Raw genomic sequence first — 137,636 nt, forward strand, 5'->3', positions numbered from 1 at the left:
TTGATTTAGGGGTGGGGGTACCCACATCTGAAGCACATTTTTTAGTTCCTTGTTCCCCTATTTCACTTGACACTGGTTATCATAGCCTGACTCAGTGTCTTCCTTTATCTGTTCCTTGCCCCTCTTCTGCCCAGAATGTGAATCCCTGCCTGCTCTGTCACTACCCCTCAAACTGCCTTTTCTTTCTGCAGCAGGAAACCTGGAACCCAGGGTTGAGGTCCTGATTAACCGGATTAACGAGGTTCAGCAAGGTGAGTCCTGGGACCTTGGCTGTAATCCCAGCTAACTACGTGATTTGCAGACCTAGTACAAAATAAAAATGCAGTTCCTCTTATTTAGAAATTGCAAAGTATTTTATGACAACTACAGCAGAGCATTACACCAAGTATACCCTCATCTATAGGAGCTAGTTACTGTCTGTTACCCTAGCCCGCTACCAGCTGTTCAAGCACAGAGGGCTTGGGCTCTGGAAGTCTTGCTTCCTGCTCTGGGCCCTGCTAGTTTTGCTTGAAGAGCATTAAGAAATGGCACCTTGTGCAAGTACTAGTGGGACTTGAGGCTGCACTTCCACATCTGTCCTGTGTTCTTTGCATAGCTAAAAAGAAAGCCAGCGAGGAGCTGGGAGAGGCCCGAACTGTCTGGGAGGCCCTGCAGAAGGAGCTTGACTCTCGTGAGTATGCCAGGGGTCACCCAGAGGTCACCAACGTCATGGCTCCCTGGATCCAGTGTTCTTGACACCCAGCATCCTCTGTAGCCAAGGGCCCCATCCCCTCTGGCCTCAGGTCCTACCAGTCTCCCTCTCTGCCACTCAGTGGGTATGGGAATGTTCCAGATATGATCTCCAAACACTCTTCTACTTCAGGGCTGTTGTCAACCTGTGATCCCATAGATAATACAGGTTCCTGTTGTCTCACGTCATCATTAGCTCAAATGTCTCCTCCCAGCCAGTGCTTCTCTGATCGTTCCCTTTATAGATGGTGCCCTGACTCAGTCTGGTGACACGCTCTTTCCTGTCTCTGACCCAGTCTGGTCACGTGTTTCTTCCTGTTTGATATGTTTTTAGTGACACATTTTTCTTTCCCACCCATGTAAATCTTTCATGAGTCCTCATAGCTACTCTATGTCAACATCAGGGCCCTGGTGCTCACCAGAAGCATGAGTGCAAGAGGGACCCACCTGAGGGTCCATATTTGAGGTTGGGCTTCCAGGACTGCAGACCAGCCAGACCCCAAGGTGCAGGGGGTGGTGCCTGATGCTTGATTCTCTGACTGTTTTCCAGTGAATGGAGAGAAAATGCGCCTGAAGGAGATCCTGAACAAAAAGCAAGGTACCTGCATTGCTCCATCCTGTTTCTGGCCTTGGCTGACATACAGAAGCCCACTTTCCAGGGCAGTGGAAACCTTTTGGAACATGAATCAGCTTGGTTTATTCTGTGATTCCCCCTGACCTGCAGCACATGGCGAAATCCCATCAGATGTTGTGGACCTCATGGGCTTTGGTCCCATTATCTGCCCAAAACTGACACCTGACATGCTCTCATGGGCTCTGGGTTTCTTTCTCTGCAGAGACCCTGAGGATTCTCCGGCTGCACTGCCAGGAGAAGGAAGGTGAGGCACAGAGGTAAGCGCTTCTGCTGAGCCTTGCTCTGTCTTGCCCTTCATTCTGGGCATGCACAGGAGGTGAAGTAGGACAAATGAGGGCTGCAGCAGTGAGAGGGGTAGGCCCGAGGACACATCTCACTCGCCACCCACCCAGCTGTGTCTGACTTCACCACCCAAATCCTTAACTCATTTTGTGAACAGAGGCCCTAAGTCCCAGCATACCAAGGTTGGAAACTGGGAAATTCAGATGTGAGAGTGTGTGCACCTCTGCACTGTCTCTGCCTATGTGGCTGCCCCCAGCCCCTCCAGCAGTCCTTCCGGGGGCCCCTGCCCCTGTGTAGTCACAGAGGAGGCCCTCAATCTAGAAGGCTAAAGTGAATCTCAAGAGGTGGAAGTCTCACCCCACACTCTTCTGGGGTGACATTCAGAGAACATATTTGTGGACTGCCTTGCCCTCCCCAGGAAGCATAGCGTGCTGCAGGGGTGCAAGGCACGGATTTCTGCCCTCAACTCCCAGATTGAGGAAGAGAAGAGCAAACAGAGGCAGCTGAGGTAAAGCCTGGTGCCTAAGGCCTGGGGCAGATGGGCTACAGGTGGGCCGATGTTGGGGTGGAGGTGAGAGAGCTGCCTCAAGTGAGGGTCAGGGTGGCAGAGCTGCTCCTTCCCAGCAGAGCAAAAAACATGGCAAGACCCTTGACTGGGTCAGATTGGCAGGGGTGGCTCAGCCCATGGGCCCTCATGCCCTATGCTTGGCCCCCAGATTGGACTTCGAAGAACAGCTGGAGGATCTGATGGGTCAGCACAAGGACCTCTGGGAATTCCACGTGAGTCACTCAGCTCCTCTTGCCTTAGCAGCACGAGACCCACAATGAGGGATACCCTCCAGGCTTCCTCTCCTGCCATACCCTCCCTGTCCCTGAGGAAAGAGCCTTGAAATTCTCTGTCTACTCTTACCACCCTCGCTGCTCCCCACTGACATCTTTGCTGGCCCTGCCCACCCCCACCCCCCACATCTCTGCCGCTGTTCCGGGGCCTTACAGTGGACATGAGGCACCTTCATGAAGCAAGGAGGGGCTGTCCATCGAGAGACCCATGGCTGTTTTTGGGGCCATCCCGGCGCAGGGCGGATAGCTGGGGACCAAATACCTCAGTTTTTGCCACTCAGGCCAAACAGGAGTGACTGCAGGGGGCAGAGGGGGGAGCCATCGTGCGGCTGGTGACTGACTCTCCAGAGAACAGTCTGACTTGTAGTTCTTCCAAGATTCCCTATGGCAAATACTCCCCCTTGGGCTGACCAACATGCAGGTGCCTGAGCACCCCATGTGAGCTTAACTCGAGCCTCTGGTCTGTCGAACCTCTGTACCTGGATCCTGCCTTCTGCTCAGAGGGCTGGATTAGGAGGCATTGAGTCATGAAGAGCAGAGACCCGGTCCAGGCAGGCCTCTCTGGCACCTGGGGAGAGCTGAGAGAGATACTGGCCTCCTTTCTACCCTCAGAGGCCAGAGCGACTGGTCGGGGAGATTGGGGCCCTGGACAGCAACAAGGAGCAGCTGCTCAAGGAAGGTAGGCTTGAGGTGGGGAGGGGCGCTCCTCTCTCCTATCCTCACCTCTTCTCACCTGTCCTTCTGCCCCTTCCTGCTGCAGAGAAACTGGTGGAGGCAAAGCTGGAGGATGTGAAACGCCGCCTGTGTTCCCAGTTTGGGGCCAAGGGCCGCTCCACCATCACCGAGGGGCTCTTCCTCCGCAGCCAAGAAGCAGCAGCTGTGGTGTAAGAACAGGACTGGGAAGGGACAAATGAGTGAGAGAGGGAGCAGCCAGTGCTGATAGCCCCACCCCCCCCCAGGAACCTGTTTGAGGAAGAGAATGGGAAGTCCCAGGAGCTCCTGGAGGCCGCGGCCCAGCGCCATGAGCAGCTGTGGCAGAAATGCCAGCAGCTGCAGCAGAAGAGGCAGAGGTGGGTATAGAGCCCTGCCCCAGCCCCCAAGGGAAAGCTGGCTAAAGAGTCTGCTCCCCTCCTGGCTCCCTCCTGGTCTGACACCCTCTCATTCCTCTCCCTCCCTCCCCACCCCCCTTTTGTGTCCAGGCTGAAGGAGGAACTGGAAATGTTAGGGGTGCAGGTCCCGGTTCAAGCCCAGAACAAACAAGAGGAAGGGACTGGCCTCGGAGAAGCTGTGAGCCCTGGGCAGAGATCTCTACCGAGAGGGGCTGGGGGCGGGAGGTCAAGGAGGAGGGCCCCGGAGTCCTCACAGAATGTGCTTCAAGGAAAACCATTTCCTCAGGGCCACAGCCCAGGCAAAGAGGTGGAGGCTGGCATTGGTGGGGTGGGAACAGGGCAGGCCTGGGGAGTGTTGCCTGGACACTCACACCCTCAGACCTACCCTCCCGCAGGCCAATCCCAAGTCTCTTGGACTCAGAGAGGAGGAAGACCCAGAGCTGCCCATGAAGCAAGGCCCAGTGTCATCCTAGCAAGGAGATCCCCCCACCCCCTACCTTGGTACTTAGTCCTGGCACTGCGGTGAATAAAGGTGCTATTTTGGTACAACTGCCTCCTGTAGCCGGTGCTGTGAGGGTGGAGTGGTGAGGCCTGAGACCCCAGCCCTGAGACTGAGGGAGCTGTAGCCACACCCCAGCCCTTGGCATCAGCCAGAGTCCCACTGAGGACACTCAGTGTTATCTTGCATGTCTGGCCTGTTGGTTTCCAGGACCTGACAAGCTCTCCTAGGCCACCAGGCAGAGCAATACTGGCCTGCGCCCCTGCTCTGACAGGCCTGGGAGGCTGCAAACCCTCCCTGCAGTGGTTTCCTCAACTCCTTACTCAAGACTAGGCCACACAGAGCCCCAGAAGCCCCAGCAGTGAAGAACTAGTTGCCGGGGCCCTTGTCAGTCCCCTGCCCACTGCCCCCCAGTTAAGCAAGGAAGTGTGGCTGGAGGCTTACAGATCACCATGCAGAATAGGTGTCTGAAGCCCGGGCCTGCTGGGGCTGTCACCTGCAGCTGCCGTGGCTGTGGCTGTCCAGCTGAGGGCAAGGCGGTGGTCAGAACCCATGACTGTATAGAGAGATTCCTTCTCTTGGGAGGGCAGATCCCATGCAGGCCTCACATGGGACAGCACTGTCCGCATACAGACGTGACACCTGAGTGACAAACTGTCAGAACAGCAGTACCTCCCAGGAGAAGCTGGCTTCTCACCTGGTGACAATGGAAGTGTCCCATTTAAAAGCTGCAATCCGGGCACGCCCATGCTTCAGACTACTAACTTTAGTTGGTTCACGATAAAATAATGAGAGAACATAGTTCAACTGAGGAGGAGAGACCTTTACAAAATTCAACACCTGTTTATATGGGGAAAAAAAGAATTAGAAGGTAACTTTATGTACAAAAAAACAGGAAAAGCCTGAGTTTTATGAGCTTGTACTTTAAAAATGGAAGGGGGTCTACAGATATGTCACAGAATGGCTAAAAACATAAAATGGCTGAACACAGGCTGTAGGTGGTACAGAGCTTTGTGCACTTTCCGTCACTGGTCACCTTGCGTGTGCTTGGTCATTGCAAGACTGGAGAAGAGTGACCATTGTAACTTCACTGGCCACGTGTTTATTTTTTTAACTCATTTGCCTGTTTTTAGAAGGGGATATTTACTTTCCTGATTTTCAAGAGCTTTTTTTAAAGATTGATAAAGTTACACAAGAACCGAGGTACAGGCCAGATGTAAGGGGGGGGGTGAGAGGATTCACGAGAGACAGAGTGAGGAACAGAACAGGCAGGTTGACTGAAGTACACTGCTGAGGGGAGCAGCTGGCGAGACCAGAGAGGTCTGCTTACCATGTGGGTATCTCCACGACGAGCTAGGGATCTAACCCGTGCTGCAGAGACCGCGGACAGCTTCACAGCACTGCGCTCAACAGCCTGCCCCGCCAGGGAGGCCCTCAAGAGCTCTTTTGACCATATCTTTGTGATGGCCAATTTTCAAGGCCATTTCAAAACCAAGCAAAAACCATTAATTCACAGGACATATTTCCAAAATTATTTGTGTTTCCACATTTTGTATCAGGATATTCAAAACAATTCTTGTTTCTGGCGTTTTAAAAAAATTTCATGTAGGGCCTCATGAAGGCTGCTTAATGTTTATATAGTGATTTATGTATTATTCTATGGAAATGACTCCCTTAAGGGCCACATACCATTTTCCCAGAGGTGGTTTTGCCAATTATTTTCAAAAAGGCTGCAACAGTCTTGCTTCCCGTCACCAGGGAAATGCTCCCTGTAGTCCCCCTTGAATGGAGTGTGTTTGTTGGTTTGGAGCTCCCTGGTGTGGGTCTGCTAGACTTAAACTGCCTGCGCAGCCACCATTGTCACCTGCAGTTCTGCGCTCCTATACAAGGGTCAGAATCACCCGGTCAATCAGTCATAGCAAAATCTTACAAGGTGCCTTTCAAATCAACCAAGAGCAGAAAGCTTAGTCACCCTGGGAAGGGCGTGCATCACAAGGTAAAACCCGGAACCCCCGGGGGCCGAGGACCCGTGTATGCCAAGGCATGCCAGAAGCTGATCAGTGGACACCTTGTTGATAAGCACTGAACCATGGCCAGGGTCTGGGGTCTGGTTTCGATGGCAATACTTGGTCATCAAGCAGATAAGAATCATCTGGTCAGCATGGCCCACCAAAGCTCTGGATGACAAAAGCTCATTCTTTAGTTCCACCATCTTTTTCTCCTTGTCCTCCTGCCCCATGTAACTGATGCTGTGTGATTATTCGATCAGTAAAAAGGCCAGGATCTTGCTTGTTCCACAGTGTCCTGCATTGTGCAGCTGGCTCCACGCCTCCCCTTATCAGTGTGGTGCTGCTGACGCAACAAGTGGTGCCCAAACAGGGACCCCGCACCCTGCTTCTCAAGCACTGAGAAGAGACTTGGACGTCCTCTCAGGTCTGGCCAAAGGCTTCCCAGACCCAGTCTGTGACAAAGCAGTGAGAAGATCCTTTCAGTCCTGCCTTTCCTGTCTTCTTTTTCTTCTAAATCTCCCTGGTCAAAGGCCACAGACTCGGGGTCTGTGATGCTTTCAGTTTGGTCTTTCCTTTCTCTTAGAAGCATGGGTAATAATCCCCCCCACCACTCAGAGCAGTTATAAAGATCAACTTAAAGCTCTCTGTAGGGTAAGGTAAAAAGTATCAGGCTTTTCTGCCCTCCCGCCATTAGGATGGATGATGGAACCCTGTGGTCCTGAATGCATGCCTGATGGCGGCACCCGGAGGAGGGTGTGGGCATGCCTAAGTGGGTACACCTGGGCTGAGACCGGGCTTATAAGGGCAGTGTCACAGGGACGCCAACGGAAGCAGAGAAGCAGAACGAGAGCGAAAGGGAGTGAAAGAGAAGCATAGACCACCAGAGAATGCTGGAGAGCTCAGAAAAAGTAAAGACTTGCTGGGGGCTGGGCGGCTGGCCCCCCGGTACCCCCGCTTGCTGTGTACCCAGTAAAATCCCAATAAAAGCCTGAGAAGCCACTGAGGGCTCTAGGACTTCTCCTTACCCCATCTGCTCCGATCATAGATAACCTGCTGTAGAGTCAGGAAGACCACGGTGCAGGTTTTCTGACCCAGCAGACTGGGTAAAGGAGTCTGAGGCCCCGGTGTCTTTTGCAGGCTTTTATTTAGATTTACCCGGTACACGGCAGGCAGGGGTGCTGGGGGGGTTGGGGGGCCAGGAGGCTGGCAGGCCCCAGCCCCCATCAAGTCTTCACTCTATCTGGGTGCTCTGATGTTCTCTGCCTCTTTCTCGGCTTCTGCTGCTGTCCCCGTGACGGCGCCCTTAAAAGCCCAGTCTCAGCCCAGGTGAAGCCCATCTACCTAGGCCCACCCCCTGCTCCAGGTGCCGCCATCAGGCATGCGTTCGGGACCGCAGGGATCCATCATCTATCCTGATGGCGGGAGGGCAGAAAAGCCTGACATTTTTTCCTTACGCTACAGTCCACCTCTAAGGGTTATTCTGCCATATAGTCTTTATCAGTCTTTATTTTTATTTTTTTAAGATTTATTTTTATTTTTTTATTTATTTATACAAGCACTGGGTACAGTCAGAAGCGCGGGAGGGTGAGAGAATTCACCGAGCCAGAGCAGGGAGCAGAGCGGGCAGAAGGACCGAAGTACACTGCTGAGGGGAGCAGCGGGCGGCAGGAGAGGTCTGCGCGCCATGGGGGACCCTCCTCCATGTGGGACCCTCCTGCGGTGGCCGGGGAGCAGCCAGGGATCGAACCAGTGCTGCAGAGGCTGCGGGCAGCTTCGCAACCCAGCGCTCAACCGCTGCGTCACCAGGGAGGCCCTTTATCAGTCTTTATATACAAGTCATAACACATGTCTCTTGGCAATATGAACACCGCAGCCATGGCCCACGGAAGTAATTGAAATATATCACAATACAACAAAATACACCAGAACACAAATAAGTCCAGGCAGGGCACCAACCTAGTGGCCAAAGACAATTATTGGTACCAGCAGATGATCCACCACATCTGCTGCCAAAGGCACTGCTCATACGAGGGAGGGGAAACCTCTCGACCTCTCTGTCACATGCCAGGAGCCATCAGGCTTCCTGACGCCTGGCTGTAGTCTCGGCTACAAGCCACACACCGCATCCACCCCCAGGATGCACTCACTCCTGGATTGGGGATTCCCTATTCTTTGGGGGTAATCGCCAACCCTCAGGGTTTCTGTCTGCAGTCGCTCCAACACTCGGCTTTCATAGCCACCCATGCAACTCGCAGACCCCTGCACTCAGGCCAGCCCACTGCACACGCACATGGGTCGGGGATCCAAACTCTACATACGGCCTCTCTCGGGTCCCCTCTTCGGCTTGGGCTCCACTCCAAGCTGCATTCCCCACCCGTCCCCCGAGGACGGGTTCCTCAGCTCCTCACCCTCACTCAGGAATGAGCAGGGCATCGCCCACAGGTGATTTTACGAGACTCACTGGTCTTCCTCAGCTTACTTAGTGCTTAGCAGCCGCTCAGGCTTCCCAAACTTAGCATCAGCACCAGCTTTTGCCTTCTCAGTTGGCTTTTCTCCTCTGCTTAGCTGCTGGGCATACACAGGCTGCTTTTGGCCATCAAGGCCCACTGGCAACCCCCAGATTCCCATCTCCTGGGGTGTACAAACAATAGTACCCTCCCTCAGGGTCCCAAAAACTTAACTTGCCAAAGATCTTCCACCTTCTGGAGGGATTGTCAGTCCACGTCCATTAGTCCAAGTCCGTTGACCTCTCCCTGCCATCAGCACTGGTGAGCTCCGAATCGTGGTCCTCTCTTCCCCAACGATTCCTGCTGCCTCGGGGTCATTAGCTGGTCCTCTCGGGCGTCTCCTTCACGCAAGGTCTCGTCCTGTAGCTCCCGGACCTTGTCCCTCTCCTGTGCCGCCATGACGCCTCCAGCGTCCTCACAGGCAAATGATCTGTTACTCCTCAGTCCCTGCAGGTCTTCGGAGGGCTCCATACCCGTCTGCATGGATCATCTTGCCGACTTACGCCAATTGTAGGGTCGGGAAGACCACAGTGCAGGTTTTCTGATCCAGCAGACCGGGTAAAGGAGGAGTCAGAGGCCTCAGTGGCTATTGCAGGCTTTTACTTAGATTTACCTGGTACACAGCAGGCAGGGGTGCTGGGGGGCCGGGAGGCTGGTAGACCCAGCCCCCAGCAAGTCCTCACTCTATCTGGGCTCTCCAGCGCGTCTGCCTCTTTCTCCGCTTCTACTGCTGCTTTCTCGGCTTCTGCTGGTGTCCCCGTGACGCCGCCCTTAAAAGCCCAGTCTCAGCCCAGGTGAATCCCATCTACATACGCCCACACCCTGCTCCAGGTGCCTCCATCAGGCATGCGTTCAGGACCGCAGGGATCCATCATCTATCCTGATGGCGGGAGGGCAGAAAAGCCTGACATTTTTTCCTTACCCGACACCTGCCCTGTGTCCTCCTGCCGCTACACTCTCCTACTAACCCAGGAGTGTGATGCGTCTGATAAAGAGAGCTCTCGATTTTTAAAGGCAGTTAAAACTTACTGTCACAAAATTCTTAAGAAGGAATCTTAAATTTAAAAATTTGGGAAAATCTACGAAGACACAGATTTAGACACATTTTAAAATATGGAATTATTTTAAAATATGGAATTTTAAAATGTGTTTCTCATTTTAAAATATGGAATTTATGTAAATTTGCTATTCAGTCAATAAATGAGGCAGTTTTCATAAGTCCAACAGAGCCATGCTCAGCGAGCTAATGCTCCTCCCCCACAAATAAATACTACAGAAGCAACTTGACTGGACTCTCTGAGACTGACCCTGGTCATGACACCTCTCCAGAGGCTCGTGCTGGGGAATTTTTTAGTCAAGGAGAGGGAGCGGCTGTACCACCTACTAGATCTTTTGATAAGTTCCAGGAAATTCTAAAGACATTTCAATCTCTTGCCACCACTCCCAGGCCCCAATCTCTCAGGAGCTTGTAAAAGTGGCCACTACAAGGTAACAAGGTGGCAGTTAGAATATCTCTTGATAACCACCAGAAAGAGATTTTTTCACCTGGTATCCTGGTGAAAAAAAACTTGTATTTAAATAATTGGAAATATGTAGGGCAATGGGTAAGCCAGCCAGGTAAGAGAATCTCACCTTTCCACTTGGAATCTCTGTCAATTAGCACTAAGACGGCTTCAAGGGGATAAAAACACATTATTACGTCCAAATGGCCTGGGGCTCCTGCGCTGACTCCTCCTCCTCCCCTCCTGAGCCCCCACCGCAGTGTGGGTGCAGCCAAGATCAGAAGAGGGACAGCCGCCTGCAACAGATTTTGAATCACTCATAGAAAAATGTTCTCATGAAAGACAATCAGAGGGAAAAATGCTTCAAGCTGTTCCAGTTATTCGAGGAGGCAGCCAGTGTCCAGGACACTAGAGTTTGCCATTTGCTGTTTTTAAGAAAATGTTAAATGGTATTTCTAAAAATGGTATTCAAAGTTCATTGACAAAAAAAAATGTTAAGGTTCTAGGAAATGGGTATAATATGACTACATGGGACTAGAAGGTTCTTATCCAAGCAGCCCCAACTCACTGTGGCAGGCTGGTGGGGGATGGCCCGGTCTCAGAGAGCAGCTGCCTGGAACTTTGCTCCAGGGTTGAGGTCACTGACAGGTCACTGCTGCCTTCCAGCTGTGGGGACTGGACTCTCCTTTTGTCCACCCTAAGATATTGTTCTGATCCGTTCTATAGGTAAAAAATTCTGGGCCTCCCTGGTGGCGCAAGGGGTTAAGATGCAGCCTATGAAGCTATCCGTAGCCTCTGCAACATGAGTTCAATCCCCAGCCAGGGAGTTACCAACATGGCACAGCAGACCTCTCCTGTCTCGCCTGCTGCTCCCCTCAGCAGTGTATTTCAGTCAATGCGCCTGTTCTATTCCCCGCTCTGTCTCTGGTGAATCCTCTCACCCACCCCCCTACGGCTCTGGCCTGTACCCCAGTTCTTCTATGCATAAATAAATAAATCTTAAAAAAAATTCTATTTCCCTGTGTTTCCTACAAAATGCTTATTGGTTGAGTTAAAACTTTTAAATTGTTTATTGGGCCTGTAAAAAGTTGAGTTTCTTGTTGAAACTAATTAACCTGGTAAAAAATATAAAGTGGAAATACAACTTTTTTTTGAGATTTTTATTTATTTATACAAGAACTGGGGTACAGCTCAGAGGCGTGGGAGTGTGAGAGAATTCACCAGAGACAGAGTTGGGAGCAGAACAGGCAGACGGACTGAAGACACTGCTAAGGGGAGCAGCAGGCGAGAGCGGAGAGGTCTGCCATGCCATGTAGGTATCTCCCTGGCCAGCCAGGAATCGAACCCGCACTGCAGAGGCTGCGAACAGCTTCACAGCACTGCGCTCAACCAGCTGTGCCGCCGGGGAGGCCCAAGAAATACAAATTTTGAGGTAAATTTCAAACCTCAGATTTTGATAAAAGTCTAAGAACAGGCAAACTTGTAAAAAAAAAATCTTAATTACCTCTTCTCCTGTCCCCAGGGGAAAGTTTTTTGTCTTAAGAATGTTCTTGGCCTCAGTGAGAAGATCCCTTCCCATTGACTGTGCAATCTTCCGGAACATCAGATCAAGACTTGATGCCCTTGAGGCTGCTGTATGCTGACTTGGTGAACATCAACAAGCCCTCAGGACACCACAGACTCTGTTGTGGCTTGTTATGAGACCATTCTGTGTAACTCCTATTTCTTTTAGTGCAACCTCTCCTGGGAAGAGGTTCAAAGACAACCTCATGGTGTGTTCCATAATAACCTTGGATGTGATGTCATGGACCTTAGAGACAAACTATCACAACAATTGGCACAATTACAACACAAAGCACAAAATGCCACACTGGCACATTTAAACAACATTACCCATTGGCTAAATCCAACAAAATTGGTTCTCAGGTCTCAATGTTAGAGGTCTCAATTTGGATTTTGTTTGGTATAGTTTTATTACTTTTGCTGATTTTCTTGTCATTTTAAAAGCCCTGTGCTGCCTACACCAGAGAACTCTGTGTTGAAGCTCTGCTGACCTCCCTGTAACTTTCCCAGTACCAGCAGTTATCTGTTGTTCACTAATAGCAAGCTGGTAGTTTTATGTTCCTTGATTTTATTACCAACGACGCAAGCCCATGTTAAGTGGACCCATGTTATGAATGCCCCAGTTTTTCAAGTCATAAGCTGGATTGGCCCAGAACCACCCATAGGCACTAATGTTTCCTCTGCTCTAGGTACCAGAGACACCCAGTGATGTGACTGTGTTCCCCGTCCACAGCCTGCCTGCTCCCTGGACTATTCACTTACTAAATGATCCACTTTGTTTGATGTCTAGTACAGACCAGACTATGTATCGATCTCCATGTGGCACTCCCATTTCTTCTAATGGAAATATCCTATTAATGATATTCCCCCTATGCTTGTTTTTCTTTAAATAAAATTTAAAAAAGGGGGACATGTGGTTCCCCCGCTAGACTTAAGCAGCCCACTAGGCCACCATTATTGTCACCTGCAGTTCTACGCTCCTATACAAAGGTCAGAACCACCCAGTCAATCAATCATCACAAAATCTTACAAGGTGCCTTTCAAATCAACCAAGAGCAGATAGCTTGGTCACCCTGGGAAGGGCGTGCATCACAAGGTAAAACCCGGAACCCCCAGGGGCTGAGGACCCGTGTATGCCAAGGGACGCCAGAAGCTGATCAGTGGATGCCTTGTTGATAAGCACTGAACCATGGCCAGGGCCTGGGGTCTGGTTTCGATGACAATACTTGGTCTTTGAGCAGATAAGAATCATCTGGTCAGAAAACTCATGTCCCCCCCAAAGCCCTAGATGACAACAGCACATTCTTTAGTTTCACCGTCTTTTTCTCCTTGTCCTCCTGCCCCATGTAACTGATGCTGTGTGATTATTCGATCAGTAAAAAGGCCAGGATCTTGCTTGTTCCACAGTGTCCTGCATTGTGCAGCTGGCTCCATGCCTCCCTTTATCAGTGAGGTGCTGTTGATGCAAAACTTATGGGTGAGTGTGAGTGCCCCTCGTCTGCCCTGCATTTGCTGTGGCTCCCGCATGATCCAGGCACAAATTGTCTTTATTTCCACAGGACCTGCTACCGCAGAGAGTGCTGGGTCCCAGGGCTCACATAACTTTAAAGTACTGGGTTGTTGGAGAAGTCTCCACACGTACGTTTGCAGCAGACGGAACTAGACAACAGGTCATGAGTTCCGACAGCCCAATATGGTTAATGATTTGAATTTATCTGTTAATTGCCTGTTCATTTTCTTTGTTCATCTTTCTCTTTAAAATAAACCACAGGGCAGCATTCTGTCTGCCCACCTGTGCTTCCTTTCACCAAGTCTCTCCTGCAGGGCAGCAGCTTGACTTCTCTTCACTGACCTCCCTCAGGGGAGGCAGGTCTCCTCAAGGGTGCCCGCCTGCAACCATGCAGGCCTCTCTCAGCAAACCTGTTCCTTCGTGATCAGCTCTTCCTGCCCGCTTGCGTCTATGCAAGTGTCTTTTAATGTCCTATCCCTTTTCTAATAAACCTGCTCTTTAAATATAAAAATAAAATAAAATAAAATAAAATAAAATAGACCACAGATGGAGGCCAGCCATGAGAATTCCCTAAGCAGACCAGGCAACTTTAGTCAGACAGCAAAGCTGACAAGAGCTTATTTCGCAAGGCTAGCTTGACCTGGGTCACTTCTTGCTGGCGCCTCTGGAATCATAAGCAAAGGTTAGGCTGTTTCCCAAGGTTGGTATGAGGAAACCTGGACCAATTCCCTACCATTTGGGCAAACTGTAGTTTTATAACCAATTGCTGAAGAATAAAGAGTGTGGCCGCCTACTCTAAGGTGCCTTGTAGCTCTGCCCAGAGCTCCTGGGCCTGGTTCCAGGCTTTGAGCTGAGCACTCTGGGTTGTGAAATACCTTTGTTTGGTACACAATACACTTTTACTAAATGTTGCTTCAGTGACTCATTGGCTTTACTTCTGCTGTTTAGAGCTCTAAGTGCACATAGTTGCCTCTGGGTGTGACCTTTCTGAAGCCACAGTGGGGCCATGGGCCTGCCTTTCTTCAGTGGCTTCAAGAGTCTCTGCTGCTTAGGGCAGACTTCTGGAAGTGCTCCTAGATTTTCCTCATGGACAGCATCCCTGCCCCTCTTTCAAGATACTGGGCTTGAGGTGGAACTTCTCCAGCACCAGGCACTGCTGCCTGCCGGCCACCCCGTGGGTGACCTCCAGGTCTGGCTGCCCTTTGCTTTGGTGTGAGTTGGGCCCTGAGCAAGCGCCCCTAGTACCACAGAAGCTCAGACAGAGTCAGTACATTGTGCAGGCCCGGCTCCTGTCAGGGATGCCTTGCTGGGCAACCTCGGAGTGTCCTTAAGCCCCACCCCTTTTTAGATGGTTTACTCCTGAACACAGGTGGTGTCACATCTAAGTGTAACATCGTGAAAGCAGACAAAGGAATAGATAAAGCCAAACTGAAAAACTATTCTGAAAAATGGATTGTAGAACTGGGGCCCAGAGGAGGTGGGACAGGCACCAATAGGCCAGGGGCCAGGAGCTCTGTGGCAGGCATACTTGTGGGGGTCCTGCACCCCCAAAGCACAAACAATGATTAAACCAAGATTGCCTCAATGTAAACGAATAGCTTGCTCTCACCTGACAAACTGGCCATCCCTGGAGTCCCAGGATGGCAGAACATGAAATGCTTTCAAATCGCCAATGTCTCGGAAATGGGGCACTCCCGTGGACAGACATGGCCCCACCCACCCAGCAGTGCACTGGGGACCCCCCAGGGGCAGGTGTCCAGTATGGGGGCCTGCAGTGTGAGTGGCCTGCAGCCTGCCGGCTCCCCCAGGATCCCCACACAGCCCTGTTCCAAAGGCTCCAGGCTGACCCTCTGTGGGGAGTGTGAGCTCGGCCAATGCTGCCCTGTGAGCGGGGACGAGGATGCCTGGCTGGTGCCGCTGCGCTGGGTGTGCCCAGTGCCCAGCCTGGCCCAAGACACGGAGTCTGGTCTCCAGAGAACGTCTGTGCTGGGCTTGGCTGGCTTTGGGGACTGTGTCACTTTGCTTGATTCTCTCATCTGAGGAGGAAATAATTCTGTGAAACAGATACTGTTGCCCTCCATGGACGTGAGGTAGGAGCACACAGATGAAGGGCTTGTCCGGGATTAGCCATGAGCGGGTCTGTGTCCAGGCAGCTGCAGAGGCAGCAAGGAACACGCCCTCAGCTGGGTCATGTCCGAGCTTCCAGTCTGGACTGTGGCCAGTGAGTCCTCAGCCCAACCTGCCCCTCCCCTGGGTGGGTCACGGGGATGCAGAGGACACCTCGCTGCTGACCCAAAGCACGGTCACCCTCAGGCCCTGCAAAGGGAGGAGTCTGTTCATTGAATTTCCAAAGCAACTGAACAGTTTCCCCTCCTGTTTTCTGCAGGAACCAGCATTTCCTCCTGTGACCAGGCCGCAGGCCCGTTAGCCTGGAGCAGCTGCAGTTTCTCCATCTGCCAATTGGCCAGTCTTGGCAGTGAGCCACAGGGGGCAGCGGAACTACATGCGGATGGACAGCAGCGTCTAGCCTGAGCCTGGTGTGGTTGCCCATGTGGAAAATGGGGCTTAGAACATATAATCCAGTCAAGCTCCTCAAGTGGGCGATTATCTGAGTTCTCTGAGATAGTCAGATATTCGCCTCCCTCTGAGAAGGAAGGCAAGGGCATGGTGGGAGGCACCACTGGCTTTGAAAGCCGCCCCCCAGGGCGAAACACTGAGCAGGCCTGGCCTTCAGCCCTCTCCGGCACTGGCCAGCACCAGGGTATCCTTCTCAGGGCAAGCTGGGGCGTGCAGCTGAGTGGCCAGGCTTCCCATGCGGCTGTTCCAGACCCTCTGCTGTTTTACAACATTAAGGGGCCTCACTGCACTGATCAAAGATCCCCTCATTTCTGTCTCAGTCCAGGCAATGTCCCCGTAGGATTTTTCCTTCCAGATGCAAAGGGCACATTACAATGTTGAGAAGGAATAAATGTTTCTGCCGACTTTTCAGATGCATTTTAATCTTAAGATGCAGTGCAGAAGGACAGTTAGCCCCGGGAGCGGCTTCTGCCCCAAGGAAAGGGGGCGAGGGTGGCCCTGAATGTGGCTGCCAAGCCCGCAGGCGCGTCTATCCCTCTCCCAAGCTGCAGTATGATTCCTGTTCCTTCTGCTGACACCTTATAGCAGCTGCTGGCTCTGTGACTAGATGGGTCTACTGTTTCCTGGAGAGGAGAGTTTTACTGGCAGTGAAACAGTCTTACATTGTTCTGGGAGCTTCGGCATAAACTCAGAGCATGTCAGTTTGCTTTTATTTGTTTAATTGGTTTCACACAATCTCTTCTGAACTTTGTGTTCACATTCTGTCTGCAGTATGTGACCCCCACTACCCCATGGCCCTGCCGCCCTCCTGGAGGCTCTGAGGCCTCTCCAGAGGCAGGTGCCTCTCGCTCACGAGCGGGGAATGACACAGAGCTTGTAGGGGCGTGGGATCTTGCCAAACCCGATGGCGTCAGGGCTGAGGTCGATGTCCTGCGGGTCTGTGAGCGACTTTAGGTTAAAGTGCTGCAGGATGGCGGACAGGAACAGGAACAGCTCCATGCGGGCCAGGCCTTCGCCCACACACACCCGCTTTCCTGGAAGGACGGCAAGGGGGTGAGCTGGGCCTGCAGGCCAAGGTGGCCGGGCCCGGTGGGGGAGCTGTGGGAAATGGCCGTCCTAGAGCCCAGCTGGCCTGTCTGCCCGCTGGCAGGAGGCAGACAGTGGATCCCCGTTTCAGGCGTGTTTGTGCCCGGGTACCAGGAGTCAGCAGCATGGACCTGGCGAGGCAGGACCAGGGCCTCTGTCCAGTGCCCACCCTGATGTCCTGCCGGGAAGAAGGAGGGTGTGGCCAGAAGCCAGGGTGTCCAGTCATGGGCTTGCTCAGCACCCAGGGGCCTGGGCAGCAGCCCAAGGTAGAGAGACACTGAGGAAGGTCTGAAGGCCTGTGATGACCCCAGGTAGCCGAAGATGAGATTCGGTTTAGTGACCTTTGTTTACAATTATGGAGAATTAGATAATGTAGCTCTGAAAGATTTTCAGTGTCCTATTAAATACTTCAAGACTTTTGTGACTGGATGAAACAGCCACTATATGAAAAATAATGTACCGGCAACACCTCATTCCCAGGTCTCCTGGGGACCGACCTCTCTAACCTCTGAAGAACACCGGGGTGGCCGCAGGCAGAGTGAGGAACACTGCGGCCCACAACAGGGGGGGCGGGGGGGGGGGAACGGTGCCAGCCGCACTCACCTGCAGAGAAGGCCTTGAAATAGTCACTGTACTTGAATTTCCCGTTTTCGTTCAGAAAGTGCTCGGGCTTAAAGCTTTCTGGGTCTGGGAACTCTTTGCTGTCGTACAGGAGAGAGTCCAGCGTCGGGATCACCATTGTGCCCTGGGGGGATGGAGGCGGATGGGCTCCAAGCAGGGCCTCAGGTCTTCAGCCCAGATGCCCCGGAGGAGGCGGGCTGGACTTCCTTATATAGGACAGGTCTCAGCCGAAGCAGTGGGAGGGCCCGCCGCCAACTCAGCAGCCCTTTCCCCAGACTCCCTCCCTCTCTGTGGTGTCCGCCTAAGGCCGCAGCCCACCCTCCAGGGCATCCAGCACAGGGCTCCAGTCTGACCTTGGGAATGACGTAGCCCCTGAACATGGTGTCCCGGATGGCTTCGTGGGGCAGGTTGGAGGGTACGAGGTCTATGAACCGCTGAATCTCATGCACCACCGCGTCCATGTAGGGCATCTCCAGCCTGTCCTTGACGGCTGGGACACGGCTTGGCCCAATCACCCTGTCAATTTCTTCATGAAGCTTCTCTGCCAAAAAGTAAATGTAACAGACATAGCAGACAGAGGGTCGGCTCTCGGCTATCCAGTGCCTGCCGGCCCGCAGAGTCCAGGGCCCTCTGGGCAGCCTGTGGCTGGTTCCTGCACGAGGCCAGCGGGGGCCACCTCTGTGAGGGGCTTTCTAAGGCACTTCTGGCCTCTACTATCTTGGTGGTCACAGCCCATCCAGGCGCTGTTTTCATGCCAAGAAGAGTGGCAGCAAAGGGGCACGGAGGCTTTCCAGCTGGAGGAATGGCTGTGGCCCCCCTCCCAGGCTGGTGCCACCCCAGGGGGATAGCAGGATGGACCCTTGGGGGCAGAGCTCTGAGGCCCTCTTCCCGCTGAGGGACCAGCCCTGGGCAGGCGCCAGCCACTTTGGCTGGACAGCTCCTGTGGGCCTTTTGGGGCACAGCAGAGGGCAGCGCCTAGGCAAAAATCGGAGGCACGTGTAACAGCAATAAGGGTCGTGTGGTGACATTTAACACCTAGTGAGTACCACACACATGCGTCAGGGACGGCAGGGCTGGCAGAAAAGGCCCGTTAGCCATGAGAGTGGGCATGGGTGCCAGCACTCAACTGTGGCCTGTCAGCCAGGAGGAGGCAGCCCGGCTGGCCCCAGCACCACCCAGTCCCACAAAGGGCCCCACTCAGGGGCTGCCACTTGGCCTTTGTCCTCCTATCAACCAGAAACACAGCGGTTTTGGATTCGGGGCAACGAGGTCTGACCCTCGAGGGGTACATGCCCCGTCCCAGGAAACTGCGCCTGCTCCCTCCCCCCTCCCCCCCCCCCCCCCCCCCCCGCCGGGGGCCAGGCTGTTGCAGGCAGCAGCGGGTCTGGCGGGGACTCCAGGTGGCCTGGCCAGGGCGCCCAGAGAGAGGGGAGGCCCTGGTCTGGGTGCTGGTTGCGGCCCGGGCCCTGCCTCCCTATCCTCCCTTTTACCTGGACTTGGCACTGACAGACCTGGGAGCACTTGGGGCCACCTCATGGCCTCTACGTGGCCCATGTGCTGTTGCCAGCTCATGCCCCTCTGCAGGTGCACCCCAGAAGCGAAGCCTTCCTCCCCATCTGGCCCATATGCTGGGGAAGAGCTCCCAGAAAGGTACCAAGAGGATCTGGGACAACCTTGGAGTGCTTCCCCCAGGATTTCCTTCTCCCGATCCCCGTTCTTCCAGTCAGGTCAGGTGGGCTGGGGGGCTCCACCCACACCTCACCAGCCCCCTCCCTGCCCGGAGGCCAGGCTTACTCAGGCCACTCACTCACGGAGGAGCCTGCTCTCCCTTGGGGCCACAGCTCCTTCCCTGCAATCAGGGGTGTGTCCGAGGGATGCAGAGGGCTCAGGACCACCCTCCACAACACACTTCCTCCCAAAGGGTCCATCTGAGACCCCCGGCTTGCTCCCCCATGGAGACGACCAGCGCCCGCCCGCCCTGCAGACGGAGTCGGGCCCTGAGTGCTCGGCTGGCTCTCCAGGCACAAGGGCCACGTGCTGCATCCTGGCAGCCCAATGTACCTTCAATCTCCGGGTACTTCATGAGGATCAGGAGCCCATAGCGCAGGGTGGTGCTGGTGGTCTCTGTCCCCGCGAAGAAGAGGTCGGCCACGGTCACGGCGATGCTGTCCAGGGTGTAGGCCAGCTCCCCACCTGGCTCTCCCTGCAAGGGTCAGGGCAGACGCCCACAGGGCATCCTCGGAGTGAGGAACACGTCTCCCTCCACTCCCCAGCTACCCTGCCAGCTCTCGGGGGGCAGGGCGCGGCTTCCTAAGTGGCCACACACACGCAGGACCTCCGGATAAGTGGGGCCTCTGCTAACAAGTCAAAACCCACAGGGCTGATCTCCCACCCGACCTGCTGGGCATCCAGGAGCCTTGTGCCTGCCAGGGCAGGGACCCCAGCCAGAGGCTCTGAGACCGCCGGACAGTCGTCCCAGAGAGTCAGGCGTGGCATTCACATGAACATGGCAGTTCAGAGTCACAGCGACCACAAGGTGAGGTGTCACAGATGTGGCACCCTGAGGAACGGGGATCCCAAGGACCTGTCAGCTGGATGGTGCCATAGGGGCTGGGGCCCCTTGCAATCATGCACAATTGGGGTTACACGTGCTAACGTGCTGGGCACCCCCAGGTTAGACACAGTCATCACAGTTGGATAAGCACTGTTTGGAGGTGCCCGTGGGCGGTGCCCACTCACCCCACCCGACAGCCCCAGCCAGCTGGGGTCCTGGCTTCCCTGGGAAAGGCCATCTTGTTGCCAGCGTGGCCGGGACTCAGCCTGCATGTGGCCGCTGGCTGCATCTGGACAGGCGCGGGGGCTGGGCGCAGGCCGTGTGGACGCCACATGCAGGCAGGTATGGATCTGGGACGCACACCCCCACCCTCCCACGGTGGCCAGGCGAGCCTGGGGCATGTGCTGCGGGGCACCTTGCCCATCTCCGTGAGCAGGCAGTCGGTGAAGTCCCGGGGGCAGTTGGGGTCCAGCGACTCCTGGTGCTCCTTCACCCTTTCCAGGACGTAGTCTTTTACTTCTGCCACATTTCTCATCACTTTCCTATGGCTTCCCGGCAGGTATTGCATAACACTTGAAAAATGATTATAAACCTAGAGAAGGGGGGGAATTAGCTCAATAAATACACACACACATAATTTCTCTGGATGCAACACGATTTCGGGCACTGGGCTAATAACGTTCTTCAGACTTGAATTGCAGTGGCCACAGTGCCTGGGTGGCCATCTGGGCCAGGCACCCCCGGCATCAGCTGCGCAGGGCCAGGGAAGGGCCTCAGCCCACAGCTCCAGGAGGGCGCCAGGCCCGAACCACACGCTCGCTCCCCAGGAGGCCCCCAGGCCCGGCACCCCCTCGCCTGCCCGGGCGCTGAGCGCTGGGGGGCCGGCGGGGCGCAGGCCTCACCTGCAGCCAGGGCGTGCTGAGCAGGTAGAAGTTCTCGTTGAACAGTTGCATGAGCCGCAGGCTGGTCTTGTCTCCATAGTCGAAGTGCTTGCGGAAGAGGATGTCGGCGATAACGTTGCAGGGCCCACAGCCGATCACGAAGGTGGGGTCGAAGGGCTGGCCTGGGGACAGAAGGGGTTCACTGGCACCAGGGGCAGGGAGGCCGCCCCTCCTGGCGCCCGAGAGGACCCCGCGGCTGGCCGCTCCCACTGCCAGTGACAGCCCCGGTTGGGGCTCCCTGACTTTCCAGTTACTTCAGGCGCAGGGAAGCCCGACTGTGGGGTGCTGGGGCGGGGCCTGCACTCACCTCGGGTCTCCCGCAGGGCCTGCAGCAGGAAGTGGGCCTCCTTCTGGATGCGCGCCTCATTGCCCTCCTTCCCCATGCCGTAGTCGCGCAGGGTGCTCAGGGCGAACCGCCGGGTGTCCTTCCAGGTCGGTCCGTTGTTGAAGATAACGCCTGAGGGGAAGGAACCAGCCGAGACGCTGCCACCCGCGCCCGGTGGGGAGAAGGCACCAGGCAGTGGGGGGCTCTGGTGGGGAGGGGGTGAGCAGGCAGGCACGGGGGCCGGGCAGGAGGGGGGTGCTGGGCACCGGGGGCTGGGGGGGGGGGGCAGGGCGGGGCCCAGGCAGGGGGGCACTGGGGGCAGGGTGGGACCCAGCAGGCGGGGGGAGGGGGGGTGCGGGGGGCAGGCGGGGCGGGGTACCCGGTGCTGACTGCCTCCCTCCCCCCATGGTGGGGGGCTGGGAGGGAAGGAAGAGCACCCGACTGCCCCAGAGGAACCTCGCTTCTCTTTCCTGTCTACCGACAAAATTGTTGACAAGCCATCCGCTGTCGTGGGTCTTCAGTGCTCAACTCCAAAGGCTTGAACTACTGAGGCCTTAGCGCACAGCAGTGGCTTCGCAGAGAGGCCCCCACTTACATACGGAGGCCAGGGCTCCCCTGAGCAGCTCTTCCAAACGGGGAGCCCTCCAGCAACCCTTCCCAGGGCCGGGCTGGGCAGGTGGCTGCAGGCAGGATACTGGCTGGGCACCCCAGCGCCAGATGCTGGGAGGTCACCTACGCACAGTTCCCGTGGCCAGCACAAAACACAAGGGCGCTGAGCTTGGGGACCAAGGTTCAGGCCTATCTGTGCTGAGTCTCAGATTCCCTTGGGGTCACCTGCGGGGCTGGGGTGGCAGCCCAAGGGGATCCTACAGGGGGGAGGTTCCAGACTCAGAGCTTCTGTGGGATCACCTGACAACCCCTGGGGGAGACCTAAGCCAGCCCCGATGTCTTGAACCTGAGGCCAGAGAGGTGGGGGAAGCAGGAAGGAGCGAGCATGGGGACCCCACCTGAAGGGTTAGTGACCCCAGAGGGCTTGGTGGTTGAGGTGGGAGGAGTGGAGAAGCAGATAATTTTTAAATGTCACTGGAAGAATTCTGCAGCAAGGGAAAGGTGGATGATAAGGAGAGAGCCAGGGATGGAGACAGAGAGGGAGGCAGAGGGCGGAGACTCCAGAGGGCGAGGGTGGCCTGGATGGCAAAGGCTTCTCTGTGGGCGAAGGGCCCGGGACGTGGGTGCTGGTGAGCGGCCCTGGGCTCAGCGGTGTGCTGACGAGGGGCAGTCAGGTCTTCATTTCTGGGGTCCAGAGGCACCCCAAGTTCAGGGCTGGCTAATTTTGGGGGGCAGCTCTGGGACGAATGAGACATGAAAAATAGGACTCTGGTGGCCCTGGGCAGGAGGCAGCAGCCCCGGCGTCCCTGTGGACTCGGGGTGCCCAGCCCGGCCCGGCTGCGTTCCCAGGTCAGGACGCGGTCCACGGTAGCACCAAGGGCCCCTGGCCCGGGATGGCCCTCCTTGACCACAGGACGCTGCTCTCACAGCTGCCCCGCAGTGACTCTCCTCTGGGTTAAAGACAAAGCCGTAGCTGCTCCATTTTGCTTTCGCCAACACAAAGAAGCAAGCCCACACCCAAGTCTTTGGATTTCTCCAAAACAGAAGCCAACGCCACCGGGCATGGCCTAAAATCATGGGCTGGAGCAAGGCCGGCAGCAAGGCCAGGACCCGGCACGCGGGCGCAGACACTCCGCACCGGGCCACCGGCCTCGGCGGCTCATCACCAGGACTGATGCAGGAGGGGCTGGGCCCCGAGTTTCACGGGGTGCAAGGGACACTGTGCTGTTTGTTTCTGACCTACTTTGGAGGAAGCAGGAAGGATGAGCAGGGCGGGAGGGGGCCGCCCACGTCAGGCCAGGCAGCTCGGCCCTGCAGCCACAAGTGCCGTCCTGAGGAGCTGAGCGGGACTGCAGGGCTTCCCCGACCCCGCAACCTGCTGACTTCCCGCCACCACTGCCGCCTGGCAGGGCCGGCTGCGAGCTCACCTCTGTCCTTGTGCTCGTGGAACACGACGACCTCGCCTCTGCCGGAGAACTCGTTCTTGTGGGTGAGCAGCACTTCCTTGACGGCCTGGTAGCCATGCAGCACCACCACACGGCGCGGGCCCAGGTACACGGTGAACACCGGCCCGTAGCGCTCGGCCAGCTGGGGGGGACACACGGGTGAGGCCCGGGCCCGGGGGCCAGGGCTGAATTTCCTCTCCACTGGAAGCGCTCCGGGGGGCCGGGGGCGTCCCCAGGAGCTGGCCTCTGCGTGGGCATGGTCCCGGGGCTCGCCTGCCATCGCTCCCGTGGACGACGCCTCCCACCCCTGCTCCGAGGCCCCCCGCCCATCTGCCCCGTCACCCCACTGTCTGCTGTCCCGCCCAGTCTGCGACCCCAGGTGCCCAGCAGGGTCCTGGCAGCCCACCCTGGGGGTGCAGATGCCTGCCAGCATCTACGCCCAGCCCTCCTTCTCGGGCCTGTCGCACCCTCAGATCCCAGCCCATTCACGGCTGACAGCGGTGGCTTGAGGCAGCGTCAGGGGCTGCCAGGGCCTCTCGTCCACCCTGCCCTGTGGCATCGTCGTAAGCTCAGGGGCGCCGCCCGTCCTTGCCCGGCCCCTGCTCCAGCCCTTCCTGAGACGCAGCTCCCGGCCGGGGCAGGGGCCGCTGGCCCGGGCGCTACCGCTGGGCGGGGGCTGCCCGGCCTGGGCGCTGCTGCCCTTGGCCCGCCGGCCCCAGAGGGGCCTGAGCGCGGTGAGCGCAGAGCCCGGCCTCGTCCGTGGCCGCAGGCGGCAGAGTCCCCTTACTTTGCCCAGAGACTTGGGGATGTTCTTGAGGTCGATGTGGAAGAGGTTCCCGAGGACGGGCAGCGGGAAGGGCCCGGGGGGCAGCCTCCAGCCGCTGCAGACCTGCCTCCAGACGGACACGAGCAGCAGGCTGGCCGCCCAGGCCAGCAGCGCGACCGTCACGCCCAGCGCGGCCATGGCTCGGCTGCGGCGGCCGCCGCCCGGGCTTTAAGGCCGCGCCGGGGGCGGGTGCGGGGCCGGCCAATGCGCGGGCCGCGCGGGGACCCGCCGCTGGCGGCGCCTCAGAGGCCCCGCCGCCCCTCAGAAGCCCGGCCAGGCCCCCGCCCCGGCCCGCGCCCCCGGCCCCCCCCCCGCCCCCCCGCCCCCCCCGGACCCCCCCCGGCCCTCCCGCCCCCCCGCCCCCCCCGGCCCCCCCGGCCCTCCCGCCTCCCCGCCCCCCCCGGCCCCCCCCCCGGCCCTCCCGCCCCCCCGCCCCCCCCGGCCCCCCCCCGGCCCTCCCGCCCCCCCGCCCCCCCCGGCCCTCCCGCCCCCCCGCCCCCCCCGGCCCTCCCGCCCCCCCGACCCCCCCGGCCCCCCCGCCCGCCCCCCCAGCCCCGCCCGCTCGTCCCCCGCTCCCCCCGCCCCTCCAGCGCCCCCAGCCCCGCGGCCCCCCCGCCCGCCCCCCCGGCCCCCCCGGACCCCCCCGAGTGCCCCCCAGCCCCGCCCGCTCGTCCCCCGCCCGCCCCGGGAGCCCCGCCCGCCAGCCCCCGGCCCCGGCCCCCAACCCCAGCCCCGCCCGCTGGCGCTTCCCGGCCCCGCCCGGCCCGGCCCGGCGCCCCCTGCCGGCCGCGCGGAGGGCGCCGCGGAGTCGCCGAGCCGGAGGCCCCGCCCGGGCAGAGCCGCCCGCGTCCCCTTGTTTCCCATCGCCCGTTTTCACTTACCGGCACTTCACATCACGCCGGCTGCAGACGGCAGCGGCCCCCACCCAGGAGCGGGCCCCTCGGGGTGCCCGGCCCGCCGCGCCCCGCCCGGCCCCCCGCCCGGCCCCCCCGCCTGCTCCCTGCGGGGTCCGGGCCGCGCCCCGCCCCCCGCCCCGCTGCTGCTCTCGGGCACCGCGTCCCCCCGTCCCCGGCTCCCGCCGCGACGTCCCGCGTTTCCGCCCCCTCGGGGCTCGCGGCCCGAGGCGGGGGCGTCCGGGTCGCCGCGTCTCCCCGCCGGGCGCCGGCCCCTGCGCGTTCGGGGGGTTCCAGCTTCGGCCGCTCGCGCCTGGGGCGGCGGCAACCGGGGCGCGGAGCTCGGGGATCGGCGCGTCCGCGCCCTTCGGTGGGTCCGGGGGGCCGCGCCTCGCACGCCGGCCCCGTGGTCGGCAGCTGAGGCCCCCGACGGCGCCCCGCGCCCGGCCGCGCTCCCCGCAGCACAGCGGGGTCCCGCCCGGTCCTCGCGCCGGCCTCGCGGGCAGCAGAACAGTGAAGCTGGACCGGGCCGCCGCGCGCAAAGTCGGCTCCAAACGGGTCAGAGAACGGGACGGGACGCCCGAAACCGTAAGATGCGGGAAGAAAACAGGCGGGACGCCCCAGACGCTTCCCAGGAACAGCTTTGCAGGCGCATCCCCGGAGCAGAGACGTCCAGGAGGAGATTAACGCCCGGACGGCGGCTGCAGCCACGTCAGACATTAACCAACGCAGACGCCGCTGACCCGGAGAAAGTCTCCGCGCCGCGCCAGCCGACAAGGCCCGATCACAAGGACGGCAGAGCCGCCCGGCTCCACGAGACAGAGTGGACAGTCCAGCCGGGAAACGGGCGAAGAACTGAAGAGACGTTTCTCCAAACACGACATCAAATTCTCTTTCAAAAGCGCACGCGGCCTCGCCGGCCTGCGCGGGGAGCGGCCCCAGGCGCTGAGCCTGAGGAGCCCCCCGCCCCCCCCACACAGGCGACTCCCCGGCGTGTGTCATCCTCTCACAGGTGATGCATCTTTGGACGCCGCGGAGAACGTGGGAAGAGTGAGCACCACCTTCTGCGCTTTCCGTGTCACACAGACAAGTCGTGCTCCAGCACCCCCGCCCCGGCCCTGTTCTCCCTGCCCCGGGCGCCCCCCGGGTGCTGTCCTGGCAGGCTCTGCCGCCCCGAGGGGCACTGACCTCTCTTGGGCCCGGGCTCCCGCCTCTGGTCCAGGTCCTGTGGATCGGGTAACCCACAAACTGGTTGGACCGCAGGTCCGGCTCAGCTGCGCCCCTTGCCCTTCCCTCCCCGGGGCGCACAGCCAACGCCCCAGGACAGAGGCCGAGCCACCTGGACCCCCATCTCTTCTCCGGCAGCATCAGGCCGCGTGGGGCCGGGGCGGCAGGCAGGCCCTGGCTTGAATTCCAGCCGCGAGTGCGGACAGCTGTGTGAGGCGTGCGGACAGCTGTGTGCGCCGGGCGGCCTCCCACGGGAGTGCTGGTCACGCCTGCCCTTTCACCCCCAGCCCGCGCTCCACCGCAGAAACCCAGCACTCACTGGTTACTTGAGAGCCACACAAGATCAAGTTCGCTGACTGCTCTGCAAACCCGTGGGGTCTGGAGACGTCATGGGTGCGGCGGACAGCACCCGGGCAGCTGCGATGCCCGAGATGTTGCCGTGTGGCCTCTCTGTGGCCTTTCCCGGCCCCACCCTGCAGGTCCCCTTGGTACCCCGTGCGTCTTGTTTCTTGTCAGGCTTGCAATCCTGCGGCGTGCAGTCTCCTGGCTTCTCTCACCTAGGAGACGCCTTCCAGGCTCGCCGGGCCGTCCTGTGTGCAGGCGATCGTCCCCTCATTGCTGAGGCCGCTCCCCGCAAGGAGATGGCATGCGCCCCCGGCGCCCTGTCTCACGGGCTGGGCTCCCATTGGTGCTCGTGAACGAAGCCACCTGGACGCCTGCTCGTGGCTCCTGCTCGGACCCAAGCTGACTCACTGCTTGCTGACCCGGGCGGTGGCTGAGGGCTGACGGGTGAGCTGTGCCGTGTGAAATGCCAGGCTGTCTCCCAAAGCAACTGAGGCATTTTGCGTTCCCATCAGGAATAATGAGAGTTCTTGCTCCAAATTTACATCCTGCTTTTTCTTTAAAACTGTTATTTACAGACAACCCTCTCTGTCGGGTGCCGGGCGCTGACCCGTGGCAGAAACAGCCCTGCAAGGTCCAGTGTCTGGTGGAGGCAGGAGAGAAGCTTCAGATGAGCTGAATGACAAACCCGCAGAGTCGGAGCCGCAGCCGAGTCCGCCGCGGCGGGGACCCCCGGGCCGGGGCTGTGGGGTGCTCCTGGCGGGGGTGGGGCGCCCCGGGACCTGTCTCAAGGTTCTCATTTTTCAATTTCTAACAAATGAAGATTGAAGAACTTTTCACTTCCTCCAGCTTTATTCACTGTCATCCCAGCGCAGGCTGTAAGCGCGCAGCGCACGTTCACTTTGTTTCCAAGGACATACCTGATTTTTGTAACTGGCACCGAATAGACAAAAACGTTTATTTTGTGTTTAAAAATAGGCTTCGTGATTACAGCATTCAGCTCTTTGCCCTTCTTGCTTGTTTTCTGTACTAAATCCACCCCGTTCTGAAGGACTGTTCTGAGGCCCGCTGCAGTCCTGCTGCCCCCTCCGGCCAGGGCCGCCCGGGCGCGGTGGCCTCAGTCGCTCGTCTGTGAGGGCAGCAGCGCCCTCCTCGGACACCGCCTCGGACCCGGGCTGCAGAGGCCTCTCGCGGGGCACGCCGGGGAGGACGGGTCGCGCCTCAGGAGCCAGCGCGCTGGGCCCGGGGGTGGAGGGGAGGGGAACGGGGGGGGGGGGGATAACCCTTCCCCTCCCTCCCTCTCAGTTTTGCTCTTTCTGCTGCAAGCACAGACCGCGAGGACAGCGCCTGCACGGCGGCGGGGTCTGGCCTCCACCCGCCAGCATCGTCCCTGCCGCGCCCACCTGTCTCCACTGGACTCTGCTGTCCGCTCCCCTCCCCAGGGGCAGCCGCAGCGCGAGGGGCGGCCGTTGCCAGCAGGTACGGTTCCGCGGGACACGCCCGGGCATGTCCCTGACTGGACAGCACCTGCAGACGTCACTGGCCATGCGCAGGTGGGAGGTGGGCACAGCCGGGGCAGCTGAGCCAGCCCCGGGGCAGCCTTCAGTCCCCTGCGTTGTCCTTGGCCTCACAGAGCTCTGGCCTTTCTGCTGCTGGTACAGGCCGCAGGATTGAATTGTTAACTTAAAGTGGACGCTGAGTCTTCAGTATCTACTTGTTTCTTTGTGACAGCTGGCGGTGGGGTCTCCTCACTGTCACCCCAGCGGGAGACGGCAAGAAGAGAAGTAGCAGTGGGCATGAGAGCGCAACGTCCATCCGCTGGCCCTTGTCTGTCCAGCCAGGCCGGTCCCCGGCAAGACAGAAAGTCTATGAAGCCATTGCCTGGGTGGCCCGGAGTGGGCAGGTGACAGCAGGGCCCGGAGCGCGTGGGGGCCTGAGGCACCTCCCTCCGGCGCTAGTGTCATGGGTGTTAAGACTTTCCCCGAGTGAAGGCCGGGCTGTGCCTTCCTGCCCTTTGGCAGGCGGAGATAAAGCAGCACCCACGACGACCAGCACAGGCCGGGAGTCCCTGGACACACAAGACTGCAGCAGGGAAGGGCAGGGCCCAGCAGGGTCGTCCCTCACCCCCCACCCTAGAAGCTCCGTCTCCCTTGGGCGCCCCCACCACGCTCAGCTCCGGGAGCAGGGCCGCTGCCCCCTCACAGTGCCCGCAGCCCTCGGACACTGCATGCCCACCTTTGACGCTCCTGGCAGTGGAGGAGACGATGCGGTGATGAGCCCCCTGTTGTCAGAAGGGACATGTGGGGTTGCTCGTGTGTGCAGAGGGTGACTTAGGTGAGAACGACGCCGCTGGCCCCTGACAGCACCAGACAGTGCCTGGCCCCTCCAGCCAGGGGGCATGACCTGCAAAGCTTTGCCTCTAACCCTGCCCCCCTACAGGGCGCCCCTGTAGGACTCTGGGCACCAGGTGATGGCAGCGGCTCCTGTTCAATGCATTTAGAGCTTGCCCCTGCCCCCACCTCCGCGCCACGCCTGACGAGACAAGAAAACTGGGGCTCCGCTTAGGTGCGGACACTTGGGCCCCACCCCGTGGGTGAGCCTCACAGCCCAGCTTGGCACAGCCCCAGGCAGGCTGCTGCCCTGGCCCAAGCCCGCCAGAGCACGGGGGGCGGGGCAGCGAGCCCAGGGCGGGCCAATAGCCACAGCCCTCCTGACACCTACTGGGCCAGGCCTATGGCCTCTCCCCGTCCTATGTTGAACCCAAGACCCAGTTCTTGTGTGGGGAGATGGGGCCTTTGGGAGGTGTGTCCTGAGGATGGAGCCCCAGAGCCCCCCATGAACGGGTTTAGTGTTCTTGGAAAAAGGACCCAGCAGAGCCCCCTTGTCCTCCACGTGTGGTGAGAGAGAGATCAGACGGCAGCTGAGCAGCGCCTCGGCCTGAGCCAGCCGGCACAGTGAGACTGCATCGGGCTGGCGTGGGGGGCCTGTTGCCGGGGGCAAGACGGCCCTACGTGCGGAGTCCAGACACGCAGCAGCAGCCCAGGCCCAGGCCCGACAGGCCGAGGGACGTGAGACCCCAAGCCCCAGCCCCAGGCTGTGCAGGACCTGGGGGCAGAGGTCAGTGTGGGTGGACATCCGACCATCCCCAGCTCACAGGACAGCGGCTGCCAACAGGCTCTGTGGTGACGCCCACAGGGGTCCACCCCTCTCTGGCCCTGCCAAGATCCGCCAGCCCACAGGGGTGGCAGTGAGCCTGTGAGCAGGAGGCGTCCTCGGGGGCCACCAGGCTTCCAGGCCCCGGCAGGAGCCCTCACTCCAGCCTGCAGTCTGCGAGGACCCTGGCCAGGGACAGGAGTAGGAGGTGTGGGCACCAGGCTCCTGTCGACTGTGGAGGCCCCGCCAGCATGCACTACCCAACCCCAGTCTGCTTTTGTGAAAGAAAAAGAGACTCCAGAGACACTGAGCTTGCAGGCCGCCAGGAGGCACAGCTTAGCCCAGGTCTAGGGGTGACCAGGTGGCCGGCCCCAGGGAAGAGGAAGGACAGTAGCAGCAAAGACATTGGTGTGGTAACAAGTGGAGCCAAGGAACCCTCTCCAGCACGGGTGTGGAGCCTCCCACCCAAACTACACAGCTGGGCACCCACCGGCGGGGTCTGGGAACAAAGGGCAGACATGGAGGGCACAGCTCTCACTTTGAAACAGGGCCACTGAGACCAGGGCTATCACTGCACCCACACAACAGGGGCAACTGCAGGTCAAAGGGCAGGGCCTGGTGGCAGACAGGTCACTGCCTTTGGGTTCTCACCTTCCACACAATTGCAAGACACCTGAGGTTCAGGGAACAACAACCACAGGGTTTATTTTACAACCAGGGCCAACAGAGAGCTCACTGTGGCCACAAGTGGCGACTGCATCACCCAGAGAGTATCCACCAGAAGTACAAGCAGAGTGCCGGTCACCTGTCAACAGAGCTGGGCAGCACTGGCCAGTAGTGATGGGTCACCACTGGTCACCAGGAGGTGTCAGAGACACCCAGTGTTAATGGCTCTTTGTAAGAGGGTGGAAGACATAAAATTAAATGGCTCTTTGAGACACTAGGCCCGACGCCTCTGGGGCCCCTTTCAGGCCACATCAGAGAAGGCCCAGAGGCAGGCACAGTGGCAAGGTCTCTGCAGGGGCCTTGGGCTTCTCTTCTTCTGAGATGAGCTGCTAGTCCTTCTTTCTCCAGAGGCCAGGAGCAGCGTCCCCCAGCTCCCTCCACCTCTGCCTTGTATCTTCTTTCAAGGTGCTCCACTACCATTCTGACTGGACCATTTTCAATCCTATGGCCGATTAGACCATTTAGCACCAAAGAGCTCATACCTCACACCTGATAGGTCCATTCTACAATCCCAGCACCCTGCATAAAAGGGAACTTGCTACAGCCCCAGCCTGCCTGATCTCAAGGTGCATAAATTGTTGGGACCAAGGAGCCCCAGCTGGAGCTGGCCTGCGGCGGAGCAGCGGGTGAGACAAACCACTGCCGCTGCCCACCCACCAGCCACTGAGGCAGAGCCCCAGTGTGAATGTCACATACAGACTGGAGACAAAAATGCACAATATCTCTGCATAAATCACAGTAGATGTGGACAGGAGATGATTTGCATTAGCTTTTGTATCAAAAGAAGAATCTCCAAGTGATCAAATATGGACACAAACCCTCACTCCAGGAGCTAAACTGAAATCAGGTCAGACCTGAAGGCCTCCTTGCATGAAGACCACGGGTCACATTGAGGCTTCCTGGGTTTCCAGGTATTCAGGCTCACCTAGCATGGCCAGCACCCATGCTGGGCTGATGAGAGGGAGCTGGCCAGTCTCACATCTACAAGCCTGGTCTCAGGGAGACTCGGGGGAGGGGGATGTGGGAAATCCACTGACAGAAGGGCTTGCACATGGCATTAGCGTCTGCAGAGATTAAGGAGTCTCCTCAGGGCCTGCTTGACCTCAGCATTCCGCAGAGAGTAGATGATGGGGTTCAGGGTGGGGCTGAGTACCGTGTACAGTGCTCCAGAGACTTTGTTTCTCTCAGGACTGTAGTTGGAGGCCGGGCTGATGTAGGCACAGAACACGGCTGAGTAGTAGAAGGAGACCACCAGCAGGTGGGAGGAGCAGGTGGAGAAAGCTCGCCGCTTGCCCTCGGCCGAGCGGATGCGCAGGATGCTGGCGATGATGAAGCCGTAGGACCCCAGCGTGAGCAGGAAGTTGATGACCCCATAGAAGGCGTCGGCCAGGACTGTCATGATGCTGTTGATGAGGGTGGGGCTGCAGGAGAGCAGGAGCAGCGGGGGGATCTCGCAGAAGAAGTGTGTGATGAGGTTGGGGCCACAGAAGGTGAGACGCGCCATCAACCCTGTGTGCACCGAAGCGTTGATGGCACAGATGGTCCAAACGGCCGCGGCCAGAGCCCCACACAGCTGTGGGCTCATGATGGAGCTGTAGTGCAGCGGGTGGCAGATGGCCACGTAGCGGTCATAGGCCATGACCGTGAGCAGCAGCAGCTCTCCAGACAGGGACCAGAGGAGGAAGAAGAGCTGGGCCATGCACCCCTGGAAGGAGATGGTGTTCTCCGTCTCCGACACCAGGCCCACCAGCGTCTTGGGCAGCACGGACGAGGTGCAGATGACGTCCATGGAGGCCAGGTTGAACAGGAAGAAGTACATGGGGCTGCGCAGGCTGGCGCTGCAGCTGATCAGCACAAGGATGACGGCGTTGCCCGCCAGCGCCAGGGCGTACAGGGCCAGGAAGCAGCCCAGCAGGGGCAGCCGCAGCTCGGGGTGCTCGGAGAAGCCCTGCAAGATGAACACCTCCACCTGCGTCCAGTTGTGCCCCGCAGCCCTGCCGGGAGCGGCCCCCAGGCCCGGCTCCATGGTGCCCCCTGAGAGAGACAGACAGTCAGCCTGGGCTCAGCATAGGAGCCACGGGCCCCTCACCTACACACACCCTGACCCATGACCCGGGCAGCTGTTCCAGGATCTACCTAGGCCGCCCTGTTCCCTGTGCCCTGGGACATCTGCTCAGACATCCTTGCCCACAACGGGCTCTGGCCATGTTCCTACTCCATGCCCTTCTCCCTGTCCCAACCCCAGATGAGCAGCAGTCTGCCCACTGGGCCCTCCAGTCAATGCTGTGGGGCCATTCATGCCCTCTGCGGGCTGAGCATGTCCCTGCTCCCAAAGGTCATGTCACCCTGAGCTCAGCCCCGCTTCTCCAGGTGCACACGCCTGTCTCTAGTTCCAGAGCTGTCCCTAGACGCCCGCCCCCAACCCCTCACTGAGCCCCAAGCACTCGTGTGACTTTTCTGCCTCCATGAACTGCAGCCCCTTTGCGCTCAACACCCAGGGGAATGGTGGCCGCACCCCAGGGCAGGCGTGGTACATCCTGCAGGCCCTGCCCTGCCTGATGCCCGAGCGGCCCAAGGGAGCAGGAGCTGGCTGACCCCTCATCCCTCAGCTCCCGCCATCCAGGCTCTGCGGATCAGCTGCTCAGGGCTGAGACCGTCTCTGCTGTCAACTCTGTCGGCTCCACGGGTCCCCACGGCCGGCTGAGCTTCCAACCCCTCTGGCAGCTCCCCAGCCACCTCGGCCTCCTCTGCACGCCAAGGCCCTGTCCCCCGAGGACGCCACAGCTGCCTCCACTCCCACAGATCTCCACGGAGACCCCAGGGACTCCTCCAGCAGAATCTGGCTCTGGGCACCTCCCGCTGGACTGACGGACACTCCCGGGACATGTGTGAGCGCCTGACTGTGTCCATGTGTGTGGGGCATGGGGACCCCCCAAGGATGCCAACGGGGCAGAGCTGCACTCAGAAAGGACGGGAAGGATTCTGCTCGGCAGTGCGGCCCCATAGAGCCTCGCCCTGGACAGGAGGAGTCAGAATCCACAGGGGGTGGGGGGCGGCCACCTCTGGCTTTCCAGGGAGCTCACACACACACACACACACACACACACACACAGAGGGAGGGGTCCAGGACCCACGGGGCAGAAAGGACAGAGCGGCGGGGCCTGGGATCGGGCAGGGGGAGGCCCCGGGCTGGGCGGCCACCGCCTTGTGAGGGGAGCCGGCAGGGGCAGCTCGTCCCTGAGGAAGAGACAAGAACGTCAGTGACAACGATGTGTCCACGGCACAGAGCGTTGGAGGCTGCAGGGACAGCGGGAGCCGCCCCGGTCTACACCGCGTGACCGGGCTCGGGAGCCCGAGGGGCACCAGCCCCGGGAGCGCGCGTGTCTGAGCGAGCGAAGGGCCCGCGGTCTCCACCGGGACGGAGCTGGGTTTCTCACACGGGACACAGAAGCCGAAGAACAGCAGCTCGAGCTCAGGGACAACGGGGCGGCGTGGGGTGAAGACAGCCTCCGGGACGCCGTCAGACGCGGAGGCCCCGGGGCCCCTGGCAAGGCCGGCAGGGACTGCCCAGTCCCTCAGTCACAAGAGGAGACCGTGGACAGCCGGACACCACTGGGGGGGACGGAGACCGACCCTCCAGCAAGGCCCAGGGGCTGCGGGCGAGGCCGGCAGGGTGGGGAGAGCGAGACTCCGCGGGGGTGGAGGTGCTGCAGGGGGAGGGGAGCCTGGGGTCCTGCAGGGAGGGGGAGCCTGGGGTCCTGCAGGGAGGGGGAACTCATTTGGCCAGGCTCGATGGAGAGTGGGGTCATGGGGGAGGCGGGCAGCTCAAAGGTGGCCTGGACGGACACTGCAGCCCTCCATCCCCTCCTGACCCGAGGCCACATCGTCCTGGGTGACCCACCGGCAGATCCTGCCTGTTCCCGTGTGAGGTTTCACGCCGGAACCTGCGACTCAGGACGGCCCTTCTGAAAACGGAAACACAAAGTTCAGTCCTGGCCAGTGTCCCGGGCCTGCCCCCTGCTGGCAGGAGACGTGACCCCAGGACCCCCGAACAAACATGGAGCCGACCCCAAGGGACGAACAGGCCTCTTCCCCATGCAGGCGCTCAGTGTGGTGAGCGAGGGAGCTGGCCCAGGGCAGGGTCTGGACACTTGGCCGCCCTGTTGAGTGTGTGGAGGACACTGGGGTCTGCACGGGGGCACCTGACTCAGCCTCCGGAGTGGCGGGAGGCTGACCAGACGGCCGTCCCCATGAGGCAGCTTCCACACTCCAGCCTGTCTGGGGCTGTGTCCTGTCTGCACGGAGGTGCCCCAAAGGCATGCAGCCTGGGTGGACACTTGGTCTGTACTGGACACACTCCGGCCCCTCCTCAGCCTCCCTCATGCCCTCCTCCTCCTGCTTCTCTCTGCTCCTGTCTCCTGGCTGACTTAAGGCCCCGTGTCTACCAGGCCGGGTTCCCCATGGGCAGCGGGGCTGCTGCGGGGTGGCAGCACCTCTGCTACTCCCTCACTCTGTGCCTCACCTAGTCTGAGATTGCTGCTGAGACTCCGATTCCCTCTGAAGCAGGTCTCTGCTCCGGCGCACCGAGGCCAGGGCAGCGGCGGTCACTCACCTCTGCTGGCCCCGCGAGCCGGGCTGTGGCTCGTCTTGCAGCCCCTCCGTGTCCACCGTGCTCCGGTATGGACGCCGCTGCTCAAGAAAGCTCGGAGTCTCCGAGGCCGGGGCCAGGGTTCGGGGCGGGCCCTGGGGAGGCCACCGCTGAGGAGGCTCGCAGGGACCATTAGCGCGGCTCGAGGCGCGTGACCGCAGCTTCCCGCCCATCAGCGTCAGGAGACCAGATGCCAGGGCTGCGGGCCAGCCGGACCCGCGCTCCGCCGTCCCCGGGGCGCTCCTCTCCCTGCCAGCCAGGGATTCTGCACACGGCTGTGCGGGCCCTGGCCCTGCGTGGACGTGCCCCTCATTCATTCAGGGAAATACCGGGGAACCCCGCGGCTGCGCCCCGACATCATGAGCTGCTAAACTGTCTCCTCAAGCTGATGGTCTCCCATCGGAATCCTCTGATGTCCATGCTAAGGACAATGAGCACTTTTCTTGCCTTGGTTTTCTGACCTTTCTCCATGAAGTGTCTGTTCAAGGACGTTCCCACGGGGGCATCTGTTCCTTGTTGAGAGGGACGAGGCCTCGAGGCTCAGGGCGGACAACCTGTGTCCACGCAGCCTGGGAGGACATGAAACTTAAAGGTGTGCAATTTTTGCTCCAAGTCTGTTTTTTAACTTTTTAAGGTTATTTTGAAGAATGAGCTTTCTCTATTTTGATGAAGTTAACTGGTGTTTTTTTTTGTTTTTTGTTTTTTTTGTGGGACCCTCGCCGATGGCCGGGGATCAAACCGGCACTGCAGAGGCTGCGGGCAGCCCCGCACCCAGCGCTCAACCGCTGCGCCACCAGGGGAGGCCCTAATTTATGTTTTTCCTGGTATGGTTAGTGCTTTTTGAAACTTAGGAAATCTGTGCCAAACTCCAGGTGGCAAAGGTTTTCTCCTCTCTTGATTTCCTGTTGTTCTTTTTTTAAATTAAGATCTCAGTCCTAGGCTGATGTCCAAGGTCTCTTCTTATAAGCACTGGATTGAGGCGTACTTGACATTATTTGCATCTTTCTACACACTCTCTTCAGATTCTCTTCATTGTCAAAATTTTTATCTCAATGACTTTTTTTAAGTTTTTTTTTAGTTATGCACACAAAAACTGGATGAGGGCCAGAGGTGCAGGGGTGAGAGGACCCACCAGAGAGAGTGGGGAGCAGAACACGCAGCTCCAGTGAAATCTACTGCTGAGGGGCCAGCGGGGGGACAGGAGAGGTCTGCTGCACCCTGTGGGTCACTCCCTGGCCAGGGAAGGACTCAGGCCACAGTGCTGGAGAGAGCTTGATGGTGCTAAGACTCAACCCCTGCGCCCCAGGGAGGCCCATGATGAGTCCTGTTGGGATGTTTGTCTGAGTTTTGCTGCTGTGGTTGTGGAGATTCTTTCAACTAGGACATTTAAATCATTACTTTTCACCCCATTTTTTACTCCCTCCATTTCTGGAGACACAGTTACATATACGTTAGATACTTAGATATTCCCACAAGGGTCACAGAACATGTTCATTGTTTCCGGCTATTCTTATACATGAGCATAATCCGAAGTAGATCCTGGTGCCACGTCTTCAATTCACTAAACTCTTCTTCAATCTTTTGTTGTTCCTTCAGTGAAGTTTTCATTTCAGGTATTACATTTTTCATGTCAAGAAGATCTTTTTGGTACTTTATTAAATCTTTCATTCTTCTGGTATGCACACGTCTTCCTTTAGCACAAGGGACTTACTTGCAGCAGGTGTCCTGTGTCATCGCTCACCGACTTCTCTCCTGGGAGCTCTCTGTCACCTGCTGCAGCGTTTCCTGCGTCCTGCCCTGGGCTGGTGATGCTGCACGGGCTCCGGACAGATGGTTTAGGCGGCTTGGCACCCACTGCTGTGGCCTCCTCAATGTGCGCGACTCTTCCATCGGGAATCATGGACTTGCCAACTTGAGTGTCTGGTTCGCGGTTATTTCAGCTGCCATTCAGGGTGTCTGGAGAAGTCTTTTTTGTTGCTAACTTCACCTCACATCTATGTGCAGCCCTTCTGGATTCTCTACTTAATGTGTGGAAGTCCCCATAAACCATAAGATGGACACACACCGCACAGACACAGAGACAGAGGAAGCTCTGAGACAGGCCAGCAGCTCTGGCCTCCAGGGCAGCAAATCACGCCAACACTGGAGTAAGGAGCTCACTTTCGCTTTGGAACCTTAGGAGATGGTTGCAAAAATGACTAATTTCAACATTGTTTACGTTCCTTTTCAAGGCAGGATTTGGAAATTTTCCCAAACAGCCTTTCAATTATCAACCCCACTGGCCAGGCTGATTATCTGCATCAGCAGCCCAGAGGGCTCACGTATTTACATAACATTCAGTTTAGCATTGCTATATCAGAAAAGTGAAATAATCTAAATCCCCATCAATAAATACAAGTTGAGGGCGTCCCCTGGTTGTGCAGGTGGTTGAGCACAGCGCTGTGAAGCTGTCTGTAGCTTCTGTAGCACTGGTTCGATCCCTGCCGGTGAGGGTCCCACATGGCGGGGCAGACCTCTCCTGATTCACCCTCTGCTCCCCTCAGCAGTGTATTTCGTCAGTCTGCCTGTTCTGTTCCCAGCTCTGTCTGGTGAATCCTCTCACCTGCCCGTGCATCTGGCCTGTACCCAGGTTCTTGTATAAATAAATAAATATAAATAACTAACTAAATACTAATTTAAATTAAGTTGCATTACAAAATCTGGAACTATACAGGTCTATAATGTTGATACAAGCAACTCCCCAACATTTATTTAAGGAAGCCCAATAGAGATCCTCAAAACACGAGAACAGAGTGGGCTGGGTGGTCTCTCCCCCATCCTGCACTGAGAGGAAAAGGAAACCAGCAGAACTAACGAAGGATGAGTGAAGGGTTTGGGGCAGAAACAGACGCTCCCTGGGGCCGGTTCTGGGGCTGCAGACTGAGGGTGGGCAGTGAGGACGTACAGGGGGGTCGTAGGCAGAGTCCAGGCACTGGCTTGGGTTCAGCTGACCACACTGAATGGTCAGAGGGCCCTTTGGAGAGGGAGGGACGGAGAGGTACATGGTTGTGCCCAGGCTGTGGGGGCAGGTGGGTCTCTGCATTGTGGGCTTGTCTCAGGGGTGGTGATTGTGGTAGGGGCCTCCCCTCACCCTGGAGCCGCAACAGAGGGACACCCAGTGCTGGTGCTGTGGAGCTACACCAGCCCCACCAGGACTAGGGGTAAGAGAGCGGGAGGGAAAAAACTCTTGCCACTGCCTGCAAACTGACCTGCGTGAGCATCAATGACCTGGCAGCCCCACACCTCCCACCCCCAGTGGACATTGCTGAGAGTCAGGAAACAGCCCACCCCAGGCGCCACTCCCAGCAAGAAAAGCCCGTCTGCGTCTGGTTACCCCTGCTGCTAGGGTTACCCCGGGACCAACCAAGTTTTCTGGGGACACAGAGTTTTCTTTAGAGAAAGAGGAGAGGAGCCAGAGATGACCTTTGCCCTAAGCTGCCCACCCTCCTCACCAAGACTGAAAATGAGAATTTGAGCCCTGTTTTCCCTCTTCACACCCCCACTTGCTCCACAGTAAGCAATCAGGAGGAACAAAGAAACTAAAGGGCAAAAAGGGCAATAAGGCAGCATCCTCCTTAGGAAGCAAAAACACCTGAATGCAAGATAGAAAGGCAGAAGGAGAACACAAGTCCAGACACAGCGACCAGGGGCCAAGAAATAGAGAACCTGAGAAGCAATTAGCAATGTTTTCGTACTACATGAGGTACAGGGAAGACAGTCCGGAACTGAATAGGAAGGCACAGGGTCACAGAGGGAACAGAGGTGGGCCAGGCAGTCCAGGAATCAGGAGCTCACAGTACAAGGACAAGGGGCCCCACACAAACAGGGAGCATACACCTTTTCTTCAAGGGCACAGGGAACATTTTTCATGGCAGACCCCAATTTGGGGATACAAATCAACTGTCAATAAAACCACTGAGACTTAAGGGCCTCCCCTGGTGGTGCAACAGTTGAGCGCTGGGTTGCGAAGCTGCCCGCAGCCTCTGCAGCACCAGTTCGATCCCCGGCTGCTCCCTGGCCACCGGAAGAGGGTCCCACATGGCGCGCAGACCTCTCCTGCCACCCGCTGCTCCCCTCAGCAGTGTGCTCCAGTCCTTCTGCCTGCTCTGCTCCCCGCTCTGGCTCTGGTGAATTCTCTCATCCTCCTGTGCTTCTGACTGTACTCAGTGCTTGTATAAATAAATAAATAAATATTAAAAAAAAAACCACTGAGACTTAAAATATACCTGGTGCCTTCTCTGACCATAATGTCATAAAACTGAAAATAATATACGGCTTAAAAAAATATACGGCTGTGCTTCCCAGTGTTGCAATTGGTTAAGATGCAGCCTATGAAGCTATCTCCTGGCTTGACCGCTGGACACCTCAGTGTGTATTTCAGTCAATCCACCTGTTCTGCTCCTCACTCTGTCTCTGGTGAATCCCTCTTACTCCACGCCTCAACACCTCTGGCCTGCACCACAGTTCTTCTGTGCATAAATAGATAGAGATTTTTAAAAAATTTACACAGAATGGCATGAATTTTTGGACATTTAAATAATAGCCTTTTAATAGCAATTGAATAAGAGAAACTCAATGTAGAAAGTTAAAAATACCAGAAATGAATAAAATTATTGATACAATCACCAGAATTTATGGGGTACAGCAAAAGTGCAGAAGATAATTGCAATACAGACCCATATTACCATAAAAAGTAAAAAGTATCCCAGATAAACAACCTGATATCACACCACAGTGACTTGGAAAAGTGGAACAAGTAAGACTAAAGTTAGTCATAGTAAGGAAATTACAAAAACAAGAGAGGAAACAAATGAAATAGAGATGACAAAGACTACATCAAAAAAAAAATCAATGCAACTAAATTTGTTCTTTGAGCTGGTTCTTTGAGGAGACAAACAAAAAGATAACCCTCTATCTAGGCTAACAATAAAGAAAAAAAAGATAAAAAATTAATGAACTAAATCACAATCGATAGAGGAGAAATTGAGACAATTAACAGAGAAATACAAAAGGTAATAAGAAAGTACTACGAAAACTATATGCTAATAAATTAAATAAACTCAAAGTAACAGGAAAATTTCAAGATCAACCTAACCTACCAAGACTACCCCCAGGAAGACACAGGTACCTGGAGAAAACCTACCACAAGTGTGGAAACTGAAACAGCAGTGAAAGTTTTTCTGAGAAACAGAAGTCTAGGACCAGATGGCTTTAAAAATAAATTTTATCAAACTTTCAAACAAAAACTAATGATCAACTTGCTTGAATTGTTTTCAAAAATACAAGGACTCCTCCTTATTACATTTTAAGATGCCGACATGACCTTAATACCAAAATCAGAAAAAAAAAAAAAAAGGAAACTATAAGCCTATATCCTTGATAAACATAAATACAAAAAATTTCAAGAAAATACTAGCACACTGATTTCAACAGTGCATCAAAAGAATTATACACCCGGATCAAGTGGGACTCATCCCAGGTATGCAAGATGGTTTAAAACACATAAACTAATTAATGTAATACACCATATCAACTAAAGTAAAGATAAAAGTCATAAGATTAACAGGAACAGATGCAGAGAGGGCATTTGATTAAATACCCATTTCTGATAAAAACTCTAAACAAGATGGAAAAAGAAGGAACCAGCCTCAGCATGATAAAGGTCATAGATCACAAATCCATGTCACTATGATAGCCAATGGTGAAAGACTGAAAGCCTTCCCCAAGAACCAGCACAAGACAAGGGCTGTTATCCAATGTCACCACTTCTATTAGACTTAGTATTAAATTTTTGGCTGGAGCTATCAGACAAACACAAAAACAGAGGGACCTACATAGGAAAAGAAGAAGTGAACACATCACTATTTGTAGATGAAATGATGATACATATTAAAAACCCTAAAGACTCCATCAAAAGGTCATTAAAAAAAATATGAATGCAGCCAAGTTGCAGTCTGAAAAATCAACACACCAAAATTCGTAACATCTTAATATACATTGCCCAAGCAGCAACAGAAATTAAGAAAACAGCTCCATTTATGATCGCTTCACAAAGAGTTAAATACCTGTAACCAACCTCTACAAGGCCATCTACAATGTGTCATGAAAGGACTAGATTTATACTTCACATGTACGAGGTAACAGGCATCGGGACCTACAGAAATGAAACACATTTGCCAATAAGAAAACAAAGGAAAGGGGAGGGAGCAATGTTTCTGGGCTAATGAATTTATTCCAGATGTTAACTCAAATTCACAAAAACAAATACAATATTCACAGGAAAAATAAGGTGGCCAAAATAGCAAGACTTTAAGATATTTCCCCCCATCATTTCTAACCTTCATTGAAAGATATAAAATTATATCCTATATATCTTTTATATATTACTTATTTTTTAAGTTATAATTCTATATTCTAGGGTATATAACAGTTAGAGATATGTTATATATATTACAGTCATATGTATATAACATAGACATATAACATAAAAAAGGTGAAAGGACTAACAGAGAATATCTCCATAAAGTACTAAAGTTAACTTAGCACAAATATGAAGCTTATTCTCATTATTATGAAGTATATAGAAAGTCCTAAAGCAACTACTAAGGAAATAATTCAATATAGTTGAAAAACTTTAAAGAAATTAAAATTCTACATTAAAAAATATTCAGTTAATAAAACAGGAAGAATAAAACAATAATAAAAACATGGGAAATACACAACACAGAAATTAATGTTGAAGACATAAATCCCACTATATCAATGATGGCATTAAATGTCAATGAAGGCCTCCCTGGTGGCGCAGAGGTTGAGCACTGGGCTGCAAAGCTGCTTGCAGCCTCTGCAGTGCTGGTTTGATACCCGACCGCCAGCAAGTGTCCCACATGGCATGCAGACCTCTCCTGCTGCATCCGATGCTCTCCTTAGCAGTGTACTTCAGCCGTTATCCTGTTCTGTTCCCTGCTCTGGCTCTGGTGAATTCTCTCACCTTCCTGCGTTTCCGATTGTACCCAATGCTTGTATAAATACATAAATAAATAAATAATTTTTTTAAAAATGTTAATGAAGCAATAAAATTCAAAGGCAAAGAAATTGCTAACTGGATTTAAAAATGAAGGTGCAACAATATGCTGTCTTCAAGACACATGTCCATCAAAGATACAGATTAAAATAACATAGATGGAAAATATAAACTATGTAAAGAGCAACCAAAGAAAGCTGGAAAAACTGTACTAACAGCAGACAAAGTTGACTATAAAACAAGTATTATCAATAAAGATAGAACAGAACAGGGGCCTCCCTGGTGGTGCAGGTGTTAAGTGTCAGCACTATCAAACTATCACCAGCCACTGCAGCATGAATTCGATCCCTAGCCAGGGAGCTGACACACTTATGACACAGCAGACCTCTCCTGTCTCACCCACAGCTACCCTCAGCAGAGTGTTTCAATAAATAGGCCTATTTTGCTCCCCACTCTGTATCTGGTGGATTCTCTCACCCCACCCCTACCCTGCACCCCTGACCTAGACCCCAGTTCTTATATGCATAAATAAATAATATTAATCTTTAAATAAAAAGATATAAAGGAAAATGTCATAACAATAAGTGTCAATCCACCAGGAAAACATATCAATTACAAATATATATGCAACCAATAACACACACCAAAAATACAGAAAGCAAAAATTGACAAAATAAAGGAAAATGGAAAATTCAATAAAACATTGGAAATCAATGTCTCACATTAAATAACAGATATAACAACTAAACAGTAGACATACAATATTTTTATTGTATTGATGGAATAATTGATGGAAAATTTGCTTGAATGGGTTTGTCTTGGAAAGACTGCAGAAGGGAAAGGCTAGGACTCAGCAGGAGTGTGTCTGTCCCTTGTTCCCTGAGAAGCTCTGTCTTCCTATGGCATCCCCACCATACCCAGAGCTCCAGAAGCAGCCATCCTATGAGCTCCAGGAGCAGCCATCCTCATAGGTTTTCCCGGAAACTTTGCATACTGCATGACCACCTTTGACACTGCTGACAGTGGAGTGGACACTTAGTGACAAGCACCCATTTCTTCAGAAGTGATTGGGTGTGGTCATCCCACACGTGCAGATGATGCTTTTGTTGAGAAGGAAGCTGCTGGGCCCCAGAAAGCACAGGACAGCTCCTGGCCTTTCCCAGCCAGTGGAAGTGACCCACATCCATCAGCCAGTCATCTGAGGGCTCCACCCACCAGCCCACCCACTGCTGGTTCAACCTCAAAACATAGTACCAGACCCACCCCACTCTCCCTGCAGATATGCTCAAAGAAACAGGGGTAAGGGCAGGACCGCTCCCCCCCCCCCAGGGAAACCAACATAAGACCAGAAGATGAAAACGACACTCAACACTATCCAAGAGAAAAGCTGTCCCAGATGGACATTGCATTGTGCAGCGGTGTACAGGCAGAGAGCTGGCCAGCCCACTGGCTGCAGAGGGACAGAGCCAAGGTGGGGCATGTTTGGGAGATGATCAAACCCTGGGACCGGGTAACCTGCAAGCAACTGAGGAACAGTGGGCAAACATCTAGGGCCAGTGTGGTGAGGGCAGTGAGATGCACCACGGGGGTCCAGATGGAGCTGTGGTGCAGGAGAGGTCCTGGTACTCAGGAGGAGTGGGGAGGAGAGAGACGTTATAGGATGAAGTTCATGGGCAGTAAGGTGATAGCTCCTGTCCCAGGTACAAGAGCACCTACCCACCTGGGGCCATGGGTCCCACTGAGGCTTCTTGGGTGTCCAGGAGTCCTGACTCAGCTAGCGTGCCCAGCACCAATGCTGGGCTATGAGAGGGAGCTGGCCGGTCTAACGTCTAAAAGCCTGGTCTCAGGTAGATCCAGGGGTGGGGATCCGACTGGAAGAAGGACTTGCACATGGCGTTAGCGTCTGCAGAGATTAAGGAGTCTCCTCAGGGCCTGCTTGACCTCAGCATTCCGCAGAGAGTAGATGAGGGGGTTCAGGGCAGGGCCCACCATCGTGTACATTACTGAGAACACTTTACTTCTCTCGGAATCATAGCTGGAGGCCGGGCTGATGTAGGCACAGAACACGGCTGAGTAGTAGAAGGAGACCACCAACAGGTGGGAGGAGCAGGTGGAGAAGGCTCGCCGCTTGCCCTCGGCCGAGCGGATGCGCAGGATGCTGGCGATGATGAAGCCGTAGGACCCCAGCGTGAGCAGGAAGTTGATGACCCCATAGAAGGCGTCAGCCAGGACCGTCATGATGCTGTTGATGAAGGTGGGGCTGCAGGAGAGCAGGAGCAGCGGGGGGATCTCGCAGAAGAAGTGTGTGATGAGGTTGGGGCCACAGAAGATCAGACGCGCCATCAACCCTGTGTGCACCGAAGCGTTGATGGCACAGATGGTCCAGACGGCCGCAGCCATTACCCCACACAGCTGTGGACTCATGATGGAGCTGTAGTGCAGCGGGTGGCAAATGGCCACGTAGCGGTCATAGGCCATGACAGTGAGCAGCAGTAGATCTGCAGACGCTGACCAGGCGAGGAAGAAGAGCTGGGCCATGCACCCCTGGAAGGAGATGGTGTTCTCCGTCTCTGACACCAGGCCCACCAGCGTCTTGGGCAGCACGGACGAGGTGCACATGACGTCCATGGAGGCCAGGTTGAACAGGAAGAAGTACATGGGGCTGTGCAGGCTGGCGCTGCAGCTGATCAGCACAAGGATGACGGCGTTGCCTGCCAGCGCCAGGGTGTACAGGGCGAGGAAGCAGCCCAGCAGGGGCAGCCGCAGCTCGGGGTGCTCGGAGAAGCCCTGCAGGACGAACACCTCCACATGCGTCCAGTTGTGCCCCAGGGCCCTGCCGGGAGAGGCCCCCATGCCCAGCTCCATGGCGCCCCCTGAGAGAGACACACAGTCAGCCTGGGCTCTGGGTAGGAGCTGCAGGCCCCTGACCCACACACACCCTGACCTATGACCCCTGCAGCTGCTCCAGGACCACCTGGACTGCGGTGTGCCCTGTGCCCTAGGACATCTGTTCCACCCTACTTGCCCATCCCAGTGGGCTCCCACTGTCCTCCTGCTCCGTGTCCTGCTCCCTGGCCCAACCCACGTGAGGAGCAGTCTGCCCACTGGGCCCTGTGGCCATCGCTGTGGGACCCGCCACACTCCACCGATGAGTTCGTCCCTGCTCCTGAGGGTCATGTCGCCCTGGGCTCGGCCCAGCCACTCCAGATGCACACACCTGTCTCTAGCTCCAGAGCTCTCCCCAGGCATCTGCCCAAAACCCTTACTGAGCCCCAAGCACTCGTGTGACTTTTCTGCCTCCATGAACTGCAGCCCCATTGTGCTCAACACCGAGGGGAATGGTGGCCGCACCCCAGGGCAGGTGTGGTACATCCTGCAGGCCCTGCCCTGCCTGATGCCGGAGCAGCCCAAGGCAGCAGGAGCTGGCTGACCCCTCACCCCTCAGCTCCCGACACCAGGCCCTACGGATCAGCTGCTCAGGGCTGAGACCGTCTCTGCCGTCATCTCTGTCGGCTCCACGGGTCCCCACGGCCGGCTGAGCTTCCTACCCTCTGGCAGCTCCCCAGCCACCTCGGCCTCCTCTGCACGCCAAGGCCCTGTCCCCCGAGGACGCCACAGCTGCCTCCACTCCCACAGATCTCCACGGAGACCCCAGGGACTCCTCCAGCAGAATCTGGCTCTGGGCACCTCCCGCTGGACTGACGGACACTCCCGGGACATGTGTGAGCGCCTGACTGTGTCCATGTGTGTGGGGCATGGGGACCCCCCAAGGATGCCAACGGGGCAGAGCTGCACTCAGAAAGGACGGGAAGGATTCTGCTCGGCAGTGCGGCCCCATAGAGCCTCGCCCTGGACAGGAGGAGTCAGAATCCACAGGGGGTGGGGGGCGGCCACCTCTGGCTTTCCAGGGAGCTCACACACACACACACACACACACACACACAGAGGGAGGGGTCCAGGACCCACGGGGCAGAAAGGACAGAGCGGCGGGGCCTGGGATCGGGCAGGGGGAGGCCCCGGGCTGGGCGGCCACCGCCTTGTGAGGGGAGCCGGCAGGGGCAGCTCGTCCCTGAGGAAGAGACAAGAACGTCAGTGACAACGATGTGTCCACGGCACAGAGCGTTGGAGGCTGCAGGGACAGCGGGAGCCGCCCCGGTCTACACCGCGTGACCGGGCTCGGGAGCCCGAGGGGCACCAGCCCCGGGAGCGCGCGTGTCTGAGCGAGCGAAGGGCCCGCGGTCTCCACCGGGACGGAGCTGGGTTTCTCACACGGGACACAGAAGCCGAAGAACAGCAGCTCGAGCTCAGGGACAACGGGGCGGCGTGGGGTGAAGACAGCCTCCGGGACGCCGTCAGACGCGGAGGCCCTGGGGCCCCTGGCAAGGCCGGCAGGGACTGCCCAGTCCCTCAGTCACAAGAGGAGACCGTGGACAGCCGGACACCACTGGGGGGGACGGAGACTGACCCTCCAGCAAGGCCCAGGGGCTGCGGGCGAGGCCGGCAGGGTGGGGAGAGCGAGACTCCGCGGGGGTGGAGGTGCTGCAGGGGGAGGGGAGCCTGGGGTCCTGCAGGGAGGGGGAGCCTGGGGTCCTGCAGGGAGGGGGAACTCATTTGGCCAGGCTCGATGGAGAGTGGGGTCATGGGGGAAGCGGGCAGCTCAAAGGTGGCCTGGACGGACACTGCAGCCCTCCATCCCCTCCTGACCCGAGGCCACATCGTCCTGGGTGACCCACCGGCAGATCCTGCCTGTTCCCGTGTGAGGTTTCACGCCGGAACCTGCGACTCAGGACGGCCCTTCTGAAAACGGAAACACAAAGTTCAGTCCTGGCCAGTGTCCCGGGCCTGCCCCCTGCTGGCAGGAGACGTGACCCCAGGACCCCCGAACAAACATGGAGCCGACCCCAAGGGACGAACAGGCCTCTTCCCCATGCAGGCGCTCAGTGTGGTGAGCGAGGGAGCTGGCCCAGGGCAGGGTCTGGACACTTGGCCGCCCTGTTGAGTGTGTGGAGGACACTGGGGTCTGCACGGGGGCACCTGACTCAGCCTCCGGAGTGGCGGGAGGCTGACCAGACGGCCGTCCCCATGAGGCAGCTTCCACACTCCAGCCTGTCTGGGGCTGTGTCCTGTCTGCACGGAGGTGCCCCAAAGGCATGCAGCCTGGGTGGACACTTGGTCTGTACTGGACACACTCCGGCCCCTCCTCAGCCTCCCTCATGCCCTCCTCCTCCTGCTTCTCTCTGCTCCTGTCTCCTGGCTGACTTAAGGCCCCGTGTCTACCAGGCCGGGTTCCCCATGGGCAGCGGGGCTGCTGCGGGGTGGCAGCACCTCTGCTACTCCCTCACTCTGTGCCTCACCTAGTCTGAGATTGCTGCTGAGACTCCGATTCCCTCTGAAGCAGGACTCTGCTCCGGCGCACCGAGGCCAGGGCAGCGGCGGTCACTCACCTCTGCTGGCCCCGCGAGCCGGGCTGTGGCTCGTCTTGCAGCCCCTCCGTGTCCACCGTGCTCCGGTATGGACGCCGCTGCTCAAGAAAGCTCGGAGTCTCCGAGGCCGGGGCCAGGGTTCGGGGCGGGCCCTGGGGAGGCCACCGCTGAGGAGGCTCGCAGGGACCATTAGCGCGGCTCGAGGCGCGTGACCACAGCTTCCCGCCCATCAGCGTCAGGAGACCAGATGCCAGGGCTGCGGGCCAGCCGGGCGCCTCCGCCATCCCTGGGGCGCTCCTCTCCCTGCCAGCCAGGGATTCTGCGCGTGGCTGTGCACTCCCTGGCCAGGGAAGGACTCAGGCCACAGTGCTGGAAAGAGCTTGATGGTGCTGAGACTCAACCCCTGCGCCCCAGGGAGGCCCATGAGTCCTGATGGGATGTTTGTCTGAGTTTTGCTGCTGTGGTTGTGGAGATTCTTTCAACTAGGACATTTAAATCATTACTTTTCACCCCATTTTTTACTCCCTCCATTTCTGGAGACACAGTTACATATACGTTAGATACTTGGGTATTTCCACAAGGGTCACAGAAGATGTTCATTTTTTCCGGCTATTCTTATACTTGAGCATAATCCGAAGTAGATCCTGGTGCCACGTCTTCAATTCACTAAACTCTTCTTCAATCTTTTGTTGTTCCTTCAGTGAAGTTTTCATTTCAGGTATTACATTTTTCACCCCTAGGAGATCTTTTTGGTACTTTATTAAATCTTTCATTCTTCTGGTATGCACACGTCTTCCTTCAGCACAAGGGACTTACTTGCAACAGGTGTCCTGTGTCATCGCTCACCAACTTCTCCCCTGGGAGCTCCCTCTGTCGCCTGCTGCAGCGTTTCCTGCATCCTGCCCTGGGCTGGTGATGCTGCACGGGCTCGGGACAGATGGTTTAGGCTGCTCCGCGCCCACTGCTGTGGCCTCCTCAATGTGCGCGACTCTTCCATCGGGAATCATGGACTTGCCGACTTGAGTGTCTGGTTCACAGTTATTTCAGCTGCCATCCATGGTGTCTAGAGAAGTCTTTCTTGTGTTGCTAACTTCACCTCACATCTATGTGCAGCCCTTCTGGGTTCTGTACTTAATGTGTGGAAGTCCCCATAAAGTGCCCCATAAGATGGGCACACACCGCACAGACACAGAGACAGAGGAAGCCCTGAGACAGGCCAGCAGCTCTGGCCTCCAGGGCAGCAAACCACACCAACACTGGAGTAAGGAGCTCACTTTTGCTTTGGAAGCTTAGTGGATGGCTTGTGAAAATGACTAATTTCTGCATTGTTTACGTTCCTTTTCAAGGCAGGATTTGGAAATTTTCCCAAATAGCCTTTCAATTATCAACCCCTCTGGCCAGGCTGATTATCTGCATCAGCAGCCCAGAGGGCTCACATATTTACATAACATTCAGTTTAGCATTGCTATATCAGAAAAGTGAAATAATCTAAATCCCCATCAATAAATACAAGTTGAGGGCGTCCCCTGGTTGTGCAGGTGGTTGAGCACAGCGGTGTGAAGCTGTCTGTAGCTTCTACAGCACCGGTTCGATCCCTGCCGGTGAGGGTCCCACATGGTGGGGCAGACTTTTCCTGATTCACCCTCTGCTCCCCTCAGCAGTGTATTTCATCAGTCTGCCTGTTCTGTTCCCAGCTCTGTCTGGTGAATCCTCTCACCCGCCTGTGCATCTGGCCTGTACCCTGGTTCTTGTATAAATAAATAAATGTAAATAAATAAATACAATTTAAACTAAGTTGCATTACAAAATTCGGAACTATACAGGTCTATGAATGTTGATACAAGCAACTCCCCAACATTTATTTAAGGAAGTCCAATAGACACCCTCAAAACACGAGAACAGAGTGGGCTGGGTGGTCTCTCCCACATCTGCACTGAGAAGGAAATGAAACCAGCAGAACTAACGAAGGATGAGTGAAGGGTTTGGGGCAGAAACAGACGCTCCGGGGCTGGTTCTGGGGCTGCAGACTGAGAGTGGGCATTGAGGACATACAGGGGGTCATAGGCAGAGTCCAGGCACTGGCTCGGGTTCAGCTGACCACACTGAATGGTCAGAGGGCCCTTTGGAGAGGGAGGGACGGAGAGGTACATGGTTGTGCCCAGTCTGTGGGGGCAGGTGGGTCTCTGCATTGTGGGCTTGTCTCAGGGGTGGTGATTGTGGTAGGGGCCTCCCCTCACCCTGGAGCCGCAACAGAGGGACACCCAGTGCTGGTGCTGTGGAGCTACACCAGCCCCACCAGGACTAGGGGTAAGAGAGCGGGAGGGAAAAAACTCTTGCCACTGCCTGCAAACTGACCTGCGTGAGCATCAATGACCTGGCAGCCCCACACCTCCCACCCCCAGTGGACATTGCTGAGAGTCAGGAAACAGCCCACCCCAGGCGCCACTCCCAGCAAGAAAAGCCCGTCTGCGTCTGGTTGCCCCTGCTGCTAGGGTTACCCCGGGACCAACCAAGTTTTCTGGGGACACAGAGTTTTCTTTAGAGAAAGAGGAGAGGAGCCAGAGATGACCTTTGCCCTAAGCTGCCCACCCTCCTCACCAAGACTGAAAATGAGAATTTGAGCCCTGTTTTCCCTCTTCCCACCCCCACTTGCTCCACAGTAAGCAATCAGGAGGAACAAAGAAACTAAAGGGCAAAAAGGGCAATAAGGCAGCATCCTCCTTAGGAAGCAAAAACACCTGAATGCAAGATAGAAAGGCAGAAGGAGAACACAAGTCCAGACACAGCGACCAGGGGCAAGGAAATAGAGAACCTGAGAAGCAATTAGCAATGTTTTCATACTACATGAGGTACAGGGAAGACAGTCCGGAACAGATTGGGAAGGCACAGGGTCACAGAGGGAACAGAGGTGGGCCAGGCAGTCCAGGAATCAGGAGCTCACAGTACAAGGACAAGGGGCCCCACACAAACAGGGAGCATACACCTTTTCTTCAAGGGCACAGGGAACATTTTTCACAGCAGACCCCAATTTGGGGATACAAGTCAACTGTCAATAAAACCACTGAGACTTAAAATATACCTGGTGCCTTCTCTGACCATAATGCATAAAACTGAAAATACCTTAAAAAAAATATACGGATGTGCCTCCCAGTGTCACAAGGGGTTAAGATGCAGCCTATGAAGCTGTCTCCTGGCTTGACCACTGGTCACCTCAGTGTGTATTTCAGTCAATCCATCTGTTCTGCTCCTCACTGTCTCTGGTGAATCCCTCTCACTCCACGCCCCAACACCTCTGCCTGCACCACAGTTCTTGTGTGCATAAATAGATAAAGATTTTTTAAAAAATTACACATAAAGGCATAAATACTTGCACATTTAAATAAGGCCTCTTAATAGCAATTGAATAAGAGAAACTCAATATAGAAAGTTGAAAATACCAGAAATGAATAAAATTATTGATACAATCACCAGAAATTATGGGGTACAGCAAAAGTGCAGAAGATAATTGCAATACAGACCCATATTACCATAAAAAGTAAGAAGTATCCCAGATAAACAACCTGATATCACACCACAGTGACTTGGAAAAGTGGAACAAGTAAGACCTAAAGTTAGTCATAGTAAGGAAATTACAAAAACAAGAGAGGAAACAAATGAAATAGAGATGACAAAGACTACACCAAAAAAAAAAAATCAATGCAACTAAATTTGTTCTTTGAGCTGGTTCTTTGAGGAGACAAACAAAAAGATAACCCTCTATCTAGGCTGACAATAAAGAAAAAAGGAGAGAAAAAAATTAATGAACTAAATCACAAACGATAGAGGAGAAACTGCTACAATTAACAGAGAAATACAAAAGGTAATAAGAAAGTACTACGAAAACTATATGCAAATAAATTAAATAACCTCAAAGTAACAGGAAAATTTCAAGATCAACCTAACCTACCAAGACTACCCCCAGGAAGACACAGGTGCCTGGAGAAAACCAACCACAAGTGTGGAAACTGAAACAGCAGTGAAAGTTTTTCTGAGAAACAGAAGTCTAGGACCAGATGGCTTTACAAATAAATTTTATCAAGCTTTCAAACAAAAACTAATGATCAACTTGCTTGAATTGTTTTCAAAAATACAAGGACTCCTCCTTATTATATTTTAAGATGCCGACATGACCTTAATACCAAAATCAGAAAAAAAAAAAACAAGGAAATTATAGGTCTATATCCTTGATAAACATCAATACAAAAATTTTCAAGAAAATACTAGCACATTGAATTAAACAGCGTATCACAAGAATTATATACCAGGATCAAGTGGGACTCATCCCAGGTATGCAAGATGGTTTAAAATACATATACTAATTAATATAATACACCATATCAACTAAAGTAAAGATAAAAGTCATAAGATTAACAGGAACAGATGCAGAGAAGGCATTTGTTTAAATACCCATTTCTGATAAAAAGTCTAAACAAGATGGAAAAAGAAGGAACCCGCCTCAACATGATAAAGGCCATAGACCACTAATGCATGTCACTTTGATAGCCAATGGTGAAAGACTGAAAGCCTTCCCCAAGATCCAGCACAAGACAAGGGCTGTTACCCACTGTCACCACTTCTATTTGACTTGGTATTAGATTTTTGGCTGGAGCTATCAGACAAACACAAAAACAGAGGGACCTACATAGGAAAAGAAGAAGTGAACACATCACTATTTGTAGATGAAATGATGATACATATTAAAAACCCTAAAGACTCCATCAAAAGGTCATTAAAAAAATATGAATGCAGCCAAGTTGCAGTCTGAAAAATCAACACACTAAAATTCGTAACATCTTAATATACATTGCCCAAGCAGCAACAGAAATTAAGAAAACAGCTCCATTTATGATCGCTTCACAAAGTGTTAAATACCTGTAACCAACCTCTACAAGGCCATCTACAATGTGTCATGAAAGGACTAGATTTATACTTCACATGTACGAGGTAACAGGCATCGGGACCTACAGAAATGAAACACATTTGCCAATAAGAAAACAAAGGAAAGGGGAGGGAGCAATGTTTCTGGGCTAATGAATTTATTCCAGATGTTAACTCAAATTCACAAAAATAAATACAATATTCACAGGAAAAATAAGGTGGCCAAAATAGCAAGAGTTTAAGATATTTCCCCCCATCATTTCTAACCTTCATTGAAAGATATAAAATTATATCCTATATATCTTTTATATATTACTTATTTTTTAAGTTATAATTCTATATTTTAGGGTATATAACAGTTAGAGATATGTTATATATATTACAGTCATATGTATATAACATAGACATATAACATAAAAAAGGTGAAAGGACTAACAGAGAATATCTCCATAAAGTACTAAAGTTAACTTAGCACAAATATGAAGCTTATTCTCATTATTATGAAGTATATAGAAAGTCCTAAAGCAACTACTAAGGAAATAATTCAATATAGTTGAAAAACTTTAAAGAAATTAAAACTCTACATTAAAAAATATTCAGTTAATAAAACAGGAAGAATAAAACAATAATAAAAACATGGGAAATATACAACACAGAAATTAATGTTGAAGACATAAATCCGACTACATCAATGATGGCATTAAATGTCAATGAAGGCCTCCCTGGTGGCGCTGAGGTTGAGCACTGGGCTGCAAAGCTGCCTGCAGCCTCTGCAGCACCAGTTTGATCCCTGACCGCCAGCAAGTGTCCCACATGGCATGCAGACCTCTCCTGCTGCGTCCGATGCTCTCCTTAGCAGTGTACTTCAGCCGTCATCCTGTTCTGTTCCCTGCTCTGGCTCTGGTGAATTCTCTCACCCTCCTGTGCTTCTGACTGTACCCAGTGCTTGTATAAATAAATAAATAAATAAATAAATAAATAAATAAATAAATAAATAAATCTATCTTTTTTTTTTTTAAATGTCAATGAAGCAATCAAATTCAAAGGCAAAGAAATTGCTAACTGGATTTAAAAATCAAGGTGCAACAATATACTGTTTTCAAGACACATGTCCATCAAAGATACAGATTAAAATAACATAGATGGAAAATATAAACTATGTAAAGAGCAACCAAAGAAAGCTGGAAAAACTATACTAACAGCAGACAAAGTTGACTATAAAACAAGTATTATCAATAAAGATAGAACAGAACAGGGGCCTCCCTGGTGGTGCAGGTGTTAAGTGTCAGCACTATCAAACTATCACCAGCCACTGCAGCAAGAATTCAATCCCTAGCCAGGGAGCTGACACACTTATGACACAGCAGACCTCTCCTGTCTCACCCACAGCTACCCTCAGCAGAGTGTTTCAATAAATAGGCCTATTTTGCTCCCCACTCTGTCTCTGGTGAATTCTCTCACCCCACCCCTACCCTGCACCCCTGACCTAGACCCCAGTTCTTATATGCATAAATAAATAATATTAATCTTTAAATAAAAAGATATAAAGGAAAATGTCATAACAATAAGTGTCAATCCACCAGGAAAACATATCAATTACAAATATATATGCAACCAATAACACACACCAAAAATACAGAAAGCAAAAATTGACAAAATAAAGGAAAATGGAAAATTCAATAAAACATTGGAAATCAATGTCTCACATTAAATAACAGATATAACAACTAAACAGTAGACATACAATATTTTTATTGTATTGATGGAATGATTGATGGAAAAATTGCTTGAATGGGTTTGTCTTGGAAAGACTGCACAAGGGAAGGGCTAGGACTCAGCAGAAGTGTGTCTGTCCCTTGTTCCCTGAGAAGCTCTGTCTTCCTATGGCATCCCCACCATACCCAGAGCTCCAGGAGCAGCCATCCTATGAGCTCCAGGAGCAGCCATCCTCATAGGTTTTCCCGGAAACCTTGCATACTGCATGACCACCTTTGACACTGCTGACAGTGGAGTGGACACTTAGTGACAAGCACCCATTTCTTCAGAAGTGATTGGGTGTGGTCATCCCACACGTGCAGATGATGCTTTTGTTGAGAAGGAAGCTGCTGGGCCCCAGAAAGCACAGGACAGCTCCTGGCCTTTCCCAGCCAGTGGAAGTGACCCACATCCATCAGCCAGTCATCTGAGGGCTCCACCCACCAGCCCACCCACTGCTGGTTCAACTTCAAAACATAGTACCAGACCCACCCCACTCTACCTGCAGATATGCTCAAAGAAACAGGGGCAAGGGCGGCACCAATCCCCCCCCCCAGGGAAACCAACATAAGACTAGAAGATGAAAACGACACTCAACACCGTCCAAGAGAAAAGCTGTCCCAGATGGACATTGCATTGTGCAGCGGTGTACAGGCAGAGAGCTGGCCAGCCCACTGGCTGCAGGGGGACAGAGCCCAGGTGGGGCATGTTTGGGAGATGATCAAACCCTGGGACCGGGTAACCTGCAAGCAACTGAGGAACAGTGGGCAAACATCTAGGGCCAGTGTGGTGAGGGCAGTGAGATGCACCACAGGGGTCCAGATGGAGCTGTGGTGCAGGAGAGGTCCTGGTACTCAGGAGGAGTGGGGAGGAGAGAGACGTTATAGGATGAAGTTCATGGGCAGTAAGGTGATAGCTCCTGTCCCAGGTACAAGAGCACCTACCCACCTGGGGCCACGGGTCCCACTGAGGCTTCTTGGGTGTCCAGGAGTCCTGACTCAGCTAGCGTGCCCAGCACCAATGCTGGGCTATGAGAGGGAGCTGGCCGGTCTAACATCTAAAAGCCTGGTCTCAGGTAGATCCAGGGGTGGGGATCCGACTGGAAGAAGGACTTGCACATGGCGTTAGCGTCTGCAGAGATTAAGGAGTCTCCTCAGGGCCTGCTTGACCTCAGCATTCCGCAGAGAGTAGATGAGGGGGTTCAGGGCAGGGCCCACCATCGTGTACATTACTGAGAACACTTTACTTCTCTCGGAATCATAGCTGGAGGCCGGGCTGATGTAGGCACAGAACACGGCTGAGTAGTAGAAGGAGACCACCAGCAGGTGGGAGGAGCAGGTGGAGAAGGCTCGCCGCTTGCCCTCGGCCGAGCGGATGCGCAGGATGCTGGCGATGATGAAGCCGTAGGACCCCAGCGTGAGCAGGAAGTTGATGACCCCATAGAAGGCGTCAGCCAGGACCGTCATGATGCTGTTGATGAAGGTGGGGCTGCAGGAGAGCAGGAGCAGCGGGGGGATCTCGCAGAAGAAGTGTGTGATGAGGTTGGGGCCACAGAAGATCAGACGCGCCATCAACCCTGTGTGCACCGAAGCGTTGATGGCACAGATGGTCCAGACGGCCGCAGCCATTACCCCACACAGCTGTGGACTCATGATGGAGCTGTAGTGCAGCGGGTGGCAAATGGCCACGTAGCGGTCATAGGCCATGACTGTGAGCAGCAGTAGCTCTGCAGACGCTGACCAGACGAGGAAGAAGAGCTGGGCCATGCACCCCTGGAAGGAGATGTTGTTCTCCGTCTCTGACACCAGGCCCACCAGCGTCTTGGGCAGCACGGAAGAGGTGCAGATGACGTCCATGGAGGCCAGGTTGAACAGGAAGAAGTACATGGGGCTGCGCAGGCTGGTGCTGCAGCTGATCAGCACGATGATGACGGCGTTGCCCGCCAGCGCCAGGGTGTACAGAATCAGGAAGCAGCCCAGCAGGGGCAGCCGCAGCTCGGGGTGCTCGGAGAAGCCCTGCAGGACGAACACCTCTACCTGTGTCCAGTTGTGCCCCAGGGCCCTGCCGGGAGCAGGCCCCAGGCCGGGCTCCATGGCGCCCCCTGAGAGAGACACAGAGTCAGCCTGGGCTCAGGGTAGGAACTGCAGGCCCCTGACCCACACACACCCTGACCCATGACCCCTGCAGCTGCTCCAGGACCACCGGACTGCTGTGTGCCCTGTGCCCTGTGCCCTGGGACATCTGCTCCACCCTACTTGCCCATCCCAGTGGGCTCCCACTGTCCTCCTGCTCCGTGTCCTGCTCCCTGGCCCAGCCTATGTGAGGAGCAGTCTGCCCACTGGGCCCTGCGGCCATCACTGTGGGGCCTGCCACACTCCACCAAATGAGTTCATCCCTGCTCCCGAGGGTCATGTCGCCCTGGGCTCGGCACCGCCACTCCAGATGCACACACCTGTCTCTAGCTCCAGAGCTCTCCCCAGACGTCTGCCCAAAACCCTCACTGAGCCCCAAGCACTCGTGTGACTTCTCTGCCTCCATGAACTGCAGCCCCTTTGCACTCAACACCCAAAGGAATGGTGGCCGCACCCCAGGGCAGCTGTGGTACCTCCTGCAGACCCTGCCCTGCCCAATGCCTGAGTGGCCCAAGGGAGCAGGAGCTGGCCTGGCCCAATACCCCTCGGCTCCCGCCATCCAGACTCTGCAGATCAGCTGCTCAGGGCTTAGACAGTCTCTGCCGTCATCTCTGTCGGCTCCACGGGACCCCAAACCAGTGAGTTTCCAACCTCACTGGCAGCTCCCTCACCCCCTTGGCCTCCTCTGCACGCCAAGTCCCTGTCCCCCAAGGTCGCCGCAGCTCCATCCAGTCCCACAGATCTCCATGGAGGCCTCAGGGACTCCTCCAGCAGAATCTGGCTCTGGCCACCTCCCGCTGGACACTGATGGACACTCCCAGGACATGGGTGAGCGCCTGACTGTGTTCATGTGTGTGGGGCATGGGGACCCACAAGGACGCCAATGGGGGCAGAGCCAGACTCAGAAAGGACAGAGCAGGGCTCCGCTCTGGTGGTGCAGCCGCATGGTCGCCTCATCTTGGGCAAGTGGCGTCAGAATCCGCAGGGGGCGGGTGGCGGCCACCCCTGGTGCTCCCGGGAGTGCACACACACACACACACACACACACACAGGGAGGGGAGCCCAGGACCCACGGGGCGGACAGAACTGGGCAGCGGGGCCTGGCTCGGGCAGGGGGCGGCCCAGGGCTGGGCAGCGGTGGTGCCCCCAGATGCAGAGCTTGCCAGACCTAGCCCGGCCTGAGCCGCCTCCCTGGACAGTGCGGGTTGAGTGAAACGGCTGTGGACGTGCCGGGGCACCAGAGCCGGGCGTGGGACAGCCTGACTGGGGGCCCAGGCGCAGCCTCGCCCATCTGCTCAGCGGGCTCCAGGGACGACGGACCAGAGGCAGCGTCGCCTGGCCTGACGCCGTGACGCGTGTGAGGGGAGCCGGCAGGGGCAGCTCGTCCCTGAGGAAGAGACAAGAACGTCAGCGACAACGATGTGTCCACGGCACAGAGCGTTGGAGGCTGCAGGGACAGCGGGAGCCGCCCCGGTCTACACCGCGTGACCGGGCTCGGGAGCCCGAGGGGCACCAGCCCCGGGAGCGCGCGTGTCTGAGCGAGCGAAGGGCCCGCGGTCTCCACCGGGACGGAGCTGGGTTTCTCACACGGGACACAGAAGCCGAAGAACAGCAGCTCGAGCTCAGGGACAACGGGGCGGCGTGGGGTGAAGACAGCCTCCGGGACGCCGTCAGACGCGGAGGCCCCGGGGCCCCTGGCAAGGCCGGCAGGGACTGCCCAGTCCCTCAGTCACAAGAGGAGACCGTGGACCGCCGGACACCACTGGGGGGGACGGAGACCAACCCTCCAGCAAGGCCCAGAGGCTGCGGGCGAGGCCGGCAGGGTGGGGAGAGCGAGACGCCGTGGGTCCTGCAGGGGGAGGGGGAGCCAGGGGGTCCTGCAGGGAGGGGGAGCCTGGGGTCCTACAGAGGGAGGGGGAACGTGGGGGTCCTGCGGGGAGGGGGAGCTCTTTTGGCCAGGCTGGATGGGCAGCAGGGTCATGGAGGAAGGGGCCAGCAGGCAGGTGGCCTGGACAGGCGCTGCCGCCCTCTGTGCCCACCTGGTCTGGTCCTGGGTGACCCACCTGCAGATCCTGCCTGTTCCCGTGTGAGGTTTCACGCAGGCACCTGGGAGTCAGGACGGCCCTTCTGAAAACAGAAACACACTAAGTTTGGGGTCCTAGCCAGTGTCCAGGGCCTGCTCCCCGCTGGTCAGAGAGGTACCCGGGACCCTCTAGCAAACGTGGAGCTGACGCGAGGGACTGACAGGCCTCCTCACTGCGCAGGAGACTCGGTGTGGCAGAGCCGCCCCAACCGCCCAGCCCTGGGGGAGCTGGTCCTGGGAGTGTCTGGACACTCGGCAGCCCGTGGAGTGCGGGTGGACTCAGCATCTAGATAGGCGCCTGACTTAGGTCCAGAGCAGCCTGGCGCTGACCAGCCATCTGCCCCTTGAGGTGGCTCCCACACTCTGCCCTTCCTGGGGCTGTGTCCTGTCTACATGGCGGTGCCCGGTAGTCCCCCAGTCCGGGTGGACAACTGGTGGGCTGGACACACTCTGGCCCCAGCCCTGGCTTCCCTCACGCGCCCTCACCCTCCTGCTTCTCTCTGCTCTTGTCGCCTGGCTGACACCAAGGCCCAAAGTCCACCAGGTTGTGTCCCTTACAGCTGGCAGTGCTGTTTGGGTGTGGACAGAACCCCACTGTTCGATCTCTCTGTACCACCCCCAGGCTAAGGCTCATTCTGGAGACTGATTCCCTCTGAAACAGGACACTGCACCGAGGGCAGCACAGCCACGGTCACTCACCTGCACTGAGCCCAGCAGAAGGGCCTGAGGGCTCCTCCTGCGGCCTGTCCGTTTCCACGGGGCTCTCAAGTGAGCTTTGCAGCTCAAGAAAGCTCTGAGTCTCCAAGGCCAGGCCCAGGAGCCGGGGCAAGCCCTGGGGAGCCTGCCGCCGGAGGAGGCTCTCAGGGACCATTAGTGCGGCTCAAGGCACGTGACCACCGCTTCCTGCCCATCAGGATCAGGAGACCAGATGCCAGGGCTGTGAGCCAGCCAGCACCTCCTCTGCTGTCCCTGGGGGCGCTCCTCTCCCTGCCAGGCCCCGGGACACTGTGCGCGGCTGTGCGGGCCCTGGCCCTGGGCGGACGTGCACCTCAATCATTCAGGGAAATACCGGGGAACCCCACGGCTGCGCCCCAATGTCATGAGCTGCTAAACTGTCTCCTCAAGCTGATGGTCTTGTGTCGGAATCCTCTGATGTCCATGCTAAGGACAATGAGCACTTTTCTTGCCTTGGTTTTCTGACCTTTCTCCATGAAGTGTCTGTTCAAGGACGTTCCCACGGGGGCGTCTGTTCCTTGTTGAGAGGGACGAGGCCTCGAGGCTCAGGGTGGACAACCTGTGTCCACGCAGCCTGGGAGGAAATGACACTTACAGGTGTGCAATTTTTGCTCCAAGTCTGTGCCTTGTTTTTTAACTTTTTTTTTTTAAGATTTATTTATTTATTTATACAAGCACCGGGTAAAGTCAGAAGCGCGGGAGGGTGAGAGAATTCACCAGAGCCAGAGCGGGGAGCAGAGCAGGCAGAAGGACCGAGGTACACTGCTGAGGGGAGCAGCGGGCGGCAGGAGAGGTCTGCGCGCCATGTGGGACCCTCCTCCGGTGGCCGGGGAGCAGCCGGGGATCGAACCGGCGCCGCAGAGGCTGCGGGCAGCTTCACAACCCAGCGCTCAACCGCTGCGCTACCGGGGAGGCCCAGTTTTTTAAATTTTTAAGGTTATTTTGAAGAGTGAACTTTCTCTATTTTGATGAAGTTAATTGATGTTTTTCCTCATATGGTTAGTGCTTTTTGAAACTTAGGAAATCTGTGCCAAACTCCAGGTGGTAAAGGTTTTCTATTCTCTTTGCTTTCTGGAGTTTTTTTAAAAATTAAAATTTCAGTCCTAGCTTTATGTCCAAGGTCTCTTCATAAGCGCTGGATTGAGGCGTAATTGACATAATTTCAATTCTTTCTACACACTCTCTTCAGGTTCTCTTCATTGTCAAAATTTTTATCATGATGAATCCTTTTATTTAAAGATATTATTTATATGTGCATACAAGAGCTGGGGTACAGGCCAGAGGTGCAGGGGGGTGGGTGAAAGGACCCACCAGAGACAGAGTGGGAAGCAGAACAGGCAGATCCAGTGAAATCCATTGCTGAGGGGCCAGCAGGGGAGAGAGGAGAGGTCTGCTGCACCCTGTGGGTCACTCCCTGGACTGGGATGGACTCAGGCCACAGTGCTGGAGAGAGCTTGATGGTGCTGAGACTCAACCCCTGCGCCCAGGGAGGCCCATGATGAGACCTGAAGGGATATTCATCTGAGTTTTGCTGCTGTGGTTGTGGAGATTCTTTCAACTAAAACATTTAAATCATTACTTTTCAACCCATTTTTTTACTCCCTCCATATCTGGAGACACAATTACATATATGTTAGATACTTGGGTATTTCCACAAGGGTCACAGAAGATGTTCATTGTTTCAGGCTATTCTTATATTTGAGCATAATCCTAAGTAGACTCTGGTGCTACGTCTTCAATTCACTAACCTTTCCCCACATCTTTTTGTTGTTGTTCTTTTTGCTGTTTCATTGATTATTAAATCTTTGATTCTTCTGGTATGCACACGTCTTCCTTTAGCACAAGGGACTTACATGCAACAGGTGTCCTGTGTCATCGCTCACCAACTTCTCCCCTGGGAGCTCCCTCTGTCGCCTGCTGCAGCGTTTCCTGCATCCTGCCCTGGGCTGGTGACGCTGCTCGGGCTCTGTAGAGACAGCTTAGGCTGCTCCGCGCCCACTGCTTGGCCTCCTCAATGTGCGCGACTCTTCCATTGGGAATCATGGACTTGCCAACTTGAGTGTCTGGTTCACGGTTATTTCAGCTGCTATCCAGGGTGTCTGGAGAAGTCTTTCTTATGTTGCTAACTTCACCTCACATCTAATGTGCAGCCCTTCTGGGTTCTCTACTTAATGTGTGGAAGTCCCCATAAACCATAAGATGGACACACACCGCACAGACACAGAGACAGAGGAAGCCCTGAGACAGGCCAGCAGCTCTGGCCTCCAGGGCAGCAAACCACACCAACACTGGAGTAAGGAGCTCACTTTCGCTTTGGAACCTTAGGGGGCGGCTTGTGAAAATGACTAATTTCTGCATTGTTTACGTTCCTTTTCAAGGCAGGATTTGGAAATTTTCCTAAATATCCTTTCAATTATCAACCCCACTGGCCAGGCTGATTATCTGCATCAGCAGCCCAGAGGGCTCATGTATTTACATAACATTCAGTTTAGCATTGCTATATCAGAAAAGTGAAATAATCTAAATCCATCAATAAATACATGTTTAAATTAAGTTGCATTACAAAATTCGGAATTATACAGGTCTATGAATGTTGATACAAGCAACTTCCAACATTTATTTAAGGAAGCCCAATAGAGACCTTCAAAACACAAGCACAGAGTGGGCTGGGTGGTCTCTCCCCAATCTGCACTGAGAGGAAAATAAAACCAACAGAACTAACAAAAATGAGTGGAGGGTTTGGGGCAGAAACAGATGCTCATTGGGGCTTGTTCTGTGGCTGCAGTGCTGTGGGGTGAGCAATGAGGAAGTACAGGAGGTCATAGGCAAAGGCCGGTCACTGGCTCCGGTCATGCTGACCACTGAGGATGGTCAGAGTGTTCTTTGGAGAGGTAAGGATGCAGAGGGACATACCTGTGCCCAGGACTGCGGAAGCAGGTGGGTCTCTGCATTGTGGGCTTGTCTCAGGGGTTGGTGATTAGGGTAGGGACCTCCCCTACCCTGGAGCCACTACAGAGAGACACCCAGTGCTGGTGCCGCGGAGCTATACCGGCCCCACCGGGACTGGGAGTAGGAGATCGGGTGGGAAAAACCTCTTGCCACTCCCTGCAAACAGCATCAATGATCTGGCAGCTCCATACCCCCCACCCACAGTGGGCATTGCTGAGAGTGAGGAAACAGCCCACCCCAGGCGCCACTCCCAGCAAGGAAAGCCCATCTGCCTGTGGCTCGCACTGCTGCTAGTGTCACCCCGGGCCCAGTGACCATGCTTTGTGGGAATACCCCCCGGCAACATCGGGCAGCACAAGGACACTGGGCATGAATCAGGGTCCTTGAGTCACTAAGCTGAGCTTTCTTTAGAGAAAGAAGAGAGGAGGCAGAGCTGACCCTTTGACCTGAGCTGCCCCTTTGCCCTGAGCTGCCCTCCCTCCTCCTCAAGACTGAGAATGAGCATTTGAGCCCAGTTTTACCTTTCTCCACCCCACTGCTACCAAGGTAAACAAAGAGGAGGAACAAAGAAACTAAAGGGCAAAAAGGGCAATAAGGCAGCATCCTCCTTAGGAAGCAAAAACACCTGAATGCAAGATAGAAAGGCAGAAGGAGAACACAAGTCCAGACACAGCGACCAGGGGCCAAGAAATAGAGAACCTGAGAAGCAATTAGCAATGTTTTCATACTACATGAGGTACAGGGAAGACAGTCCGGAACTGATTGGGAAGGCACAGGGTCACAGAGGGAACAGAGGTGGGCCAGGCAGTCCAGGAATCAGGAGCTCACAGTACAAGAACAAGGGGCCCCACACAAACAGGGAGCATACACCTTTTCTTCAAGGGCACAGGGAACATTTTTCACGGCAGACCCCAATTTTGGGACACAAGTCAACTGTCAATAAAACCACTGAGACTTAAAATATACCTGGTGCCTTCTCTGACCATAATACCATAAAACTGAAAATCAGCCTTAAAAAATTTATACAAAAAGGTATTAATACTTGGAGATTTATATGATGTTGCTGAATAGCAATTGAATAAGAGGAAATAAAGCAGAACATTGGAAATACCAGAAACCAATAAAAATGTTGATACAATTACTAGAATTGTGGGGTGCAGCAAAAGTGCAGAAGATAATTACAATAACCCCCTATTATCATAAAAAGTAAGAAGTATCCCAAATAAACAACCTGATATCACACCTAAAGTGACTTGAAAATGTGGAACAAGAAAGACCTAAAGTTGGTAGTGTAAGGAAATTACAAAAACAAGAGTAGAAATAAATGAAATAGAGATCACAAAGACTACACCAAAAAAATCAATACAACTAAATTGGTTCTTTGAGGAGACAAACAAACAGATAACCCACTATCTAGGCTAACAATAAAGAAAAAAGGGGAGAAAAAACTAATGAACTGAATTACAAATGATAGAGGAGAAATCGCTACAGTTAATAAAAAAATACAAATGGTTATAAGAAGTGCTATGAAAACTATATGCTAATAAATTAAATAACCTCAAAGTAACAGGAAAATTTCAAGATCAATCTAACCTACCAAGACTACCCCCAGGAAGACATCGGTGCCTGGAGAAAACCAACCACAAGTGTGGAAACTGAAACAGCAGTGAAAGTTTTTCTGAGAAACAGAAGTCTAGGACCAGATGGCTTTACAAATAAATTTTATCAAGCTTTCAAACAAAAACTAATGATCAACTTGCTTGAATTGTTTTCAAAAATACAAGGACTCCTCCTTATTATATTTTAAGATGCTGACATGACCTTAATACCAAAATCAGAAAAAAAAAAACAAGGAAATTATAGGCCTATATCCTTGATAAACATCAATACAAAAATTTTCAAGAAAATACTAGCACATTGAATTAAACAGTGTGTCACAAGAATTATATACCAGGATCAAGTGGGACTCATCCCAGGTATGCAAGATGGTTTAAAATACATAAACTAATTAATGTAATACACCATATCAACTAAAGTAAAGATAAAAGTCATAAGATTAACAGGAACAGATGCAGAGAAGGCATTTGATTAAATACCCATTTCTGATAAAAACTCTAAACAAGATGGAAAAAGAAGGAACCCGCCTCAACATGATAAAGGCCATAGACCACTAATGCACGTCACTAGGATAGCCAATGGTGAAAGACTGAAAGCCTTCCCCAAGATCCAGCACAAGACAAGGGCTGTTACCCACTGTCACCACTTCTATTTGACTTAGTATTAGATTTTTGGCTGGAGCTGTCAGACAAACACAAAAACAGAGGGACCTACATAGGAAAAGAAGTGAACACATCACTATTTGCAGATGAAATGATGATACATATTAAAAACCCTAAAGAGTCCATTAAAAGGTCATTAGAAACAAATATGAATACAGCCAAGTTGCAGTCTGAAAAATCAACACACAAAAATTCATAACTTGGGCCTCCCCAGTGGCGCACAGGTTGACCGCTGGGCTGCAAACTGTCCGCAGCCTCTGCAGTGCTGGTTCAATCCTCGGCCGCCAGTGAGGGTCCCACATGGTATGCAGACCTCTCCTGCTGCACCCGCTGCTCCCCTCAGCAGTGTATTTCGTCAGTCTGCCTGTTCTGTTCCCCACTCTGGCTCTGGTGAATTCTCTCACCCTCCTCCACTTCTGACTGTACCCAGTGCTTGTATAAATAAATAAATAAATCTTTAAAAAAATTCATAACTTCTTAATATACATTGCCCAAGAAACTACAGAAATTAAAACAACTCCATTTATGATCACTTCACAAAGAGTTAAATACCTGCAACCAACCTCCACAAGGGGATCTACAAGGTGTCATGAAAGGACTAGATTTATAATTTACATGTATAAAGTAAAAGGCAAAGGGTCCTACAGAAATGAAAGAAATTTGACAATAAGAAAACAAAGCAAATGGGAGGGAGCAATGCTATACCATGCTAGTGAATTTATTCCAGATGTTAACTCAAATTCACAAAAGCAAATATAATATTTACATGAAAAATAAGGTGGCCAAAATAGCAAGATATAAAGATATTTCCCACCATCTTCTCAAACCTTCATTAAGAGACATAAAATAATATAAGTTAATAATTCTTTGTTCTTGGGTTTATAACATTTATAGATATGTTATATATATATATTACAATCACACATATATATACCCTATACATATAAAACATGGGAGAGGACTAGAGGTACTAGAGAATGTCTAAATAACTTACTAAAATTAATTTAGCACAAATATGAAGCTGATTCTCATCATTATAAAGTGTACGGAAAGCCCTAAATCAACTGCTAAGGAAATAAGTCAATACAGCTGAAAAAATTTTTTTAAAAGATTTATTTATTTTTATATAAGAACTGGTGTATAGGCTAGAGGCACAGGAGGGTGAGAAGATTTACCAGAGACAGAGCAGGGAGCACAACAGGCAGACAGACTGAAGTACACTGCTCTGGGGAGCAGGGGGTGAGACAGGAGAGGTCTGCTGCCCCATGGGGTATCTCCCTGGCTGGCTGGGATTGAACTGGTGCTGCAGAGGCTGTGCTCAACCCTCTGTGCCACTGGGGAGGCCCCTATAGTTGAAAAACTTTGAAGAAATTAAAATTATACATTAAAAAATATTCTGTTAACAAAACAGTGATTATAGAAGAATAATAAAAACATGGGAAATATATAAAACAGAAATTAATGTTGAAGACATAAATTCCACTATATCAATAACATTAAATGTCAATGGAGTAAACAAATTCAGTCTAAGGTAAAGAAATTTCTGACTTTGAAAATCAAGGTGCAACGATATGCTGTCTTCAAGACACACGTAAATCAAAGATATAGATTAAAATAACAGATGGAAAATATAAACTATGTAAAAAGCAACCAAAGAAAGCTGGAAGAACTATACTAACAGCAGACAAAGTTGACTATAAAACAAGATATCAATAAAGATATAAAGGAACATGGGCTGCCCTGGTGGAACAGGGGTTAAGTCTCAGCACTATCAAGCTATTGCCATCCACTGAGGCATGAATTTGATTCCCAGCCAGGGAGCTGACTCACTTATGGCACAGCAGACCTCTCCTGTCATACCCACTGCTACTCTCAGCAGAGTATTTCAGTAAATCTGCCTATTTTGCTCCCCACTCTGTCTCTGGGGAATTCTCTCACTGCCCCCCCACCCCACACCACTGGCCTAGACCCCAGTTCTTGTATATATAAATAAATAATATTAATCTTTAAATAAAAAGATATAAAGAAAAACATTGTAACAATAAGTGTCAAACCACCAGGAAAACATATCAATTACAAATATGTATGCAACCAATAACACACACCAAAATACAGAGAGCAAAAATTGACAAAATAAAGGAAAATGGAAAATTCAATAAAAAACATTGGAAATCAATGTCTCATATTAAAAATAATAGATAAAACAACTAAACAGAAGCGATACAATATTTTTATTAATTTCACAAAAATTGCTTGAATGGGTTTGTCTCAGGTTAGGGGCCCTTCCCAGTGAAGACAAAAAGTCTATGAAGCTCAGGCTTATGTAACCAACCGTGGTTTGGGGCAGGAAGAAGGGGACACCTGGGACCTGGAAGAGCATGGGGACCTGAGGCACCTCCCTCTGGCTATTGTATCACCTGTGGTTTGGCGTAAGACACTCATGAAGACCTGGCTGTAACTTCCTGCCCTTTGACAGGTGGAGAAGAAAAGGCAGCTGCAACAGAAGAACAAGACCTGGGAGCATCACAAGATGCATGAGAGACTGCAGAAGGGAAGGGCTGGAACTCAGCTGGGGTGTGTCTGTCACTTGTTCCTTGCGAAGCTCTGTCTTCCTATGGCCTCCCCAGCACACCCAGAGCTCCAGGAGCAGGACTGCTGCCATCCTCATGGTGCACCCCAGAGCCCTCAGACGCTGTGTGCCCACCTTTGACACTCCTGACAGTGGAGTGGATGACTCAGTGATGAGTAATCTGTTGTCATAAGGGACTCGTCGGGTACACCTGTGTGTACAGATGGTGCCTATGTTAAGAAGGGGCACCTAACAGCACTGGACCGTGCCTGGCCTTTCCCAGCCAGTGGAATTGACCCACATCCCACAGCCATGGATCCAAGGGCTTCACCCATTGAGAGGCCCACCTACTCCTGGTCCCACCTCAAAACATGGTTCTAGACCCACCCATCTCCCTGCTGACATGCTCAAAGTAACAGGGGTGAAGGCGGGACATTACTCCCCAGGAAACCAACATAAGACAAGAAGGTGAGAGTGTGACTCAAAATGGTCCAGGGACAAGGTTGCAAATGAACATTGCGCCATCCACCGGGTACAGCCTGTGACCTGTCCAGCCCACTCACTGCAGGGCCCTAGGGCCCAGGTGGGGCCTGTTTGGGAAATGACCAAGCCCTGGTGCGGGGTGGCCTGCGAGCTGCTTGAGGAAATGGGGGGGGCCCATCAAGGGCCACTGTGGTGAGAACAGTGGGACACACCGTGGGGGTACAATGGAGCTAGGGATGCAAGGGAGGTCCTGGCACTGAGGAGAAGGGAGGAGAGAGGCCTTATAAGGTGAAGGTCAGGGGCCAGCAAGGGTGATGATTCCTGTTCCAGGTAAAAGAGCACCTACCCACCTGGGGCCACGAGTCCCATTGAGGCTTCCTGGGTGTCCAGGTGTCCTGGCTCAGCTACAATGACCAGCACCCATGCTAGGCTGACAAGAGGGTGCTGGCCAGTCTCACATCTACAAGCCTGGTCTCAGGGAGACTGGGGGGTGGAGAGAGGGAGGAAATCCACTGGCAGAAGAGCTTGTACATGGCATTAGCATCTGCAGAGATTAAGGAGTCTCCTCAGGGCCTGCTTGACTTCAGCATTCCGCAGAGAGTAGACGATGGGGTTCAGGGTGGGGCTCAGCAAGGTGTACAGTGCTCCAGAGACTTTGTTTCTCTCAGGACTGTAGTTGGAGGCCGGGCTGATGTAGGCACAGAACACGGCTGAGTAGTAGAAGGAGACCACCAGCAGGTGGGAGGAGCAGGTGGAGAAAGCTCGCCGCTTGCCCTCGGCCGAGCGGATGCGCAGGATGCTGGCGATGATGAAGCCGTAGGACCCCAGCGTGAGCATGAAGTTGATGACCCCATAGAAGATGTCGGCCAGGACTGTCATGATGCTGTTGATGAGGGTGGGGCTGCAGGAGAGCAGGAGCAGCGGGGGGATCTCGCAGAAGAAGTGTGTAATAAGGTTCGAGCCACAGAAGTTCAGGCGAGCCGTCAGCCCGGTATTTATAGAAGCATTGATGGCACAGATGGTCCAGACAGCCGCGGCCAGAGCCCCACACAGCTGTGGGCTCATGATGGAGCTGTAGTGCAGCGGGTGGCAGATGGCCACGTAGCGGTCATAAGCCATGACCGTGAGCAGCAGCAGCTCTCCAGACAGGGACCAGACGAGGAAGAAGAGCTGGGCCATGCACCCCGGGAAGGAGATGGTGTTCTCCGTCTCTGACACCAGGCCCACCAGCGTCTTGGGCAGCACGGACGAGGTGCAGATGACGTCCATGGAGGCCAGGTTGAACAGGAAGAAGTACATGGGGCTGCGCAGGCTGGCGCTGCAGCTGATCAGCACAAGAATGATGGTGTTGCCCGCCAGCGCCAGGGTGTACAGGGCCAGGAAGCAGCCCAGCAGGGGCAGCCGCAGCTCGGGGTGCTCGGAGAAGCCCTGCAGCACAAACACCTTCACCTGTGTCCAGTTGTGCCCCGCAGCCCTGCCAGGAGAGGCCCCCAGGCCTGACTCCATGGTGCCCCCTGAGAGAGATGCACAGTCAGCCTGGGCTCAGGGTAGGAGCTGCAGGCCCCTGACTCACACACACCCTGACCCATGCCCCCTGCAGCTGCTCCAGGATCTACCTAGACCGCCCTGTACCCCATGCCCTGTGCCCAGGGACATCTGCTCAGACATCCTTGCCCAGTCCCGCAGGCTCTGCCCAACCTTCTGCTCCATGCCCTGTTCCCTGCCAAAGCCCCAGGTGAGGAGCAGTCTGCCCACTGGGCCCTGCGGCCATCGCTGTGGGGCCTGCCACACTCCACCAATGAGTTCGTCCCTGCTCCCGAGGGTCATGTCGCCCTGGGCTCGGCACCGCCACTCCAGATGCACACACCTGTCTCTAGCTCCAGAGCTCTCCCCAGACGCCCGCCCAAAACCCTCACTGAGCCCCAAGCACTCGTGTGACTTTTCTGCCTCAATGAACTGCAGCCCCCTCACGCTCAACACCCAAAGGAATGGTGGCCGCACCCCAGGGCAGCTGTGGTACCTCCTGCAGACCCTGCCCTGCCCAATGCCTGAGTGGCCCAAGGGAGCAGGAGCTGGCCTGGCCCAACACCCCTCGGCTCCCGCCAACCAGGCTCTGCGGATCTGCTGCTTTGGGCCGAGACCGTCTCTGCCATCTCTGTCGGCTCCACGGGTCCCCCAGGGCCAGGCAAATCTCTCAAACATGCTGGAAGCTCCCCTGCCCCCTCTGCCTCCTCTGCACGCCAAGGCCCAGTCCCCTGAGGATGCCGCGGCTCCCTCCAGTCCCACAGATCTCCATGGAGGCTCCAGTGACCACCTCCAACAGAACCTGGCTCAGGCCACCTCGCACTGGATAATGACGGACACTCCCGGGACATGTGTGGCCCTGGGTGAGCGTGTGACTATGCGTGGGGCATGGGGACCCCCAAGGACACCAATGGGGGCAGACCCAGACTCAGAAAGGACAGTGCAGGGCTCCGCTCGACGGTGTAGCCACACGATGGCCTTGCCACGGACAAGTGGACATCAGAATCTGCAGGGGTGAGCAGCAGCAGCCTTGGGCGCTCCTGGGGAGCTCACACACACACACACACACACACAGGGAGTGGAGCTCAGGACCCACTGGACAGACAGGATGGGGCAACGAGGCCTGGCTCGGGCAGGGGGTGGCCAGGGCTGAGCGACCACCACCGTGAGGGGAGCCGGCAGGGGCAGCTCGTCCCTGAGGAAGAGACAAGAACGTCAGCGACAACGATGTGTCCACGGCACAGAGCGTTGGAGGCTGCAGGGACAGCGGGAGCCGCCCCGGTCTACACCGCGTGACCGGGCTCGGGAGCCCGAGGGGCACCAGCCCCGGGAGCGCGCGTGTCTGAGCGAGCGAAGGGCCCGCGGTCTCCACCGGGACGGAGCTGGGTTTCTCACACGGGACACAGAAGCCGAAGAACAGCAGCTCGAGCTCAGGGACAACGGGGCGGCGTGGGGTGAAGACAGCCTCCGGGACGCCGTCAGACGCGGAGGCCCCGGGGCCCCTGGCAAGGCCGGCAGGGACTGCCCAGTCCCTCAGTCACAAGAGGAGACCGTGGACAGCCGGACACCACTGGGGGGGACGGAGACTGACCCTCCAGCAAGGCCCAGGGGCTGCGGGTGAGGCCGGCAGGGTGGGGAGAGCGAGACTCTGCAGGGGTGGAGGTGCTGCAGGGGGAGGGGAGCCTGGGGTCCTGCAGGGAGGGGAGCCTGGGGTCCTGCAGGGGGAGGGGGAACTTGGGGGTCCTGCCGGGACAGGGAGCTCTTTTGGCCAGGCTGGATGGGCAGCAGGGTCATGGAGGAAGGGGTCAGCGGGAAGGCGGCCTGGACAGGCGCTGTCAACCCTCCATCCCCACCTGGTCTGGTCCCGGGTGACCCACCTGCAGATCCTGCCTGTTCCCGTGCGAGGTTCCCGCAGGCACCTGGGAGTCAGGACGGCCCTTCTGAAAACAGAAACACACTAAGGCAGAGGTCCTGGCCAGTGTCCGGGGCCTGCTCCCCGCTGGTGTGTCCCTGAGACCCTCTTGGAGCCTGGAGCTGACCGGGAGGGACTAACGGACCTCTGCCCCATGCCGGCGACTCAGCATGGTGGAGGTGCCCAGGCCTTGAGGGAGCGGGTGCTGGGCAGGGTCTGGGCACTCGGCTGCATGTGGAGTGGGGTGGGGGATGCAGGGTCTACAGCTGGTGCCTGGCACAGCCTCAGGAGCACCCGGACGCTGACCAGGCTGCTGCCCCCATGAGGATGGCTCCCACACGCTGGCCTGTCTGGGGATGTGTCCTGTCTGCATGAAGGTGCCCAGCAGCCCTGGGGCTGGGTCACACCTGGAAGAACAGGACAGCCTCTGCTCTGGCCCCGGTCTCCCTCACTGCCGTGCAGAGAAGCCAGCCTCCTGCTTCTCTCTGCTCTTGGCTCCTGGGTAACCCCGGCGCCCTGACATCCACCAGTCTGGATCCCCACAGCCGGCAGGGCTACTCAGGTGTGGCCAGCACCCCTGGGGTCTCCTCACTCCGTGCATGACCAGACTGAGAATCATGCCAAGATTCAAATTCGCTGAAGCAGGCCCCTGCAACCCAGCACCGAGGGCAGGGCAGCCGCCCTCACTCACCTCTGGTGGGCCGAGCAGGAGGGGCTGCGGCTTTGTCCTGCGGCCTCTCCGTGTCCACCGCGCTCTGGCGCAAGCTCCGCTGCCCAAGAAACCTCCCAGTCTCTGAGGCCGGGGCCAGGGTTCGGGGCGGGCCCTGGGGAGGCCACCGTTGAGGAGGCTCACAGGGACCATTAGCTTCCCGCCCATCAGCGTCAGGAGACCAGATGCCAGGGCTGCAGGCCAGCCGGGCCCCCCTCCACCGTCCCCGGGGCGCTCGTCTCCCTGCCAGGCCCGGGGACTCTGCACGCGGCTGTGCGGGCCCTGGCCTTGGGCGGACGTGCACCTCATTCATTCAGGGAAATACCGGGGAACCCCGCGGCTGCGCCCCGACATCATGAGGGGCTAAACTGTCTCTTCAAGCTGATGGGCTCGTGTGGAATCCTCTGATGTCCATGCTAAGGACAATAAGCACTTTCCCTGCCTTAGTTTTCTGACCTTTCTCCATGAAGCGTCTGTTCAAGGACGTTTCCACAGGGGGATCATGGACTTGCCGACTTGAGTGTCTGGTTCACGGTTATTTCAACAGCTTTCAAGGGTGTCTGGCAAAGTCTTTCTTGTGTTGCTAACTTTACCTCACGTCTATGTGCAGCCCTTCTGGGTTCTCAATGTGTGGAAGTTCCCTTAAACCATAAGATGGACACACACGGCACAGACACAGAGACAGAGGAAGCCCTGAGACAGGCCAGCAGCTCTGGCCTCCAGGGCAGCAAACCACACCAACACTGGAGTAAGGAGCTCACTTTCGCTTTGGAACCTTAGGGGGCGGCTTGTGAAAATGACTAATTTCTGCATTGTTTACGTTCCTTTTCAAGGCAGGATTTGGAAATTTTCCCAAATAGCCTTTCAATTATCAACCCCACTGGCCAGGCTGATTATCTGCATCAGCAGCCCAGAGGGCTCACGTATTTACATAACATTCAGTTTAGCATTGCTATATCAGAAAAGTGAAATAATCTAAATCCCCATCAATAAATACATGTTTAAATTAAGTTGCATTACAAAATTCGGAACTATACAGCTCTATGAATGTTGATACAAGCAACTCCCCAACATTTATTCAAGGAAGCCCAATAGAGACTCCCCCAAAACACAAGAACAGAGTGGGTTGGGTGGTCTCTCCCCCATCTGCACTGAGAGGAAAATGAAACCAACAGAACAAAGGACGAGTAAAGGTTTTGGGGCAGAGATAGACACTCCCTGGGGCTGTTTCTGGGACTGCAGTGCTGAGGGTGGGCGTGAGGAGGTACAGAAAGTCATAGGCCAAGGCCAGGCACTGTCTCAGGTCCTGCTTACCACTGAGGATGGTCAGAGGGCCCTTTGCAGAGGGAGGGACGGAGCAGGACATACATGTGCCCAGGACCGTGGGGGCAGATGGGTCTCTGCTGTGTAGGCTTGTCTCAGGGGTTGGTGATTGGGGTAGGGGCCTCCTCTACCCTGGAGCCACTGCAAGGGACACCCAGTGCTGGTGCTGCGGTGCTACACCGGCCCCACCGGGACTGGTGGTAGGAGAGTGGGTGGGAGAACCTTCTCGCCACTGCCTGCAAACAGAGCTGTGCACATCAATGACCTGTCAGCTCCACAGGCCCCACCCCCAGCGGGCATGGCTGAGAGTCAAGAAGCAGCCCACCCCAGGTGCCACTCCCAGCAATGAAAGCCCATCTGCGTCTGGCTGCTCCTGGTGCTAGTGTCACCCCGGGCCGAGTGACCATGCTTTGTGGGAATACCCCCCCGGTGGCATCAGGCAGCACAAGAACACTGGGCATGAATCAGGGTCCTTGAGTCACTAAGCTGAACTTTCTTTAGAGAAAGAGTAGAGGAGGCAGAGCTGACCATTGCCCTGAGCTGCCCTCCCTCCTCCTCAGACTGAGAATGAGCACGAGCCCAGTTTTCCTTTTTTTCCGTGCTACCTGCTACCAAGGTAAACAAAGAGGAGGAACAAAGAAACTAAAAGGCAAAAAGGGCAATAAGGCAGCATCCTCCTTAGGAAGCAAAAACACCTGAATGCAAGATAGAAAGGCAGAAGGAGAACACAAGTCCAGACACAGCGACCAGGGGCCAAGAAATAGAGAACCTGAGAAGCAATTAGCAATGTTTTCATACTACATGAGGTACAGGGAAGACAGTCCGGAACTGAATAGGAAGGCACAGGGTCACAGAGGGAACAGAGGTGGGCCAGGCAGTCCAGGAATCAGGAGCTCACAGTACAAGAACAAGGGGCCCCACACAAACAGGGAGCATATACCTTTTCTTCAAGGGCACAGGGAACATTTTTCACAGCAGACCCAAATTTGGGGACACACTGAGACTTAAATTATACCTGGTGCCTTATCTGACCACGATACCATAAAACTGAAAATCAGCCTTAAAAAATTATACAAAAAGGTATTAATACTTGGAGAATTAAATAATGCTGCTTAAGCAATTGAATAAGAGGAAATAAAAACAGAACACTAGAAATACCATAAATGAATAAAAATGTTGATACAATTACTAGAATTTATGAGGTACAGCAAAAGTGCGGAACAATTGCAGTAACTCCCTATTATCATAAAAAGTAAGAAGTATCCCAAATAAACAACCTGATATCACACCTAAAGTGACTTGGAAATGTGGAACAAGAAAGACCTAAAGTTGGTAGTGTAAGGAAATTACAAAAACAAGAGTGGAAATAAATAAAATAGAGATCACAAAGACTACACCAAAAAAATCAATACAACTAAGCTGGTTCTTTGAGGTGGTTCTTTGAGGAGACAAACAGATAACCCACTATCTAGGCTAACACTAAAGAAAAAAGGAGAGAAAAAACTAATGAACTGAATTTCAAAAATAGAGGAGAAATCACTACAGTTAACAAAAAAATACAAATGGTTATAAGAAAGTACTATGAAAACTATATGCTAATAAATTAAATAACCTCAAAGTAACAGGCAAATTTCAAGATCTACCTAATCTACCAAGACTACCGCCAGGAAGAACTGGTGCCTGGAGAAAATCAACCACAAGCATGGAAACTGAAACAGCAGTGAAAATTTTTCTGAGAAACAAAAGTCTAGGACCAGATGGCTTTAAAAATAAATTTTATAGAGCTTTTAAACAAAAACTAATGATCAACTTGCTTGAATTGTTTTCAAAAATACAAGAAGAAGGACTCCACCTTATTACTTTTTAAGATGCTAACATGACCTTAATACCAAAATGAGAAAAAAACACAAGGAAATTATGGGCCTATATCCTTGATAAAGATCAATACAAAAATTTTCAAGAAAATACTAGCACATTGAATTCAACAGCGTATCACAAGAATTATACACCAGGGTCAAGTGGGACTCATCACAGGTATGCAAGATGGTTTAATATACATAAACTAATTAATGTAATACACCATATCAACTAAAGTAAAGATAAAAGTCATAAGATTAACAGGAACAGATGCAGAGAGGGCATTTGATTAAATACCCATTTCTGATAAAAACTCTAAACAAGATGGAAAAAGAAGGAACCCGCCTCAACATAATAAAGGCCATAGAACACAAATCCACGTCTCTACAATAGCCAATGGTGAAAGACTGAAAGCCTTCCCCAAGATCCAGCACGAGACAAGGACTGTTACCCACTGTCACCACTTCTATTTGACTTAGAGTTTTTGGCTGGAGCTATCAGACAAACACAAAAACAGAGGGAACTAGATAGGAAAGAAAAAATGAACACATCACTATTTGCAGATGAAATGATGACACATATAAAAATCCTAAAGAGTCCATCAAAAGGTCATTAGAAACACTGTATAAATACAGCAAAGTTACAGATTAAAAAATCAACACACAAAAATTCATAATTTCTTAATATACATTGACCTAGAAACAACAGAAATTAAGATAATAGCTCCACATATGATTGCTTCAAAAAGAGTTAAATACCTTGTAATCAACCTAACTAAGGAGGTAAAACTAAGGATGTCCACAAGGACATCTACAAGGTGTCATGAAAGGACTAGATTTATACTTACATGTATAAAGTAACAGGCATCGGGACCTACAGAAATGAAACACATTTGCCAATAAGAAAACAAAGGAAATGGGAGGGAGCAATGTTATTCTGGGCTAATGAATTTATTCCAGATGTTAACTCAAATTCACAAAAGCAAATACAATATTCACATGAAAAATAAGGTGGCCAAAATAGCAAGAGTTAAAGATATTTCCCCCATCCTCTCGAACCCTCATTTAGGGATATAAAATTATATAAGTTAACAATTATAAATTCTTGGGATTCCAACACTTATGGAAGTGTTATATATATATACATATTACAATCACATATATATAAAACCTATACATATAACATAAAACAGGGGAGAGAACTAGAGCTACTAGAGAATGCCTCAGTAACTTACTAAAGTTAATTTAGCACAAATAAGAAGCTGATTCTCATCATTATAAAGTATATGGAAAGCCCTAAAGCAACTACAAAGGAAATAATTCAATACAGTTGAAAAACTCTAAAGAAATTAAAATTATACATTAAAAATATCCAGTTAATAAAACTGGAAGAATAGAAGAAAATAAAAACATGGGAAATATACAACACAGAAATTAATATTGAAGACATAAATTCCACTATATCAATGATAACATTAAATGTCCTGCTTGCTTCGGCAGCACATATACTAATATTGGAACAATAACATTAAATGTCAATGGAGTAAACATATTCAATCTAAGGTAAAATTTTCTAATTGAGTTTGAAAATCAAGGTGCAATGATATGCTGTCTTCAAGACACACGTAAATCAAAGATATAGATTAAAATAACATAGATGGAAAATATAAACTATGTAAAGAGCAACCAAAGAAAGGTGGAAGAACTATACTAACAGCAGACAAAGTTGACTATAAAACAAGTATTATCAATAAAGATAAACGGAACAGGGGCTGCCTTGGTGGCTCAGGGGTTAAGTCTCAGCACTATCAAGCTATTGCCAGCCACTGAGGCATGAATTCGATCCCCAGCCAGGGAGCTGACTCATTTATGGAGCAGCAGACCTCTCCTGTCACACCCACTGCTACCCTCAGCAGAGTATTTCAGTAAATCTGCCTATTTGTTCCCCACTCTGTCTCTGGTGAATCCTCTTAACACCCCCCAAACCCACACCCCTGGTCCAGACCCCAGTTCTTGTATGCATAAATAATATTAATCTTTTTTTAACATTTTATTTATTTATTTATACAAGCACTGGGTACAGTCAGAAGCACAGGAGGGTGAGAGAATTCACCAGAGTCAGATGGGAGAACAGAGCAGACAGAATGACAAAGTACACTGCTGAGGGGAGCAGCAGGTGGCAGGAGAGGTCTGAGCGCCATGTGGGACCTTCACCAGGTGGCCGGGGATCGAACAGTGCTGCAGAAGCTGCGGGCAGCCTTGCAACCCAGCGCTCAACCGCTGTGCCACTGGAGAGGCCCTAAATAATATTAATCTTTAAATAAAAAGATATAAAGGAAAATGTCATAACAATAAGTGTCAAACCACAAGAAAACATACAATTACAAATATATATGCAACCAATAACACACCAAAATACAGAGCAAAAATTGACAAAATAAAGGAAAATGGAAAATTCAAAAAAAAATGGAAATCAATGTCTCACATTAAATAATAGATAAAACAACTAAACAGTAGACATACAGTATTTTTATTAATTTCACAAAAAATTGTTTGAATGGGTTTGTCTCTGGTTAGGAGCCTTTCCCAGTGAAGACAAAGTCTATGAAGCTCAAGCTTGAGTAACCAACCATGGAATGGGGTGGTTTGGGGTAGGAAGAAGGGGACACCTGGGACCTGGAAGAGCATGGGGACCTGAGGCACCTCCCTCTGGCTTTTGTATCACCTGTGGTTTGGAGTAAGACACTCCCCTTGTGAAGCCTGGCTGTAACTTCCTGCCCTTTGGCAGGTGGAGAAGAAAAGGCAGCTGCAACTGACAAGCAAGGTCTCGGAGCCTCACAGGATACATGAGAGACTGCAGAAGGGAAGGGCTGGGACTCAGCGGGGGTGTGTCTGTCATTATTACCTGAGAAGCTCTGTCTTCCTATGACTTCCCCACCACACCCAGAGCTCCAGGAGCAGAACTGCTGCCATCTTCATGGTGCACCATAGAGCCCTCAGACACTGTGTGTCCGCCTTTGACACTCCTGACAGTGGATCGGACAACTTAGTGATGAGCACCCAGTTCATCAGAAGAGATTGGGTGAGGTCACCCCATGTGTGCAGATGATACCTTTGTTGAGAAGGATGCTGCTTGGCCCCAGATAGCTCTGGAGAGTGTGAACCCTTTCCCAGCCAGTGGAAGTGACCCACACCCATCAGCCAATCATCTGAGGGCTCCGCACATGAGCCCATAAGAGGCCCACCCACTCCTGGTTCAACCTCAAAACGTGGTACCAGACCTGCCCCACTCTCCCCGCAGACATGCTCAAAGGAACTCCTGGGCAGGACCGTTTTTCCCCAGGGAACACCAACATAAGACCAGAATGTGAGAACACAACTCAACAGGGTCCAAGAGAAAGCTGTCCCAGACAGACAATGAATTGTCCACCGGAATACAGGCTGTGAGTCAGCCAGCCCACTGGCTGCAGGGGCACAAGGCCCGGGTGGGGCATGTTTGGGAGATGACCAGCCCCGGGGTGTATGGCCTACAAGAAATTGAGTAACAGTGGGCCACCATAAAGGACCAGTGTGGTGAGGGCAGTGGGGTGCACCACTGGAGTCCAGATGGAGCTGGGGTGCATGGGAGGTCCTGACAATGAGGACAAGATGGAGGCGGCTTATAGGGTGAAGTTCAGGGCCAGCAAGGGTGATGAGACTGCTGTTCCAGGTACAAGAGCACCTACCCACCTGGGGCCATGGGTCCCACTGAGGCTTCCTGGGTGTCCAGGTATCTTGGCTGAGCTACCATGACCAGCGCCCAAGCTATGCTGACGAGAGGGTGCTGGCCAGTCTCATGTCTACAAGCCTGGTCTCAGAGAGACCCAGGGGAGGAGGGGCAAGGGACGAATCCACCGGCAGAAGGGCTTGCACATGGCGTTAGCATCTGCAGAGGATAAGGAGTCTCCTCAGGGCCTGCTTGACCTCAGCGTTCCGCAGAGAGTAGATGAGGGGGTTCAGGGCAGGGCCCAGCATCGTGTACATTACTGCAAACACTTTACTTCTCTCGGAATCATAGCTGGAGGCCGGGCTGATGTAGGCACAGAACACGGCTGAGTAGTAGAGGGTGACCACCAGCAGGTGGGAGGAGCAGGTGGAGAAAGCTCGCCGCTTGCCCTCGGCCGAGCGGATGCGCAGGATGCTGGCGATGATGAAGCCGTAGGACCCCAGCGTGAGCATGAAGTTGATGACCCCATAGATAGCGTCGGCCAGGACTGTCATGATGCTGTTGATGAGGGTGGGGCTGCAGGAGAGCAGGAGCAGCGGGGGGATCTCGCAGAAGAAGTGTGTGATGAGGCTGGGGCCACAGAAGTTCAGCCGCGCCATCAGCCCGGTATTTATAGAAGCATTGATGGCACAGATGGTCCAGACGGCCGTGGCCATTACCCCACACAGCCGTGGGCTCATGATGGAGCTGTAGTGCAGCGGGTGGCAGATGGCCACGTAGCGGTCATAGGCCATGACTGTGAGCAGCAGCAGCTCTGCAGATCCTGACCAGACGAGGAAGAAGAGCTGGGCCATGCACCCCTGGAAGGAGATGGTGTTCTCCGTCTCTGACACCAGGCCCACCAGCGTCTTGGGCAGCACGGACGAGGTGCAGATGACGTCCATGGAGGCCAGGTTGAACAGGAAGAAGTACATGGGGCTGCGCAGGCTGGCGCTGCAGCTGATCAGCACGACGATGATGACGTTGCCCACCAGTGCCAGGGTGTACAGGGCAAGGAAGCAGCCCAGCAGGGGCAGCCGCAGCTTGGGGTGCTCGGAGAAGCCCTGCAGGATGAACACCTCCACCTGCGTCCAGTTGTGCCCCAGGGCCCTGCCAGGAGCGGCCCCCAGGCCCGGCTCCATGGTGACCCCTGAGAGAGACACTATCAGCCTGGGCTCAGGGTAGGAGCCACGGGGCTCTAACCCACACACACCCTGACCCATGACTCCTGTAGCTGTTCCAGGATCTAGTTAGACTGCCCAGTGCCCTGGGACATCTGCTCAGACATCCTTTCCTAGCACAGTCGGTTCCGGCCATGCTCCTGCTCTGTGCCTATGGCCCTGGCTTTGGCCAGTCTGGCCCTGCTCCCTGCACCAGCCCCAGGTGAGGAGCAGTCTGCCCGCTGGGCCCTGCGGCCATCGAGTGCAGCCCTGCATGCCCTCTGCAGGCTGAGTGCATCCCTGCTCCCGAGAGTCGTTGCCCTGGCCCGGCCTCGCTGCTCCAGGTGCCCACACCCGTCTCTAGCTCCAGATCTGTCCCCAGACCCTGCCCCTACCCCTCACAGAGCCCCAAGTGCTCAACACTGGACCAAATGGTGGCCGCACCCCAGGGCAGCTGTGGTACATCCTACAGGCCCTGCCCTGCCCGATGCCCGAGTGGCCCAAGAGAGCAGGAGCTGGCCTGGCCTGACATCCCTCATCTCCCGCCATTCAGTCTCTGCAGATCTGCTGCTCGGGTTGAGACTGTCTCTGCCGTTGTCTCTGTCGCCTTCACAGGTCCCCAGGGCCAGCCGAGCTCCCAACCACGCTGGTAGCTCCCCCGCCTCCTTGGCCTCCTCTGCACGCCAAGGCCCTGTCCCCAGAGGACGCTGTGACTCCCTCCACTCCCACAGATCTCCAGGAGGGCCCAGTGACCGCCTCCAGCAGTGTGTGTGCGAGGGCAAACGCCTGAATTGCACATGTGTGGGGTCCTGGGGGCCCCCTAGGACACCAAGGGGACAGAGCCAGACTCAGAAAGGACAGAGCAGGGCTCTGCTTGTGCAGTACAGTCCCATAACAACCTCGCCCTAGACATGAGCAGTGCAGCCACACGATGGCCTCACCTCAGACAAGTGGAGTCAGAATCTGCAGGGGGCAGGCAGCGGCCGGCTCTGGCACTCCGGGGAGCTCACACACTCACACACTCAGACACACACACACACAGGGAGGGGGCGTAGGACCCATGGGGCGGAAAGATGGAGCAGCGGGGCCTGGGATCGGGCAGGGGGAGGCCCAGGGCTGGGCGGCCACCGCCTTGTGAGGGGAGCCGGCAGGAGCAGCTCTTCCCTGAGGAAGAGACAAGAACGTCAGCGACAACGATGTGTCCACGGCACAGAGCGTTGGAAGCTGCAGAGACAGCGGGAGCCGCCCCGGTCTACACCGCGTAACCGGGCTCGGGAGCCCAAGGGACAACAGCCCCAGGAGCGCGAGCGTCTGAGCGAGCGAAGGGCCCGCGGTCTCCACCGGGACGGAGCTGGGTTTCTCACACGGGACACAGAAGCCGCAGAACAGCAGCTCGAGCTCAGGGACAACGGGGCGGCGTGGGGTGAAGACAGCCTCCGGGACGCCGTCAGACGCGGAGGCCCCGGGGCCCCTGGCAAGGCCGGCAGGGACTGCCCAGTCCCTCAGTCACAAGAGGAGACCGTGGACAGCCGGACACCACTGGGGGGGACGGAGACCAACCCTCCAGCAAGGCCCAGAGGCTGTGGGCGAGGCCGGCAGGGTGGGGAGAGCGAGATGCCGTGGGTCCTGCAGGGGGAGGGGGAGCCAGGGGGTCCTGCAGGGAGGGGGAGCCTGGGGTCCTACAGAGGGAGGGGGAACGTGGGGGTCCTGCGGGGAGGGGGAGCTCTTTTGGCCAGGCTGGATGGGCAGCAGGGTCATGGAGGAAGGGGCCAGCAGGCAGGTGGCCTGGACAGGCGCTGCCGCCCTCTGTGCCCACCTGGTCTGGTCCCGGGTGACCCACCTGCAGATCCTGCCTGTTCCCGTGTGAGGTTTCACGCAGGCACCTGGGAGTCAGGACGGCCCTTCTGAAAACAGAAACACACTAAGTTTGGGGTCCTAGCCAGTGTCCAGGGCCTGCTCCCCGCTGGTCAGAGAGGTACCCGGGACCCTCTAGCAAACGTGGAGCTGACGCGAGGGACTGACAGGCCTCCTCACTGCGCAGGAGACTCGGTGTGGCAGAGCCGCCCCAACCGCCCAGCCCCGGGGGAGCTGGTCCTGGGAGTGTCTGGACACTCGGCAGCCCGTGGAGTGCGGGTGGACTCAGCATCTAGATAGGCGCCTGACTTAGGTCCAGAGCAGCCTGGCGCTGACCAGCCATCTGCCCCTTGAGGTGGCTCCCACACTCTACCCTGCCTGGGGCTGTGTCCTGTCTACATGGCGGTGCCCGGTAGTCCCCCAGTCCGGGTGGACAACTGGTGGGCTGGACACACTCTGGCCCCAGCCCTGGCTTCCCTCACGCGCCCTCACCCTCCTGCTTCTCTCTGCTCTTGTCGCCTGGCTGACACCAAGGCCCAAAGTCCACCAGGTTGTGTCCCTTACAGCTGGCAGTGCTGTTTGGGTGTGGACAGAACCCCACTGTTCGATCTCTCTGTACCACCCCCAGGCTAAGGCTCATTCTGGAGACTGATTCCCTCTGAAACAGGACACTGCACCGAGGGCAGCACAGCCACAGTCACTCACCTCCACTGGACCCCGTGGAAGGGGCTGCAGGCTCCTCCTGCAGCCTGTCCCTGTTCATGGGGCTCTCCAGCGAGCTCCGCTGCTCAAGAACCTCGGAGTCTCCAAGGCCGGGGCCAGGGTTGGGGGCGGGCCCTGGGGAGGCAATCAAAGGAGGCTCGCAGGGACCATTAGCGCGGCTCGAGGCGCGTGACCGCAGCTTCCCACCCATCAGCGTCAGGAGACCAGGCGCCAGGGCTGCGGGCCAGCCGGACCCGCGCTCCGCCGTCCCCGGGGCGCTCCTCTCCCAGCCGGGCCCGGGGACACTGTGCGCGGCTGTGCGGGCCCTGGCCCTGGGCGGACGTGCACCTCATTCATTCAGGGAAATACCGGGGAACCCCGCGGCTGCGCCCCGACATCATGAGCTGCTAAACTGTCTCCTCAAGCTGATGGTCTCGTGTGGAATCCTCTGATGTCCATGCTAAGGACAATGAGCACTTTTCTTGCCTTGGTTTTCTGACCTTTCTCCATGAAGCGTCTGTTCAAGGACGTTCCCACGGGGGCGTCTGTTCCTTGTTGAGAGGGACGAGGCCTCGAGGCTCAGGGCGGACAACCTGTGTCCACGCAGCCTGGGAGGACATGACACTTACAGGTGTGCAATTTTTGCTCCAAGTCTGCGCCTTGTTTTTTAACTTTTTAAGGTTATTTTGAAGAGTGAACTTTCTCTATTTTGATGAAGTTAATTGATGTTTTTCCTGGTATGGTTAGTGCTTTTTGAAACTTTGGAAATCTGTGCCAAACTCCAGGTGGCAAAGGTTTTCTACTCTCTTGATTTCCTGGATTTTTTTTTTTTTAATTAAGATCTCAGTCCTAGGTTGACGTCCAAGGTCTCTCCTTGTAAGCACTGGATTGACGTGTACTTGACATTATTTGCTTTCTATCTACACACTCTCTTCAGGTTCTCTTCATTGTCGGAATTTTTATCATGATGAGTCTTTTTTTTTAAAGATGTATTTATTTATCTATACAAGCACTGGGTACAGTCAGAAGCGCGGGAGGGTGAGAGAATTCACCAGAGCCAGAGCGGGGAGCAGAGCAGACAGAAGGACCGAGGTACACTGCTGAGGGGAGCAGCGGGTGGCAGGAGAGGTCTGCGCGCCATGTGGGACCCTCGCTGGTGGCCGGGGATAAACTGGCCTGCAGAGGCTGTGGACAGCTTTGCAGCCCAGCGCTCAGCCCCTGCGCCACTAGGAGAGGCCCGTGATGAGTCTTTTTATTTAAAGATTTTATTTATATGTGCATACAAGAGCTGGGGTACAGGCCAGAGGTAAAGAGGGGGAGTTGAGAGGACTCACCAGATAGAGTGGGGAGCAGAACAGGCAGATTCAGTGAAATCCATTACTGAGGGGCCAGCGATGGGGAGAGGAGAGGTCTGCTGCGCCCTGTGGGTCACTCCCTGGCCAGGGAAGGACTCAGGCCACAGTGCTGGAAAGAGCTTGATGGTGCTGAGACTCAACCCCTGCGCCCCAGGGAGGCCCATGATGAGTCCTGATGGGATGTTCATCTGAGTTTTGTTGCTGTGGTTGTAGAGATTCTTTCAACTAGGACATTTAAATCATTACTTTTCATCCCTCCATTTCTGGAGACACAATTACATACATGTTAGATACCTGGATATTTCTTTTTTTTTTTTTTTTTATAGAGGCATGCTTTATTTATTTGTTTGCTGGTTTGTTTGTTTTCTTTTTTTTGTTTTGTTTTGTTTTTATACATGCACTGGGTACAGTCAGAACCGCGGGAGGGTGAGAGAATTCACCAGAGCGAGAGCGGGGAGCAGAGCAGGCAGAAGGACCGAAGTACACTGCTGAGGAGAGCAGCGGGCGGCAGGAGAGGTCTGCACGCCATGTGGGACCCTCCTCCGGTGGCCGGGGAGAAGCCGGGGATTGAACCGGCGGCGCAGAGGCCGCGGGCAGCTTCGCAACCCAGCGCTCAACCGCTGCGCCACCGGGGAGGCCCGATACCTGGATATTTCCACAAGGGTCACAGAAGATGTTTATTGTTTCAGGCTATTCTTATACTTCAGCATAATCGTAACTAGATCCTGGTGCCACGTCTTCAATTCACTAAACTCTTCCTCAATCTTTTGTTGTTCCTTCAGTGAATATTTCATTCAGATATTACATTTTTCATGTCAAGAAGATCTTTTTGGTACTTTATTAAATCTTTGATTCTTCTGGTATGCACACGTCTTCCTTTAGCACAAGGGACTTACATGCAACAGGTGTCCTGTGTCATCGCTCACCGACTTCTCCCCTGGGAGCTCTGTCACCCACCACAGCGTTTCCTGCGTCCAGCCCTGGGCTGGTGACGCTGCTCGGGCTCTGGAGAGACGGCTTAGGCTGCTTGGCGCCCACTGCTGTGGCCTCAATGTGCGCGACTCTTCCGAAGGGGATCATGGACTTGCCGACTTGAGTGTCTGGTTCACGGTTATTTCAACAGCTTTCAAGGGTGTCTGGCAAAGTCTTTCTTGTGTTGCTTACTTCACCTCACGTCTATGTGGAGCCCTTCTGGGTTCTCTACTTAATGTGTGGAAGTTCCCATAAACCATAAGATGGACACACAAGGCACAGACAAGGAGACAGAGGAAGCCCTGAGACAGGCCAGCAGCTCTGGCCTCCAGGGCAGCAAACCACACCAACAGTGGAGTGGGATTAAGTCAACACATCATTTCCCCCTAACATAAGGAGCTCACTTTCGCTTTGGAACCTTAGGAGATAGTTGTAAAAATGACTAATTTCTACATTGTTTACATTCCTTTTCAAGGCAGGATTTGGAAATTTTCCCAAATATCCTTTCAATTATCAACCCCACTGGCCAGGCTGATTATCTGCATCAGCAGCCCAGAGGGCTCATGTATTTACATAACATTCAGTTTAGCATTGCTATATCAGAAAAGTGAAATAATCTAAATCCCCATCAATAAATACATATTTAAATTAAGTTGCATTACAAAATTAGGAACTATACAAGTCTATGAATGTTGATATAAGCAACTCCCCAACATTTATTTAAGGAAGCCCAATAGAGACTCCCCCAAAACACGAGAACAGAGTGGATTGGGTGGTCTCTCCCCATCCTGCACTGAGAGGAAAATGAAACCAACATAACAAAGGACGAGTAAAGGTTTTGGGGCAGAGATAGACACTCCCTGGGGCTGTTTCTGGGACTGCAGTGCTGAGGGTGGGCAGTGAGGAGGTACAGGAAGTCGTACGCAGAGGCCAGGTACTTTCTCAGGTCCTGCTGACCACTGAGGATGGTCGGAGAGTCATTGAGAGGGAAACACACAGAAGGACATGGCTGTGCGCAGGACTGTTAGGGCAGGTGGGTCTCTTCTGTGTGGGCTTGTCTCAGGGGTTGGTGATTGGGGTAGGGGCCTCCCCTACCCTGGAGCCGCAGCAGAGGGACACCCAGTGCTGGTGCTGCGGTGCTACACCAGCCCCACTCGGACTGGTGGTGGGAGAGTGGGTGGGAGAACCCTCTCGCCACTGCCTGCAAACAGAGCTGTGAGCATCAATGACCTGGCAGCTCCACATGCCCCACCCCCGGCGGGCATCGCTGAGAGTCAGGAAACAGCCCACCCCAGGTGCCACTCCCAGCAACAAAAGCCCATCTGCTTCTGGCTGCTCCTGCTGCTAGTGTTACCCTGGACCCGGTGACCATGCTTTGTGGAAATACCCACCAGCGGCATTGGGCAGCACAAAGACACTAGGCATAAATCAGGGTCCTTGAGTCACTAAGCTGAACTTTCTTTAGAGAAAGAGTAGAGGAGGCAGAGCTGACCATTGCCCTGAGCTGCCCTCCCTCCCCTTCAGGACTGAGAATGAGCACGAGCCCAGTTTTCCCTTTTTTCCGTGCCACCTGCTACCAAGGTAAACAAAGAGGAGGAACAAAGAAACTAAAGGGCAAAAAGGGCAATAAGGCAGTATCCTCCTTAGGAAGCAAAAACACCTGAATGCAAGATAGAAAGGCAGAAGGAGAACACAAGTCCAGACACAGCGACCAGGGGCCAAGAAATAGAGAACCTGAGAAGCAATTAGCAATGTTTTCGTACTACATGAGGTACAGGGAAGACAGTCCGGAACTGAATAGGAAGGCACAGGGTCACAGAGGGAACAGAGGTGGACCAGGCAGTCCAGGAATCAGGAGCTCACAGTACAAGGACAAGGGGCCCCACACAAACAGGGAGCATACACCTTTTCTTCAAGGGCACAGGGAACATTTTTCACGGCAGACCCCAATGTGGGGATACAAGTCAACTGTCAATAAAACCACTGAGACTTAAATTATACCTGGTGCCTTATCTGACCACGATGCCATAAAACTGAAAATCAGCCTTTAAAAAATTATACAAAAAGGTATTAATACTTTGAGATTTAAATTATGCTGCTTAGAAAGAAAAAGAAAAATACCGGATGGTCTCACTCATAGCAGGAATCTAGAAAACTTAAATAAGGGACCAGGAAAAAGAACAACTATAAGAAAGAAAATATCAAAATCAACGAACAACTATGAACCAGAGACACTCTGTGGCGGGTGGGGGACGGGGAAAGGAGGGTTGGGGTCAAAATAAAGAGGTTGTAATTATATGGGTAATATAAAAAATAAAAGTTAAATAAAATTTGAAAAAAAAATAAAATTGTTAAATCAGAAATATAAATAAATAAATAAATGATGCTGCTTAAAAGCAATTGAATATGAGGAAATAAAAGCAGAACATTGGAAATACCAGAAACAAATAAAAATGTTGATACAATTACTAGAATTTGTGGGGTGTAGCAAAAGTGCAGAACATAATTGCAATAACCCCCTATTATAATAAAAAGTAAGAAGTGGGCTTCTCCAGTGGCACAGCGGTTGAGCGCTGGCCTCTGTGGCACCAGTCAATCCCTGGCTGCTCCCCGGCCACTGGGGGAGGGTCCCACACGGCGCGCAGACCTCTCCTGCCGCCCGCTGCTCCCCTCAGCAGTGTACTTCGTCCTTCTGCCTGTTCTGCTCCCCGCTCTGGCTCTGGTGAGTTCTCTCACCCTCCTGCGCTTCTGATTGTACCTAGTGCTTGTATAAATAAAATAAATCTTTAAAAAAAAAAGTAAGAGGTATCCCAAATAAACAACCTGATATCACACCTAAAGTGACTTGGAAAAGTGGAACAAGAAAGACCTAAAGTTGGTAGTGTAAGGAAATTACAAAAACAAGAGTAGAAATAAATGAAATAGAGATCACAAAGACGACACCAAAAAAATCAATACAACTAAGTTGGTTCTTTGAGGAGACAAACAAAAAGATAACCCACTATCTAGGCTAACAATAAAGAAAAAGGAGAGAAAAACTTAATGAACTGAATTACAAATGATAGAGGAGAAATCGCTACAGTTAATAGAAAAATACATATGGTTATAAGAAAGTACTATGAAAACTATATGCCAATACATTTAATAACCTCAAAGTAACAAATTTCTAGATCAACATAATCTACCAAGACTACCCACAGGAAGAACAGGTGCCTGGAGAAAACCTACCACAAGCATGGAAACTGAAACAGCAGTGAAAATTTTTCTGAGAAATGAAAGTCTAGGACCAGATGGTTTTAAAAATAAATTTTATCAAGCTTTCAAACAAAACCTAATGATTAACTTTCTTGAATTGTTTTCAAAAATACAAGAAGAAGGACTCCTCCTTACTTTTAAGATACCGACATGACCTTAATACCAAAATCAGAAAAAACACAAGGAAATTATGGGCCTTCACCTTGATAAAGATCAATACAAAAATTTTCAAGAAAATACTAGCACATTGAATTCAACAGCGTATCACAAGAATTATACACCAGGGTCAAGTGGGACTCATCACAGGTATGCAAGATGGTTTAATATACATAAACTAATTAATGTAATACACCATATCAACTAAAGTAAAGATAAAAGTCATAAGATTAACAGGAACAGATGCAGAGAGGGCATTTGATTAAATACCCATTTCTGATAAAAACTCTAAACAAGATGGAAAAAGAAGGAACCCGCCTCAACATAATAAAGGCCATAGAACACAAATCCACGTCTCTACAATAGCCAATGGTGAAAGACTGAAAGCCTTCCCCAAGATCCAGCACGAGACAAGGACTGTTACCCACTGTCACCACTTCTATTTGACTTAGAGTTTTTGGCTGGAGCTATCAGACAAACACAAAAACAGAGGGAACTAGATAGGAAAGAAAAAATGAACACATCACTATTTGCAGATGAAATGATGACACATATAAAAATCCTAAAGAGTCCATCAAAAGGTCATTAGAAACACTGTATAAATACAGCAAAGTTACAGATTAAAAAATCAACACACAAAAATTCATAATTTCTTAATATACATTGACCTAGAAACAACAGAAATTAAGATAATAGCTCCACATATGATTGCTTCAAAAAGAGTTAAATACCTTGTAATCAACCTAACTAAGGAGGTAAAACTAAGGATGTCCACAAGGACATCTACAAGGTGTCATGAAAGGACTAGATTTATACTTACATGTATAAAGTAACAGGCATCGGGACCTACAGAAATGAAACACATTTGCCAATAAGAAAACAAAGGAAATGGGAGGGAGCAATGTTATTCTGGGCTAATGAATTTATTCCAGATGTTAACTCAAATTCACAAAAGCAAATACAATATTCACATGAAAAATAAGGTGGCCAAAATAGCAAGAGTTAAAGATATTTCCCCCATCCTCTCGAACCCTCATTTAGGGATATAAAATTATATAAGTTAACAATTATAAATTCTTGGGATTCCAACACTTATGGAAGTGTTATATATATATACATATTACAATCACATATATATAAAACCTATACATATAACATAAAACAGGGGAGAGAACTAGAGCTACTAGAGAATGCCTCAGTAACTTACTAAAGTTAATTTAGCACAAATAAGAAGCTGATTCTCATCATTATAAAGTATATGGAAAGCCCTAAAGCAACTACAAAGGAAATAATTCAATACAGTTGAAAAACTCTAAAGAAATTAAAATTATACATTAAAAATATCCAGTTAATAAAACTGGAAGAATAGAAGAAAATAAAAACATGGGAAATATACAACACAGAAATTAATATTGAAGACATAAATTCCACTATATCAATGATAACATTAAATGTCCTGCTTGCTTCGGCAGCACATATACTAATATTGGAACAATAACATTAAATGTCAATGGAGTAAACATATTCAATCTAAGGTAAAATTTTCTAATTGAGTTTGAAAATCAAGGTGCAATGATATGCTGTCTTCAAGACACACGTAAATCAAAGATATAGATTAAAATAACATAGATGGAAAATATAAACTATGTAAAGAGCAACCAAAGAAAGGTGGAAGAACTATACTAACAGCAGACAAAGTTGACTATAAAACAAGTATTATCAATAAAGATAAACGGAACAGGGGCTGCCTTGGTGGCTCAGGGGTTAAGTCTCAGCACTATCAAGCTATTGCCAGCCACTGAGGCATGAATTCGATCCCCAGCCAGGGAGCTGACTCATTTATGGAGCAGCAGACCTCTCCTGTCACACCCACTGCTACCCTCAGCAGAGTATTTCAGTAAATCTGCCTATTTGTTCCCCACTCTGTCTCTGGTGAATCCTCTTAACACCCCCCAAACCCACACCCCTGGTCCAGACCCCAGTTCTTGTATGCATAAATAATATTAATCTTTTTTTAACATTTTATTTATTTATTTATACAAGCACTGGGTACAGTCAGAAGCACAGGAGGGTGAGAGAATTCACCAGAGTCAGATGGGAGAACAGAGCAGACAGAATGACAAAGTACACTGCTGAGGGGAGCAGCAGGTGGCAGGAGAGGTCTGAGCGCCATGTGGGACCTTCACCAGGTGGCCGGGGATCGAACAGTGCTGCAGAAGCTGCGGGCAGCCTTGCAACCCAGCGCTCAACCGCTGTGCCACTGGAGAGGCCCTAAATAATATTAATCTTTAAATAAAAAGATATAAAGGAAAATGTCATAACAATAAGTGTCAAACCACAAGAAAACATACAATTACAAATATATATGCAACCAATAACACACCAAAATACAGAGCAAAAATTGACAAAATAAAGGAAAATGGAAAATTCAAAAAAAAATGGAAATCAATGTCTCACATTAAATAATAGATAAAACAACTAAACAGTAGACATACAGTATTTTTATTAATTTCACAAAAAATTGTTTGAATGGGTTTGTCTCTGGTTAGGAGCCTTTCCCAGTGAAGACAAAGTCTATGAAGCTCAAGCTTGAGTAACCAACCATGGAATGGGGTGGTTTGGGGTAGGAAGAAGGGGACACCTGGGACCTGGAAGAGCATGGGGACCTGAGGCACCTCCCTCTGGCTTTTGTATCACCTGTGGTTTGGAGTAAGACACTCCCCTTGTGAAGCCTGGCTGTAACTTCCTGCCCTTTGGCAGGTGGAGAAGAAAAGGCAGCTGCAACTGACAAGCAAGGTCTCGGAGCCTCACAGGATACATGAGAGACTGCAGAAGGGAAGGGCTGGGACTCAGCGGGGGTGTGTCTGTCATTATTACCTGAGAAGCTCTGTCTTCCTATGACTTCCCCACCACACCCAGAGCTCCAGGAGCAGAACTGCTGCCATCTTCATGGTGCACCATAGAGCCCTCAGACACTGTGTGTCCGCCTTTGACACTCCTGACAGTGGATCGGACAACTTAGTGATGAGCACCCAGTTCATCAGAAGAGATTGGGTGAGGTCACCCCATGTGTGCAGATGATACCTTTGTTGAGAAGGATGCTGCTTGGCCCCAGATAGCTCTGGAGAGTGTGAACCCTTTCCCAGCCAGTGGAAGTGACCCACACCCATCAGCCAATCATCTGAGGGCTCCGCACATGAGCCCATAAGAGGCCCACCCACTCCTGGTTCAACCTCAAAACGTGGTACCAGACCTGCCCCACTCTCCCCGCAGACATGCTCAAAGGAACTCCTGGGCAGGACCGTTTTTCCCCAGGGAACACCAACATAAGACCAGAATGTGAGAACACAACTCAACAGGGTCCAAGAGAAAGCTGTCCCAGACAGACAATGAATTGTCCACCGGAATACAGGCTGTGAGTCAGCCAGCCCACTGGCTGCAGGGGCACAAGGCCCGGGTGGGGCATGTTTGGGAGATGACCAGCCCCGGGGTGTATGGCCTACAAGAAATTGAGTAACAGTGGGCCACCATAAAGGACCAGTGTGGTGAGGGCAGTGGGGTGCACCACTGGAGTCCAGATGGAGCTGGGGTGCATGGGAGGTCCTGACAATGAGGACAAGATGGAGGCGGCTTATAGGGTGAAGTTCAGGGCCAGCAAGGGTGATGAGACTGCTGTTCCAGGTACAAGAGCACCTACCCACCTGGGGCCATGGGTCCCACTGAGGCTTCCTGGGTGTCCAGGTATCTTGGCTGAGCTACCATGACCAGCGCCCAAGCTATGCTGACGAGAGGGTGCTGGCCAGTCTCATGTCTACAAGCCTGGTCTCAGAGAGACCCAGGGGAGGAGGGGCAAGGGACGAATCCACCGGCAGAAGGGCTTGCACATGGCGTTAGCATCTGCAGAGGATAAGGAGTCTCCTCAGGGCCTGCTTGACCTCAGCGTTCCGCAGAGAGTAGATGAGGGGGTTCAGGGCAGGGCCCAGCATCGTGTACATTACTGCAAACACTTTACTTCTCTCGGAATCATAGCTGGAGGCCGGGCTGATGTAGGCACAGAACACGGCTGAGTAGTAGAGGGTGACCACCAGCAGGTGGGAGGAGCAGGTGGAGAAAGCTCGCCGCTTGCCCTCGGCCGAGCGGATGCGCAGGATGCTGGCGATGATGAAGCCGTAGGACCCCAGCGTGAGCATGAAGTTGATGACCCCATAGATAGCGTCGGCCAGGACTGTCATGATGCTGTTGATGAGGGTGGGGCTGCAGGAGAGCAGGAGCAGCGGGGGGATCTCGCAGAAGAAGTGTGTGATGAGGCTGGGGCCACAGAAGTTCAGCCGCGCCATCAGCCCGGTATTTATAGAAGCATTGATGGCACAGATGGTCCAGACGGCCGTGGCCATTACCCCACACAGCCGTGGGCTCATGATGGAGCTGTAGTGCAGCGGGTGGCAGATGGCCACGTAGCGGTCATAGGCCATGACTGTGAGCAGCAGCAGCTCTGCAGATCCTGACCAGACGAGGAAGAAGAGCTGGGCCATGCACCCCTGGAAGGAGATGGTGTTCTCCGTCTCTGACACCAGGCCCACCAGCGTCTTGGGCAGCACGGACGAGGTGCAGATGACGTCCATGGAGGCCAGGTTGAACAGGAAGAAGTACATGGGGCTGCGCAGGCTGGCGCTGCAGCTGATCAGCACGACGATGATGACGTTGCCCACCAGTGCCAGGGTGTACAGGGCAAGGAAGCAGCCCAGCAGGGGCAGCCGCAGCTTGGGGTGCTCGGAGAAGCCCTGCAGGATGAACACCTCCACCTGCGTCCAGTTGTGCCCCAGGGCCCTGCCAGGAGCGGCCCCCAGGCCCGGCTCCATGGTGACCCCTGAGAGAGACACTATCAGCCTGGGCTCAGGGTAGGAGCCACGGGGCTCTAACCCACACACACCCTGACCCATGACTCCTGTAGCTGTTCCAGGATCTAGTTAGACTGCCCAGTGCCCTGGGACATCTGCTCAGACATCCTTTCCTAGCACAGTCGGTTCCGGCCATGCTCCTGCTCTGTGCCTATGGCCCTGGCTTTGGCCAGTCTGGCCCTGCTCCCTGCACCAGCCCCAGGTGAGGAGCAGTCTGCCCGCTGGGCCCTGCGGCCATCGAGTGCAGCCCTGCATGCCCTCTGCAGGCTGAGTGCATCCCTGCTCCCGAGAGTCGTTGCCCTGGCCCGGCCTCGCTGCTCCAGGTGCCCACACCCGTCTCTAGCTCCAGATCTGTCCCCAGACCCTGCCCCTACCCCTCACAGAGCCCCAAGTGCTCAACACTGGACCAAATGGTGGCCGCACCCCAGGGCAGCTGTGGTACATCCTACAGGCCCTGCCCTGCCCGATGCCCGAGTGGCCCAAGAGAGCAGGAGCTGGCCTGGCCTGACATCCCTCATCTCCCGCCATTCAGTCTCTGCAGATCTGCTGCTCGGGTTGAGACTGTCTCTGCCGTTGTCTCTGTCGCCTTCACAGGTCCCCAGGGCCAGCCGAGCTCCCAACCACGCTGGTAGCTCCCCCGCCTCCTTGGCCTCCTCTGCACGCCAAGGCCCTGTCCCCAGAGGACGCTGTGACTCCCTCCACTCCCACAGATCTCCAGGAGGGCCCAGTGACCGCCTCCAGCAGTGTGTGTGCGAGGGCAAACGCCTGAATTGCACATGTGTGGGGTCCTGGGGGCCCCCTAGGACACCAAGGGGACAGAGCCAGACTCAGAAAGGACAGAGCAGGGCTCTGCTTGTGCAGTACAGTCCCATAACAACCTCGCCCTAGACATGAGCAGTGCAGCCACACGATGGCCTCACCTCAGACAAGTGGAGTCAGAATCTGCAGGGGGCAGGCAGCGGCCGGCTCTGGCACTCCGGGGAGCTCACACACTCACACACTCAGACACACACACACACAGGGAGGGGGCGTAGGACCCATGGGGCGGAAAGATGGAGCAGCGGGGCCTGGGATCGGGCAGGGGGAGGCCCAGGGCTGGGCGGCCACCGCCTTGTGAGGGGAGCCGGCAGGAGCAGCTCTTCCCTGAGGAAGAGACAAGAACGTCAGCGACAACGATGTGTCCACGGCACAGAGCGTTGGAAGCTGCAGAGACAGCGGGAGCCGCCCCGGTCTACACCGCGTAACCGGGCTCGGGAGCCCAAGGGACAACAGCCCCAGGAGCGCGAGCGTCTGAGCGAGCGAAGGGCCCGCGGTCTCCACCGGGACGGAGCTGGGTTTCTCACACGGGACACAGAAGCCGCAGAACAGCAGCTCGAGCTCAGGGACAACGGGGCGGCGTGGGGTGAAGACAGCCTCCGGGACGCCGTCAGACGCGGAGGCCCCGGGGCCCCTGGCAAGGCCGGCAGGGACTGCCCAGTCCCTCAGTCACAAGAGGAGACCGTGGACAGCCGGACACCACTGGGGGGGACGGAGACCAACCCTCCAGCAAGGCCCAGAGGCTGTGGGCGAGGCCGGCAGGGTGGGGAGAGCGAGATGCCGTGGGTCCTGCAGGGGGAGGGGGAGCCAGGGGGTCCTGCAGGGAGGGGGAGCCTGGGGTCCTACAGAGGGAGGGGGAACGTGGGGGTCCTGCGGGGAGGGGGAGCTCTTTTGGCCAGGCTGGATGGGCAGCAGGGTCATGGAGGAAGGGGCCAGCAGGCAGGTGGCCTGGACAGGCGCTGCCGCCCTCTGTGCCCACCTGGTCTGGTCCCGGGTGACCCACCTGCAGATCCTGCCTGTTCCCGTGTGAGGTTTCACGCAGGCACCTGGGAGTCAGGACGGCCCTTCTGAAAACAGAAACACACTAAGTTTGGGGTCCTAGCCAGTGTCCAGGGCCTGCTCCCCGCTGGTCAGAGAGGTACCCGGGACCCTCTAGCAAACGTGGAGCTGACGCGAGGGACTGACAGGCCTCCTCACTGCGCAGGAGACTCGGTGTGGCAGAGCCGCCCCAACCGCCCAGCCCCGGGGGAGCTGGTCCTGGGAGTGTCTGGACACTCGGCAGCCCGTGGAGTGCGGGTGGACTCAGCATCTAGATAGGCGCCTGACTTAGGTCCAGAGCAGCCTGGCGCTGACCAGCCATCTGCCCCTTGAGGTGGCTCCCACACTCTACCCTGCCTGGGGCTGTGTCCTGTCTACATGGCGGTGCCCGGTAGTCCCCCAGTCCGGGTGGACAACTGGTGGGCTGGACACACTCTGGCCCCAGCCCTGGCTTCCCTCACGCGCCCTCACCCTCCTGCTTCTCTCTGCTCTTGTCGCCTGGCTGACACCAAGGCCCAAAGTCCACCAGGTTGTGTCCCTTACAGCTGGCAGTGCTGTTTGGGTGTGGACAGAACCCCACTGTTCGATCTCTCTGTACCACCCCCAGGCTAAGGCTCATTCTGGAGACTGATTCCCTCTGAAACAGGACACTGCACCGAGGGCAGCACAGCCACAGTCACTCACCTCCACTGGACCCCGTGGAAGGGGCTGCAGGCTCCTCCTGCAGCCTGTCCCTGTTCATGGGGCTCTCCAGCGAGCTCCGCTGCTCAAGAACCTCGGAGTCTCCAAGGCCGGGGCCAGGGTTGGGGGCGGGCCCTGGGGAGGCAATCAAAGGAGGCTCGCAGGGACCATTAGCGCGGCTCGAGGCGCGTGACCGCAGCTTCCCACCCATCAGCGTCAGGAGACCAGGCGCCAGGGCTGCGGGCCAGCCGGACCCGCGCTCCGCCGTCCCCGGGGCGCTCCTCTCCCAGCCGGGCCCGGGGACACTGTGCGCGGCTGTGCGGGCCCTGGCCCTGGGCGGACGTGCACCTCATTCATTCAGGGAAATACCGGGGAACCCCGCGGCTGCGCCCCGACATCATGAGCTGCTAAACTGTCTCCTCAAGCTGATGGTCTCGTGTGGAATCCTCTGATGTCCATGCTAAGGACAATGAGCACTTTTCTTGCCTTGGTTTTCTGACCTTTCTCCATGAAGCGTCTGTTCAAGGACGTTCCCACGGGGGCGTCTGTTCCTTGTTGAGAGGGACGAGGCCTCGAGGCTCAGGGCGGACAACCTGTGTCCACGCAGCCTGGGAGGACATGACACTTACAGGTGTGCAATTTTTGCTCCAAGTCTGCGCCTTGTTTTTTAACTTTTTAAGGTTATTTTGAAGAGTGAACTTTCTCTATTTTGATGAAGTTAATTGATGTTTTTCCTGGTATGGTTAGTGCTTTTTGAAACTTTGGAAATCTGTGCCAAACTCCAGGTGGCAAAGGTTTTCTACTCTCTTGATTTCCTGGATTTTTTTTTTTTTAATTAAGATCTCAGTCCTAGGTTGACGTCCAAGGTCTCTCCTTGTAAGCACTGGATTGACGTGTACTTGACATTATTTGCTTTCTATCTACACACTCTCTTCAGGTTCTCTTCATTGTCGGAATTTTTATCATGATGAGTCTTTTTTTTTAAAGATGTATTTATTTATCTATACAAGCACTGGGTACAGTCAGAAGCGCGGGAGGGTGAGAGAATTCACCAGAGCCAGAGCGGGGAGCAGAGCAGACAGAAGGACCGAGGTACACTGCTGAGGGGAGCAGCGGGTGGCAGGAGAGGTCTGCGCGCCATGTGGGACCCTCGCTGGTGGCCGGGGATAAACTGGCCTGCAGAGGCTGTGGACAGCTTTGCAGCCCAGCGCTCAGCCCCTGCGCCACTAGGAGAGGCCCGTGATGAGTCTTTTTATTTAAAGATTTTATTTATATGTGCATACAAGAGCTGGGGTACAGGCCAGAGGTAAAGAGGGGGAGTTGAGAGGACTCACCAGATAGAGTGGGGAGCAGAACAGGCAGATTCAGTGAAATCCATTACTGAGGGGCCAGCGATGGGGAGAGGAGAGGTCTGCTGCGCCCTGTGGGTCACTCCCTGGCCAGGGAAGGACTCAGGCCACAGTGCTGGAAAGAGCTTGATGGTGCTGAGACTCAACCCCTGCGCCCCAGGGAGGCCCATGATGAGTCCTGATGGGATGTTCATCTGAGTTTTGTTGCTGTGGTTGTAGAGATTCTTTCAACTAGGACATTTAAATCATTACTTTTCATCCCTCCATTTCTGGAGACACAATTACATACATGTTAGATACCTGGATATTTCTTTTTTTTTTTTTTTTTATAGAGGCATGCTTTATTTATTTGTTTGCTGGTTTGTTTGTTTTCTTTTTTTTGTTTTGTTTTGTTTTTATACATGCACTGGGTACAGTCAGAACCGCGGGAGGGTGAGAGAATTCACCAGAGCGAGAGCGGGGAGCAGAGCAGGCAGAAGGACCGAAGTACACTGCTGAGGAGAGCAGCGGGCGGCAGGAGAGGTCTGCACGCCATGTGGGACCCTCCTCCGGTGGCCGGGGAGAAGCCGGGGATTGAACCGGCGGCGCAGAGGCCGCGGGCAGCTTCGCAACCCAGCGCTCAACCGCTGCGCCACCGGGGAGGCCCGATACCTGGATATTTCCACAAGGGTCACAGAAGATGTTTATTGTTTCAGGCTATTCTTATACTTCAGCATAATCGTAACTAGATCCTGGTGCCACGTCTTCAATTCACTAAACTCTTCCTCAATCTTTTGTTGTTCCTTCAGTGAATATTTCATTCAGATATTACATTTTTCATGTCAAGAAGATCTTTTTGGTACTTTATTAAATCTTTGATTCTTCTGGTATGCACACGTCTTCCTTTAGCACAAGGGACTTACATGCAACAGGTGTCCTGTGTCATCGCTCACCGACTTCTCCCCTGGGAGCTCTGTCACCCACCACAGCGTTTCCTGCGTCCAGCCCTGGGCTGGTGACGCTGCTCGGGCTCTGGAGAGACGGCTTAGGCTGCTTGGCGCCCACTGCTGTGGCCTCAATGTGCGCGACTCTTCCGAAGGGGATCATGGACTTGCCGACTTGAGTGTCTGGTTCACGGTTATTTCAACAGCTTTCAAGGGTGTCTGGCAAAGTCTTTCTTGTGTTGCTTACTTCACCTCACGTCTATGTGGAGCCCTTCTGGGTTCTCTACTTAATGTGTGGAAGTTCCCATAAACCATAAGATGGACACACAAGGCACAGACAAGGAGACAGAGGAAGCCCTGAGACAGGCCAGCAGCTCTGGCCTCCAGGGCAGCAAACCACACCAACAGTGGAGTGGGATTAAGTCAACACATCATTTCCCCCTAACATAAGGAGCTCACTTTCGCTTTGGAACCTTAGGAGATAGTTGTAAAAATGACTAATTTCTACATTGTTTACATTCCTTTTCAAGGCAGGATTTGGAAATTTTCCCAAATATCCTTTCAATTATCAACCCCACTGGCCAGGCTGATTATCTGCATCAGCAGCCCAGAGGGCTCATGTATTTACATAACATTCAGTTTAGCATTGCTATATCAGAAAAGTGAAATAATCTAAATCCCCATCAATAAATACATATTTAAATTAAGTTGCATTACAAAATTAGGAACTATACAAGTCTATGAATGTTGATATAAGCAACTCCCCAACATTTATTTAAGGAAGCCCAATAGAGACTCCCCCAAAACACGAGAACAGAGTGGATTGGGTGGTCTCTCCCCATCCTGCACTGAGAGGAAAATGAAACCAACATAACAAAGGACGAGTAAAGGTTTTGGGGCAGAGATAGACACTCCCTGGGGCTGTTTCTGGGACTGCAGTGCTGAGGGTGGGCAGTGAGGAGGTACAGGAAGTCGTACGCAGAGGCCAGGTACTTTCTCAGGTCCTGCTGACCACTGAGGATGGTCGGAGAGTCATTGAGAGGGAAACACACAGAAGGACATGGCTGTGCGCAGGACTGTTAGGGCAGGTGGGTCTCTTCTGTGTGGGCTTGTCTCAGGGGTTGGTGATTGGGGTAGGGGCCTCCCCTACCCTGGAGCCGCAGCAGAGGGACACCCAGTGCTGGTGCTGCGGTGCTACACCAGCCCCACTCGGACTGGTGGTGGGAGAGTGGGTGGGAGAACCCTCTCGCCACTGCCTGCAAACAGAGCTGTGAGCATCAATGACCTGGCAGCTCCACATGCCCCACCCCCGGCGGGCATCGCTGAGAGTCAGGAAACAGCCCACCCCAGGTGCCACTCCCAGCAACAAAAGCCCATCTGCTTCTGGCTGCTCCTGCTGCTAGTGTTACCCTGGACCCGGTGACCATGCTTTGTGGAAATACCCACCAGCGGCATTGGGCAGCACAAAGACACTAGGCATAAATCAGGGTCCTTGAGTCACTAAGCTGAACTTTCTTTAGAGAAAGAGTAGAGGAGGCAGAGCTGACCATTGCCCTGAGCTGCCCTCCCTCCCCTTCAGGACTGAGAATGAGCACGAGCCCAGTTTTCCCTTTTTTCCGTGCCACCTGCTACCAAGGTAAACAAAGAGGAGGAACAAAGAAACTAAAGGGCAAAAAGGGCAATAAGGCAGTATCCTCCTTAGGAAGCAAAAACACCTGAATGCAAGATAGAAAGGCAGAAGGAGAACACAAGTCCAGACACAGCGACCAGGGGCCAAGAAATAGAGAACCTGAGAAGCAATTAGCAATGTTTTCGTACTACATGAGGTACAGGGAAGACAGTCCGGAACTGAATAGGAAGGCACAGGGTCACAGAGGGAACAGAGGTGGACCAGGCAGTCCAGGAATCAGGAGCTCACAGTACAAGGACAAGGGGCCCCACACAAACAGGGAGCATACACCTTTTCTTCAAGGGCACAGGGAACATTTTTCACGGCAGACCCCAATGTGGGGATACAAGTCAACTGTCAATAAAACCACTGAGACTTAAATTATACCTGGTGCCTTATCTGACCACGATGCCATAAAACTGAAAATCAGCCTTTAAAAAATTATACAAAAAGGTATTAATACTTTGAGATTTAAATTATGCTGCTTAGAAAGAAAAAGAAAAATACCGGATGGTCTCACTCATAGCAGGAATCTAGAAAACTTAAATAAGGGACCAGGAAAAAGAACAACTATAAGAAAGAAAATATCAAAATCAACGAACAACTATGAACCAGAGACACTCTGTGGCGGGTGGGGGACGGGGAAAGGAGGGTTGGGGTCAAAATAAAGAGGTTGTAATTATATGGGTAATATAAAAAATAAAAGTTAAATAAAATTTGAAAAAAAAATAAAATTGTTAAATCAGAAATATAAATAAATAAATAAATGATGCTGCTTAAAAGCAATTGAATATGAGGAAATAAAAGCAGAACATTGGAAATACCAGAAACAAATAAAAATGTTGATACAATTACTAGAATTTGTGGGGTGTAGCAAAAGTGCAGAACATAATTGCAATAACCCCCTATTATAATAAAAAGTAAGAAGTGGGCTTCTCCAGTGGCACAGCGGTTGAGCGCTGGCCTCTGTGGCACCAGTCAATCCCTGGCTGCTCCCCGGCCACTGGGGGAGGGTCCCACACGGCGCGCAGACCTCTCCTGCCGCCCGCTGCTCCCCTCAGCAGTGTACTTCGTCCTTCTGCCTGTTCTGCTCCCCGCTCTGGCTCTGGTGAGTTCTCTCACCCTCCTGCGCTTCTGATTGTACCTAGTGCTTGTATAAATAAAATAAATCTTTAAAAAAAAAAGTAAGAGGTATCCCAAATAAACAACCTGATATCACACCTAAAGTGACTTGGAAAAGTGGAACAAGAAAGACCTAAAGTTGGTAGTGTAAGGAAATTACAAAAACAAGAGTAGAAATAAATGAAATAGAGATCACAAAGACGACACCAAAAAAATCAATACAACTAAGTTGGTTCTTTGAGGAGACAAACAAAAAGATAACCCACTATCTAGGCTAACAATAAAGAAAAAGGAGAGAAAAACTTAATGAACTGAATTACAAATGATAGAGGAGAAATCGCTACAGTTAATAGAAAAATACATATGGTTATAAGAAAGTACTATGAAAACTATATGCCAATACATTTAATAACCTCAAAGTAACAAATTTCTAGATCAACATAATCTACCAAGACTACCCACAGGAAGAACAGGTGCCTGGAGAAAACCTACCACAAGCATGGAAACTGAAACAGCAGTGAAAATTTTTCTGAGAAATGAAAGTCTAGGACCAGATGGTTTTAAAAATAAATTTTATCAAGCTTTCAAACAAAACCTAATGATTAACTTTCTTGAATTGTTTTCAAAAATACAAGAAGAAGGACTCCTCCTTACTTTTAAGATACCGACATGACCTTAATACCAAAATCAGAAAAAACACAAGGAAATTATGGGCCTTCACCTTGATAAAGATCAATACAAAAATTTTCAAGAAAATACTAGCACATTGAATTCAACAGCGTATCACAAGAATTATACACCAGGGTCAAGTGGGACTCATCACAGGTATGCAAGATGGTTTAATATACATAAACTAATTAATGTAATACACCATATCAACTAAAGTAAAGATAAAAGTCATAAGATTAACAGGAACAGATGCAGAGAGGGCATTTGATTAAATACCCATTTCTGATAAAAACTCTAAACAAGATGGAAAAAGAAGGAACCCGCCTCAACATAATAAAGGCCATAGAACACAAATCCACGTCTCTACAATAGCCAATGGTGAAAGACTGAAAGCCTTCCCCAAGATCCAGCACGAGACAAGGACTGTTACCCACTGTCACCACTTCTATTTGACTTAGAGTTTTTGGCTGGAGCTATCAGACAAACACAAAAACAGAGGGAACTAGATAGGAAAGAAAAAATGAACACATCACTATTTGCAGATGAAATGATGACACATATAAAAATCCTAAAGAGTCCATCAAAAGGTCATTAGAAACACTGTATAAATACAGCAAAGTTACAGATTAAAAAATCAACACACAAAAATTCATAATTTCTTAATATACATTGACCTAGAAACAACAGAAATTAAGATAATAGCTCCACATATGATTGCTTCAAAAAGAGTTAAATACCTTGTAATCAACCTAACTAAGGAGGTAAAACTAAGGATGTCCACAAGGACATCTACAAGGTGTCATGAAAGGACTAGATTTATACTTACATGTATAAAGTAACAGGCATCGGGACCTACAGAAATGAAACACATTTGCCAATAAGAAAACAAAGGAAATGGGAGGGAGCAATGTTATTCTGGGCTAATGAATTTATTCCAGATGTTAACTCAAATTCACAAAAGCAAATACAATATTCACATGAAAAATAAGGTGGCCAAAATAGCAAGAGTTAAAGATATTTCCCCCATCCTCTCGAACCCTCATTTAGGGATATAAAATTATATAAGTTAACAATTATAAATTCTTGGGATTCCAACACTTATGGAAGTGTTATATATATATACATATTACAATCACATATATATAAAACCTATACATATAACATAAAACAGGGGAGAGAACTAGAGCTACTAGAGAATGCCTCAGTAACTTACTAAAGTTAATTTAGCACAAATAAGAAGCTGATTCTCATCATTATAAAGTATATGGAAAGCCCTAAAGCAACTACAAAGGAAATAATTCAATACAGTTGAAAAACTCTAAAGAAATTAAAATTATACATTAAAAATATCCAGTTAATAAAACTGGAAGAATAGAAGAAAATAAAAACATGGGAAATATACAACACAGAAATTAATATTGAAGACATAAATTCCACTGTATCAATGTTAGCATTAAATGTCAATGGAGTAAACAAATTCAATCTAAGGTAATTTCTACCTGAGTTTGAAAATCAAGGTGCAACAATACGCTGTCTTCAAGACACACGTAAATCAAAGATGCAGATTAAAATAACATAGATGGAAAAATATAAACTATGTAAAGAGCAACCAAAAAAAGCTGGAACAGCTATACTAACAGCAGACATAGTTGACTATAAAACAAGTATTATCAATAAAGATATAATGGAACAGGGGCCACCCTGGTGGCTCAGGGGTTAAGTCTCAGCACTATCAAGCTATTGCCAGCCACTGAGGCATGAATTGGATCCCCAACCAGGGAGCTGACTCACTTATGGAGCAGCAGACCTCTCCTGTCACACCCACTGCTACCCTCAGCAGAGTATTTCAGTAAATCTGCCTATTTGTTCCTCACTCTGTCTCTGGTGAATCCTCTCACCTCCACAACCTGCACCCCTGACCTAGACTCCAGTTCTTGTATATATAAATAAATAATATTAATCTTTAAATAAAAAGATATAAAGAAAAATATTGTAACAATAAGTGTCAAACCACCAGGAAAACATATCAATTATAAATATATATGCAACCAATAACACACACCAAAATACAGAGAGCAAAAATTGACAAAATAAAGGAAAATGGAAAATTCAATAAAAAACATTGTAAATCAATGTCTCACATAAAATAGATAAAAAACTAAACAGTAGACATACAATATTTTTATTAATTTCACAAAAATTGCTTGAATGGGTTTGTCTCTGGTTAGGAGCCTTTCCCAGTGAAGACAGAGAGTCTATGAAGCTCAAGCTTGAGTAACCAACCATGGAATGGGGTGGTTTGGGGTAGAAAGAAGGGGACAACCGGGACCTGGAAGAGCATGGGGACCTGAGGCACCTCCCTCTGGCTTTTGTATCACCTGTGGTTTGGAGTAAGACACTCCCCTCATGAAGGCCTGGCTGTAACTTCCTGCCCTTTGGCAGGTGGAGAAGAAAAGGCTGCAACTGAAGAACGAGGCCTGGGAGCATCACAGGATGTGTAAGAGACTGCAGAACAGAAGGGCTGGGACTCAGCGGGGGTGTGTCTGTCACTTGTTCCTTGAGAAGCTCTGTCTTCCTATGGTTTCCCCACCACACCCAGAGCTCCAGGAGCAGGACTGCTGCCTCTTCATGGTGCATCTCAGAGCCCTCGGATACTGCGTGCCCACATTTGACACTCCTGACAGTGGATCGGACAACTTAGTGATGAGCACCCAGTTCATCAGAAGAGATTGGGTGTGGTCACCCCACGTGTCCAGATGATACCTTTGTTGGGAAGGATGCTGCTTGGCCCCAGATAGCACTGGACAGTGTGTACCCTTTCCCGGCCAGTGGAAGTGACCCACACCCATCAGCCAGTTATCCAAGGGCTCCACACATGAGCCCATCAGAGGCCCACCCACTCCTGGTTCAACCTCAAAATGTGGTACCAGACCCGCCCCACTCTCCCCGCAGACATGCTCAAAGGAACTTCTGGGCAGGACTGTTTTTCCCCAGGGAACACCAACATAAGACCAGAATGTGAGAACACAACTCAACAGGGTCCAAGAGAAAGCTGTCCCAGACAGACAATGAATCGTCCACTGGGATAAAGGCTGCAAGCCCATCAGCCCACTGGCTGTGAGAGCACAAGGCCCAGTGGGGCATGTTTGGGAGATGACCAGCCCTGGGGTGTGTGGCCTACAAGAAATTGAGAAACAGTGGGCCACCATAAAGGACCAGTGTGGTAGCGGCAATAGGGTGTACCATGGGGGTGCAGATGGAGCTGGGGTGCATGGGAGGTCCTAGTGCTGAGAAGATGGAAGGACCCATAGGGTGAAGTTCAAGGGCCAGCAAGGTTGATGACTGCTGTCCCAGGTACAAGAGCACCTACCCACCTGGGGCAATGGGTCCCACTGAGGCTTCCTGGGTGTCCAGGTGTCCTGGCTCAGCTAGCATGGCCTGCACCCAAGCTAGGCTGGAGAGAGGGTGCTGGCCAGTCTCAATCTATAAGCCTGGTCTCAGGGAGACCCGGGGTGGGAGGGATATCCACCAGCAGAAGGGCTTACACATGGCCTTAGCGTTTGCAGAGGATAAGGAGTCTCCTCAGGGCCTGCTTGACCTCAGCGTTCCGCAGAGAGTAGATGAGGGGGTTCAGGGCAGGGCCCAGCATCGTGTACATTACTGAGAACACTTTACTTCTCTCGGAATCACAGCTGGAGGCCGGGCTGATGTAAGCACAGAACATGGCTGAGTAGTAGAAGGAGACCACCAGCAGGTGGGAGGAGCAGGTGGAGAAAGCTCGCCGCTTGCCCTCGGCCGAGCGGATGCGCAGGATGCTGGCGATGATGAAGCCGTAGGACCCCAGCGTGAGCATGAAGTTGATGACCCCATAGAAGGCGTCGGCCAGGACTGTCATGATGCTGTTGATGAGGGTGGGGCTGCAGGAGAGCAGGAGCAGCGGGGGGATCTCGCAGAAGAAGTGTGTGATGAGGCTGGGGCCACAGAAGTTCAGCCGCGCCATCAGCCCGGTATTTATAGAAGCGTTGATGGCACAGATGGTCCAGACGGCCGTGGCCATTACCCCACACAGCCGTGGGCTCATGATGGAGCTGTAGTGCAGCGGGTGGCAGATGGCCACGTAGCGGTCATAGGCCATGACCGTGAGCAGCAGCAGCTCTCCAGATAGGGACCAGAGGAGGAAGAAGAGCTGGGCCATGCACCCCTGGAAGGAGATGGTGTTCTCCGTCTCCGACACCAGGCCCACCAGCGTCTTGGGCAGCACGGACGAGGTGCAGATGACGTCCATGGAGGCCAGGTTGAACAGGAAGAAGTACATGGGGCTGTGCAGGCTGGCGCTGCAGCTGATCAGCACAAGAATGATGGTGTTGCCCGCCAGCGCCAGGGTGTACAGGGCCAGGAAGCAGCCCAGCAGGGGCAGCCGCAGTTGGGGTGCTCGGAGAAGCCCTACAGGATGAACACCTCCACCTGTGTCCAGTTGTGCCCCAGGAACCTGCTGGGAGAGGCCCCCAGGCCCAACTCCATGACGCCCCCTGAGAGAGACACACAGTCAGCCTGGGCTCAGGGTCAGAGCTGCGGCCCCTCACCCACACACACCCTGACCCATGACCCCTGCAGCTGCTCCAGGATCTACTTAGACCACTCCGTGCCCTGGGACATCTGCTTAGAAATCCCTGCCCAGCACAGCGGGCTCCAAGCGTGCTCCTGCTCCCTGCCCCAGGTGAGGAGCAGTCTGCCCCCCTGGGCCCTGCGGCCATCCCCGTGTGGCCCTGCATGCCCTCTGTGGGCTGAGCGCATCCCTGCTCACGAAGGTCATGTCGTCGTGGGCTCAGCCCCTCTGTTCCAGGTGCACACGCCTGTCTCTAGCTCCAGAGCTGCCCTCAGACACCCGCCCCAACCCCTCATTGAGCCCCAAGTGCTCAACACCAGACCAAATGGTGGCCGCGCCCCAGGGCAGCTGTGGTACATCCTAAAAGCCCCGCCCTGCATGATGCCCAAATAGCATGAGGGAGCAGGAGTTGGCCTGGCCCGACACCCCTCAGCTCCTGCCATCCAGGCTCTGCAGATCTGCTGCTCGATGTCGAGACTGTGTCTGCTGTCTCCGTTGCCTCCACGGGTCCTCAGGGCAGCCGAGCTCCCAACCACACTGGTAGATCCCCCACCCCCTCGGCCTCCTCTGCACGCCGCGACTCCCTCCACTCCCACAGATCTCCATGGAGGCCCCAGTGACTGCCTCCAGCAGTGTGTGTGTGCGAGGGTGAGCCTGATTTACGCACGTGTGTGGGGCCTGGGGACCCCCAAGGACACCAACAGGGCAGAGCTGGACTCAGAAAGGACAGGGCAGGGTAGGGCCCCGTAACAGCTCTGCCCTGGACATGAGTGGTGTAGCCACATGATGGCCTCACCTCGGACAGGTGGAGTCAAAATCCCCAGGGGGCGGGCAGCGGCCGGCTTTGGTGCTCCGGGGAGCGCGCGCGCACACACACACACACACACACACACAGAGGGAGGGGTCCAGGACCCAAGAGGTGGAAAGGACAGAGCAGCGGGGCCTGGGATCGGGCAGGGGGAGGCCCCGGGCTGATGGCCACCCCCTTGTGAGGGGAGCCGGCAGGGGCAGCTCTTCCCTGAGGAAGAGACAAGAACGTCAGCGACAACGATGTGTCCACGGCACAGAGCGTTGGAGGCTGCAGGGACAGCGGGAGCCGCCCCGGTCTACACCGCGTGACCGGGCTCGGGAGCCCGAGGGGCACCAGCCCCGGGAGCGCGCGTGTCTGAGCGAGCGAAGGGCCCGCGGTCTCCACCGGGACGGAGCTGGGTTTCTCACACGGGACACAGAAGCCGAAGAACAGCAGCTCGAGCTCAGGGACAACGGGGCGGCGTGGGGTGAAGACAGCCTCCGGGACGCCGTCAGACGCGGAGGCCCCGGGGCCCCTGGCAAGGCCGGCAGGGACTGCCCAGTCCCTCAGTCACAAGAGGAGACCGTGGACAGCCGGACACCACTGGGGGGGACGGAGACTGACCCTCCAGCAAGGCCCAGGGGCTGCGGGCGAGGCCGGCAGGGTGGGGAGAGCGAGACTCCGCGGGGGTGGAGGTGCTGCAGGGGGAGGGGAGCCTGGGGTCCTGCAGGGAGGGGAGCCTGGGGTCCTGCAGGGAGGGGGAGCCTGGGGTCCTGCAGGGAGGGGGAACTCATTTGGCCAGGCTCGATGGAGAGTGGGGTCATGGGGGAGGCGGGCAGCTCAAAGGTGGCCTGGACGGACACTGCAGCCCTCCATCCCCTCCTGACCCGAGGCCACATCGTCCTGGGTGACCCACCGGCAGATCCTGCCTGTTCCCGTGTGAGGTTTCACGCCGGAACCTGCGACTCAGGACGGCCCTTCTGAAAACGGAAACACAAAGTTCAGTCCTGGCCAGTGTCCCGGGCCTGCCCCCTGCTGGCAGGAGACGTGACCCCAGGACCCCGAACAAACATGGAGCCGACCCCAAGGGACGAACAGGCCTCTTCCCCATGCAGGCGCTCAGCGTGGTGAGCGAGGGAGCTGGCCCTGGGCAGGGTCTGGACACTTGGCCGCCCTGTTGAGTGTGTGGAGGACACTGGGGTCTGCACGGGGGCACCTGACTCAGCCTCCGGAGTGGCGGGAGGCTGACCAGACGGCCGTCCCCATGAGGCAGCTTCCACACTCCAGCCTGTCTGGGGCTGTGTCCTGTCTGCACGGAGGTGCCCCAAAGGCATGCAGCCTGGGTGGACACTTGGTCTGTACTGGACACACTCCGGCCCCTCCTCAGCCTCCCTCATGCCCTCCTCCTCCTGCTTCTCTCTGCTCCTGTCTCCTGGCTGACTTAAGGCCCCGTGTCTACCAGGCCGGGTTCCCCATGGGCAGCGGGGCTGCTGCGGGGTGGCAGCACCTCTGCTACTCCCTCACTCTGTGCCTCACCTAGTCTGAGATTGCTGCTGAGACTCCGATTCCCTCTGAAGCAGGTCTCTGCTCCGGCGCACCGAGGCCAGGGCAGCGGCGGTCACTCACCTCTGCTGGCCCCGCGAGCCAGGCTGTGGCTCGTCTTGCAGCCCCTCCGTGTCCACCGTGCTCCGGTATGGACGCCGCTGCTCAAGAAAGCTCGGAGTCTCCGAGGCCGGGGCCAGGGTTCGGGGCGGGCCCTGGGGAGGCCACCGCTGAGGAGGCTCGCAGGGACCATTAGCGCGGCTCGAGGCGCGTGACCGCAGCTTCCCGCCCATCAGCGTCAGGAGACCAGATGCCAGGGCTGCGGGCCAGCCGGGACCTCCGCCATCCCCGGGGCGCTCCTCTCCCTGCCAGCCAGGGATTCTGCGCGTGGTTCTGCACTCCCTGGCCAGGGAAGGACTCAGGCCACAGTGCTGGAAAGAGCTTGATGGTGCTGAGACTCAACCCCTGCGCCCCAGGGAGGCCCATGAGTCCTGATGGGATGTTTGTCTGAGTTTTGCTGCTGTGGTTGTGGAGATTCTTTCAACTAGGACATTTAAATCATTACTTTTCACCCCATTTTTTACTCCCTCCATTTCTGGAGACACAGTTACATATACGTTAGATACTTGGATATTTCCACAAGGGTCACAGAAGATGTTCATTTTTTCCGGCTATTCTTATACTTGAGCATAATCCGAAGTAGATCCTGGTGCCACGTCTTCAATTCACTAAACTCTTCTTCAATCTTTTGTTGTTCCTTCAGTGAAGTTTTCATTTCAGGTATTACATTTTTCACCCCTAGGAGATCTTTTTGGTACTTTATTAAATCTTTGATTCTTCTGGTATGCACACGTCTTCCTTCAGCACAAGGGACTTACTTGCAACAGGTGTCCTGTGTCATCGCTCACCAACTTCTCCCCTGGGAGCTCTCTGTCACCTGCTGCAGCGTTTCCTGCATCCTGCCCTGGGCTGGTGATGCTGCACAGGCTCGGGACAGATGGTTTAGGCGGCTTGGCGCCCACTGCTGTGGCCTCAATGTGCGCGACTCTTCCATCGGGAATCATGGACTTGCCGACTTGAGTGTCTGGTTCACAGTTATTTCAGCTGCCATCCATGGTGTCTAGAGAAGTCTTTCTTGTGTTGCTAACTTCACCTCACATCTATGTGCAGCCCTTCTGGGTTCTGTACTTAATGTGTGGAAGTCCCCATAAAGTGCCCCATAAGATGGACACACACCGCACAGACACAGAGACAGAGGAAGCCCTGAGACAGGCCAGCAGCTCTGGCCTCCAGGGCAGCAAACCACACCAACACTGGAGTAAGGAGCTCACTTTTGCTTTGGAAGCTTAGCGGATGGCTTGTGAAAATGACTAATTTCTGCATTGTTTACATTCCTTTTCAAGGCAGGATTTGGAAATTTTCCCAAATAGCCTTTCAATTATCAACCCCACTGGCCAGGCTGATTATCTGCATCAGCAGCCCAGAGGGCTCACGTATTTACATAACATTCAGTTTAGCATTGCTATATCAGAAAAGTGAAATAATCTAAATCCCCATCAATAAATACAAGTTGAGGGCGTCCCCTGGTTGTGCAGGTGGTTGAGCACAGCGCTGTGAAGCTGTCTGTAGCTTCTACAGCACCGGTTCGATCCCTGCCGGTGAGGGTCCCACATGGTGGGGCAGACTTTTCCTGATTCACCCTCTGCTCCCCTCAGCAGTGTATTTCATCAGTCTGCCTGTTCTGTTCCCAGCTCTGTCTGGTGAATCCTCTCACTCGCCTGTGCATCTGGCCTGTACCCTGGTTCTTGTATAAATAAATAAATGTAAATAAATAAATACAATTTAAACTAAGTTGCATTACAAAATTCGGAACTATACAGGTCTATGAATGTTGATACAAGCAACTCCCCAACATTTATTTAAGGAAGTCCAATTGACACCCTCAAAACACGAGAACAGAGTGGGCTGGGTGGTCTCTCCCACATCTGCACTGAGAAGGAAATGAAACCAGCAAAACTAACGAAGGATGAGTGAAGGGTTTGGGGCAGAAACAGACGCTCCGGGGCTGGTTCTGGGGCTGCAGACTGAGAGTGGGCATTGAGGACATACAGGGGGTCATAGGCAGAGTCCAGGCACTGGCTCGGGTTCAGCTGACCACACTGAATGGTCAGAGGGCCCTTTGGAGAGGGAGGGACGGAGAGGTACATGGTTGTGCCCAGGCTGTGGGGGCAGGTGGGTCTCTGCATTGTGGGCTTGTCTCAGGGGTGGTGATTGTGGTAGGGGCCTCCCCTCACCCTGGAGCCGCAACAGAGGGACACCCAGTGCTGGTGCTGTGGAGCTACACCGGCCCCACCAGGACTAGGGGTAAGAGAGCGGGAGGGAAAAAACTCTTGCCACTGCCTGCAAACTGACCTGCGTGAGCATCAATGACCTGGCAGCCCCACACCTCCCACCCCCAGTGGACATTGCTGAGAGTCAGGAAACAGCCCACCCCAGGCGCCACTCCCAGCAAGAAAAGCCCGTCTGCGTCTGGTTGCCCCTGCTGCTAGGGTTACCCCGGGACCAACCAAGTTTTCTGGGGACACAGAGTTTTCTTTAGAGAAAGAGGAGAGGAGCCAGAGATGACCTTTGCCCTAAGCTGCCCTCCCTCCTCACCAAGACTGAAAATGAGAATTTGAGCCCTGTTTTCCCTCTTCCCACCCCCACTTGCTCCACAGTAAGCAATCAGGAGGAACAAAGAAACTAAAGGGCAAAAAGGGCAATAAGGCAGTATCCTCCTTAGGAAGCAAAAACACCTGAATGCAAGATAGAAAGGCAGAAGGAGAACACAAGTCCAGACACAGCGACCAGGGGCCAAGAAATAGAGAACCTGAGAAGCAATTAGCAATGTTTTCGTACTACATGAGGTACAGGGAAGACAGTCCGGAACAGATTGGGAAGGCACAGGGTCACAGAGGGAACAGATGTGGGCCAGGCAGTCCAGGAATCAGGAGCTCACAGTACAAGGACAAGGGGCCCCACACAAACAGGGAGCATACACCTTTTCTTCAAGGGCACAGGGAACATTTTTCACAGCAGACCCCAATTTGGGGATACAAGTCAACTGTCAATAAAACCACTGAGACTTAAAATATACCTGGTGCCTTCTCTGACCATAATGCATAAAACTGAAAATACCTTAAAAAAAATATACGGATGTGCCTCCCAGTGTCACAAGGGGTTAAGATGCAGCCTATGAAGCTGTCTCCTGGCTTGACCACTGGTCACCTCAGTGTGTATTTCAGTCAATCCATCTGTTCTGCTCCTCACTGTCTCTGGTGAATCCCTCTCACTCCACGCCCCAACACCTCTGCCTGCACCACAGTTCTTGTGTGCATAAATAGATAAAGATTTTTTAAAAAATTACACATAAGGCATAAATACTTGCACATTTAAATAAGGCCTCTCAATAGCAATTGAATAAGAGAAACTCAATATAGAAAGTTGAAAATACCAGAAATGAATAAAATTATTGATACAATCACCAGAAATTATGGGGTACAGCAAAAGTGCAGAAGATAATTGCAATACAGACCCATATTACCATAAAAAGTAAGAAGTATCCCAGATAAACAACCTGATATCACACCACAGTGACTTGGAAAAGTGGAACAAGTAAGACCTAAAGTTAGTCATAGTAAGGAAATTACAAAAACAAGAGAGGAAACAAATGAAATAGAGATGACAAAGACTACACCAAAAAAAAAAAAATCAATGCAACTAAATTTGTTCTTTGAGCTGGTTCTTTGAGGAGACAAACAAAAAGATAACCCTCTATCTAGGCTGACAATAAAGAAAAAAGGAGAGAAAAAAATTAATGAACTAAATCACAAACGATAGAGGAGAAACTGCTACAATTAACAGAGAAATACAAAAGGTAATAAGAAAGTACTACGAAAACTATATGCAAATAAATTAAATAACCTCAAAGTAACAGGAAAATTTCAAGATCAACCTAACCTACCAAGACTACCCCCAGGAAGACACAGGTGCCTGGAGAAAACCAACCACAAGTGTGGAAACTGAAACAGCAGTGAAAGTTTTTCTGAGAAACAAAAGTCTAGGACCAGATGGCTTTACAAATAAATTTTATCAAGCTTTCAAACAAAAACTAATGATCAACTTGCTTGAATTGTTTTAAAAAATACAAGGACTCCTCCTTATTATATTTTAAGATGCCGACATGACCTTAATACCAAAATCAGAAAAAAAAAAAAAACAAGGAAATTATAGGTCTATATCCTTGATAAACATCAATACAAAAATTTTCAAGAAAATACTAGCACATTGAATTAAACAGCGTATCACAAGAATTATATACCAGGATCAAGTGGGACTCATCCCAGGTATGCAAGATGGTTTAAAATACATATACTAATTAATATAATACACCATATCAACTAAAGTAAAGATAAAAGTCATAAGATTAACAGGAACAGATGCAGAGAAGGCATTTGATTAAATACCCATTTCTGATAAAAAGTCTAAACAAGATGGAAAAAGAAGGAACCCGCCTCAACATGATAAAGGCCATAGACCACTAATGCATGTCACTTTGATAGCCAATGGTGAAAGACTGAAAGCCTTCCCCAAGATCCAGCACAAGACAAGGGCTGTTACCCACTGTCACCACTTCTATTTGACTTGGTATTAGATTTTTGGCTGGAGATGTCAGACAAACACAAAAACAGAGGGACCTACATAGGAAAAGAAGAAGTGAACACATCACTATTTGTAGATGAAATGATGATACATATTAAAAACCCTAAAGACTCCATCAAAAGGTCATTAAAAAAATATGAATGCAGCCAAGTTGCAGTCTGAAAAATCAACACACCAAAATTCATAACATCTTAATATACATTGCCCAAGCAGCAACAGAAATTAAGAAAACAGCTCCATTTATGATCGCTTCACAAAGAGTTAAATACCTGTAACCAACCTCTACAAGGCCATCTACAATGTGTCATGAAAGGACTAGATTTATACTTCACATGTACGAGGTAACAGGCATCGGGACCTACAGAAATGAAACACATTTGCCAATAAGAAAACAAAGGAAAGGGGAGGGAGCAATGTTTCTGGGCTAATGAATTTATTCCAGATGTTAACTCAAATTCACAAAAACAAATACAATATTCACAGGAAAAATAAGGTGGCCAAAATAGCAAGACTTTAAGATATTTCCCCCCATCATTTCTAACCTTCATTGAAAGATATAAAATTATATCCTATATATCTTTTATATATTACTTATTTTTAAGTTATAATTCTATATTCTAGGGTATATAACAGTTAGAGATATGTTATATATATTACAGTCATATGTATATAACATAGACATATAACATAAAAAAGGTGAAAGGACTAACAGAGAATATCTCCATAAAGTACTAAAGTTAACTTAGCACAAATATGAAGCTTATTCTCATTATTATGAAGTATATAGAAAGTCCTAAAGCAACTACTAAGGAAATAATTCAATATAGTTGAAAAACTTTAAAGAAATTAAAATTCTACATTAAAAAATATTCAGTTAATAAAACAGGAAGAATAAAACAATAATAAAAACATGGGAAATATACAACACAGAAATTAATGTTGAAGACATAAATCCGACTACATCAATGATGGCATTAAATGTCAATGAAGGGCCTCCCTGGTGGCGCTGAGGTTGAGCACTGGGCTGCAAAGCTGCCTGCAGCCTCTGCAGCACCAGTTTGATCCCTGACCGCCAGCAAGTGTCCCACATGGCATGCAAACCTCTCCTGCTGCGTCCGATGCTCTCCTTAGCAGTGTACTTCAGCCGTCATCCTGTTCTGTTCCCTGCTCTGGCTCTGGTGAATTCTCTCACCCTCCTGTGCTTCTGACTGTACCCAGTGCTTGTATAAATAAATAAATAAATAAATAAATAAATAAATAAATAAATAAATAAATCTATCTTTTTTTTTTTTAAATGTCAATGAAGCAATCAAATTCAAAGGCAAAGAAGTTGCTAACTGGATTTAAAAATCAAGGTGCAACAATATACTGTCTTCAAGACACATGTCCATCAAAGATACAGATTAAAATAACATAGATGGAAAATATAAACTATGTAAAGAGCAACCAAAGAAAGCTGGAAAAACTATACTAACAGCAGACAAAGTTGACTATAAAACAAGTATTATCAATAAAGATAGAACAGAACAAGGGCCTCCCTGGTGGTACAGGTGTTAAGTGTCAGCACTATCAAACTATCACCAGCCACTGCAGCAAGAATTCGATCCCTAGCCAGGGAGCTGACACACTTATGACACAGCAGACCTCTCCTGTCTCACCCACAGCTACCCTCAGCAGAGTGTTTCAATAAATAGGCCTATTTTGCTCCCCACTCTGTCTCTGGTGAATTCTCTCACCCCACCCCTACCCTGCACCCCTGACCTAGACCCCAGTTCTTATATGCATAAATAAATAATATTAATCTTTAAATAAAAAGATATAAAGGAAAATGTCATAACAATAAGTGTCAATCCACCAGGAAAACATATCAATTACAAATATATATGCATCCAATAACACACACCAAAAATACAGAAAGCAAAAATTGACAAAATAAAGGAAAATGGAAAATTCAATAAAACATTGGAAATCAATGTCTCACATTAAATAATGGATATAACAACTAAACAGTAGACATACAATATTTTTATTGTATTGATGGAATGATTGATGGAAAAATTGCTTGAATGGGTTTGTCTTGGAAAGACTGCAGAAGGGAAGGGCTAGGACTCAGCAGAAGTGTGTCTGTCCCTTGTTCCCTGAGAAACTCTGTCTTCCTATGGCATCCCAACCATACCCAGAGCTCCAGGAGCAGCCATCCTATGAGCTCCAGGAGCAGCCATCCTCATAGGTTTTCCCGGAAACCTTGCATACTGCATGACCACCTTTGACACTGCTGACAGTGGAGTGGACACTTAGTGACAAGCACCCATTTCTTCAGAAGTGATTGGGTGTGGTCATCCCACACGTGCAGATGATGCTTTTGTTGAGAAGGAAGCTGCTGGGCCCCAGAAAGCACAGGACAGCTCCTGGCCTTTCCCAGCCAGTGGAAGTGACCCACATCCATCAGCCAGTCATCTGAGGGCTCCACCCACCAACCCACCCACTGCTGGTTCAACTTCAAAACATAGTACCAGACCCACCCCACTCTACCTGCAGATATGCTCAAAGAAACAGGGGCAAGGGCGGCACCAATCCCCCCCCCCCAGGGAAACCAACATAAGACTAGAAGATGAAAACGACACTCAACACCGTCCAAGAGAAAAGCTGTCCCAGATGGACATTGCATTGTGCAGCGGTGTACAGGCAGAGAGCTGGCCAGCCCACTGGCTGCAGAGGGACAGAGCCCAGGTGGGGCATGTTTGGGAGATGATCAAACCCTGGGACCGGGTAACCTGCAAGCAACTGAGGAACAGTGGGCAAACATCTAGGGCCAGTGTGGTGAGGGCAGTGAGATGCACCACGGGGGTCCAGATGGAGCTGTGGTGCAGGAGAGGTCCTGGTACTCAGGAGGAGTGGGGAGGAGAGAGACGTTATAGGATGAAGTTCATGGGCAGTAAGGTGATAGCTCCTGTCCCAGGTACAAGAGCACCTACCCACCTGGGGCCACGGGTCCCACTGAGGCTTCTTGGGTGTCCAGGAGTCCTGACTCAGCTAGCGTGCCCAGCACCAATGCTGGGCTATGAGAGGGAGCTGGCCGGTCTAACGTCTAAAAGCCTGGTCTCAGGTAGATCCAGGGGTGGGGATCCGACTGGGAGAAGGGCTTGCACATGGCGTTAGCGTCTGCAGAGATTAAGGAGTCTCCTCAGGGCCTGCTTGACCTCAGCATTCCTCAGAGAGTAAATGAGGGGGTTCAGGGCAGGGCCCAGCATCGTGTACATTATTGCAAACACTTTACTTCTCTCAGAATCATAGCTGGAGGCCGGGCTGATGTAGGCACAGAACACTGCTGAGTAGTAGAAGGAGACCACCAGCAGGTGGGAGGAGCAGGTGGAGAAAGCTCGCCGCTTGCCCTCGGCCGAGCGGATGCGCAGGATGCTGGCGATGATGAAGCCGTAGGACCCCAGCGTGAGCAGGAAGTTGATGACCCCATAGAAGGCGTCGGCCAGGACTGTCATGATGCTGTTGATGAGGGTGGGGCTGCAGGAGAGCAGGAGCAGCGGGGGGATCTCGCAGAAGAAGTGTGTGATGAGGCTGGGGCCACAGAAGATCAGACGCGCCATCAACCCTGTGTGCACCGAAGCGTTGATGGCACAGATGGTCCAGACAGCTGCGGCCAGAGCCCCACACAGCTGTGGGCTCATGATGGAGCTGTAGTGCAGCGGGTGGCAAATGGCCACGTAGCGGTCATAGGCCATGACTGTGAGCAGCAGCAGCTCTGCAGACGCTGACCAGACGAGGAAGAAGAGCTGGGCCATGCACCCCTGGAAGGAGATGGTGTTCTCCGTCTCTGACACCAGGCCCACCAGCGTCTTGGGCAGCACAGACGAGGTGCAGATGACGTCCATGGAGGCCAGGTTGAACAGGAAGAAGTACATGGGGCTGCGCAGGCTGGCACTGCAGCTGATCAGCACAATGATGACGGCGTTGCCCGCCAGCGCCAGGGTGTACAGAACCAGGAAGCAGCCCAGCAGGGGCAGCCGCAGCTCGGGGTGCTCGGAGAAGCCCTGCAGGACGAACACCTCTACCTGTGTCCAGTTGTGCCCCAGGGCCCTGCCGGGAGCAGGCCCCAGGCCTGGCTCCATGGCGCCCCCTGAGAGAGACACAGAGTCAGCCTGGGCTCAGGGTAGGAACTGCAGGCCCCTGACCCACACACACCCTGACCCATGACCCCTGCAGCTGCTCCAGGACCACCCGGACTGCTGTGTGCCCTGTGCCCTGTGCCCTGGGACATCTGCTCCACCCTACTTGCCCATCCCAGTGGGCTCCCACTGTCCTCCTGCTCCGTGTCCTGCTCCCTGGCCCAGCCTATGTGAGGAGCAGTCTGCCCACTGGGCCCTGCGGCCATCACTGTGGGGCCCGCCACACTCCACCAAATGAGTTCATCCCTGCTCCCGAGGGTCATGTCGCCCTGGGCTCGGCCCCGCCACTCCAGATGCACACACCTGTCTCTAGCTCCAGAGCTCTCCCCAGACGTCTGCCCAAAACCCTCACTGAGCCCCAAGCACTCGTGTGACTTCTCTGCCTCCATGAACTGCAGCCCCTTTGCACTCAACACCCAAAGGAATGGTGGCCGCACCCCAGGGCAGCTGTGGTACCTCCTGCAGACCCTGCCCTGCCCAATGCCTGAGTGGCCCAAGGGAGCAGGAGCTGGCCTGGCCCAATACCCCTCGGCTCCCGCCATCCAGACTCTGCAGATCAGCTGCTCAGGGCTTAGACAGTCTCTGCCGTCATCTCTGTCGGCTCCACGGGACCCCAAACCAGTGAGTTTCCAACCTCACTGGCAGCTCCCTCACCCCCTTGGCCTCCTCTGCACGCCAAGTCCCTGTCCCCCAAGGTCGCCGCAGCTCCATCCAGTCCCACAGATCTCCATGGAGGCCTCAGGGACTCCTCCAGCAGAATCTGGCTCTGGCCACCTCCCGCTGGACACTGATGGACACTCCCAGGACATGGGTGAGCGCCTGACTGTGTTCATGTGTGTGGGGCATGGGGACCCACAAGGACGCCAATGGGGGCAGAGCCAGACTCAGAAAGGACAGAGCAGGGCTCCGCTCTGGTGGTGCAGCCGCATGGTCGCCTCATCTTGGGCAAGTGGCGTCAGAATCCGCAGGGGGCGGGTGGCGGCCACCCCTGGTGCTCCCGGGAGTGCACACACACACACACACACACACACAGGGAGGGGAGCCCAGGACCCACGGGGCGGACAGAACTGGGCAGCGGGGCCTGGCTCGGGCAGGGGGCGGCCCAGGGCTGGGCAGCGGTGGTGCCCCCAGATGCAGAGCTTGCCAGACCTAGCCCGGCCTGAGCCGCCTCCCTGGACAGTGCGGGTTGAGTGAAACGGCTGTGGACGTGCCGGGGCACCAGAGCCGGGCGTGGGACAGCCTGACTGGGGGCCCAGGCGCAGCCTCGCCCATCTGCTCAGCGGGCTCCAGGGACGACGGACCAGAGGCAGCGTCGCCCGGCCTGACGCCGTGACGCGTGTGAGGGGAGCCGGCAGGGGCAGCTCGTCCCTGAGGAAGAGACAAGAACGTCAGCGACAACGATGTGTCCACGGCACAGAGCGTTGGAGGCTGCAGGGACAGCGGGAGCCGCCCCGGTCTACACCGCGTGACCGGGCTCGGGAGCCCGAGGGGCACCAGCCCCGGGAGCGCGCGTGTCTGAGCGAGCGAAGGGCCCGCGGTCTCCACCGGGACGGAGCTGGGTTTCTCACACGGGACACAGAAGCCGCAGAACAGCAGCTCGAGCTCAGGGACAACGGGGCGGCGTGGGGTGAAGACAGCCTCCGGGACGCCGTCAGACGCGGAGGCCCCGGGGCCCCTGGCAAGGCCGGCAGGGACTGCCCAGTCCCTCAGTCACAAGAGGAGACCGTGGACAGCCGGACACCACTGGGGGGGACGGAGACCGACCCTCCAGCAAGGCCCAGAGGCTGTGGGCGAGGCCGGCAGGGTGGGGAGAGCGAGATGCCGTGGGTCCTGCAGGGGGAGGGGGAGCCTGGGGTCCTGCAGGGAGGGGGAGCCTGGGGTCCTACAGAGGGAGGGGGAACGTGGGGGTCCTGCGGGGAGGGGGAGCTCTTTTGGCCAGGCTGGATGGGCAGCAGGGTCATGGAGGAAGGGGCCAGCAGGCAGGTGGCCTGGACAGGCGCTGCCGCCCTCTGTGCCCACCTGGTCTGGTCCCGGGTGACCCACCTGCAGATCCTGCCTGTTCCCGTGTGAGGTTTCACGCAGGCACCTGGGAGTCAGGACGGCCCTTCTGAAAACAGAAACACACTAAGTTTGGGGTCCTAGCCAGTGTCCAGGGCCTGCTCCCCGCTGGTCAGAGAGGTACCCGGGACCCTCTAGCAAACGTGGAGCTGACGCGAGGGACTGACAGGCCTCCTCACTGCGCAGGAGACTCGGTGTGGCAGAGCCGCCCCAACCGCCCAGCCCCGGGGGAGCTGGTCCTGGGAGTGTCTGGACACTCGGCAGCCTGTGGAGTGCGGGTGGACTCAGCATCTAGATAGGCGCCTGACTTAGGTCCAGAGCAGCCTGGCGCTGACCAGCCATCTGCCCCTTGAGGTGGCTCCCACACTCTACCCTGCCTGGGGCTGTGTCCTGTCTACATGGCGGTGCCCGGTAGTCCCCCAGTCCGGGTGGACAACTGGTGGGCTGGACACACTCTGGCCCCAGCCCTGGCTTCCCTCACGCGCCCTCACCCTCCTGCTTCTCTCTGCTCTTGTCGCCTGGCTGACACCAAGGCCCAAAGTCCACCAGGTTGTGTCCCTTACAGCTGGCAGTGCTGTTTGGGTGTGGACAGAACCCCACTGTTCGATCTCTCTGTACCACCCCCAGGCTAAGGCTCATTCTGGAGACTGATTCCCTCTGAAACAGGACACTGCACCGAGGGCAGCACAGCCACGGTCACTCACCTCCACTGAGCCCAGCAGAAGGGCCTGAGGGCTCCTCCTGCGGCCTGTCCGTTTCCACGGGGCTCTCAAGTGAGCTTTGCAGCTCAAGAAAGCTCTGAGTCTCCAAGGCCAGGCCCAGGAGCCGGGGCAAGCCCTGGGGAGCCTGCCGCCGGAGGAGGCTCTCAGGGACCATTAGTGCGGCTCAAGGCACGTGACCACCGCTTCCTGCCCATCAGGATCAGGAGACCAGATGCCAGGGCTGTGAGCCAGCCAGCACCTCCTCTGCTGTCCCTGGGGGCGCTCCTCTCCCTGCCAGGCCCCGGGACACTGTGCGCGGCTGTGCGGGCCCTGGCCCTGGGCGGACGTGCACCTCAATCATTCAGGGAAATACCGGGGAACCCCACGGCTGCGCCCCAATGTCATGAGCTGCTAAACTGTCTCCTCAAGCTGATGGTCTCGTGTGGAATCCTCTGATGTCCATGCTAAGGACAATGAGCACTTTTCTTGCCTTGGTTTTCTGACCTTTCTCCATGAAGCGTCTGTTCAAGGACTTTCCCACGGGGGCGTCTGTTCCTTGTTGAGAGGGACGAGGCCTCGAGGCTCAAGGTGGACAACCTGTGTCCACGCAGGCTGGGAGGAAATGACACTTACAGGTGTGCAATTTTTGCTCCAAGTCTGTGCCTTGTTTTTTAACTTTTTTTTTTTAATATTTATTTATTTATTTATACAAGCACCGGGTAGAGTCAGAAGCGCGGGAGGGTGAGAGAATTCCCCAGAGCCAGAGCGGGGAGCAGAGCAGGCAGAAGGACCGAGGTACACTGCTGAGGGGAGCAGCGGGCGGCAGGAGAGGTCTGCGCGCCATGTGGGACCCTCCTCCGGTGGCCGGGGAGCAGCCGGGGATCGAACCGGCGCCGCAGAGGCTGCGGGCAGCTTCACAACCCAGCGCTCAACCGCTGCGCTACCGGGGAGGCCCAGTTTTTTAAATTTTTAAGGTTATTTTGAAGAGTGAACTTTCTCTATTTTGATGAAGTTAATTGATGTTTTTCCTCATATGGTTAGTGCTTTTTGAAACTTAGGAAATCTGTGCCAAACTCCAGGTGGTAAAGGTTTTCTATTCTCTTTGCTTTCTGGAGTTTTTTTAAAAATTAAAATTTCAGTCCTAGCTTTATGTCCAAGGTCTCTTCATAAGCGCTGGATTGAGGCGTAATTGACATAATTTCAATTCTTTCTACACACTCTCTTCAGGTTCTCTTCATTGTCAAAATTTTTATCATGATGAATCCTTTTATTTAAAGATATTATTTATATGTGCATACAAGAGCTGGGGTACAGGCCAGAGGTGCAGGGGGGTGGGTGAAAGGACCCACCAGAGACAGAGTGGGAAGCAGAACAGGCAGATCCAGTGAAATCCATTGCTGAGGGGCCAGCAGGGGAGAGAGGAGAGGTCTGCTGCACCCTGTGGGTCACTCCCTGGACTGGGATGGACTCAGGCCACAGTGCTGGAGAGAGCTTGATGGTGCTGAGACTCAACCCCTGCGCCCAGGGAGGCCCATGATGAGTCCTGAAGGGATGTTTGTCTGAGTTTTGCTGCTGTGGTTGTGGAGATTCTTTCAACTAAAACATTTAAATCATTACTTTTCAACCCATTTTTTTACTCCCTCCATATCTGGAGACACAATTACATATATGTTAGATACTTGGGTATTTCCACAAGGGTCACAGAAGATGTTCATTGTTTCAGGCTATTCTTATATTTGAGCATAATCCTAAGTAGACTCTGGTGCTACGTCTTCAATTCACTAACCTTTCCCCACATCTTTTTGTTGTTGTTCTTTTTGCTGTTTCATTGATTATTAAATCTTTGATTCTTCTGGTATGCACACGTCTTCCTTTAGCACAAGGGACTTACATGCAACAGGTGTCCTGTGTCATCGCTCACCAACTTCTCCCCTGGGAGCTCCCTCTGTCGCCTGCTGCAGCGTTTCCTGCATCCTGCCCTGGGCTGGTGACGCTGCTCGGGCTCTGTAGAGACAGCTTAGGCTGCTCCGCGCCCACTGCTTGGCCTCCTCAATGTGCGCGACTCTTCCATCGGGAATCATGGACTTGCCAACTTGAGTGTCTGGTTCACGGTTATTTCAGCTGCTATCCAGGGTGTCTGGAGAAGTCTTTCTTATGTTGCTAACTTCACCTCACATCTAATGTGCAGCCCTTCTGGGTTCTCTACTTAATGTGTGGAAGTCCCCATAAACCATAAGATGGACACACACGGCACAGACACAGAGACAGAGGAAGCTCTGAGACAGGCCAGCAGCTCTGGCCTCCAGGGCAGCAAACCACACCAACACTGGAGTAAGGAGCTCACTTTCGCTTTGGAACCTTAGGGGGCGGCTTGTGAAAATGACTAATTTCTGCATTGTTTATGTTCCTTTTCAAGGCAGGATTTGGAAATTTTCCTAAATATCCTTTCAATTATCAACCCCACTGGCCAGACTGATTATCTGCATCAGCAGCCCAGAGGGCTCATGTATTTACATAACATTCAGTTTAGCATTGCTATATCAGAAAAGTGAAATAATCTAAATCCCCATCAATAAATACATGTTTAAATTAAGTTGCATTACAAAATTCGGAACTATACAGGTCTATGAATGTTGATACAAGCAACTTCCAACATTTATTTAAGGAAGCCCAATAGAGACCTTCAAAACACAAGCACAGAGTGGGCTGGGTGGTCTCTCCCCAATCTGCACTGAGAGGAAAATAAAACCAACAGAACTAACAAAAATGAGTGGAGGGTTTGGGGCAGAAACAGATGCTCATTGGGGCTTGTTCTGTGGCTGCAGTGCTGTGGGGTGAGCAATGAGGAAGTACAGGAGGTCATAGGCAAAGGCCGGTCACTGGCTCCGGTCATGCTGACCACTGAGGATGGTCAGAGTGTTCTTTGGAGAGGTAAGGATGCAGAGGGACATACCTGTGCCCAGGACTGCGGAAGCAGGTGGGTCTCTGCATTGTGGGCTTGTCTCAGGGGTTGGTGATTAGGGTAGGGACCTCCCCTACCCTGGAGCCACTACAGAGAGACACCCAGTGCTGGTGCCGCGGAGCTATACCGGCCCCACCGGGACTGGGAGTAGGAGATCGGGTGGGAAAAACCTCTTGCCACTCCCTGCAAACAGCATCAATGATCTGGCAGCTCCATACCCCCCACCCACAGTGGGCATTGCTGAGAGTGAGGAAACAGCCCACCCCAGGCGCCACTCCCAGCAAGGAAAGCCCATCTGCCTGTGGCTCGCACTGCTGCTAGTGTCACCCCGGGCCCAGTGACCATGCTTTGTGGGAATACCCCCCGGCAACATCGGGCAGCACAAGGACACTGGGCATGAATCAGGGTCCTTGAGTCACTAAGCTGAGCTTTCTTTAGAGAAAGAAGAGAGGAGGCAGAGCTGACCCTTTGACCTGAGCTGCCCCTTTGCCCTGAGCTGCCCTCCCTCCTCCTCAAGACTGAGAATGAGCATTTGAGCCCAGTTTTACCTTTCTCCACCCCACTGCTACCAAGGTAAACAAAGAGGAAGAACAAAGAAACTAAAGGGCAAAAAGGGCAATAAGGCAGCATCCTCCTTAGGAAGCAAAAACACCTGAATGCAAGATAGAAAGGCAGAAGGAGAACACAAGTCCAGACACAGCGACCAGGGGCCAAGAAATAGAGAACCTGAGAAGCAATTAGCAATGTTTTCGTACTACATGAGGTACAGGGAAGACAGTCCGGAACTGATTGGGAAGGCACAGGGTCACAGAGGGAACAGAGGTGGGCCAGGCAGTCCAGGAATCAGGAGCTCACAGTACAAGAACAAGGGGCCCCACACAAACAGGGAGCATACACCTTTTCTTCAAGGGCACAGGGAACATTTTTCACGGCAGACCCCAATTTTGGGACACAAGTCAACTGTCAATAAAACCACTGAGACTTAAAATATACCTGGTGCCTTCTCTGACCATAATACCATAAAACTGAAAATCAGCCTTAAAAAATTTATACAAAAAGGTATTAATACTTGGAGATTTATATGATGTTGCTGAATAGCAATTGAATAAGAGGAAATAAAGCAGAACATTGGAAATACCAGAAACCAATAAAAATGTTGATACAATTACTAGAATTGTGGGGTGCAGCAAAAGTGCAGAAGATAATTACAATAACCCCCTATTATCATAAAAAGTAAGAAGTATCCCAAATAAACAACCTGATATCACACCTAAAGTGACTTGAAAATGTGGAACAAGAAAGACCTAAAGTTGGTAGTGTAAGGAAATTACAAAAACAAGAGTAGAAATAAATGAAATAGAGATCACAAAGACTACACCAAAAAAATCAATACAACTAAATTGGTTCTTTGAGGAGACAAACAAACAGATAACCCACTATCTAGGCTAACAATAAAGAAAAAAGGGGAGAAAAAACTAATGAACTGAATTACAAATGATAGAGGAGAAATCGCTACAGTTAATAAAAAAATACAAATGGTTATAAGAAGTGCTATGAAAACTATATGCTAATAAATTAAATAACCTCAAAGTAACAGGAAAATTTCAAGATCAATCTAACCTACCAAGACTACCCCCAGGAAGACATCGGTGCCTGGAGAAAACCAACCACAAGTGTGGAAACTGAAACAGCAGTGAAAGTTTTTCTGAGAAACAAAAGTCTAGGACCAGATGGCTTTACAAATAAATTTTATCAAGCTTTCAAACAAAAACTAATGATCAACTTGCTTGAATTGTTTTCAAAAATACAAGGACTCCTCCTTATTACATTTTAAGATGCTGACATGACCTTAATACCAAAATCAGAAAAAAAAAAAAACAAGGAAATTATAGGCCTATATCCTTGATAAACATCAATACAAAAATTTTCAAGAAAATACTAGCACATTGAATTAAACAGTGTGTCACAAGAATTATATACCAGGATCAAGTGGGACTCATCCCAGGTATGCAAGATGGCTTAAAATACATAAACTAATTAATGTAATACACCATATCAACTAAAGTAAAGATAAAAGTCATAAGATTAACAGGAACAGATGCAGAGAGGGCATTTGATTAAATACCCATTTCTGATAAAAACTCTAAACAAGATGGAAAAAGAAGGAACCCGCCTCAACATGATAAAGGCCATAGACCACTAATGCATGTCACTTCGATAGCCAATGGTGAAAGACTGAAAGCCTTCCCCAAGATCCAGCACAAGACAAGGGCTGTTACCCACTGTCACCACTTCTATTTGACTTGGTATTAGATTTTTGGCTGGAGCTGTCAGACAAACACAAAAACAGAGGGACCTACATAGGAAAAGAAGTGAACACATCACTATTTGCAGATGAAATGATGATACATATTAAAAACCCTAAAGAGTCCATTAAAAGGTCATTAGAAACAAATATGAATACAGCCAAGTTGCAGTCTGAAAAATCAACACACAAAAATTCATAACTTGGGCCTCCCCAGTGGCGCACAGGTTGACCGCTGGGCTGCAAACTGTCCGCAGCCTCTGCAGTGCTGGTTCAATCCTCGGCCGCCAGTGAGGGTCCCACATGGTATGCAAACCTCTCCTGCTGCACCTGCTGCTCCCCTCAGCAGTGTATTTCGTCAGTCTGCCTGTTCTGTTCCCCACTCTGGCTCTGGTGAATTCTCTCACCCTCCTCCACTTCTGACTGTACCCAGTGCTTGTATAAATAAATAAATAAATCTTTAAAAAAAATTCATAACTTCTTAATATACATTGCCCAAGAAACTACAGAAATTAAAACAACTCCATTTATGATCACTTCACAAAGAGTTAAATACCTGCAACCAACCTCCACAAGGGGATCTACAAGGTGTCATGAAAGGACTAGATTTATAATTTACATGTATAAAGTAAAAGGCAAAGGGTCCTACAGAAATGAAAGAAATTTGACAATAAGAAAACAAAGCAAATGGGAGGGAGCAATGCTATACCAGGCTAGTGAATTTATTCCAGATGTTAACTCAAATTCACAAAAGCAAATATAATATTTACATGAAAAATAAGGTGGCCAAAATAGCAAGATATAAAGATATTTCCCACCATCTTCTCAAACCTTCATTAAGAGACATAAAATAATATAAGTTAATAATTCTTTGTTCTTGGGTTTATAACATTTATAGATATGTTATATATATATATTACAATCACACATATATATACCCTATACATATAAAACATGGGAGAGGACTAGAGGTACTAGAGAATGTCTAAATAACTTACTAAAATTAATTTAGCACAAATATGAAGCTGATTCTCATCATTATAAAGTGTACGGAAAGCCCTAAATCAACTGCTAAGGAAATAAGTCAATACAGCTGAAAAATTTTTTTAAAAGATTTATTTATTTTTATATAAGAACTGGTGTATAGGCTAGAGGCACAGGAGGGTGAGAAGATTTACCAGAGACAGAGCGGGGAGCACAACAGGCAGACAGACTGAAGTACACTGCTCTGGGGAGCAGGGGGTGAGACAGGAGAGGTCTGCTGCCCCATGGGGTATCTCCCTGGCTGGCTGGGATTGAACTGGTGCTGCAGAGGCTGTGCTCAACCCTCTGTGCCACTGGGGAGGCCCCTATAGTTGAAAAACTTTAAAGAAATTAAAATTATACATTAAAAAATATTCTGTTAACAAAACAGTGATTATAGAAGAATAATAAAAACATGGGAAATATATAAAACAGAAATTAATGTTGAAGACATAAATTCCACTATATCAATAACATTAAATGTCAATGGAGTAAACAAATTCAGTCTAAGGTAAAGAAATTTCTGAGTTTGAAAATCAAGGTGCAACGATATGCTGTCTTCAAGACACACGTAAATCAAAGATATAGATTAAAATAACAGATGGAAAATATAAACTATGTAAAAAGCAACCAAAGAAAGCTGGAAGAACTATACTAACAGCAGACAAAGTTGACTATAAAACAAGATATCAATAAAGATATAAAGGAACATGGGCTGCCCTGGTGGAACAGGGGTTAAGTCTCAGCACTATCAAGCTATTGCCATCCACTGAGGCATGAATTTGATTCCCAGCCAGGGAGCTGACTCACTTATGGCACAGCAGACCTCTCCTGTCATACCCACTGCTACTCTCAGCAGAGTATTTCAGTAAATCTGCCTATTTTGCTCCCCACTCTGTCTCTGGGGAATTCTCTCACTGCCCCCCCACCCCACACCACTGGCCTAGACCCCAGTTCTTGTATATATAAATAAATAATATTAATCTTTAAATAAAAAGATATAAAGAAAAACATTGTAACAATAAGTGTCAAACCACCAGGAAAACATATCAATTACAAATATGTATGCAACCAATAACACACACCAAAATACAGAGAGCAAAAATTGACAAAATAAAGGAAAATGGAAAATTCAATAAAAAACATTGGAAATCAATGTCTCATATTAAAAATAATAGATAAAACAACTAAACAGAAGCGATACAATATTTTTATTAATTTCACAAAAATTGCTTGAATGGGTTTGTCTCAGGTTAGGGGCCCTTCCCAGTGAAGACAAAAAGTCTATGAAGCTCAGGCTTATGTAACCAACCGTGGTTTGGGGCAGGAAGAAGGGGACACCTGGGACCTGGAAGAGCATGGGGACCTGAGGCACCTCCCTCTGGCTATTGTATCACCTGTGGTTTGGCGTAAGACACTCATGAAGACCTGGCTGTAACTTCCTGCCCTTTGACAGGTGGAGAAGAAAAGGCAGCTGCAACAGAAGAACAAGACCTGGGAGCATCACAAGATGCATGAGAGACTGCAGAAGGGAAGGGCTGGAACTCAGCTGGGGTGTGTCTGTCACTTGTTCCTTGCGAAGCTCTGTCTTCCTATGGCCTCCCCAGCACACCCAGAGCTCCAGGAGCAGGACTGCTGCCATCCTCATGGTGCACCCCAGAGCCCTCAGACGCTGTGTGCCCACCTTTGACACTCCTGACAGTGGAGTGGATGACTCAGTGATGAGTAATCTGTTGTCATAAGGGACTCGTCGGGTACACCTGTGTGTACAGATGGTGCCTATGTTAAGAAGGGGCACCTAACAGCACTGGACCGTGCCTGGCCTTTCCCAGCCAGTGGAATTGACCCACATCCCACAGCCATGGATCCAAGGGCTTCACCCATTGAGAGGCCCACCTACTCCTGGTCCCACCTCAAAACATGGTTCTAGACCCACCCATCTCCCTGCTGACATGCTCAAAGTAACAGGGGTGAAGGCGGGACATTACTCCCCAGGAAACCAACATAAGACAAGAAGGTGAGAGTGTAAATCAAAATGGTCCAGGGACAAGGTTGCAAATGAACATTGCGCCATCCACCGGGTACAGCCTGTGACCTGTCCAGCCCACTCACTGCAGGGCCCTAGGGCCCAGGTGGGGCCTGTTTGGGAAATGACCAAGCCCTGGTGCGGGGTGGCCTGCGAGCTGCTTGAGGAAATGGGGGGGGCCCATCAAGGGCCACTGTGGTGAGAACAGTGGGACACACCGTGGGGGTACAATGGAGCTAGGGATGCAAGGGAGGTCCTGGCACTGAGGAGAAGGGAGGAGAGAGGCCTTATAGGGTGAAGGTCAGGGGCCAGCAAGGGTGATGATTCCTGTTCCAGGTAAAAGAGCACCTACCCACCTGGGGCCACGAGTCCCATTGAGGCTTCCTGGGTGTCCAGGTGTCCTGGCTCAGCTACAATGACCAGCACCCATGCTAGGCTGACAAGAGGGTGCTGGCCAGTCTCACATCTACAAGCCTGGTCTCAGGGAGACTGGGGGGTGGAGAGAGGGAGGAAATCCACTGGCAGAAGAGCTTGTACATGGCATTAGCATCTGCAGAGATTAAGGAGTCTCCTCAGGGCCTGCTTGACTTCAGCATTCCGCAGAGAGTAGATGATGGGGTTCAGGGTGGGGCTCAGCAAGGTGTACAGTGCTCCAGAGACTTTGTTTCTCTCAGGACTGTAGTTGGAGGCCGGGCTGATGTAGGCACAGAACACGGCTGAGTAGTAGAAGGAGACCACCAGCAGGTGGGAGGAGCAGGTGGAGAAAGCTCGCCGCTTGCCCTCGGCCGAGCGGATGCGCAGGATGCTGGCGATGATGAAGCCGTAGGACCCCAGCGTGAGCATGAAGTTGATGACCCCATAGAAGATGTCGGCCAGGACTGTCATGATGCTGTTGATGAGGGTGGGGCTGCAGGAGAGCAGGAGCAGCGGGGGGATCTCGCAGAAGAAGTGTGTAATAAGGTTCGAGCCACAGAAGTTCAGACGAGCCGTCAGCCCGGTATTTATAGAAGCATTGATGGCACAGATGGTCCAGACAGCCGCGGCCAGAGCCCCACACAGCCGTGGGCTCATGATGGAGCTGTAGTGCAGCGGGTGGCAGATGGCCACGTAGCGGTCATAGGCCATGACCGTGAGCAGCAGCAGCTCTCCAGACAGGGACCAGACGAGGAAGAAGAGCTGGGCCATGCACCCCGGGAAGGAGATGGTGTTCTCCGTCTCTGACACCAGGCCCACCAGTGTCTTGGGCAGCACGGACGAGGTGCAGATGACGTCCATGGAGGCCAGGTTGAACAGGAAGAAGTACATGGGGCTGCGCAGGCTGGCGCTGCAGCTGATCAGCACAAGAATGATGGTGTTGCCCGCCAGCGCCAGGGCGTACAGGGCCAGGAAGCAGCCCAGCAGGGGCAGCCGCAGCTCGGGGTGCTCGGAGAAGCCCTGCAGCACAAACACCTTCACCTGTGTCCAGTTGTGCCCCGCAGCCCTGCCAGGAGAGGCCCCCAGGCCTGACTCCATGGTGCCCCCTGAGAGAGATGCACAGTCAGCCTGGGCTCAGGGTAGGAGCTGCAGGCCCCTGACTCACACACACCCTGACCCATGCCCCCTGCAGCTGCTCCAGGATCTACCTAGACCGCCCTGTACCCCATGCCCTGTGCCCAGGGACATCTGCTCAGACATCCTTGCCCAGTCCCGCAGGCTCTGCTCAACCTCCTGCTCCATGCCCTGTTCCCTGCCAAAGCCCCAGGTGAGGAGCAGTCTGCCCACTGGGCCCTGCGGCCATCGCTGTGGGGCCCGCCACACTCCACCAATGAGTTCGTCCCTGCTCCAGAGGGTCATGTCGCCCTGGGCTCGGCACCGCCACTCCAGATGCACACACCTGTCTCTAGCTCCAGAGCTCTCCCCAGACGCCCGCCCAAAACCCTCACTGAGCCCCAAGCACTCGTGTGACTTTTCTGCCTCAATGAACTGCAGCCCCCTCACGCTCAACACCCAAAGGAATGGTGGCCGCACCCCAGGGCAGCTGTGGTACCTCCTGCAGACCCTGCCCTGCCCAATGCCTGAGTGGCCCAAGGGAGCAGGAGCTGGCCTGGCCCAACACCCCTCGGCTCCCGCCAACCAGGCTCTGCGGATCTGCTGCTTTGGGCCGAGACCGTCTCTGCCATCTCTGTCGGCTCCACGGGTCCCCCAGGGCCAGGCAAATCTCTCAAACATGCTGGAAGCTCCCCTGCCCCCTCTGCCTCCTCTGCACGCCAAGGCCCAGTCCCCTGAGGATGCCGCGGCTCCCTCCACTCCCACAGATCTCCATGGAGGCTCCAGTGACCACCTCCAACAGAACCTGGCTCAGGCCACCTCGCACTGGATAATGACGGACACTCCCGGGACATGTGTGGCCCTGGGTGAGCGTGTGACTATGCGTGGGGCATGGGGACCCCCAAGGACACCAATGGGGGCAGACCCAGACTCAGAAAGGACAGTGCAGGGCTCCGCTCGACGGTGTAGCCACACGATGGCCTTGCCACGGACAAGTGGACATCAGAATCTGCAGGGGTGAGCAGCAGCAGCCTTGGGCGCTCCTGGGGAGCTCACACACACACACACACACACACAGGGAGTGGAGCTCAGGACCCACTGGACAGACAGGATGGGGCAACGAGGCCTGGCTCGGGCAGGGGTGGCCAGGGCTGAGCGACCACCACCGTGAGGGGAACCGGCAGGGGCAGCTCTTCCCTGAGGAAGAGACAAGAACATCAGCGACAACGATGTGTCCACGGCACAGAGCGTTGGAGGCTGCAGGGACAGCGGGAGCCGCCCCGGTCTACACCGCGTGACCGGGCTCGGGAGCCCGAGGGGCACCAGCCCCGGGAGCGCGAGCGTCTGAGCGAGCGAAGGGCCCGCGGTCTCCACCGGGACGGAGCTGGGTTTCTCACACGGGACACAGAAGCCGAAGAACAGCAGCTCGAGCTCAGGGACAACGGGGCGGCGTGGGGTGAAGACAGCCTCCGGGACGCCGTCAGACGCGGGGCCCCGGGGCCCCTGGCAAGGCCGGCAGGGACTGCCCAGTCCCTCAGTCACAAGAGGAGACCGTGGACAGCCGGACACCACTGGGGGGGACGGAGACCGACCCTCCAGCAAGGCCCAGGGGCTGCGGGCGAGGCCGGCAGGGTGGGGAGAGCGAGACTCTGCAGGGGTGGAGGTGCTGCAGGGGGAGGGGAGCCTGGGGTCCTGCAGGGAGGGGAGCCTGGGGTCCTGCAGGGAGGGGAGCCTGGGGTCCTGCAGGGGGAGGGGGAACTTGGGGGTCCTGCCGGGACAGGGAGCTCTTTTGGCCAGGCTGGATGGGCAGCAGGGTCATGGAGGAAGGGGTCAGCGGGAAGGCGGCCTGGACAGGCGCTGTCAACCCTCCATCCCCACCTGGTCTGGTCCCGGGTGACCCACCTGCAGATCCTGCCTGTTCCCGTGCGAGGTTCCCGCAGGCACCTGGGAGTCAGGACGGCCCTTCTGAAAACAGAAACACACTAAGGCAGAGGTCCTGGCCAGTGTCCGGGGCCTGCTCCCCGCTGGTGTGTCCCTGAGACCCTCTTGGAGCCTGGAGCTGACCGGGAGGGACTAACGGACCTCTGCCCCATGCCGGCGACTCAGCATGGTGGAGGTGCCCAGGCCTTGAGGGAGCGGGTGCTGGGCAGGGTCTGGGCACTCGGCTGCATGTGGAGTGGGGCGGGGGATGCAGGGTCTACAGCTGGTGCCTGGCACAGCCTCAGGAGCACCCGGACGCTGACCAGGCTGCTGCCCCCATGAGGATGGCTCCCACACGCTGGCCTGTCTGGGGATGTGTCCTGTCTGCATGAAGGTGCCCAGCAGCCCTGGGGCTGGGTCACACCTGGAAGAACAGGACAGCCTCTGCTCTGGCCCCGGTCTCCCTCACTGCCGTGCAGAGAAGCCAGCCTCCTGCTTCTCTCTGCTCTTGGCTCCTGGGTAACCCCGGCGCCCTGACATCCACCAGTCTGGATCCCCACAGCCGGCAGGGCTACTCAGGTGTGGCCAGCACCCCTGGGGTCTCCTCACTCCGTGCATGACCAGACTGAGAATCATGCCAAGATTCAAATTCGCTGAAGCAGGCCCCTGCAACCCAGCACCGAGGGCAGGGCAGCCGCCCTCACTCACCTCTGGTGGGCCGAGCAGGAGGGGCTGCGGCTTTGTCCTGCGGCCTCTCCGTGTCCACCGCGCTCTGGCGCAAGCTCCGCTGCCCAAGAAACCTCCCAGTCTCTGAGGCCGGGGCCAGGGTTCGGGGCGGGCCCTGGGGAGGCCACCGTTGAGGAGGCTCACAGGGACCATTAGCTTCCCGCCCATCAGCGTCAGGAGACCAGATGCCAGGGCTGCAGGCCAGCCGGGCCCCCCTCCACCGTCCCCGGGGCGCTCGTCTCCCTGCCAGGCCCGGGGACTCTGCACGCGGCTGTGCGGGCCCTGGCCTTGGGCGGACGTGCACCTCATTCATTCAGGGAAATACCGGGGAACCCCGCGGCTGCGCCCCGACATCATGAGGGGCTAAACTGTCTCTTCAAGCTGATGGGCTCGTGTGGAATCCTCTGATGTCCATGCTAAGGACAATAAGCACTTTCCCTGCCTTAGTTTTCTGACCTTTCTCCATGAAGCGTCTGTTCAAGGACGTTTCCACAGGGGGATCATGGACTTGCCGACTTGAGTGTCTGGTTCACGGTTATTTCAACAGCTTTCAAGGGTGTCTGGCAAAGTCTTTCTTGTGTTGCTAACTTTACCTCACGTCTATGTGCAGCCCTTCTGGGTTCTCAATGTGTGGAAGTTCCCTTAAACCATAAGATGGACACACACGGCACAGACACAGAGACAGAGGAAGCCCTGAGACAGGCCAGCAGCTCTGGCCTCCAGGGCAGCAAACCACACCAACACTGGAGTAAGGAGCTCACTTTCGCTTTGGAACCTTAGGGGGCGGCTTGTGAAAATGACTAATTTCTGCATTGTTTACGTTCCTTTTCAAGGCAGGATTTGGAAATTTTCCCAAATAGCCTTTCAATTATCAACCCCACTGGCCAGGCTGATTATCTGCATCAGCAGCCCAGAGGGCTCACGTATTTACATAACATTCAGTTTAGCATTGCTATATCAGAAAAGTGAAATAATCTAAATCCCCATCAATAAATACATGTTTAAATTAAGTTGCATTACAAAATTCGGAACTATACAGCTCTATGAATGTTGATACAAGCAACTCCCCAACATTTATTCAAGGAAGCCCAATAGAGACTCCCCCAAAACACAAGAACAGAGTGGGTTGGGTGGTCTCTCCCCCATCTGCACTGAGAGGAAAATGAAACCAACAGAACAAAGGACGAGTAAAGGTTTTGGGGCAGAGATAGACACTCCCTGGGGCTGTTTCTGGGACTGCAGTGCTGAGGGTGGGCGTGAGGAGGTACAGAAAGTCATAGGCCAAGGCCAGGCACTGTCTCAGGTCCTGCTTACCACTGAGGATGGTCAGAGGGCCCTTTGCAGAGGGAGGGACGGAGCAGGACATACATGTGCCCAGGACCGTGGGGGCAGATGGGTCTCTGCTGTGTAGGCTTGTCTCAGGGGTTGGTGATTGGGGTAGGGGCCTCCTCTACCCTGGAGCCACTGCAAGGGACACCCAGTGCTGGTGCTGCGGTGCTACACCGGCCCCACCGGGACTGGTGGTAGGAGAGTGGGTGGGAGAACCTTCTCGCCACTGCCTGCAAACAGAGCTGTGCACATCAATGACCTGTCAGCTCCACAGGCCCCACCCCCAGCGGGCATGGCTGAGAGTCAAGAAGCAGCCCACCCCAGGTGCCACTCCCAGCAATGAAAGCCCATCTGCGTCTGGCTGCTCCTGGTGCTAGTGTCACCCCGGGCCGAGTGACCATGCTTTGTGGGAATACCCCCCCGGTGGCATCAGGCAGCACAAGAACACTGGGCATGAATCAGGGTCCTTGAGTCACTAAGCTGAACTTTCTTTAGAGAAAGAGTAGAGGAGGCAGAGCTGACCATTGCCCTGAGCTGCCCTCCCTCCTCCTCAGACTGAGAATGAGCACGAGCCCAGTTTTCCTTTTTTTCCGTGCTACCTGCTACCAAGGTAAACAAAGAGGAGGAACAAAGAAACTAAAAGGCAAAAAGGGCAATAAGGCAGCATCCTCCTTAGGAAGCAAAAACACCTGAATGCAAGATAGAAAGGCAGAAGGAGAACACAAGTCCAGACACAGCGACCAGGGGCCAAGAAATAGAGAACCTGAGAAGCAATTAGCAATGTTTTCATACTACATGAGGTACAGGGAAGACAGTCCGGAACTGAATAGGAAGGCACAGGGTCACAGAGGGAACAGAGGTGGGCCAGGCAGTCCAGGAATCAGGAGCTCACAGTACAAGAACAAGGGGCCCCACACAAACAGGGAGCATATACCTTTTCTTCAAGGGCACAGGGAACATTTTTCACAGCAGACCCAAATTTGGGGACACACTGAGACTTAAATTATACCTGGTGCCTTATCTGACCACGATACCATAAAACTGAAAATCAGCCTTAAAAAATTATACAAAAAGGTATTAATACTTGGAGAATTAAATAATGCTGCTTAAGCAATTGAATAAGAGGAAATAAAAACAGAACACTAGAAATACCATAAATGAATAAAAATGTTGATACAATTACTAGAATTTATGAGGTACAGCAAAAGTGCGGAACAATTGCAGTAACTCCCTATTATCATAAAAAGTAAGAAGTATCCCAAATAAACAACCTGATATCACACCTAAAGTGACTTGGAAATGTGGAACAAGAAAGACCTAAAGTTGGTAGTGTAAGGAAATTACAAAAACAAGAGTGGAAATAAATAAAATAGAGATCACAAAGACTACACCAAAAAAATCAATACAACTAAGCTGGTTCTTTGAGGTGGTTCTTTGAGGAGACAAACAGATAACCCACTATCTAGGCTAACACTAAAGAAAAAAGGAGAGAAAAAACTAATGAACTGAATTTCAAAAATAGAGGAGAAATCACTACAGTTAACAAAAAAATACAAATGGTTATAAGAAAGTACTATGAAAACTATATGCTAATAAATTAAATAACCTCAAAGTAACAGGCAAATTTCAAGATCTACCTAATCTACCAAGACTACCGCCAGGAAGAACTGGTGCCTGGAGAAAATCAACCACAAGCATGGAAACTGAAACAGCAGTGAAAATTTTTCTGAGAAACAAAAGTCTAGGACCAGATGGCTTTAAAAATAAATTTTATAGAGCTTTTAAACAAAAACTAATGATCAACTTGCTTGAATTGTTTTCAAAAATACAAGAAGAAGGACTCCACCTTATTACTTTTTAAGATGCTAACATGACCTTAATACCAAAATGAGAAAAAAACACAAGGAAATTATGGGCCTATATCCTTGATAAAGATCAATACAAAAATTTTCAAGAAAATACTAGCACATTGAATTCAACAGCGTATCACAAGAATTATACACCAGGGTCAAGTGGGACTCATCACAGGTATGCAAGATGGTTTAATATACATAAACTAATTAATGTAATACACCATATCAACTAAAGTAAAGATAAAAGTCATAAGATTAACAGGAACAGATGCAGAGAGGGCATTTGATTAAATACCCATTTCTGATAAAAACTCTAAACAAGATGGAAAAAGAAGGAACCCGCCTCAACATAATAAAGGCCATAGAACACAAATCCACGTCTCTACAATAGCCAATGGTGAAAGACTGAAAGCCTTCCCCAAGATCCAGCACGAGACAAGGACTGTTACCCACTGTCACCACTTCTATTTGACTTAGAGTTTTTGGCTGGAGCTATCAGACAAACACAAAAACAGAGGGAACTAGATAGGAAAGAAAAAATGAACACATCACTATTTGCAGATGAAATGATGACACATATAAAAATCCTAAAGAGTCCATCAAAAGGTCATTAGAAACACTGTATAAATACAGCAAAGTTACAGATTAAAAAATCAACACACAAAAATTCATAATTTCTTAATATACATTGACCTAGAAACAACAGAAATTAAGATAATAGCTCCACATATGATTGCTTCAAAAAGAGTTAAATACCTTGTAATCAACCTAACTAAGGAGGTAAAACTAAGGATGTCCACAAGGACATCTACAAGGTGTCATGAAAGGACTAGATTTATACTTACATGTATAAAGTAACAGGCATCGGGACCTACAGAAATGAAACACATTTGCCAATAAGAAAACAAAGGAAATGGGAGGGAGCAATGTTATTCTGGGCTAATGAATTTATTCCAGATGTTAACTCAAATTCACAAAAGCAAATACAATATTCACATGAAAAATAAGGTGGCCAAAATAGCAAGAGTTAAAGATATTTCCCCCATCCTCTCGAACCCTCATTTAGGGATATAAAATTATATAAGTTAACAATTATAAATTCTTGGGATTCCAACACTTATGGAAGTGTTATATATATATACATATTACAATCACATATATATAAAACCTATACATATAACATAAAACAGGGGAGAGAACTAGAGCTACTAGAGAATGCCTCAGTAACTTACTAAAGTTAATTTAGCACAAATAAGAAGCTGATTCTCATCATTATAAAGTATATGGAAAGCCCTAAAGCAACTACAAAGGAAATAATTCAATACAGTAGAAAAACTTTAAAGAAATTAAAATTATACATTAAAAATATCCAGTTAATAAAACTGGAAGAATAGAAGAAAATAAAAACATGGGAAATATACAACACAGAAATTAATATTGAAGACATAAATTCCACTATATCAATGATAACATTAAATGTCCTGCTTGCTTCGGCAGCACATATACTAATATTGGAACAATAACATTAAATGTCAATGGAGTAAACATATTCAATCTAAGGTAAAATTTTCTAATTGAGTTTGAAAATCAAGGTGCAATGATATGCTGTCTTCAAGACACACGTAAATCAAAGATATAGATTAAAATAACATAGATGGAAAATATAAACTATGTAAAGAGCAACCAAAGAAAGGTGGAAGAACTATACTAACAGCAGACAAAGTTGACTATAAAACAAGTATTATCAATAAAGATAAACGGAACAGGGGCTGCCTTGGTGGCTCAGGGGTTAAGTCTCAGCACTATCAAGCTATTGCCAGCCACTGAGGCATGAATTCGATCCCCAGCCAGGGAGCTGACTCATTTATGGAGCAGCAGACCTCTCCTGTCACACCCACTGCTACCCTCAGCAGAGTATTTCAGTAAATCTGCCTATTTGTTCCCCACTCTGTCTCTGGTGAATCCTCTTAACACCCCCCAAACCCACACCCCTGGTCCAGACCCCAGTTCTTGTATGCATAAATAATATTAATCTTTTTTTAACATTTTATTTATTTATTTATACAAGCACTGGGTACAGTCAGAAGCACAGGAGGGTGAGAGAATTCACCAGAGTCAGATGGGAGAACAGAGCAGACAGAATGACAAAGTACACT

The 137,636-nt window shown here is 52.7% G+C and overlaps 11 protein-coding genes across 11 annotated transcripts in view; 1 reads left to right on the plus strand and 10 right to left on the minus strand.

Annotated features, from left to right (window-relative positions):
• The window catches only part of SYCE1 (synaptonemal complex central element protein 1), a gene marked incomplete at its 3' end in the record, with an annotated part of 4,431 nt that extends 364 nt beyond the window's left edge, over positions 1–4,067 (plus strand). Inside the window, exons 2-12 of the mRNA XM_084244494.1 lie at positions 192–251; positions 596–670; positions 1,280–1,327; positions 1,566–1,620; positions 2,064–2,153; positions 2,362–2,425; positions 3,098–3,164; positions 3,246–3,369; positions 3,445–3,555; positions 3,685–3,772; positions 3,990–4,067. Coding sequence (XP_084100620.1) covers positions 192–251; positions 596–670; positions 1,280–1,327; positions 1,566–1,620; positions 2,064–2,153; positions 2,362–2,425; positions 3,098–3,164; positions 3,246–3,369; positions 3,445–3,555; positions 3,685–3,772; positions 3,990–4,067 — 860 coding nt within the window. The remainder of the gene's footprint in view (positions 1–191; positions 252–595; positions 671–1,279; positions 1,328–1,565; positions 1,621–2,063; positions 2,154–2,361; positions 2,426–3,097; positions 3,165–3,245; positions 3,370–3,444; positions 3,556–3,684; positions 3,773–3,989) is intronic.
• Positions 4,068–16,542: 12,475 nt separating this feature from the next.
• On the minus strand, positions 16,543–24,306 carry CYP2E1 (cytochrome P450 family 2 subfamily E member 1; the record flags this gene model as incomplete). The annotated part of the gene is made up of 9 exons (XM_084245320.1): positions 16,543–16,795; positions 17,451–17,592; positions 17,822–18,009; positions 19,530–19,671; positions 20,438–20,614; positions 20,925–21,085; positions 21,271–21,420; positions 23,325–23,484; positions 24,130–24,306. 9 exons carry the CDS (start codon positions 24,304–24,306, stop codon positions 16,611–16,613), a joined length of 1,482 nt encoding a protein of 493 aa, XP_084101446.1. The 3' UTR covers positions 16,543–16,610.
• A 7,260-nt stretch (positions 24,307–31,566) lies between these two features.
• Positions 31,567–32,535, minus strand: LOC311178126 (olfactory receptor 13A1-like; the record flags this gene model as incomplete). Its single annotated transcript, XM_084244503.1, has 1 exon — positions 31,567–32,535. One exon carries the CDS (start codon positions 32,533–32,535, stop codon positions 31,567–31,569), a length of 969 nt encoding a protein of 322 aa, XP_084100629.1.
• An 11,578-nt stretch (positions 32,536–44,113) lies between these two features.
• Positions 44,114–45,082, minus strand: LOC311178127 (olfactory receptor 13A1-like; the record flags this gene model as incomplete). Its single annotated transcript, XM_084244504.1, has 1 exon — positions 44,114–45,082. The coding sequence occupies one exon, from the start codon at positions 45,080–45,082 to the stop codon at positions 44,114–44,116; it is 969 nt and encodes a 322-aa protein (XP_084100630.1).
• Positions 45,083–55,436: 10,354 nt separating this feature from the next.
• LOC311178128 (olfactory receptor 13A1-like) lies at positions 55,437–56,405 on the minus strand (the record flags this gene model as incomplete). Its single annotated transcript, XM_084244505.1, has 1 exon — positions 55,437–56,405. One exon carries the CDS (start codon positions 56,403–56,405, stop codon positions 55,437–55,439), a length of 969 nt encoding a protein of 322 aa, XP_084100631.1.
• An 11,674-nt stretch (positions 56,406–68,079) lies between these two features.
• Positions 68,080–69,048, minus strand: LOC311178129 (olfactory receptor 13A1-like; the record flags this gene model as incomplete). Its single annotated transcript, XM_084244506.1, has 1 exon — positions 68,080–69,048. One exon carries the CDS (start codon positions 69,046–69,048, stop codon positions 68,080–68,082), a length of 969 nt encoding a protein of 322 aa, XP_084100632.1.
• A 9,736-nt stretch (positions 69,049–78,784) lies between these two features.
• LOC311178130 (olfactory receptor 13A1-like) lies at positions 78,785–79,764 on the minus strand (the record flags this gene model as incomplete). Its single annotated transcript, XM_084244507.1, has 1 exon — positions 78,785–79,764. The coding sequence occupies exon 1, from the start codon at positions 79,751–79,753 to the stop codon at positions 78,785–78,787; it is 969 nt and encodes a 322-aa protein (XP_084100633.1). The 5' UTR covers positions 79,754–79,764.
• Positions 79,765–91,955: 12,191 nt separating this feature from the next.
• LOC311178131 (olfactory receptor 13A1-like) lies at positions 91,956–92,935 on the minus strand (the record flags this gene model as incomplete). The annotated part of the gene is made up of 1 exon (XM_084244508.1): positions 91,956–92,935. The coding sequence occupies exon 1, from the start codon at positions 92,922–92,924 to the stop codon at positions 91,956–91,958; it is 969 nt and encodes a 322-aa protein (XP_084100634.1). The 5' UTR covers positions 92,925–92,935.
• Positions 92,936–104,783: 11,848 nt separating this feature from the next.
• Positions 104,784–109,232, minus strand: LOC311178132 (olfactory receptor 13A1-like; the record flags this gene model as incomplete). The annotated part of the gene is given in 6 exon segments (XM_084244509.1): positions 104,784–105,652; positions 105,655–105,673; positions 105,677–105,759; positions 107,055–107,161; positions 108,253–108,383; positions 109,047–109,232. Coding segments are annotated over 6 exon segments (1,395 nt in total).
• Positions 109,233–116,024: 6,792 nt separating this feature from the next.
• On the minus strand, positions 116,025–117,010 carry LOC311178134 (olfactory receptor 13A1-like; the record flags this gene model as incomplete). The annotated part of the gene is made up of 1 exon (XM_084244511.1): positions 116,025–117,010. Exon 1 carries the CDS (start codon positions 116,991–116,993, stop codon positions 116,025–116,027), a length of 969 nt encoding a protein of 322 aa, XP_084100637.1. The 5' UTR covers positions 116,994–117,010.
• An 11,658-nt stretch (positions 117,011–128,668) lies between these two features.
• LOC311178135 (olfactory receptor 13A1-like) lies at positions 128,669–129,637 on the minus strand (the record flags this gene model as incomplete). The annotated part of the gene is made up of 1 exon (XM_084244512.1): positions 128,669–129,637. One exon carries the CDS (start codon positions 129,635–129,637, stop codon positions 128,669–128,671), a length of 969 nt encoding a protein of 322 aa, XP_084100638.1.
• Between the last annotated feature and the right edge of the window lie 7,999 nt (positions 129,638–137,636).

This window comes from Talpa europaea, assembly GCF_964194135.1.
Source record: "Talpa europaea genome assembly, chromosome: 10".
NCBI classification, from domain to species: domain Eukaryota; kingdom Metazoa; phylum Chordata; class Mammalia; order Eulipotyphla; family Talpidae; genus Talpa; species Talpa europaea.